At 37.7% G+C, this 143,242-nt stretch overlaps 12 protein-coding genes and 1 long non-coding RNA gene across 18 annotated transcripts; 5 read left to right on the top strand and 8 right to left on the bottom strand.

Moving 5' to 3' along the window:
* Positions 1-36,793: 36,793 nt before the first annotated feature.
* Positions 36,794-43,206, top strand: LOC110904180. Of its 2 annotated transcripts, none has more exons than XM_022150009.2 (5): positions 36,794-36,948; positions 40,280-40,533; positions 40,831-41,042; positions 41,135-41,402; positions 42,740-43,206. In XM_022150009.2, exons 1-5 carry the CDS (start codon positions 36,882-36,884, stop codon positions 43,028-43,030), a joined length of 1,092 nt encoding a protein of 363 aa, XP_022005701.1. In that variant the 5' UTR covers positions 36,794-36,881; the 3' UTR covers positions 43,031-43,206. The 2 variants fall into 2 exon arrangements, with proteins under 2 accessions (XP_022005701.1, XP_022005702.1); XM_022150010.2 differs by lacking the exon at positions 36,794-36,948 and adding an exon at positions 40,053-40,171.
* Positions 43,207-44,699: 1,493 nt separating this feature from the next.
* Positions 44,700-47,648, top strand: LOC110904178 (60S ribosomal protein L10a-1). The gene is made up of 6 exons (XM_022150008.2): positions 44,700-44,818; positions 45,077-45,114; positions 45,237-45,456; positions 46,517-46,682; positions 47,129-47,334; positions 47,422-47,648. The coding sequence occupies exons 2-6, from the start codon at positions 45,110-45,112 to the stop codon at positions 47,473-47,475; spliced, it is 651 nt and encodes a 216-aa protein (XP_022005700.1). The 5' UTR covers positions 44,700-44,818; positions 45,077-45,109; the 3' UTR covers positions 47,476-47,648.
* A 24,180-nt stretch (positions 47,649-71,828) lies between these two features.
* LOC110906032 (protein FAR1-RELATED SEQUENCE 5-like) lies at positions 71,829-73,131 on the top strand. Its single transcript, XM_022151378.2, has 2 exons — positions 71,829-72,356; positions 72,469-73,131. Exons 1-2 carry the CDS (start codon positions 71,829-71,831, stop codon positions 73,129-73,131), a joined length of 1,191 nt encoding a protein of 396 aa, XP_022007070.2.
* An 8,178-nt stretch (positions 73,132-81,309) lies between these two features.
* Positions 81,310-82,944, bottom strand: LOC110906031. The gene is made up of 5 exons (XM_022151377.2): positions 82,826-82,944; positions 82,600-82,662; positions 82,324-82,504; positions 81,895-82,161; positions 81,310-81,807 (listed from the first exon to the last, which is right to left on the bottom strand). Exons 1-5 carry the CDS (start codon positions 82,891-82,893, stop codon positions 81,496-81,498), a joined length of 891 nt encoding a protein of 296 aa, XP_022007069.2. The 5' UTR covers positions 82,894-82,944; the 3' UTR covers positions 81,310-81,495.
* A 915-nt stretch (positions 82,945-83,859) lies between these two features.
* Positions 83,860-84,239, bottom strand: LOC118486697. The gene is made up of 3 exons (XR_004879558.1): positions 84,156-84,239; positions 84,002-84,064; positions 83,860-83,922 (listed from the first exon to the last, which is right to left on the bottom strand). It is a non-coding gene; the product is annotated as an uncharacterized LOC118486697 (long non-coding RNA).
* A 900-nt stretch (positions 84,240-85,139) lies between these two features.
* Positions 85,140-86,616, bottom strand: LOC110907534. Its single transcript, XM_022152501.2, has 4 exons — positions 86,564-86,616; positions 85,728-86,488; positions 85,424-85,633; positions 85,140-85,337 (listed from the first exon to the last, which is right to left on the bottom strand). Exons 2-4 carry the CDS (start codon positions 86,463-86,465, stop codon positions 85,188-85,190), a joined length of 1,098 nt encoding a protein of 365 aa, XP_022008193.2. The 5' UTR covers positions 86,466-86,488; positions 86,564-86,616; the 3' UTR covers positions 85,140-85,187.
* Positions 86,617-89,115: 2,499 nt separating this feature from the next.
* Positions 89,116-92,949, bottom strand: LOC110904177. Its single transcript, XM_022150007.2, has 12 exons — positions 92,617-92,949; positions 92,438-92,515; positions 91,878-91,935; positions 91,727-91,807; positions 91,304-91,375; positions 90,929-91,176; positions 90,768-90,839; positions 89,893-90,009; positions 89,716-89,797; positions 89,589-89,635; positions 89,430-89,511; positions 89,116-89,335 (listed from the first exon to the last, which is right to left on the bottom strand). The coding sequence occupies exons 1-12, from the start codon at positions 92,835-92,837 to the stop codon at positions 89,252-89,254; spliced, it is 1,242 nt and encodes a 413-aa protein (XP_022005699.1). The 5' UTR covers positions 92,838-92,949; the 3' UTR covers positions 89,116-89,251.
* A 1,010-nt stretch (positions 92,950-93,959) lies between these two features.
* LOC110904176 (monothiol glutaredoxin-S7, chloroplastic) lies at positions 93,960-96,553 on the top strand. Its single transcript, XM_022150006.2, has 3 exons — positions 93,960-94,296; positions 95,940-96,209; positions 96,292-96,553. Exons 1-3 carry the CDS (start codon positions 94,098-94,100, stop codon positions 96,345-96,347), a joined length of 525 nt encoding a protein of 174 aa, XP_022005698.1. The 5' UTR covers positions 93,960-94,097; the 3' UTR covers positions 96,348-96,553.
* A 5,299-nt stretch (positions 96,554-101,852) lies between these two features.
* LOC110904174 (WD repeat-containing protein LWD1-like) lies at positions 101,853-103,186 on the top strand. Its single transcript, XM_022150003.2, has one exon. The coding sequence runs from the start codon at positions 101,991-101,993 to the stop codon at positions 103,077-103,079; it is 1,089 nt and encodes a 362-aa protein (XP_022005695.1). The 5' UTR covers positions 101,853-101,990; the 3' UTR covers positions 103,080-103,186.
* On the bottom strand, positions 103,177-106,120 carry LOC110904175 (OVARIAN TUMOR DOMAIN-containing deubiquitinating enzyme 12). 2 transcript variants are annotated; one of them, XM_022150005.2, is made up of 10 exons: positions 105,932-106,120; positions 105,316-105,543; positions 105,165-105,238; positions 105,020-105,074; positions 104,501-104,575; positions 104,311-104,384; positions 104,129-104,177; positions 103,651-103,735; positions 103,494-103,550; positions 103,177-103,413 (listed from the first exon to the last, which is right to left on the bottom strand). In XM_022150005.2, exons 2-10 carry the CDS (start codon positions 105,502-105,504, stop codon positions 103,367-103,369), a joined length of 705 nt encoding a protein of 234 aa, XP_022005697.1. In that variant the 5' UTR covers positions 105,505-105,543; positions 105,932-106,120; the 3' UTR covers positions 103,177-103,366. The 2 variants fall into 2 exon arrangements, with proteins under 2 accessions (XP_022005697.1, XP_022005696.1); XM_022150004.2 differs by having other exon boundaries at positions 105,316-105,592; positions 105,932-106,116.
* A 9,642-nt stretch (positions 106,121-115,762) lies between these two features.
* On the bottom strand, positions 115,763-119,961 carry LOC110904173 (probable magnesium transporter NIPA8). The gene is made up of 13 exons (XM_022150002.2): positions 119,684-119,961; positions 118,937-119,192; positions 118,774-118,858; positions 118,628-118,689; positions 118,455-118,540; positions 118,296-118,369; positions 118,113-118,215; positions 117,891-118,019; positions 117,695-117,794; positions 117,489-117,608; positions 117,289-117,379; positions 116,516-116,570; positions 115,763-116,343 (listed from the first exon to the last, which is right to left on the bottom strand). The coding sequence occupies exons 2-13, from the start codon at positions 119,027-119,029 to the stop codon at positions 116,190-116,192; spliced, it is 1,152 nt and encodes a 383-aa protein (XP_022005694.1). The 5' UTR covers positions 119,030-119,192; positions 119,684-119,961; the 3' UTR covers positions 115,763-116,189.
* Positions 119,962-121,752: 1,791 nt separating this feature from the next.
* On the bottom strand, positions 121,753-129,197 carry LOC110904171 (ATP-dependent DNA helicase At3g02060, chloroplastic). Of its 3 annotated transcripts, none has more exons than XR_002572385.2 (14): positions 128,427-129,197; positions 128,102-128,327; positions 127,765-128,010; positions 127,353-127,487; positions 127,097-127,221; positions 126,212-126,351; positions 125,709-125,779; positions 125,464-125,625; positions 124,669-124,755; positions 124,412-124,585; positions 124,265-124,309; positions 123,313-123,669; positions 122,064-122,234; positions 121,753-121,993 (listed from the first exon to the last, which is right to left on the bottom strand). XR_002572385.2 is itself a non-coding variant. In XM_022150001.2 (13 exons), exons 1-13 carry the CDS (start codon positions 129,083-129,085, stop codon positions 122,133-122,135), a joined length of 2,529 nt encoding a protein of 842 aa, XP_022005693.1. In that variant the 5' UTR covers positions 129,086-129,197; the 3' UTR covers positions 121,753-122,132. The 3 variants fall into 3 exon arrangements, 1 of the variants encoding a protein (XP_022005693.1); XR_002572386.2 differs by having other exon boundaries at positions 121,753-121,971; XM_022150001.2 differs by having other exon boundaries at positions 121,753-122,234.
* Positions 129,198-134,321: 5,124 nt separating this feature from the next.
* Positions 134,322-140,292, bottom strand: LOC110904170 (nudix hydrolase 13, mitochondrial). Of its 2 annotated transcripts, none has more exons than XM_022150000.2 (5): positions 139,939-140,292; positions 136,907-137,003; positions 136,304-136,369; positions 135,068-135,217; positions 134,322-134,791 (listed from the first exon to the last, which is right to left on the bottom strand). In XM_022150000.2, exons 1-5 carry the CDS (start codon positions 140,007-140,009, stop codon positions 134,543-134,545), a joined length of 633 nt encoding a protein of 210 aa, XP_022005692.1. In that variant the 5' UTR covers positions 140,010-140,292; the 3' UTR covers positions 134,322-134,542. The 2 variants fall into 2 exon arrangements, with proteins under 2 accessions (XP_022005692.1, XP_022005691.1); XM_022149999.2 differs by having other exon boundaries at positions 136,286-136,369; positions 139,939-140,290.
* Positions 140,293-143,242: the final 2,950 nt, after the last annotated feature.

Raw genomic sequence — 143,242 nt, 5'->3', positions numbered from 1 at the left:
AGTGGGATGAACCCACTTGGTGTAATTTTTTCCCCCAGACCCTTACGGGCCTGGCCAGGGCATGGTTCGATTCTTTGCCAGTGGGATCACTGGATTCATTCGAGGACTTGCGTACCAAGTTCCTCGCCCATTTTTGCCAGCAGCGACGGCACGAACGAGATTCGTTGGACGTCATGAACATCTGGCGAAGGGACGACGAATCGCTCGAAGCATTCGTCGTCCGATATAATAAAGAGTGCCTGGAGATAGGTGACGTGGCAGACCAGATGGCACGAAACCACTTCATCCGGGCCGTCAAAGACAGAGAGATGATCATGACCATCTCTGGCAAGGAGGGCTTGCCCAAAAAATAGGAAGATGTCATGACCGCGGTCAAGACATACGCCCAGACACAGCGGTCACTTGAACCGCATGTGACAAAGGCAAAGCCCCAAGCCGAAACATCCCACCAAGGGTCCAAGCGTAACAATAAACGCAACCGGGACGTTGGAAATCGCGATATTTCCAAACCATACTTCCCGCGAACCAACACGTTCGACCCAAACAACTACAACCCCGCCCGAGACAGTCGGGTGTCAAAAAAAGAATCTCGGGACCGCAACTGGACCGAGATCACCATGTCGCCAAGTGAGGTCCTCCTTGCGGACCCACAGTTCTTGCGACCGGCCCAACCAATGAAGTCCAAGAAAAATCAGGACCTCACACTCTACTGTGAGTACCACAAGGACTCGGGCCACACCACCAACAACTGCATCAGTCTCCGACTGGAGATTGAGCGCGCCTTAAAGGAGGGGAAACTGCAACATCTTTTGCCAGGTGGGCAAAAACCCACCAAGCGCATTACCCCTCATGGCGAAGGTACCTCCTCCGGGAAGAGAACCATGCACGTGGCTTCCACCCACATGATCCACGGAGGCAAGGGCAGGCCGCGAAAAGCGGCAAGAAGGCCGGAATGTGACTGGAAAGACGAGCAAGTCGTCTTTCCAAAAGTCCGAGGCGGACCGCGCGATAGGCGCGCCGTCGTCATTTCAGGCCAACTGGCACACTACTGCACCGAGCGTCTATTCATCGACCCGGGCAGTACATCTGATATAATCTACGAACAATGCTTCAACCAATTCGACCAGGAGGACAAAGATCGGTTGCAAGCAGTAGATTACCCGTTAACCGGGTTCGCAGGGGAAACTGTCTTTCCCCTAGGCCAGATTACTTTCCCTGTGCGCCTTTCCAGCGGAAACCGCACAAGGACAGAAGAGGTAAACTTCATGGTTTTACCTCACACCTCCAGATATGACGTACTCCTCGGGAGAGAATCACAAGGAGATTTCAATATGATTACGTCGGTCCCCCACTCTGCGGTTGGTTTCCCAACCGAATCGGGGGTCGCGATAATCTACGCCCGCAGGGACGTCATGGTGTCGGACGAAATACGTCCGACCAAGGTCGCAAGGCCCACTCCCAACGACCAACCAGAAAAATGGGTTCTCAACGCGAGATACCCAGAACAAAAGGTCACATTGGGTCACGCCTTATCCCCGACCACAAAAGCGCAACTGAAGCAGCTTCTCTTCAGGAACCAGGACATCTTCGCGTGGACACCCGCAGACATGACCGGGGTCCCACGTGATATTGCGCAACATCATTTGAATACCTTGCCAGGTATTAAGCCAGTGATCCAAGGCCAACGCCACCTTGGGTCAGCTAAAAATCAGGCGATGCAAGAGCAGATCGAAGAACTGCTCTCCGCAGGCATCCTGCGGGAAGTCAAATACCAGACGTGGTTATCCAACCCAGTCATGGTAGAAAAACCGTCCGGGGGCTGGCGGATGTGTGTCGATTACAAAGACCTTAACAAAGCCTGCCCCAAGGATTGTTACGCGCTTCCAGAAATCGACGAAAAAGTCGATAATCTCGCACCATTCAGGTGGAAGTGTTTCCTCGATTGCTACAAAGGGTACCATCAAGTACAAATAGCAATCGAGGATGAAGACAAAACGGCATTCCGGACTCCCACCGGAAATTACTGCTACACAAAGATGTCGTTTGGGTTGCGCAACGCGGGCTCAACCTACCAAAAGTTGATGAACGACACTTTCCACGGCCAAATAAGCAAAAGTGTCGAAATCTACATGGACGACCTGGTCGTCATGAGCATGGAAGAGGATACCATGCTCACAGATATTGAAAGAACATTCCAAACTCTGCGCAGCGTTAACATAAAGCTCAATCCAGGAAAATGCTCGTTTGGAATGGAAGAAGGCAAATTCCTTGGGTTCATCGTCACTAAAGATGGATTCAAGGTAAACCCGGAGAAAGTCCAGGCGATCGAGCGCATGCCATCGCCTTCATCGATGAAGGATATGCAACGGCTAGCCGGCAGGCTAGCGGCACTTAACAGATTCTTAGCTAACCACGCAGCTAAGTCTTATCCGTTCATCAAAACCCTGCGGAGCTTTTCAAAGAAAGAACAATTCCAGTGGACCGCAGAGGCTGAACAGGCCTTCCGGGAAATGAAGGAGTGTTTGATACAACTCCCAACTTTAACCGCACCACGCAAAGATGAGCCACTCATATTATACCTATCCGCCGCGGATAACGCGGTGGGTGCGGTATTAATAGTGGAGCGAAAGGGGGTTCAAACACCCATCTATTACATCAGCAAGATGCTCAACGACCCAGAGACGAGATACTCAATAATGGAGAAATTGGTGCTAGCATTAGTGCACGCTTCAAGACGGTTGCGACGCTACTTCGTAAACCACGTCATCACAGTGCTAACCAATCACAGGATCGGCCCGATCCTCTCCAAACCCGACATCTCTGGGAGATTAGCAAAATGGGCAATCGAGCTGGGCGCGCACACGATACACTATAAACCGCGCCCCGCGATTAAAGGCTAGATCTTAGTTGATTTCGCCGCCGAAGTACCGGCAAATCGCATCCAAGAATGCGAAGAAGCACAGACTCCTGCACCAACGCCACCCTCCTCAGAGAGATGGGCACTCTTCACAGATGGTGCCTCCAACGACGAAGGTGCGGGTGCAGGTCTGCGACTCGTCAGCCCTGACGGCCAAGAGCTTACATATGCAATCCGCCTCGAATTCAAAAGCACAAACAACGAGGCAGAATATGAGGCTCTGTTAGCGGGGCTACGTTTAGCAGTCAAAATCGGCGTGCAACATCTGGAAGCACACGTCGACTCTTTGTTAGTTGTAGGCCAAGTACGCGGCGACTATGCCGCAAAGGGGGATATCATGATCCTCTACCTCGAGCAAGTCCTGCAACTAAAATCCAAGTTCGCTTCGTTCAATATTCGCCATATTAATCGAAGCGAAAACAAGTCTGCAGATGCACTATCAAAACTTGCATCTACCAGCTTCCAACACTTGGCAAAGGAGATACGCATCGAAATCCTGCAAAATCCTTCGGTACCCCTGCGCCAAGTCAACGTCATTCAATACGGTTCAACATCATGGATGACACCTATTATCGCATATCTACAATCAGGTGTGACTTCCGAAAGCAAATCAGAAGCACGCAAACTACAATACAAAGCGTGCCATTATCAAATGGGAGACGGTATCTTATACCGCAAATCATACCTCGGGCCACTACTACGATGCGTCAACCCCCAGGATGCCACATACCTCATTCGAGAGATACACGAGGGCATATGTGGCATACATGCTGGACCACGCATGGTAGTGGCCAAAATCATGAACGCCGGGTATTACTGGCCCGGCAAGCACCTGGACGCCGTCAAAGAGTTGCGCAAGTGCATCGACTGTCAACGTCATGCTCCAAAAACCTTGCGACCAAAAAACAACTTAGTCCCCGTCACAACCGCATGGCCCTTTCTGAAATGGGCAATTGACGTTGTGGGACCTTTCCCTGACGCTCCAGGTGCGGTTAAATTTATCATAGTAGCGGTTGATTACTTCACAAAATGGGTGGAAGCAAAACCGCTCGCCTCAACCACTGCTATGATAACAAGGAAGTTCATTTGGGAACACATCATCTGCCGTTTCGGTTTACCAATGTGCATTGTCACCGATAACGGCACCAACTTCGATGCCGACGAATTCCAAAAATGGCTAAAAGAGCTACATATTGAGCACATATTCTCATCAGTCGCACACCCGCAAGGGAACGGCCAAGTCGAGAGTATCAATAAAAGCCTAGTCGAAGGGATCAAGGCACGGTTGGGAACGGCCAGGCGTGGCTGGGTCGATGAACTCCCAAGTATCTTATGGGCTCACCGTACAAGCCCAAAAACAAGCAATGGGGAAACACCCTTCAGCCTAGTCTACGGTTCAGAAGCGGTGATCCCCGCAGAAGTAGGTCTCCCCTCTCCTAAAATGTTGGCTATTGAAAAGCTAGACAACAACATGGAACGCAGGATCGATTTGGACCTCTTGGAAGAAAGGCGCGAAAACGCTGCCATCAACGAGGCCAAATATAAATCCAAACTTGAAAAGTACTACAACGCGCGCGTCCGCGTTTATACTTTCAACCCAAGAGACTACGTCCTACGCGACAATGAGGCATCTAATGCCGAGCGCCCAGGCAAACTCGCCCCCAAGTGGGAAGGACCCTACCTCATCAAAGAGGTCTTAGGGAAAGGCGCGTACAAATTGCAAACACTAGAAGGCGAACCTATCGCACGCACATGGAATGCACAACAGCTTCGACGCTGTTATATGTAAGCCATGTTCTTACATTTATCTATGTAACCTATCGGGCCGCAGGCCATTTGCGAATAAATAAATAAGCAATTTTATACGTTATTGTTCGTTATTACTATTACAAATGCGTGTTCCACTTTGCGGTATCCCAAAAACAGATTGGCAAAATCTTCATTCGCGATACCCATACAAAGTGGTAACCACACACAAATATTGTAATAGGCCAGCAGAAGGCAAAAAGACTTGCATGTTTATCCGGCCGGATAAACAAGTTTTTGTCAACACTTAACACAATTCCTGAGCCCAAAAAGGCAAACAATGGAATTGACGCGGACTCATACGACAAAGGTATGGAGTACACTCGACCCCATTCACAAATGGGTAGAGTTCCGGACATATAAGCTTTTACAAAGTTTACACAATTCTAAAACCCTAACGCGGTAAATAACAGAATTGACGCGGGCTCATACAACAAAAGTATGGAGTATACTTGACCCCGTTCATAAATGGGTAAAGTTACGCATACATACGTTCAGACATGCAAGAATTAAAAACACTTGTACAAATTGAACAAAAAACTTTATATTCAAAAAATTCAAACACCCACACGGTGCTTAATGGATTTACATAAAGTTCCTAATATATACAAGAGGAAAACAAAAAGGGGGCACACTTGCCAACCTAAACCCTATTTTGTACCGCTGGTTCCCGCATCTCCTCCGGCACCACCAGCGGGTTCTTCCTCTTCCGCTTCCGGATAAAGCATCCGCAAGCGGTCAACATAGTCCGCAGCCTCCAAACAATCGTCCAGTTCCCCTACACAGGAGAGAGGCGTATCATAAAAGGAGGCTACGGCCGCTTTCAGGCGACCTTCGGTATCCACATCACGGAACCCGGATTGCTTATCAGTATAACCGCCTGCGGATAATACATTGATATGCCCAATGCAGCGGTTATAACCAGCTTTAAAGCCAGCATCGCGCGCACGTTCCTTAACCAGGTCCAAACCAGATGCGGTCTCAGGGGCATTCTTGATAGCCTCAACAATCTGCAATAAAAGGATCATAAGTCTTGGATACTAATCCAAGCAAATGTAGAGGCAACAGATACTTACACGCGCGATGCCGTGAGTCCGCAACCACTCACGATCAGCCTCCAGCTGGTTAAAAGAGGACACCAAGGCATCCTTGGCCTCAGCAGCGGCGTCAGCCCGCTTCTCCGCAACAGACACGCGGGCAGTAAGGTCTGTAACCGCGACCTCCCGGGCCTGAACCTCAGCCTGTCAAAAAATAGTAAACAGTTTACACGATAAACATTTACGAAACACGGAAGAAAGTAACCCAGTTAAAGAAACATACCTGCAGGCTGGCAACAACTTTGTCCAAACGAATGCGCTCCGCATTCGCCTCTTCAAGAGCCTTAGAAGCACGGCTCTCCCTCTCTTCAGCCTCCTCAAGGGCTTTCGCGGCACGAGCCCCGGCTTTTTTGGCCTCTTCAAGCGCCTTCAGGGCGTCGGCCTTCGCCTGCAGCGCTTTAACAGAAATGGCCTCAGCCGCAGCTTTCTCCTGGCTCAAGGTAGCGTTCGCTGCCTTGGCATTTGTCAACTCCTGCCGAGCATGAAACAGAATGTCATTCTGCTTAGCCCACGATGCATTCCACTTCTTGCGCTCATTGGACATTTTTTCATTCCAACTCTTGCGCTCATCAGCAAGAAGTTTAGCAAGGGTACGCACCTGTTTCAGCTGAGCAGCGGCAGCCCATTCAGAAGTCTGCTTCTGCTTCTCAAAAGCAGCCTTGTCCTTCTCGAGCTGCTCCGCACCCGCACGAGCAGCCTGGACCAACTTTTCCGCTTCCGCCCGCATACGAGCAGCCTCCTCCTCGCGGCGACCCAACACCTTGTAGTCTTCCAAGATGGCATTCGCCACAATAGAAGACCCTACTAACATTGTTGAGAGCTGGTTTATGCGCAGCTCACGGGGCGCAGCGCGGGCTCGCTCAACCTCAAAAGGGGTGCCTAGACCACCCAGAATCTCCTTGCATGCCGAAGGGTCATTGGAAATATCATTCCCCTGCATAACAGTCCAGGGGGGTCGGTGATACACAGTACTGCGACCCTGGGTGTAGGTGCGGTAGTAGTACTCCAACTCAGACTCCCCAGGCTGAATTGGAGGCCCATCATACCCCGCACCACCAGCAGACGAGCCGGTACCCTTATCAACAGGAGACTTTTGCGGCTCAGCATCATGCTGCTGCGTTTCAGCGCTAGTTTTTTGCGGTTCGGCATCAGACTGTTGCTTCCCAGTATCAGCGAACCGCACACTCAAATTTTCTCCCTCATTGGGAGAGATCAGATTGTTGGACGAGTCAACAGTGTCAAATATCTGGGTCGCAGCATTCTCTGCGGTACCCTCTGTCCGCACCGTCGACTCCGACACCACCTTGGCAGGGGGTGTCGATGGCACTTCAGTTGCACCCGCATCCGTGGCACGCGAGGGTGACTCCGGTGCATCAAAGATAGAAAAATCTTCATCTTGAGGCTCTGCAAAAAACAACGTCAAATAGCTATCAAAACAAGTTACACATAACAGTTAAGACAAGCTAGCCTACACTTACCAATGACAACCGCAGGTTTTTTCTGCGTCGGAGCAGACCTTTTGGTTACCAGTCTCCGACGTTTGGTTTCAACACCACCAGCAGCTTTCTGCTCTGGCCTTCTCTTCTCACCAATCACAGGGGGACCCGCAGCTGTCCCTCCCGCGGCCGTCTCTTCTGCCTGCTTCTTCGCAGCACTAGAACGCGACCCCGCGGCTGTACCCAAACCCTCAAGGGTATCAGATACTATCACATAATCCTTGTGTCGACGAAAAGAGGAGTGAGAGATACCTGCCGCCTGCGGCACCAGATGAGGCACAGTAGTGACCTCCTTTATCTTCTTTTGGCGAAAGCGCACGCCCTTCACAGTTTGCCTCTTTGGCACACCTTTCGCTTCGGGGTCCCCTAAGGCCCCAAGATCACCTGCATGGAATCAATCCAAAGGGTGAGTCAATAAACCAACATTATCATCACAAGTGAAAAAGCTTCCAAATTATACCTTTGCCTGGCGGCAACTCAACTGCCAGTGCGGCCTCAGTAGGCACCCGGAAGTTACTACGGATGATAGCATTATGATCCTCCTCACCATCCGCACAAACTACGGTCTCAACCGTACCAAGGAAATCCGGGGCAAACATCCTCCATGCGGGAGCATTCTCTGATAACAAACATAAAGTCAGTACCGCAAAAAAGAATAGGGAACTTAAACACATGAAGAGTACGTACCACCGCTTTTCTCCCGCACCACGGGCCTCGAGTTCTTGTTCCTCCTCGTCAACATCATACGCAACAACCACAGTTGCGTGTTGGTCAGCTTCACAGACTCAATAGTCTGAAGCTGCGGAAACCACTGCACTGATTTCAAACTGGGCATCGCGATGGTCTCCCCTATGATCGTCTCGGTCACGTTCCGAAACGTCATGTCTGCAACAATGGCAGCAGCCTTGACGTAGAAGAATTTCTTCTTCCACATCGTCATCCCCTTGGGAGGAGTCATCAGCTTGGGGCTACCGTCTCGTTGACGGAAAGAAAAGAAACCCAATGATACAGTCATCTGATAAAACCGTCGGAAATCTCCGACGGTAGGCTCTATACCAAGAGCACGGAAGGTGAACTCAAAATTACGAATCCGAATCATACCAAACGGACTCACTTGAGAAATGTGGACCTTGTACCACTCCAAGACATCCACAACAAACACCGTCAACGGTAACCGGAGATTACAGTCACCAAAAAAGTCGGCCCACAGGGTCACATAACCAGCCGGAGCGTCGGCACCAGTATCACCCTCCGATGGATACTGAGCCCCATACTCAGGGGGCATTTGGACATCAAGCATAAGACGATCAAAGGTTTTTCTGGTCCACTTCAACGCCGGTAATCCACCACCGGCAGCCCCCTCTTCTTCTTCTTCAACCACTACCGGCTGTTCAGGGTTTTCACCCTCCACATTGTGTGGACTAGATGGTTCAGCCATCAAGAATATCAAAGAAACAGAAGATGGTAAACAGAAAAACTAGAAACCTCACCGGAATTTCAGAAAAAGTCGTCGGAGAAGACAAAGAACAAGGTTTCTCTCACCGGCAAATTTTTGAAAATTCGAACAAGTGAGGGGAAACCACGAACGGTTTCCCCTTATATACCCATCGCAATTAATGCGGAGGGAGAAAACAAATGATCACGTTCAAAAAGGGCGAATCGTATGACATCACGTGTCGAGCGCCGTTTCCGCTGACGGTTATCACGCGCGCGTGGCCGCCCACGCGCCTGACACAAGAGACGTTTACACTCTTCGCTACAGTGCATTTAATGCCTCGGGCAGTGCAAACGTCCTTTCATTTCAGCACATGTCAGGAAGATCTCACCAACTTCCACCAACTCACACGTGAGATCAGCCACGTATGCAACAAAAAGCGACTACATTATCCAATTATAAGCGGCATGCGGTTTCTCTGGTATACCGCACCATAACCCATACCGCATGTCGTTTTTTAACATACCCCTAAAAATAGGTAAAAATATATATCTCTACACTATAAGGGGGTATAATACCTATCCGCACTACCCACGAGCACACGTGGAATATGCGGACATGACACACACGAGCCCGGTCAGGTGTGTCAGATGCTCAGAACCAGCGTTGTCCGTTGGACTGAACCGCATCTCAGACACAAGGGAACCGCATTGCCTTCATTCTCTTCAAGCTTCAAATCCCTCCTGTCCGGTTCACAACCGCAGATGGTACATGATGTAACACTCTAATTATTATATTAAAGGTTTTCGTATAAATTACGAAAACAGACATGTACTTAGTGTTAAGTATCCTTAGAAAATTCGAGTTAATTAAAAACTTTCACAATTTCCAAGTACACCGTCTAACGTGACAAAATTCGTCGTTTAAAGATATCGATTTACAATGCGCGGAAGCGTGGATCTTTATAATGTTCGGTTCTTCGATGATGCTTGATCGTCTTCCGGCATCCAAAATGTACCTACATTTCATAAACATGAAATGCTTTAGTCATACAAGACATAAAACGCGTTTAAACGAGTTCGGGAAACAATTGATAACAAAAAAAACAAGTTTTCAACCTGACCTCCACCGTAAATTACGGTGGCACCGTAATTTACGGTGGCCACTGGTAGTACAGGTCCCTACCGTAAACCAGGAGGGATCCACCGTAGAATTTTTCAACTCCACCGTAAATTACGGTGGACACCGTAATTTACGGTGGCCCCTGCATCAGCAGGTCTGCAGCTAAAATTCAGCTATGCCAGTTTTTACGGAAACGGCCATAACTCCTTCGTTATTGATCCGTTTTACCCGATTCCTTTTCCTACGCGTCCGTAATTTAATCCTCCATCTTATGAGGTTAAAATCCGACATTCGACTTAACAAATTTTTAAGACTTCTAAGTCTTCGGCTTATTTCCCCTTTTTGCCAATTTTGACCCGTTTGTGATTTCACCATCAAACATGTTTATTTGGCCCTTATATCACATATATTTCTTCGACTTAATGTTGCCTATCACATTATATTTTAAATCGCCGGTTTAATTTCTCAAATTAAGCCCATTTTACTCGGATGTTTATTTTGACCCGTTAAGGGTATTTAAGCATTTTCAAGCCTAAAATGCTTTCGATTTCTTCTAGTATTCCATCACCACATTTCTTGCCCTATAATATCCCACCTCGACTACATTTAAGGTGAGTTTATTAAGGTGATCTTATGTAACCCAAATTTTACCTCTAAAATCAATATTTTACGGCAAAACTCAATAGTGTCGTTAGACTAAAAACAATAGCTCCTTCAACTTCTATACTTATTCTAAGTATTTATCTTGTCGCAAAACTCGTTTCCAAACAACCTTTAAAGGTTGTTTGTTCGATTTAGCCTACAAGGGCATTTTGGTCGATTTTGGTCCTTCTTTTACAATGAAGGGCTATCACCAATTATTCGACCAAATTAGTATTTTTGCATACATCATAAATAAGCATACCTGACTCGGGTCAACAAATAGACCCGATCTTAATACCTTGCTTTATATTCGCTAATTAAGAACGGTGCGAATATCCATTGGATATCTATTCCTGTAAGCATATGACTCGACAAGAGAATCGTTAGTCTATATAGTCAAAAGGTGTTATCTACGCCTTTTGACCCGTTTGGCCAAATTGGCCATTTATCTTGATTTTCTTGTTCCGTTCGATTACACGACGGAACATCATATTTCAATTGTTTAGACATCTCATTCATAATTTATATGATAAGAAAACATTCCACAATTTAAGACTAGTGTAAGTCATACTTACCTTGCATCCGAATTATGCTTTTTCCGCCATTCTTGCTTCGTTTGACCCGCTTCCTTTCCAAGCCTCCACCTAGCTTGTCAAGCGTCAAACTATCATCATAATTCGTAAGACGGTTATATTAGTCATCATTAATTATGACTATTCCATCTTACATATTTTCCATCACAATTACCATTCGATCTTATTAATGGTCGGTTTGACTATTTAAAAGTCAAATCGCCAATTAACACATATGATTGCACTATCAAGTTCACAAGACTCAATTAGGCACATTATCAACACTTAATTCTCATTTAGGCATTTTAACAAACACCTAGTGTGCATGATTTTACATAATTACTAACTAGTCCATAACTAGTTATCTTTACCAAGATTTACATCAAAAATCAAACCTCTATGTCTAGTGTTCATAAACAACATCTAGGTCTTGCATCCTATCTTTCAAATTTCACAATTAAACATTCAAATTCAAGTGTTCATCATTTTATCATGAAAACCCACTTAACATATATATGGGAAATCATCAAATCATTCAAATCTTAACATCATATGTATGCATTTCACTTAGGGTTTAGTTCCTAAGCATGTCTACATCACTAATTTAGCCATAGCTCCTCTAATCCATACATAGATTGCATCATGCAAGATTAATTATTTTTCACAACTTCATGAATGTTAGAAATTCGGCATACCTTACGATCCCCTTGACTTGGTGATCGTTTATTCATGTTTGATTGTGAATTTGAACTTCATTTTAACCTTCAATTTGATGATTATGTTAGATGTTAGGGTTTGGCTCCTTGGAGCTCCCCTGAACTCGATCCAGAACACACACTTGTGTGTGTGTTTTATTTTGTTATTAGTAAACAATCTTTCAAGTTATCCTACTTTAGCCCCTCGTGTTTGGTTAGTTATTAATTAGGTCACAACCTAATTATTTTTAACAATATTCTCACTTATTAACTAGGTTTAATATTCCTAGTTAACTTAGCGGGTTCGGGAATATTTATGACTAAGTTTATTTTAGGTCCCGTTAACTCGGGCCTTTTATCCATCTTATTCCCTTAAAAGCTTTTATTCACTTCTTATTTAATATTAGGATTAATTATTTAAATCCTAATATTTACCGGGTAAGTTTTACCACTAACGGTATTTTACCCATTTCTTAGTGCTAATGTGGTTTGATCACCAAACCCATTTTCGGGGTGTTACAAGTCTACCCCCCTTAAAGAGGTTTCGTCCTCGAAACCTGGCTTACATAGTTCATTGAGTTCTAAACTCAATGCGTTTGACTTGAGTAATCTCTTAAGCATTACTCATACTTTAACCAAGTGTTAGTATTACCAGAAAAATTATGGTAACAGAACCTCTACGTACCTCATACGACATAATGTGGCTTGAAATAACGTAATTCCGTTATTTCCACTAGTTTAGTTACTTAGCGCTATTCATCACTTCCATATATTATCGAATTCTTTATGGATCCGTTACTTTGACCCATTTAAAGGTCTTTAGTGAAATCTTTCACTTTTAGCAACAATTTCTTTTGTTTTAAAATTCATTTATTCGGTTCAGTTATACCGAATCCACCGCTTACAAGCAACCAAATTGCTTAAAGGACCTCAACCGGTCTCACTAACTAGACTTATTAGTCCAGTTACTTTTTACCCTTATTATTTGCTATGGTTTACCTTATAAGGTAACCATTTAAAAACTCGTTATCTTTTAGTTAAAAGTTTTCATGTATACTGACGCGTACGTCTTTCATGTGTAAGGCCTCGCGGGCCTTTACTTACTGCTTATAACCCTTAATCTTTATTGACTGAGTTGTAACTTGACCACTCAGTCTCGTTAGTCTTTTAACAGGTTTATCACGCACTTGTCTTATATTAACAAGCGTTTTGTATTCTTCACGACATTTTCTTAACCTTGAATAGTTTTGCGGCTAGCCTAATTTGACGCCGTCACTTCGTACCCCGTCACACGGGTATACTAATTTGCCATCTTCGGCCTTATGTGTGTCTAAGATTTTCTAAACCATCTCTTACTACTTATGTTTGTTAAAACATGGCTTTTAACTAAAAACTAAATTTTTAGTTTACATTTTCTCCTTGTCTTATATCTTTTTCTCATGTCTAGGAATTTCCGTTTTGAATTTTATTCCTGACCATTATTATTTTACACGGAGAATTGTAACCAGTTCCCCTTGCTTTACAATATTGACCCGTAGGTTTCTTCACTTAGCCTTATGGGCTATTTTTGATTAGACATTCACCTCTTTAAGGCGAAGTCCTTATAACTTCTTTCTAATCATGACCCGTGGGTCGTTTTGGTCCCGTAGACCTTTTGCTCTAATTAATACCTCGTAGGTTATGATGATCCCGTAGATCATCTTTTATTCGAGCCTTCTTTCAAATGTCTATACATTCATATACGCATACGGCGTTAAGGCACCATGTTTTTGCTTAACATCATTTATTATCGTTTTGATATTATCTTTGACCTTGACCGTAGTCTAAGGCTATATTCGTTTCTTTTCGGGCACATTTTCCGACTTTATGATTTCTCACGTCACTTATGCGTCGTTTTATCTTATACTCACCATTATCCAGTTTACATACATTCGTGTTTGATTATGTCCCATTGCCGGGCTCATTATTCTCTTGCATTTAACACTACCTTTATCTGGCTAGTGCTCATTTGTGCCATTCGGCGTTATATTGTATTCAACATGTTTGACCTATTAATGTGAAATCCATCACTTATAACAATCAACTTTATTCTTTATTCGACCCATTCGACTTCGAATAGTTGAACATATTTACTCACAATTTCTATATACGAGATTTTATAGTCATAACTCGTAATCCACGTTACTTTGATCTTTCAACCCGCGTTCACATCTCTTGGTTTACGCATGTGTTTAATTCTTACCCATCCACCGGGTGTTTTACCGAAATTGTTATTATTGCAACCCTCCCGGTATGAATTAAGACCTCGCTTCGGTTTTTATATTCTGACTTTATCTTTAAGTTCGACGTTTAACAAAAATGACCCGTTAAGAAACATATTTGCATTTTCCGGGTTCGAGTGTAAGTACACCCCTCCCAATGCATATCTAACTCATCTTACATGTTTACATTCTCCGGGTTCGAGTGTAAGTATCACTCCCTCCCAATATTTGTCTAAACAGTTTTTACATTCTTGATGTTCTCTGGGTTCGAGTGTAAGTACACTCCCTCCCAATACTTGATGTTTTCTGGGTTCGAGTGTAAGTACACTCCCTCCCAATACTTGATGTTTTCTGGGTTCGAGTGTAAGTACACTCCCTCCCAATACTTGATGTTTTCTGGGTTCGAGTGTAAGTACACTCCCTCCCAATACTTGATGTTTTCTGGGTTCGAGTGTAAGTACACTCCCTCCCAATACTTGATGTTTTCTGGGTTCGAGTGTAAGTACACTTCCTCCCAATACTTGTCTAAATCATTTTACATGCTTGTTTGTCCCTTCACTCGGGCTCATTATCCTAATGTAATACGCTCCCGTCACTTGGTTGTGCGTTTACATTATTATCAAATATTTTGCTTATCTGATTCATTTGGGTACTTTTTAATTAGTCCCATTCACCCTGCCCTTACTACATCGGATGTAAACGTGTCCGCCATAAAAAGTTCATGGTATCAGATGCCGTTACTTACTTGGCCAGAGTAAGCGATTAACACATGACACGCATGACCTTTTTACAGTTTTCACATCACGCCCTATGTAAGTAATACCTCTATCTGTTTTTCTTGGAAACAATATCCCGGATAGGTTTTCTATTCAGGTCTTTCCAAGTTTTCAATCTACATATGCAACTTTCAATCTCTACTTATCTGTTGCATATTACTACTTATGCAATGATTTAAAACGTGCACCTGATAATGCTTGCCCTAACGGGCTTCTCTTGCCATTAGCCTTGTTCGCGGTCGTTACGCAATTTAGTCCTTGATGGGCATGTTCCTCTTGTCATGCCTCGGACTGTTCCTCTATCACATCTTGCATTTGTTTAACCTTTGCCATATTTAAATGTAAGTGTCCTTCAATCAAGACATTCACAAGGTTAGTAATGTCAACTTTACTAAATGCCCGTATCATAGTACAAGGCTCTTGCACTATATGCGTCAACGCACGAAATGTTATTAACCACATCTATCATTTAATTTGGGGTAACGTGTATTACACGATAACCCTATGTGTTGTTTACAACACTTAACACACTAAACCATTAACATACATGTACTTACCGGATTTGCGATCAAGCCTCGAACCGAACACCAATCTTTGTTAAGAGCATAAGGTTTAAGTCCAAGCACGGTTTTCCCCACCATACTTGAATCTCTTAAACCAAGGCTCTGATACCAACTTGTAACACTCTAATTATTATATTAAAGGTTTTCGTATAAATTACGAAAACAGACATGTACTTAGTGTTAAGTATCCTTAGAAAATTCGAGTTAATTAAAAACTTTCACAATTTCCAAGTACACCGTCTAACGTGACAAAATTCGTCGTTTAAAGATATCGATTTACAATGCGCGGAAGCGTGGATCTTTATAGTGTTCGGTTCTTCGATGATGCTTGATCGTCTTCCGGCATCCAAAATGTACCTACATTTCATAAACATGAAATGCTTTAGTCATACAAGACATAAAACGCGTTTAAACGAGTTCGGGAAACAATTGATAACAAAAAAAACAAGTTTTCAACCTGACCTCCACCGTAAATTACGGTGGCACCGTAATTTACGGTGGCCACTGGTAGTACAGGTCCCTACCGTAAACCAGGAGGGATCCACCGTAGCATTTTTCAACTCCACCGTAAATTACGGTGGACACCGTAATTTACGGTGGCCCCTGCATCAGCAGGTCTGCAGCTAAAATTCAGCTATGCCAGTTTTTACGGAAACGGCCATAACTCCTTCGTTATTGATCCGTTTTACCCGATTCCTTTTCCTACGCGTCCGTAATTTAATCCTCCATCTTATGAGGTTAAAATCCGACATTCGACTTAACAAATTTTTAAGACTTCTAAGTCTTCGGCTTATTTCCCCTTTTTGCCAATTTTGACCCGTTTGTGATTTCACCATCAAACATGTTTATTTGGCCCTTATATCACATATATTTCTTCGACTTAATGTTTCCTATCACATTATATTTTAAATCGCCGGTTTAATTTCTCAAATTAAGCCCATTTTACTCGGATGTTTATTTTGACCCGTTAAGGGTATTTAAGCATTTTCAAGCCTAAAATGCTTTCGATTTCTTCTAGTATTCCATCACCACATTTCTTGCCCTATAATATCCCACCTCGACTACATTTAAGGTGAGTTTATTAAGGTGATCTTATGTAACCCAAATTTTACCTCTAAAATCAATATTTTACGGCAAAACTCAATAGTGTCGTTAGACTAAAAACAATAGCTCCTTCAACTTCTATACTTATTCTAAGTATTTATCTTGTCGCAAAACTCGTTTCCAAACAACCTTTAAAGGTTGTTTGTTCGATTTAGCCTACAAGGGCATTTTGGTCGATTTTGGTCCTTCTTTTACAATGAAGGGCTATCACCAATTATTCGACCAAATTAGTATTTTTGCATACATCATAAATAAGCATACCTGACTCGGGTCAACAAATAGACCCGATCTTAATACCTTGCTTTATATTCGCTAATTAAGAACGGTGCGAATATCCATTGGATATCTATTCCTGTAAGCATATGACTCGACAAGAGAATCGTTAGTCTATATAGTCAAAAGGTGTTATCTACGCCTTTTGACCCGTTTGGCCGAATTGACCATTTATCTTGATTTTCTTGTTCCGTTCGATTACACGACGGAACATCATATTTCAATTGTTTAGACATCTCATTCATAATTTATATGATAAGAAAACATTCCACAATTTAAGACTAGTGTAAGTCATACTTACCTTGCATCCGAATTATGCTTTTTCCGCCATTCTTGCTTCGTTTGACCCGCTTCCTTTCCAAGCCTCCACCTAGCTTGTCAAGCGTCAAACTATCATCATAATTCGTAAGACGGTTATATTAGTCATCATTAATTATGACTATTCCATCTTACATATTTTCCATCACAATTACCATTCGATCTTATTAATGGTCGGTTTGACTATTTAAAAGTCAAATCGCCAATTAACACATATGATTGCACTATCAAGTTCACAAGACTCAATTAGGCACATTATCAACACTTAATTCTCATTTAGGCATTTTAACAAACACCTAGTGTGCATGATTTTACATAATTACTAACTAGTCCATAACTAGTTATCTTTACCAAGATTTACATCAAAAATCAAACCTCTATGTCTAGTGTTCATAAACAACATCTAGGTCTTGCATCCTATCTTTCAAATTTCACAATTAAACATTCAAATTCAAGTGTTCATCATTTTATCATGAAAACCCACTTAACATATATATGGGAAATCATCAAATCATTCAAATCTTAACATCATATGTATGCATTTCACTTAGGGTTTAGTTCCTAAGCATGTCTACATCACTAATTTAGCCATAGCTCCTCTAATCCATACATAGATTGCATCATGCAAGATTAATTATTTTTCACAACTTCATGAATGTTAGAAATTCGGCATACCTTACGATCCCCTTGACTTGGTGATCGTTTATTCATGTTTGATTGTGAATTTGAACTTCATTTTAACCTTCAATTTGATGATTATGTTAGATGTTAGGGTTTGGCTCCTTGGAGCTCCCCTGAACTCGATCCAGAACACACACTTGTGTGTGTGTTTTATTTTGTTATTAGTAAACAATCTTTCAAGTTATCCTACTTTAGCCCCTCGTGTTTGGTTAGTTATTAATTAGGTCACAACCTAATTATTTTTAACAATATTCTCACTTATTAACTAGGTTTAATATTCCTAGTTAACTTAGCGGGTTCGGGAATATTTATGACTAAGTTTATTTTAGGTCCCGTTAACTCGGGCCTTTTATCCATCTTATTCCCTTAAAAGCTTTTATTCACTTCTTATTTAATATTAGGATTAATTATTTAAATCCTAATATTTACCGGGTAAGTTTTACCACTAACGGTATTTTACCCATTTCTTAGTGCTAATGTGGTTTGATCACCAAACCCATTTTCGGGGTGTTACACATGAACACCTTCTTTAACAAAAGGAAGGAAGGGAATGCACGCGAACGCACATCAGCAACCCTGTCTCCTGAACCTTCAAGAGCTACATCCGAGCCACACCCGCTTCGAGCAAATGTGGTAATGCAAAACCACAGACACTCACGAGGAGCTACGGACATAACCATAGCTTCCGCAGAGTGGTTGCTACGGAAGAGCCAAGCTCACTCCACATCACCGAGCAATGCCACTGCAAGGCAAACTCGGTATTGGAGCGGGAAGGTAAGTGGTTCCAAAACGAACGCAGATAAGCGCTCTAACCGAGCCCTCGTCGAACAACAAGCGTCCGAACAGCGGTAACAAGTCTGCTTATGACTTTGTTTGCCCGACTATGGGCCGCATAGAATAAACAATGGTGGGCATACCCTTGCCTATGACCATGTTTATTTACCCATAGTACGAATATACATTGTTCGACCAAACATGGCCAACAATGACGCAACGAGGTAACCGCAAAGAACGTGCGGTTACTAGAGAGCTATGACGACAAACACGAAAACCCAACAAAAAAGGGATCGTCGTCTCATAATTAGATGCTGAACATAGAGCTTGAGCAAAGCACTTGTAAGCATCAACAACTTTTGATCCCAGTCTCAAAGATTGGTCCAAAAGTTTCTTTTCTTCTTCATGCACCAATTCAACAATTGGTATGAAGAAAAGACCACCTTTAAAGGATGGGAAACCTCCACATACCTTCAAACCACCATCTCAGAGGTTGGTTCGAAGTTTGTGCAGCATTAGTAACAAGGTCTCCAAGAGACCTTCGGCACAACAACAGGTGGCAAGCCACCCGGTGACATAAATCGGCTGAGAATCTCGCATCAGACGAAGATTCCTTCACCGATACGGAAGAGGCGTCAGATGACCCTTCCAGACCTCCAGCTTGATTTACATACAGAAAAGACCACACATGGTCTAGGATCTTCTCCAGACTCCAAACTACCTTCCAAACACCATAGTCCAGTACTCCTCCCACATACAACTTGTATGTGGCAGCAACACTAGACTGGGGGGACTTGAAGGGGTATGGTCCCAGATCTCGCGTCAGCATCGACCGCGAGTGACCATTACCCTTATCAAAACCCCCACTAGCTAACAACCTACTTGTGCCCATGCGGAACGCGTCGGCACAAGGGTTGAATCCAATCTATCTAGTAACGAAGGAGGACTTACATGGAACATGAGAACGGTAGAGTGATGCGACATAGCATCACATCTGGTGTATGAAAACGAAAGTGTTCACAGCGATGCGGCCTCGCACCGCATCCAGCGAACACTTCTATCAATACAAAGAAAGCCTTACCTTAGGCACAGAAGGAGATGAACGTAACGATGCGGTTGACACCGCTCCATACGGGCATTTTCGTCACGACAAGGGATGCAGACAAGACGACGATGCGGCTAGCACCGCATCTCGCGTATTCCTTGATCACAAGTAGGAGACGCGGTAACTTCAGATGTTACCGCACGTAGCGATGCGGCTTGAACCGCACCCTATGCATTCAACAAGTGGGACTGACACCACAGTGCAAGTGGCACCAATGGCAGTTTCCTGTCAGAGCTACGTAAGCAATGGACTGACGTGGCATAACCTCCATAACCGACAAGCCTGACACACCTGCAAAGGTGCAGCACGTCGTCAGTCCATCCATCATCATCCTCCTTCACTCCTCGGCTATAAATACCAACCCCAAACCAGGTTTGAGGTATCTCTTCACAACTCTCTCACTACTACTACTATCTTACTTTGCTTCCCAAGCAAACTACTGATTCTCACGCCGGAGAGTGGTAACAAGGAGCACCCCCCACCCCATCCTCCTTGTTACGAGTCACGGCTTGTTTCCTTGTGCAGGAGATCAACCACCGGTGATCCAGCCAGCGATCCTCGAGAGGAAGGGATTAACCCTTCTTGACGAGACCAGTGTGTTAACCCTGCCCGGTTAACCATTGTTTCATCAGTATCCGACAAATTTGAAGATCTTGAAGTGGATTTCGAAGTGATTACAGTGGCAGCCATTCGCAATCCTCTTCACCGGAACCCTAACTTAACCCAGCCACCATCGTTCAACACCACCTTTCACTGGAACCCTAACTTCATCTTCGGCACTGGCAAAGAGAGAGGGGGGGAAGAGAGAGATAGAGAATCAGAGCACTCACATCAATGACATCAAAATATGTGTGTGGTGTTTTTAAAATATAAAGAGTATAAAAAGTGGTTGTGAGTGAAGGAGAGAGAAAATGTTACTGTTCATCTGTATATTTGGGGGATACTGTTCACCCCCTATAATTTTTTAATATATTTTGAAAGTGGTTGTGAGTGGAGAAGAGAGAAAATGTAATGATAAAGGTATAAAAAATATTATTTAATTGAAAAGGAGAGAGAAAATGTAGTGTTTTTTAGTGTAATTTAGGGTGAAAATATGATGGGTTGGATGTGAATGCTCTCAGGGGTAGGAATGGGGTGGGTAGGTTTTATATTTTGTTTTTGGTTTTTGTCCTTTAAATAAGTAAAAAGACTAAATTACCCACGTGTGATAAGATTTAACAGAAAAATTTAACTGGGTTAGGCTCAAAGGACGTAACTTGCAACAAAATTCCCTATAAAGGACAAAACTTGTCAAAATTCGTTAAAAAGAACACCGCCTGAAAAGTGGTATATAGATAAAAGACAAACTTGTAATTTTTTCTTTATTTTTTTCCAAAGGAAAAGGAAAGGAAATCTTGAAAAATGGAAAAAAAAAAAAAAAAAAAGACCATGGTTGTCATGGTTTAATCCATGCGAACCATGGTGGATCAGGCAAAGGGTGATGTAGCATTCCATTTATATTCCTACGTGACGAATTATGTCCCAACCATAACTCACACAACAGCGTGTATCCCTCATTTAATGCTATAGTCATGAGTCATACACGTCTCATAATATAACAGAAGTTAGTTGTATTGTAAAATTAAAGGCTTTTTAAAATTTTCCTTTACAATTGAAAATTTTGGAAATGAAAAGACATGATCAAGGAGCCTGGGCCCCTGGCCCACGCCCTATATCCCACCCATGCATTCAACCTTTCTCTTCATTGTGGTGGTTGTCTGTTGATGATTTGCCGCCAAGCCCACACGGTGTTCCTAATGAGCCAACTTTAAGTTTCAACATTCAGTTTTACTCGGCTTCGTAAATGGGCCTGGCTGGCTTCACTTTAATATTAGCCTTTTATACATTATTCTTTTGTTTCAACTATTTATTTAATTATCACTTTTTTAATTTTAATATTTGGGACAGATGAACATCTATTTTAGATGTTTATTACCTATTACCTTATATTTAAACACAATGGCCGGTAACAGTGTTTTGTTCACATTTGTTGAGGTGGTGTTTAAACACAATGGCCGGGAAGGCGGGAACAATGTTTTGTTCACATTTGTTGAGGTGGCGGCACCAAAGTACTTTTTTTTGGTTTTTTCCGCTTACAAAGTGGATACATAAGAAATTGAAAACAGATTGTTACATAAATTAAGAAAGTGGTGTGATGGAAAATTCAAATAATTTTTTTTTCTTTTCTCGCTTACAAAGTGGATACATAAGAATTTGGAAACAGATTGTTGCATAAATTAAAAAAGTGGTATATAGATAAAAGACAAAACTTGTAATTTTTTCTTTATTTTTTTCCAAAGGAAAAGGAAAGGAAATCTTGAAAAATGGAAAAAAAAAAAAAGACCATGGTTGTCATAGTTTAATCCATGCGAACCATGGTGGATCAGGCAAGGGGTGATATAGCATTCCATTTATATTCCTACGTGGCGAATTATGTCCCAACCATGACCCACACACCAGCGTGTATCCCTCGTTTAATGCTATAGTCATGAGTCATACACGTCTCATAATATAACAGAAGTTAGTTGTATTGTAAAATTAAAGGCTTTTTAAAATTTTCCTTTACAATTGAAAATTTTGAAAATGAAAAGACATGATCAAGGAGCCTGGGCCCCTGGCCCACGCCCTATATCCCACCCATGCATTCAACCTTTCTCTTCATTGTGGTGGTTGTCTGTTGATGATTTGCCGCCAAGCCCACACGGTGTTCCTAATGAGCCAACTTTAAGTTTCAACATTCAGTTTTACTCGGCTTCGTAAATGGGCCTGGCTGGCTTCACTTTAATATTAGCCTTTTATACATTATTCTTTTGTTTCAACTATTTATTTAATTATCACTTTTTTAATTTTAATATTTGGGACAGATGAACATCTATTTTAGATGTTTATTACCTATTACCTTATATTTAAACACAATGGCCGGTAACAGTGTTTTGTTCACATTTGTTGAGGTGGTGTTTAAACACAATGGCCGGGAAGGCGGGAACAATGTTTTGTTCACATTTGTTGAGGTGGCGGCACCAAAGTACTTTTTTTTGGTTTTTTCCGCTTACAAAGTGGATACATAAGAAATTGAAAACAGATTGTTACATAAATTAAGAAAGTGGTGTGATGGAAAATTCAAATAATTTTTTTTTCTTTTCTCGCTTACAAAGTGGATACATAAGAATTTGGAAACAGATTGTTGCATAAATTAAAAAAGTGGTGTGGTGGAAAAGCCAAGTTTTTGTTTTTGTTTTGTTTTGTTTTGTTTTTTTTTTTTTTTTTGCTTTTCTCGCTTGCAAAGTGGATACATAAGAATTTGGAAACAAATTGTTACATAAATTAAGAAAGTGGTGTGGTGGAAAAGCCTTAGGGGCTGTTTGGCAACATCTGAACCAATAAGTGCTGAATGAATAAGATGTCTGAATGGGTAAAAGGCTCTGAACCATTAAGTGCTAAACCAGTAAAATGTTGTTTGGTTGCACCTCTGAATGACTATGTAAAATGACATTTTTACCCCTCTAAACACACACAAAAAAAACTACTTAATACAAACCATACCATTAAACCATTACGAAGAAAAAATTAAACCAAATTACAACATCACAATATCATATCATTAAACTATTACAACATCACAATATGATCAGTTTCAACTTAACCCTAAAACTATTGTAAATAATCTAACCAAATGTTGAGCAAGCATTGAAATCATCTGTCATTGTGCCTTGTACAATGTACCTTCAAAATCAAAATATGCAGCTTCAAAATCAGAATGTATAACTCGACTACAACTATAACATACAAATTATAACTTTAGAATGTGGAGGAGGGCGGTGGCGCTGTGGAGGAGGGTGCCGGTGCTGTAGAGGAGAGGCTGTGGAGGATGGCGGAGGAGGGTGCCGAGGCTGTGGAGGAGGGCAACGACGCTGTGGAGGAGGGTGCCGGTGCTGTGGAGGAGTGTCTGAGATCTGTGGATGAGAGGAGTGGAGAGGAATGGGTTTGTGGAAGAAGATGCATTGTTTTGTTAGGGCACAAGGGCAGGCTTGTCAAAAATTCCATTCAGATCTCAAAAATAGCTAAACCATTCAGATCTGAATGGTTTCATTAAGAGGTTGTTATTTGGTGAACCAAACACCCATACATCTGACTAATTCAGAGGCTTGCCTCTTAATGGAGTCATTCAGATGTAAACAAACAACCCCTTAGGCTCTTAAACTGCTAGACCCAGGCTCGAGTCCCGCGTGGATTAAATGTCTTCTTATTTGTTTCTTTGTTAAATTAGGTGTGTCTAACTAGAACCCTTAACTTTAATAATTTATGTTACTACCCTTACACTTTAAAACTTACTATAGAGTTCTCAAAATTTGATAATGTTTTTTTTTTTTTCCATTTTCCCTTTGGTTTTATTTACATTTTACAAACTTTAATAAAGTTATGAATACCCTAAGGTTGCTCGGTATGGGCCTCCCATCCGCCTGGCGCCGCCATGTCACCACCATCGTCCCACGCCGCCCCACCTCCGTCCCGTCCTCCCTGTCCGAGTTGTGCCGTTTGCGACGGACCAAACAGGTGGGCCTCCCCCTCCGCGACGCCAGTCCTCCCACGCCGCCCCCTCCGTCTTCATCCCGTCACCGGCTTCCCCCAGTCACCATACCCACCAGCCTAATGAGTCAAATCGATAATGAAAAGTATTACAACGCGCGTTAAAGGACTCTTGCTTTTAAATGGTCAAACACGGTTCAAACCCTATTTGAAATTATTTACTTTCTTTGTTTTTTTTTTTTTTTTTTTTTTAGTTATGAAAAGAGCAAACTTTTGGTTTGCGATTTAACGTTATGTTATGCCGGCGCAACAAGCGGCCGACAAAAAAACTAGTTTTTTTTAAATACAATGTTACCTCTTTATTTATCAAATAAAAATAAATTTAAAATAACACCCCACAACCCATTGTTCTTCACTCTTCCTCATTTTTTAATATTCTTTTTCGATCACCGTCCTCCTACCACCGATCATTGATCATTTCATCAATTTTGTAGATATCCTGTTGATATGAATTGTCATTGATCAAAATCCGACAACGAAGTTTATTAATTTAAAAATGCAATTTCAAATTTTCATGAAACATTTTGGAATTTGTAAACACTTCATCAACAAAATTCCCTTATTGTCATATGCTATATTCGTACTCTGAAAAAATCGATATCTAAACAAACATTTAGTCATCCCTGATCTAAAGTTGTTAAAAGTTTTTGTGTATTTTTTGTTTAATTAAGATTTTTGTTTAAAATTAATATATTTAAGCATTAAAAATAGAGAAAAATGCAATTTGCGTCCCTGTGGTATGTCCTAAACATCAACCTGAGCCCCTAAATTAAATTTTTGGATGTTTGAGCCCCTGACCTTATAAATTCATAACACTTTGAGTCCATGCCGTCAGTTTGACTGTTTGAGACAGGGGTAAGACCGTCTTTTGACATATATTAATAACACTTTGCGTCCCTATGGTATGAGTGAAATATCAGCCTGAGCCCCTAAATTCATTTTTTGCTTTTTTTCTTAAGAAATCTAATAATTCAAATTAAATTAACTCTTTTATTTTTTAAAAAATGCAATCTAATAATTAACTCTTTTTAAATAAATGCAATATAATAATTAAACTAGGTTGTTGCCCGATGCCGCGCGTTGCGGCGGCGTCAACTAAGTTGTTTATAGCTGGCGGAATTATAAGCATTAATACATACATTGCATATTTATAGGATTTAAGCGAGAATGCTACAAATTTCATGTTTCGTGTACATTCCTTAGTTCGGCACTAAAGTTGTCACAAAAAGCCATCTTCTTGTCTTGTTTTCTCCATATGAGCCAAGACCTGTATGTATTCCTGTACTTCAACAACTTCCATTTGTTGCTCCTCCTTTTATCCACAGGTGACCTAGGCTTTTCAATATTCCTAAAGATTGTTGTAGCACTCCAAAATGTTTTGCAGTTTTCCAAAAGAAGGTTGTTGTCTTCTTACATGTGATATGTTGGGTGCTTTGCTTGAAACAACAATATCGCTCTATTGATGGGTTACACTCATGGTAGTTGAAAATCTTATCAGTTGGTTTTAGACAACCCTCTTTTTCCTTTTTTAGGTTTAGGGCCAGATTCAATTCAGGCAGACCCAAGTACACTTTAGGTTGCACCGTTTGTCAAGAACATACAGTAAAGTTTCACAAAGAGTATGTTAACAAAATAACTCATTCAGAATCTAACCTCAGAAATAATGTAATGGGCTTTAGACAATCAATCCTAGCTGCTTGAAAAAAAGGAAAAAATTTAAAAAGTTATTCTAGAGTAACAGACCCTAACTAACAACACACAAACCGGCAAAAAAAATTCCAATTACTAAAACTAAATATCATGAAAAAAGTAAATTTTATTCAAGACCAAAACGTGGATCTGAAACTAATGTTGAAACAAAATCAAACCAGAAATGTATTTACAGATTCAACTAAATAACCTATATATACTAAATAGTTTAGCGTTTATTCGAAAACAAAAAGCTGCCCCTATAGACCAAAGTCGCCACAAATCCCAACAGTTTGTCTATGCTCTATTATTCGCATACAGAACGAAAAATATATAACATTTAGGAAGTAAAAATAGGCACGCGACCAAACCCAATACTTAAACATCATTACCTACAAAATGGAAAAAAATGTAGGTAAAACATAAGTGAAAAAGATGCCCCTGATTTGCAGACCCTAACTAACAACATCAAGCGACCAACTTAAGGTGTGATTATGGTGTCAGCCTGACGGGATTTGTTTGCCTATATTGTCAAACAGCCTCATCTTTAGTTAAGTTAAGAACGTATGCATGATATCATGACCTTTAATTATAAAAAGTGAAGCTTCCTCGCATACGTAAACCTTCCTCCTCTCATGCCTTTTTAAACCAAGAACGCATCTATTGATCGGAAATGTCCTAGTGGGTTAATGTTATAGGTTTCAAAATCATGTGTACATTTAAGCACATTAAATAAAAAAAGATAAAGGTAAGTGTGAATACGTAGCGCTTTGGGGTGGAAGGTTGTCTATTAGAGGTTTCAATATTATATGCTCATCAAAGCGCATTTGTTTTTTTTTTTTAAAGATGAATGTAAATAAACGCGCCTCACGTATAAGCTTATCAAGTAGGAGAAAAAAAAAAGATAAACACGCCTCAGCTTTTGAGAGCTAAATACCTTAGAGCGGCTCACGCCTTTTTAATCCAAGAACATATGTGTGGATTGGAAATGTCCTAAGAATAGAAGATTTTGGAAGCAAGTGTATATAATAGGTTTCAATACTATGTCCTCTTTTAAGCATATCGAATAGGAGAAAAAAAAAAGATAATTATAAGTAAATGTAAGCAAACACACCTCACGCTTAAGCATATTGAATAGGAGAAAAAAAACATAAATGTGCCTCACGTTTCTTTAAACGCATAACATATATTGATTGGAAGTGTCTTAAGAACAGAAATATTATGTACATCTAAGCACATCAGATGAAAAAAAGATAAGTGTAAGTAGTTTATAGCGGACTTTGAGTTGTTTAAGGTCAATGGAGTGGACTGTTATCTTTAAAAGTCAAACTTTCAGCTCAATGTCGAGCACATGGGATTTGCCTATCCCTATTTTAGAAAGCAAATTAGATATTTTTAACGATGAATTAATTTCAGTGAGAACACGCATATCCAGACATATAATCTATTTATTTTTCAAACAATATATCATCAGTCATGCATTTAGACTACACACTTTACTTTACCATGGATAATACATTGAAGATCAGATTACAAATATGGTTTTAATCAAACAACAATCGTCGAAATTCCTAAACAGACTTACACATAATAATGCAAATATTATAAAACAATCCAGCAAATTGTTGTTCATACCTAATGATAATCTCTTATAGGTGCAAAATCTTCATTAATACATTAGCCTAAACCCTAACAAACATGAATTGGGGAAAGCAATTATACAAACACCTGGCCTGCACAACAATTACACAGGAAAAAACATTTTAGGAGCCAAATTTGAGCCATATTGCTGGGTGTATTAACTGTACAACAAACATACAAACAGCAGCAACAAAAATAGGCATTTTGCAACAGCAGACACCAACCTACCTTCAAAACCCTAGACCCTTAATCAACGTATCTTCTAATTTCTTGACCAAAATAAAGAAAAAATCCGTACCTATTTATCTCTGTTCCCCTATGAATAAGAGAAGATATAGAAAGCTTGACCCATCGCTGAAATCCATTGAATCCTAGCTCCCAAGTCACCGTTGATTCCTCGCTTTACTAAACCCTCAGATTGCTCGATCTACCTATGCAACACCTCATCATCGCTCGATTAGATTCTTCTCCCAAGTCACCGTTGATTCCTCATCATCGCTCGATTGGGGATGCCAGAAAAACGACGAAACTACCTCAGGCCGACTTCCTCCCTGTTGTCAGAAATCACAGGCCGCTGCTCATGTGAAGCAATCGCCAACAGGGAGCTAGAATAAGGATAGAGAGAGAGCGAAGGAGAACCATCGATCTTGGCATATGAGATGTAAAGATGGTGATTGAGAAAACTTGAAGGGTGTATGCTGGACAACTAAAACACCACCGACCTTTATCTTTAAGATTATATAAATGTATCATATATATATATCAAAGATCCACAAGCAATTGGGTTATATTCATTCATAATAAAATTCTCGATAACAAAAGACCGTAACTTACAGACTCGATAACAAAAGACCGAAACATACAATACAGAGACAAAACGTCAAAGATCCACAAGCAATTGTGGATCTTTACTGACGGGTGCACTTCGGAATGTAGCAAATATGAATGAATATAACCCAAGTGGTAGATATGAAATTCCAGAGCTCGCTAATTACATATCTGCCACTGGGGTTGTATTCATTCATATGAATGAATATAACCCAAGTGGTAGATATGAAATTCCAGAGCTCGCTAATTACATATCTGCCATTGGGGTTGTATTCATTCATATGAATGAATATAACCCAAGTGGTAGATATGAAATTCCAGAGCTCGCTAATAACGTATCTGCCACTGGGGTTGTATTCATTCATATCAATCACTTCCTTATGTGCACCGCGCCATTTTCTAGGAGGTTGTCAAGTGTTCTCGCCTTCGTAGTTGGTGTTTTGCGTATTATCTTTACGTCCGCAGCCATTATGTACAACAAAACACATTCATATGAGGAACACATTCAATCCAAAACTGATCCAATATAAACACATTCAAATGAGGAACACATCAATCTGAAACTGATCCAATATAAACACATTCAAATGAGGAACAATGTATTCACAATCTGATCCAATATAAACACATTGGGTTTAAATAACTACACAAGAATCAACACCAAAACACATTCAAAAACCTCTGTTTTGAATTTAGTACCGTATTCATAACCAAAATACATTCAAACAAAAATCAAACAAAACCACAAGAATCAAACAAGAATCAAACAAAACCACAAGAATCAAAAACCTACAAGTACCCACAAGAATCAAACAAAACCAAACCTTTTGATACCAAAACACAACCATTTAGTACCCTCTGTTTTGATACCCGAGACAAAAACCCACAAGAATCAAACAAAACCAAACCTTTGTTTTGATATCCGAGACAAAACCGACAAGAATCATGTTATCTATGTGATTTAGGTTTGTGATTTACCGTATAGAAGATAACCCTCTGTTAACCCTCTGTTTTGATACCCGAGACAAAAACCCACAAGAATCAAACAAAACCAAACCTTTGTTTTGATATCCGAGACAAAAACCCACAAGAATCATGTTATCGATGCGATTTAGGTATGTGATTTTACCTTGGATTGTTATCGATGAAGATGATGAAGCTGATGAATCTGATAAAGATGATGATGATGAAGATGATGAAGATGTATTGTTCGGAAGATGCAGATGATGATGGTGATAATCGGTGTTGGGAGATGGGAGAGATTTGATTGAGAAGTGTGATGAAACTGTTCGAATCATGATGAACTGAGATTAAGTATAGAAGATGTTAAGGCTCAAGGGCATAAGGGACTTTTCACAACTGTCAAACGGTCAAACTGACGGAACACTGACGGCAGGGACTCAAACTGTTATGAATTTATAAGGTCGGGGGCTCAAACATCCAAAAATTTAATTTAGGGGCTCAGGTTAATGTTTGGGACATACCACAGGGACGCAAATTGCATTTTTCTCTTAAAAATATCTTAATGCTAAATAAAGTCGCGTTAATACTTAATTAAATTTGTGCAATAATTGAATTAGGAAAAAATCTTATCATTCATATTTGATAGAAATCTTCTTAATATTTAGGTAAACTTTGAGGCAAAAAACGACACTTGCAACCGCATGGTCTTGCATCCTCCTCATGAAAGTCAATCCAAATTGCATATCGAAGTTTAATCAACTTTGTAACGCTATGCGGTATGGTGACCATCCTCACTTGGAGGATGATCCGTCACGTAAGCGTCACGTTATAGTTTTTTTAGGATGATCCAACACACTAAAACACTGGAAATGGGAGGATGATCCTACCCCACAAGTTTACTTTTTTTTAATTCCTCTACTTTTTTTAACATTTATCAAATAAGATAGAAAAATAAATTCATTAATATTAAAAAACATTACATGAGTTAAAAAAACATAAGCTTAAAGAAAATCCTAAGAACTTAGAAAATATTAAAAAAATTACTAGTCTTCATCCGGCATGTGGTCGTTAGGTTCGTTTTGTGCGTTGTTCCAAATGTACTCCACCAAGTCCGCTTGTAGGTTTTGATATATGTACTCGTTACGTAGAGAGAACATTTTAAATTTTGTTGTTCCAAACTAACTGGAACAGAATTTCCGTTAGACGCGTCTTCGTCATACTCACATATCGCTCTACCTTCATCTTCAATGATCATGTTATTAAAAAACATTACATAAGTTAAAAAAACATAAGCTTACAAAAATCCTAAGAACTTAGAAAATATTAAAAAAATTACTAGTCTTCATCCGGCATGTGGTCGTCAGGTTCGTTTTGTGCGTTGTTCCAAATGTACTCCACCAAGTCCTCTTGTAGGTTTTGATATGTGTACTCGTTACGTAGAGAGAATTCCCGTTAGACCCGTTTTCGTCATACTCACATATCGCTCTATCTTCGTCTTCAATGATCATGTTATGAAGCAAGATACAAGCGTACATAATGTGTCATAACCTCTTTGGTGTAGTAGAACGTGCTGGATGTTCAATGATATGCCATTTTTTTGTAGAACCCCAAAACACCGTTCAATATCTTTTCTCGCACCCTCTTGATACTTCGCAAATTTCTTTCTTTTATCGTCTGTCGGGTGCGGAATAGTTTTAACGATTGTCGAGTACGTTGGGTATATTCCATCCGCAAGGTAGTAACCCTGCATGTCTTCCACCCCCGAAACCGTAAAACTTGTGTCTAGACCTGTTCTCGCCACTACATCGTCAAATATCTGTGACTGGTATATGATGTTAAGGTCATTAAGCGAACCAGGTAGACCAAAAAAAGCATGCCAGATCCAGAGATCCTGTGACGCGACAGCCTCTAGAATTATAGTGGGATGACCATGATCTCCCCGAGTATACTGACCTTGCCAAGCAGTAGGGCAGTTCTGCCACGACCAGTGCATGCAATCAATGCTCCCGAGCATTCCTAGAAAACCATGTCTTTGTTTGTGTGCTTGATATAATTTTTGAACGTCATTTGCGTTTGGTTTCCGCAGGTATTTCTTGCTACATAATTTGACGACCCATTCGCAAAACCTGTGCAAACATTCACGTGCGGTTCTTTCGGACATCCTTAAATACTCGTCCAACGCATCGGATGCGTACCTATATGCCAGTTGGCGAATGACCGACGTACATTTTTGTAAAGTAGTGAATCCCCTTTGCCCCCTAGCGTCGTATCGCAGTGTGAAAAACGGATCGGATTGTGCCAAGTCGTCCGCGATACGTAAAAAAAGTCGACGACTCGTTCGGAACCGACGACGAAACATCTCGTCCGTGTACACAGGTTCGTAGGCAAAATAATCGGCCACTAGTTTATCATGGGCGGCTATATATTAAATACGAAAAATAAATTAAATTCATTATTAAATTTAAATAAACATACTCTAAAAAAATTAAATTACCTTCTTTGTCTCGGTTTAATTTGGCTCTCCTAGTTTGTCGTTGTGACGACGCTTCAGACTCTTCATCTGCCTCCATGAACATCTGAGCCGCGTGCATAATGACGTTTGCGAAAAATGCTTCGTTCTCACCCGAAGATGACGAATACCACGTTGAAGAAGAAGATGAAGACATGACTAATTTTTATAAAAAAGTATGAAAGTTGAGAGAGAGATGGGGTTGAAGTGGGTAAAAAATGAGGTTTTGGGGTTGTATTAATAAAAAAAAAATTAATGAAATTTTGGGTTTAAAAAAAAAACCCTCAACCAGCCGTTGCCCTTTATAGTTGTTGCCCCCTTTCTTTTGTCCTTTTATGGTCCGTCACCAACGTCTCCAGCTGGACGGAGAGGACGACAACAAGGGGGAGGGGGGGATGGTGTTTCTACCGGCACCGTTCCGGGACGAAACAGGGATGTTCCCCATACCATGCAGCCTAATGCTTATTATTGAGGTAGCGGAATTAGGTTATTCACTTCCAAAATTATCGTCTATGGTTATATCGATTTTCTCATTGATGATTGTTGATGAACCCTCGAGATTCTTTTAAAATCACTAAACTAATATGTTTTTCAAGCATATTTTAGTTATCTCAACGTCTAGTAAAGGAAGCATGAGAACCAAATTGATTTACTACTTTTTTACATACTATAATAGTATAGTACATTTGTTAAATTGAGTAAGATTAAAATTAAGAGTTAATTGCTCGGATGGTTCCTGTGGTTTCACGTTTTTTCACGTTTAGTCTCTGCCTTTTGAAAATAGCAGGTATGCTTCCTATGGTTTGTCAATCGGATAGTCTCCTGACATTTGCACATCTACTCAGGGGACTATCCGAGTAACAAAATAACAAACCATAGAAAGCATATACCTGCTATTTTCAAAAAGTGGAGACTAACGTGAAATCACAGGGATCACCCGGGCTATTAACTCTTAAAATTACTTTACTATTATATCATAGAACTTGAGTAAGATTAAAACTACTATTATATCATACAACTTGAGAATGAATGCAAAATGGAAATTCAAATACGTTTGCAAAAGTCAACCCATGTGGAAAGACAACCCATCTCGATCGTCATAAATGTTTACTCAAGTTGTGTTCACATTCATAAATGTTTACTCAAGTTGTGCACGCAATCAGGCATTCACCTCTATTAATACCGACTAGTGGTTATCCCCGTGTGTTAGGCGAGAATTCAATTGATATCCACTCGGTAACAACCAAAGTAGATAAAGAAGGAATACTGTGATATCTGTACTGGTACCGATAATGTTCGAATGACATAAAGTTTTCGCGGTCTCGGTATGATGTTTGCACTAAATATAGCTTACAATACCAATACCAAAAAGACACTCTATTGGAATCCAACTCTATTTTCAATGAAATTTATACCATAAACCATAAAAAACGAATAGTGATACCGATATCAAAGTAGTTCGGACGGTACCGGTTCAGTTTGCCACAGTAAAAAAAAACCAAATATCAATTACATTTGACCCGTTCGATTTTGAATAAAACAAAACTTTAACAAGCCGTAGATAAAAATAAACATGTTGCGATGGTATATTCGAAATTCTAGAAGAACGAAAAGGGTTGACGGCCAACAATATAACCCGAATATAGTACATGTCAAAAACAAACAAGCATAACCTCTAAGAAAGATTGACACAACCACATAAATCAACCATAAAACCAATTCATAACATGCAAACATATACATCATAAAATCCTGCAATAAAGTTTTACTTTAAGTTTAAACAAAATCACATAAGTAAATAAAACCATAAAATCAATCCAAACATCAAATCATTGCAATCTAAACGACTTAAAGAGTTTAGTCGGATATATTAAAGTAGAAATCAAACAATTGAAAGTAAAACATGTTTAAAGTATAAAAATTTGAAGTACTCAAACCAAGTAGCAAGCACAAAGCCAACCGAATGATTCAGTCTTCAATATTCAATCTCCTTTAGCTTATTTGATCTTCAATAACTTCCCTCTTTGCGTTCCGGGACTTTTACAACCTCTAAAATCATATCATAATGTCAATGTATCCTCTTCCAATGTTCACCATGACCTTAACTTATATAGGCCTCGAATTAGGGTTTCTCGTACATTGTGTTCCCGAGTTTACTAACAGAAGGAAGTGTTAGCCAATGTAGGGCTAGCCCACTTGGTAAAGGCATTGCCTTTTAGAGGAGAGGTCTCAGGTTCAAATATGGGCATAGACGATTAGTTTATGATTATTGGTGTAATAGGGTAAGAGTAAGCGTTGCCAATTAAGAAAAAAAAAAGGAGTGGAAAATATTTTGCTAGAGAGTCTTTTAAATAGATGAAAGTGGAATGAAAATTTTTCTTCGTAACTTTCCTTCCATAATGTAAAGAAGTGGAAAGAAATTGAAGAAAGATAAATATAAGGTTTTATCATTTACTATTTTACCCTAGGGCTGTTCACGAGCTAAACTGAGCCAAGTCAAGGCAAGCTCGGGCTTGGATCGATTATAAACTGAGCTGGCTCGGCTTTGAAACCGAGCTGGAAATCTAAGCTCGGGCTCAGCTTTAATCATGCTAAATGTTTAATGTTTAATAAATGCGTTAGTATGATTGTGAAATATATTACTTGGTTTTTTTTTTTTTAATATTTTGTAAGTTGCGAATAAATATAAAAATAGGTAAATAGATGCAATTAAGTTAAACATGTGCTAATGATCAACTTCTCGAGCTTTAAATCGTTTTATACTATAAATTCTAGTGCTTTACAATGATTATTTAAAAAGGATTCTTAATTTTGGTTTCTGTCGTAAATATCCAGTTGTGAAAATGGCAAGCATGGTAATCACTTGGAAGTATTACTTAACACGGGCTTGGCTCGTAAATTGGTTGCTATATTTGAGACATTGGGCCAAAGTGTGGGCCGGGCGTTGAAGTGGTGCAGGCCCAGAAGGAAGACAAACCCGAAGCAAGCCCTTGTGAAAGTTTTAGGGTAAATTACACTTTTCGTCCTTTATGTTTGTAGCGGGTTACAATGGATAACCTTTAACTTTAATAATTACAGTCACAGTCCTTTATTTGCAAAACCTGTTACACCTTAGGTCCTTTGACTCTAACCTAACTAAAATTTTCAAAGTGAGGTCATGTGCAACCCATGTGAGGGCAAAACAGTCATTTAATAAAAAAAAGAATGTCAAACTTTAAAAATCATAAATCTAAACCATTATCATCATCATCATCATCATCTCCCCTTCTCCTCTGTACACTCTCTCTCCCCCTGTGTTATCATCATCATCATTATCATCGCAGATCGGAGACATTGTAGTCGGTCAATGTTACAGACTGGTCTATCTTACTGAAAGAAGATTACTATCAAAATGAAGGCGAAACTAGTCGACGACGATTCTGACAACCGGATTCCGTCACACGAGTTTCTCGCGAGACAAATTGCGAGAATCACAACGTTTCCTATACCAGAAGGAATTGGTTGGGCATTGAAATGATGAGATCTGAGTATGATTAGGAATGCAATTTGAGAGAAGTATGGTTTTAACGATTAGGGATAATAATTTGATTAATTATCAAATTAGATTGGTATTACTCACTATATACAACAACTAAGAGAATTTGTTTCACGTATTTACTAAATTAAAACGTTTTGGTTATGGGATTTTGATGGTAAAATTGTTTGGATTTTGAGTCGGAACGAGAAGGATTGTATTTAGTTGTCATGAATTTGATTGAATTTGATGAAGGAATGAAGGCTTTGCTTTTTTGGCTTTGTTTTTAGAGGTTTTTTTACAGGCTATCAATGGAGGTTTTTTAGGGCAAAACAACCGTAGAGAGAGAGAGAATAAGGGGAGAAAGGGAGAGAGAGTACAGGGAGAAGGGGAGATGATGATGATGATAATGGGTTAGATTTAAAATTTTTAAATCTGACATTTTTTTTTATTAAATGATTGGTTTGCCCTTACATGGGTTGCACATAACCTCACTTAACTGAAAGTTTTAACTAGGTCAGAGTCAAAAGACCTAAGGTGTAACAGGTTTTGCAAATAAAGGACTGTGACTGTAATTATTAAAGTTAAAGGTCATCCATTGTAACCCGCTACAAACATAAAGGACGGAAAATGTAATTTACCCAATGTTTTATTAAACTTTCAACACATGTCATCAAGTGTAAATAAAACCGGTTTGGGCCCGCCAAACTGATTCCTGACCCGAAATCGATCCAACAAAAAAACCAGTTTCGGCCTAATCAAACCCGTAAGTTTGGCATCAGTCTGTAGTCTTGTTTTTTTAAACCAGTTTACAACCCAAGCCGGTTTAAAAACAAGTAAAAAATCGTTTTTTTCCCGAACCGATCTATAACCCGACCCAAAACGATTCGATAGGTTCAGACATTTTCCCTTCTAAACCAGTTTATAGCTCGTACCGGTTTGACTCCATTATTACAAAAAAATTAACCCGACTTCGGTTTAAGCACTTAACTCGTTTATAAAAAAAGATATTGGATTTAAATAACCGCAACTTTCACCCATTGGCGGATATTAGTCCCAACTTTTGATTTGTACCACACTAAATCCTAACCCAATTAGTTTTTGCTGACGTGACACTTTGTTGGGTGACGTGGTAACTGTCGTGGCAAATTTGCTTACATGTCATCTTACTTGGCAGCTGACGTGGTGGCTGATGTCGCAACTGACGTGGCATTTTGATGATATGATAGCTGATATGGCAGCTGACATGACGTGACATCTTACATCAGCTAACTAAGTTAGAGTTTAGTTAGTTTGGGAGGGCTAGAGGAAAATAAGTTGAAAAAATTGGTGAAAGTTTGAATTATTTAATTAAATCCAATATCTTAAAAAAAAAAAAAAACCAGATTTGTGGATGCCATTGCTCCATGAAATGATCAAACAAGACGACAGACTCTTGGTCACTATCACATGTACCAGGTTCTAATTTCATTACATGATGCCATTGCTCCATCCATCAAATTATCAGCAGCTTCACTCCTCAGTCAGTCACTACCACTTCGGTAACATGATTCTCATCCTATCTCATCGATTTTTGTTTGTTACATGCTTATTTAATTGCCAGATTCAATCGCAGTCATGTTTTCAAATATTATGTTGTTTGTTGAATCATGGATGATCCATTTCACTGCTTTTAGCAGTATTTCAGTTTTAGTTCACTCATCGGATGTGTTAATTCACAAATGCCATCCTTGATTAAAAAGCCCCAAATCTCTACTCCACTCGATCTGCCTTTATTACCTACCTGATGATATTAGCCCGGATCAACATAGGAAATATATATATGCTTAAATCAGTAAATTGGCAGAGTTGCTAAACATTTAAACAACAAATTATCTGATTATTGTGTTTTGTATACTATCTTTCACTTCAGCTATTATCATGAATGATATTTTTTCTACTGTAAGTTTATGAAGGGGTATGGTCCCAAAACCTGCGCCGACCAATCAGGTCCCGCGCGGGACCATACTCTTCTCAAACTAATTTGGTAGCTTTCCCAGCCTCGCGCCGGCCAATCAGGTGCAACCTAGGTAGCGCGCGAGGTCAGGGCAAACACAAGACCATATTCCACACTTGGCTCCTTGGATGAAAACCCTCACTTCTTGGACCTTGCGTCGGCCAATCAGGTGCAACCTAGGTAGTGCACGAGGTCAGGGCAAACACAAGACCAGATTCCACACTTGGCTCCTTGGATGAAAACCCTCACTTCCTGGACCCTATGCAGTTAATATCGGTGATATATCGGTGAGATATCAGTTATATCGGTCCCCTAGTAAAATATCGGTGTCAAATATCGGTCATAATATCAGTACCGATATTATCGGTCATATTGACCGATATTTGACCGGTATAACCGATATATCACCGATATTTGACCGATATATCACCGAATTATTATTGTTAAATTGCTATATATGTAAATTTTGCATTATATTAAAATTACCGATATCCCACTGATGTCTCACCAAGATAACCTATATCTCAAATATCGATCCTTGACCGATATCCGATATTTTACCGCATTAACTACATAGCCTGGACCTTGCCCCGGCTACACGGGATATCGCCGATGGTCGCGCGAAGGATAGAAGCGCAGGTAATCCCAGGACAAGTACTAAAGGTACAAGTGGCAAAGCAGTGGACCAATGAACATCCAACAAGTTGTATCCGATCATGCTCCACGATTAACAATCGCACAGGAGACAAAAAGGTACACAAGGACGCATACGTGGCACCAATCAGCGTGCGCCGACAACTGCTCCACGATCTCCCCTTAGCCGCTGGTGACAGACGAGACAACAAGAACAACGTAGGCCACGTGGATCCATTCAGCATGCGCCAGCTCCCCTCTCGCCCAAAAGCACCAACGGTTGTGGCAGAGGGGACAAAACGGATATCCCTTGTTGTCGACTATAGGCCCAAGGCCCGTCAACCCATTTCCTTCCACACCACTCCGGCTATAAATAGTGAGCTTCACCTCCAGGTTTAAGGATTCCACTTCCTTGCTCTCTCACTCTTAATCACACACTTATATCCTCAAAGTATATACTTATTCTCACGGCGGAGGGTGGTTACGAATAGAACCCCTCTATTCCCCTCCTCGTAACGAGCTTAACGGCGTGTTTAGTGTTTTTGCACGATCATCACATCACAGCTTGGACGAGATAAAGAAGATTAACCTTATTTGTCGAGGCACAAACCACAAACTAATCACCAAGATTAGTTTGGTGTTTCTTCAGTTTATAAGTCTATTAGTGGGATTCCTGCGCGCTTTGTTGCGGTCCTTTGGTCATTATCGATCGGTGTGGTTCATTATAGTACCAGTACGATACTGGCAACAATCGTTGCCAATCGATACGTGTATTACATCGACTGAAAACAATAAAAACGAATACTTGTACTGGTACCAATGGTGTTCGGTCGGTATCGGTCCGTTGCGATACTGGTATCGTATAGACACTCGTTACGATACCAAAAAATACTTTATTGTGAATATAACTTTGTGTTCAATGAATTTTATACCGCCACGTCGAGAAAACTATAAAAGCGAATACGGTACCGTTACCAATGTTGTTTGGTCGGTATATGTTTGATTGTGATGATAAAAAAATCAACTATATATGGCCTGTTCGAATAGAACTTTTATCAAATCGTACATAATAATAAAAAACATGATGACACTAATAATAAAACAACTATACTGATGTTATACGGTACGGTACTTAAGACAATATCAGTAATATTAAAACAAATTATTAAAAGTTAAAATGAAAGAAATATGTTTAATGCTAAAAGTAAATATAATTGTCATCTATTGCAATATTGAAATGAAAAGAGTACGGAAAAAAAACTGTATATATTAGTATAAAAATCAAATTACTATTAATGATCACTTTCCAATTATATATACAAAGTTGGATTCCTCTGCGCTTTGCGGCGGGCTTTAAGTCAGTATCACATCGGTTGATTACGGTACCGTAACGATAACGGCTTACATCAATTGAAATCCATAAAAACAAATACTCGTACCGGTATCGGTGTTGTTCGGTTGATATCTGTTCAATTCGTTACGGCACCGGTATTGCGATTATAAAAATGATATTTTTAACATATTTAAGGTTAAAAGTAAATACAATAATAAAATTTGTTATAATATTGAAATGAAATAATAAACATATTGAAAAGCTATATATTACTAAAAAACTAAAGTTACTATTCATAGAGCCTTTTCAGTTATATATATTATATATTAAATTGGGTTGTTGTAGGGGTGTGGATTTCTGACACGACCAAAAAACACAACACGAACCTAACACGAAATTCGTAAGTTTAGGTTTAGTCTAAACGGGTTTAGGACAGTTTCAGGTGGAACCCATGCACCCGTTTAGCTAAAAGAGTCGGGTTGGCTGGTTGACCCATTTAACCCATTTATATTATACTGTATTTTTTTACAATATGTTTTATGTCATAAATTAAATTTGGTGTGTATATCATGCCGTAATTATAACATAAAAAGAGAAACTGATATAAGATTTTATAATTTAAATAAATGTAATTATATTATATATATTTGTGTTTTTCTTAGTAAATTTTAATTTTATTATATTAATTTGCAGAAAAATAGTAAATTCGGGTTGAATGGGTCGTGTTCGGGTCAACACGCTAATATTCGGGTCGTGTTCGGGTTTATATGTATGACACAATTTTCGGGTTCGTCGTGTTCAGGTTCGTCTAAAATTTTTGGGTTCAGGTCGGGTTGAACCCGCCAACCCACGAACACGACTCATTTAACACCCCTAGGTTGTTGACACGTTAATATGTTTTTCTTTGTAGCAATGATTGTGAAAGTAGCGGTAGCAGTGGTTGGCGGTTTGATTGGATGGGCTTATATGCGAATCAAGCCGCCGCCACCTAGAATATGTGGATCACCAGGCGGTCCGCCTATAACTTCGCCGCGGGTACGACTTGATGATGGAAGGCATTTAGCTTACAGAGAGTGGGGTGTCTCGAAAGATGAGGCTAAACACAAGATTATTGTAAGTCATGGCTTCGATAGCTCCAAAGACTTGACACTACCTCTTTCACAGGTATCACAAACTTATCTGCATTTTACGTTTTTTTTTAAATTACTTTTGCACTTTTGAGAGTTTAGTTCCCTGGCTGGTGTAAAAACATGAATTTATTTTTTTAGATTCTGGGACTAAAATACGTATTTGACAAGATGGGAAAAAAAATAAAAAAAAAAAGCCCTCCACTTCTCATGTTAAGCCCAATTTGTATGTTAAGACACATTTGTACCGGAACCTAACCCTACTTAATATTATACATTTTTATGAGATTGTTTGACTGTTTCAAATGTCTAAAATGCCCTTCGATAATGACAGGAACTTATTGAGGAGCTGCAAATTTACATTCTTTCATTTGACAGAGCAGGTTATGGAGAGAGTGATCCGCATCCAAAACGCACCGTCAAAAGTGAAGCATTTGATATTCAAGAATTAGCTGATAAATTGCATATTGGTCCCAAATTCTATGTAATGGGATTATCAATGGGTGCATATGCTACTTGGAGTTGCCTTAAGTACATACCACACAGGCATGATATGAAATAACTTCTAATAACATTTTGTCTCTTGGTCAACAATGTTACGTTCTTACAATTTTTATATAAAAAAAATGTGATTGAAGGTTGTCAGGGGCTTCACTTATAGTTCCGTTTGTGAATTACTGGTGGCCATGTTTACCTGCTGATATGGCTAAAAAATGCTTCGAGCTACTGCTTGCTCAAGACAGGTGGACATTTTGTGTGGCACATTACGCCCCGTGGTTGTTTCATTGGTGGATGAATCAAAAAATATTTCCATCATTAAGTATGTTGGCGGGAAAATTGGATATATTTTCCGAATCAGATTTGGAGTTCTTCAAGAACCAGCCACCAAACCCAGACGATAATCAGGTAAATAAATTATCACTATTTTGCATGATTGAGCTTTAACTACGCCCCAACTGTTTGGGATTGCTTATTGCACTTTGATATAGTAAGTCGTTTGGTGGCAAGCAATCCCAAACACGCCCTATAGATATATACTGTGGATTGATCGACTTCTGTAATTAGTGCTTGGTTTTAATGCTGCCATTGTGCTTGCAAAAATTCTAAAAATATACCATACACTGTAATTGTATTGTTGAATATCTGTGCCAAAGCTTTAAAAAATTACTCATTTCCGTAGCTTTCAATGTTGTTCCTTTTACAAATTATGAACATAAAGCTTACTCCTTCTCATAGCTATATAGGTATTTATAATAAAAGAAAATGCGTTTCATTTAGTTTTTGAAAAACAAATCCAATAATTATACGTATTGGTCAATACAATAAGTAAATCACAACCGCATTATTTTGTTTTACCCTCATGAAATATGTTGAAAACCTTACTAATGGCCAAGATGACTCTATATGAATATCTGTAACCTGTTATTTTACCAAGAACAAGTGAGTTATTTCCTAAATTCAAATGTGGTCAAAGTTATTTTCATCACAAAGTTCATAGCTGCATTTAGTTGCACAAATAATAGAATATAGTAAAGAGTAAACTTCCGTTTTGCTCCCTGTGGTTTGGTCACTTTAACGGTATTGCCCCAAACCTTTAAAAATAGCAATTTTACTCCCTGATCTATGAAACCCTTCATGATTTTACTCCCCGCCCCTAAACGTCATCGATTTTAAACGTTAGGGTTTTAAAAGGTAATTCATTAATATGGGTTAGGAAAAGACATAATTGCCCATCCGGTGTTTTGCACGTGACAAACTTTAACATTTAAAATGGATGACGTTTAGGGCAGGGAGTAAAATCATGAAGGGCTTCATAGATCAGGGAGTAAAATGGCTATTTTTAAAGGATTGGGGTAAAACCGTTAAAGTGACTAAACCACAGGGAGCAAAACGGAAGTTTACTCTATAGTAAAATTTTGATGAACTATGAAAAGTTGTAACAGTATGAACTGTGAAATAATTTGAAATTTACAATAACAGTTACAATCCCTAAGAGATGGTGGGTAACATTTAGAAAAAAAAAAAATCCTACCACTATGTTTTGATATTGTAATTAAGAACATTTTTTTAGATTTAAAGTAATGCAGAAAGCCAGAAACGGTAAGTATTAGGCAAACATTAGGAAAAGAATTATGTTGCAGTATTATGTAATCATATCAACGGTAGTCATTTTGACCTTAAAAGTCAACTCGATCGTTTTTACCTTACAAGTTAACTCCTACTTAATATGTTTCAAACATTAGGAAAAGAGACGTCAGCAAGGAGTTTATGAATGTCTGTATCGTGACATAATGGCTGGTTACGGAAAATGGGAGTTTGACCCGTTGGATATAAGTAATCCATGGCCAGACAACAATGGTGCTGCGCATATTTGGCAGGGCTGCGAAGATAGAGTCATACCATATAAAATAAATCGGTTTCTTTCTGAAAAGCTTCCGTTTGTTCGGTATCATGAGGTTCCAGGCAAAGGGCATTTCTTAGCTTTTGACAGCGGGTTATGCGAAGAAATCTTTAGGACCCTTGTGGCTGGATGAACCGGTTTATATTGGTTACATTATGCATGCTATATGCTACAATGTCATATGATGTTTAGATATTATTTTGCGATATTAGTAATGTTCTCTGAACCGAACATATATATGTTGACGTATATTTAGTAGCTAAATACTAGAGCTATTCTTATGTATATTTCAACTTTTGAAATTGATCATATTTGTTTAGCTATAATAAACTTTTATTAAACACAAACCAAAAATGTTAAAACAGATCATCAAACTGCATTTTACATCTTTTGCAGGTTTACTCACTCACATAACGATACCAAAGGGTGATCAAACCGCATTTCATTCAGATGTCCTCTGTCCCAAAACAGAAATGTCTTCGTATCGCTTCTGCATGGCACGGTGATATGTTAGAACAAAACTACAATTGCAGACAATTCTTTTAAGATGAAACGCGTATTGTAATTGTGTGCAACAGAACATAATGGAAAATAGTACGACGATGTAGAGTTCAAGACGTTACCCCAACATTGTTTTTCTCCCAGAGTTTACGAACTCCGTAATCAACGGCCTGAAACGCATCAACACAAATCCATTGGTCATAAAATGCAATTATCTTTCTCAATACAAATCCATTGTTCAATAACATATGCATGTGTTTGATTATCTGCATGACTAATATGGGAGGACGGAACTCTGACCCGTTCACCGACAAGAGCACCAACGATGACGAAAGTGGCGTAGACAGAAGTACGTCGCATAACGACTTTATATAGTCCTTCAAGCAGGCCTCCGCTTCTTCGAGATGACGGACTCATGGTGATGATGATGTTATTCTCCCTTTAATGTTTGGTTTGCTATCAAAGAAGGTGATGGTTAAATGACTTTAATTTAGATTTTGGGTAAATTTATGTTTTGATCTAACAATTAATTGGAAACTCCAACTTTTATGCCTTGTTTGTGACTGACTTCGTCCCACACCATTCATTTGTCATACGAGAAAAAATGTGTGGTGATTTTGTACATAAATGTTTAGATCTAAACGCGATGGGAATTCATGAAAGAGACTTGAGTTAGTTTTAATTAACATGTTTAGCTAAACAAATCACTCTCGAGTGAATATGTCGTGTTTATGCGTTTACTTATTTATTTTATCAAATTTTAAAAGATATATTACAACTTAAATTAAGATTTACTAACGTTACGTGTCCATCATGTCGTCATAATACGCGAACCAGAATTCCAAGTTAAGTACAAATCCATTTTACGTATTTTTTAAGTAGAGGTGTTTAACATTCAAACTTGACTTTAAAAACTCGAAATTCGATTCGATTTTCAATTTCAAGTTTAATTAGCAACTGATTCCAAATTTGATTTAGATTTCGAATTGAACTTTAGATTTTTGTGACTTCGAAATACATTTTTTTTTTTATTTTTAGTAATTGTTATTCCAGCTTTGGCTAGGTGGTAGAGCCTCTTGTCTCTCAGGGAGAAGATCAAAGTTCAATTTCTGGCATGGAGTAAAACTAATAACGCATTGATATAGTATAGAAATAGGAGTAGAGTAATATTCACGGTAAAAAAAAAAGGGAAACAAATTAACCCACCACATATTTGGGCCATCATTTGTAATAGCCCAATCACTTATTTGGTTTGAAAACAGAAAATGATAATGGGCTACTTTAAGGCTCTAAAGTACAAGGCCCATTGATCTTGTTGATTTAGGGTTTCAGTTTCAACCTCATAAATTACGATAAGCCATTTTTGTTGCGTGACTCTGTCGCCACTTTGAAACCCTAATCTCAGGGTTCTTTACTGGAGGTACGATCTTATTCATCATTTCTCACTAGTTTATTCTGCTCGTTCTATTGTTTTCATTCAAATTTCAGTTAATCAATCGCTACGATGCATATATTCATCCATTGCTAGTAGTTGATTACAATTATAATGTAATTGATGCAAATTGTTAAATTAGAAGCTTGTTCTTGTCAATAATATGAATCTAGATATCAACGATCCTTTGATCCATATGTCTCTTTGATGTTAACTATAAGTTTCCATTGCATTTGATTTTTGCAGAAGTTAAGCTAACCAGAAGAAAAGTTTCCGAGAATGAGGTATGTTTGTTGATGTTTGCGAAGCTCATTAAATGATTGATAATTAAATTTATTTATTGATTGTTGTGAAGCCCTCAGAGAGGCAATTACTCAGATCACTGAATTTACTGTTTATTTTGCAGTAAGCTTCAAAGTGAAGCCCTCAGAGAGGCAATTACTCAGATCACTACTGATGCTAAAGAAAAGAAGCGTAATTTTACTGAAACCATTGAGCTTCAAATTGGTTTGAAGAATTATGATCCGCAAAAGGACAAACGTTTCAGTGGTACAGTGAAGTTGCCTCACATTCCTCGCCCAAAATTGAAAGTTTGCATGCTTGGAGATGCCCAGCATGTTGAAGAGGTGATTGTTAACTGTTATTTTATTTTGGTTTGGTTTATATTAAGTGTTAGAATATATGGTATATTGAATGGTTACAAGTAATGCTTTAGTCATGTGTTTTTGATACTGCTATTTAGTATTTAGCTATGCAGTCAATCTCGGCGATATATCGGTGATATATCACCGTTCTCTCGGTTATCGGACCTTGGCTAGCATATCGGTTTGAAATATCGGTGATATATACCGATATATCGCCAATATTTTGTAATTATGATATCGCTCATCTCGCCGAGAATATCGATAGGCCAACTAAGAAGTGAAAATTGAACAAATAAGCTGAAAACAGAAGAAGAAACATACCTGTTTCGAGTGGAATCGCAATCTAGAAGAGTAGAATGTCCGACGCGATGGGAGCTTCGATTGTGGATGCGGGGGATTTAGGGTTGAGTTAGGAGTGTCTGCAGATATGTGTGAACGGTGTGCGATAGTTTGATTTAGGTTAACTTTGGGCCAAAAATAATGCAAACGGACTGGGCTTTGATTTGGATATGACAATTGCACCTACAAATGGTGTTTTGGGTTCGACAATAACTTATTTTAGCACTAAGTATGGCTACATTGTTGCAACTTCTTCTTTTTTCTTCTTACAAAAAAATTCTTCTCATTTGAACCCTCCACTATATATATATATATATATTTATGCATTATATTATAAATTCCCGATATCCCACCGCAATAACCGATATCTCAAATATTGGTCCTTGACCAATATCTGATATTTTTCCGCATTAACTGCATAGGTATTTAGTGTTATCAAAGTTACAACAAGCAGAAGTTTAAGCCATTTTATTTTTATCGCTATACGTTTTATCTGTTTGTTGATAATGCCATATTCAAGCTTCTGTTTTATCAACCGACAACTGTGACTTACACAAGATAGTCTAATTTATACAGAGTATTAGCATTTGGAACATGACTGTCATAGCTTTATTGTGATATTCATATATACTGTATCACAATGAGCGTGTTTAGCAGCATGTAATATGGAACATAGTAATTGATTTTTAATATAAATTTACAGGCCCAAAAAATAGGACTTGAGTATATGGATGTTGAGGGACTGAAGAAGCTGAACAAGAACAAGAAGTTGGTGAAGAAGCTTGCTAAAAAACACCAAGCTTTCTTGGCTTCTGAGTCTGTCATCAAGCAAATTCCTCGTTTGTTGGGTCCTGGTCTAAACAAAGCTGGTAGGTGTATACGTTTCAACTTGTTGTCGCTACATATTTCTTTGTTTCATTAAACCAACAAAGGTCGTTTACATGCTTTCAATCCTTTTTACGATTTTGTAGGCTAAAATGCTCAAGTAGAAACTATTCTTTTAACAACTAACAATAAATTAGGCTTTGCAAAACATAATTCAACCTGTGTTTCACTACTGGATTTAGCAAACAACCCCAAGTTTATTTATTTTACTTGTAAATTGTCGCTTCGGTGACATTAATAATGCTTGCTCAAGTTGTATTTTGAATAAAAATAAAATCAGCGACCAAGTCATTGGTTTTTACGATTTGGTAACTTGGTTGCAAAATATAAGATAAAAGTACAGAGAGTGGTTTATGCATTTTCTTTTTATCTTATAAGTTATAACCATCAGCTTTCTCACCATGATACCCGTTACGATTATAAAATGCAGGTAAGTTCCCGACACTTGTTAGTCATCAGGAATCCCTCGAGGCGAAAGTCAATGAGACCAAAGCAACGGTCAAGTTTCAACTAAAGAAGGTGCTCTGCATGGGAGTGGCTGTTGGAAACTGCAGCATGGAGGAAAAGCAAATTTTCCAAAACGTTCAAATGAGTGTCAATTTCTTAGTTTCTTTGCTAAAGAAGAATTGGCAAAATGTGAGTTATATATGCGCCTGCAGTAATGATTTTTTATACAAGTTTTATAATACTTTTTTTTATTGTTTTATCTTTTAATGAATTCAGGTGAGATGCTTATACTTGAAGACAACCATGGGGAAGCCAGTTCGCATCTTTTAAGGAAGAGCTTATTTGTTTGTATGTTTTAATTTTGGGTTAATGTTAAAGTCAGTGTTGGAAAGTATATTTCTCATGAACACAGGAATAGGTTTTTCTTTGGCTTGTTACATGTTTGTTTTTGTAGCACTATAAAATCTATTTACTTTTAAAAAAATATTTTTATATCGGAGTTATTGCTATTACTTAATATTTATAGGTGATTGTGTTTCAAACAAGGGTCAGAAATGAAACCAATTGTTATTTCTACAGATTCGCAAATGTAAATACGTCAAGGACAAATCACAAATTTACCTTCTAATTATAACTACGTTAACGACAAATTACAAATGCAATCGTAAGTGAGGAATCGGTGTTTTTCTATGCAACTAGTTTTGTGTGGTCATTCGTTAAGCGTCTTGAGAAACTTGTTTTCTGTTTTTGAGGAATTTGTCTTGCACGACAAGTAAATTCTTGTCGGAACACATGTATGGCTTTGTTCAAATTTCTGTAATGATCCATGCCCAGGGTGTGACTACTACACACATCGCCCTTCAAGCATTACTAGGCTCACACCTCCCCCTTCATGCCCCATTGGTGTAGTGCTTACTGCCCTAACCACACCAGTTTTCTGCAAAGTTGGTGCCACCAAATGGTTTTGCGACATATTCCTTCCATGCCCTTGAGCGTAGAGTGTTAATGGTCTCGTAGAATTCTCACATTAATGTAAATCTTGTCATACCCGATAGAATGAGGATTTTCATGAGATTAATGGTAGAAGATAACATTTATTATAGCATCTATAATATGGGTGTTTTTAGTGACGTAAGAAAGAGTGTTGATATAGATGAAAGAGATGGTTAGTTTTTACGGAACTAGTAAAAAGCTAAAAACGGTGATGTGAGGGGGGTAAGGAAGATAGAGGAGAGAGAAAGAAAAGTGTTTTCAGGTATGTAAGACTATGAGGTATAGGGTTTGGGTTGGGGTGTGGGGTGTGGCCCAAGGGGCGGGGGTTTGAAGCCGGGCGTAGGGCGGGTCTAGCAAGGTGACATGGCGGGCTGTGAATGACCAATTCAAACTAGCCGTTGGGGCCATGTCTTTTAAATTTTTTTTTTCTTTATTTAACAGTTTTCTCACACCATATCAAACACATAAAACACAATCTTGCCATGAGTTCTTCAAGTTCAAGTGTAGCGTCATCATCATCTGACGATGGTGCGGAAGTATTTCTACAAACGATCGCGGCGGTGGTGAAAGCTATCGTGGAAGACGAAGACGACGAGGAAGACACTCCGCAACCTAAACGGAGGAGAAGGTACACCGCTCGTGAACGGCACACCGCTAACAATTTGTTGGTAAGCGATTACTTCTAAGCGGAGCCTAAGTATGATGAAAAAATGTTTAGGCGTCTTTTTCGTATGAGTAGAAACTTATTTTTAAGGATATCTAGATATCTTGAGGAGAAGTATGTTTATTTCCAACAAAAACCGGATGTAACCGGGCACTTAGGATTTAGTACGTGGCAAAAGGTCACGGCCGCACTTAGGCAGTTAGCGTACTACAATAGTTCGGACATTATGGATGACTATTTAAAAATGTCTGCACGTGTAGCTAGAGAAAGTCTTCACAACTTTTGTTCGTGTATTTTAGAACTTTATAGGAAAAGATATTTGAGAAAGCCCTCGTTTAGTGACATGCAACAAATATTGGAACATCACACAGATTATCATGGGCTACTCGGGATGCTAGGTAGTTTAGATTGTATGAAATGGCCTTGGGAACTTTGTCCTACCGCATGGCAAGGCGCTCACACGAGTGGATTTCACGGGATGCCAGCCATCATGTTTGAAGCGGTTGCGTCCCAAGATCTTTGGATATGGCATGCGTTCTTCGGTATGCCAGGTTCACATAATGATATTACCATCATAAACCACTCGCCCCTTTTCAATGATCGGGTAAATGGTATAGGACCCAAAGGAACTTTCTTTGTAAACGGGGTTGAGTACGTGTATGGGTACTACCTAGTTGATGGGATTTACCCAGAGTGGGGGGTTTTCGTAAAACCGTTCACGAAACACGGTACCATAGATCCAAAGAGATTAAAGTTTAACTGGGTCCAGATAGCTGCACTGCAGGTCCCTGTTTCGGGATCGAAACCGTGATTTTCATGATTATGTTCATAGACGGAAGAGATTAGAGATGATAAACAAACAACTTTGTATTAATCCGGTAGTAAAACATTACAAGTCGGCCCGATTACATGAAAACCGAACTAATACCAAAGGAGTATACATCCGGGGAGAGACCAAGTGGTGATCTCTCCCGGTGAGGTCTCAAACCTCCTCTCAAACTCTTACACTCTCTTGGTCTTGCAAATGACAAAGTGTTGGTATTTATACCCAACACAGGTTGTATGGTCGAAGGATCTAACTGATTGATCGATAGATCATCTGTCGATCATCCAGCTATCGAAAGATACACATATACCTCGAAGGATGACATATCCTTCGAGGTCCATCTTCATCTATCGATGGATATCTTTCGAGCTCATCGAAGGATATACACAATCCTTCGATGCCTTATCCTTCGACACCAAACATTATACAACCATAATTTGTCTAGCAAAACCCATACGGTCAACCAAATAACCCTCTCGTTTGACCACTTCAAACGAGCGGGTCTATACACGTTTGTTTGACCGTTTCACTAACTATTACAAATTCAGCGTACAATAGTAACTAATCTATTCGACAAGCATCGGACACAAAATCTGCATCAACAAATTCCCCCTTGTCCGTTGCTGTCGAATGCTGAAAGTGCAACTGCAATCGATCTTCAGTCAAGTATTCGTATTCATCTTCTCTGTGCTAACAAATTCCCCTTTGACCGATGATCCAGGTAAGTAGTATCTTGATGCTCCTTGTATAATATTTCCCCCTCAAAGTACGCGTATCCGTGTTGAGTGTTGTGCAATTTCCTCAAAAGGCTCAATTGACCGATCTTCCGCTGATCTTCCAATACTCCAACCGGCATTTGATAAGGGTTCCATTCTTTAACAACTGCATCAAGTCTTGATCTTCAAGCATACTACATTGATAGAGATTTCTGGTGAACTGTCTTCTGTAAACCGTCTTTGTGGAATCGACCAAGTAATGCACTTTAATCTTCAGCATCAACACTCAGGAAAGTCAGCTAGACCAAGTGTATCCCTTGCAAGCTCAACCAAACGGCACGCTTAGTTGAACTACATCCAGATCTCATTGTCTCGCCTTTGTGAAGTTGACCACGTAATGCACTACAGATCTTCAGCATCAGTACTCAGGAAGTCAGCTTGACCAAGTACATCGTTTGCAAACTCAACGAATTGAGTTACCCCCAGATCCCTGTAAAATCCCAAAGAAACATCAAACCCAAAACTGAATCCTGCAGGTCTTCAGCCTTGAACTATCAACTTCCATAAAGATTCCCCAGGTCTTCAGTAAACAGCGCTTTGACACTACTGTCGACTTTAGATACCTGTATGTTTCCGTGCAAAACTCTTCACGCTGGCTGGAGAATTAATTAAAATCCTCAAATATGTGTCTGTGCAAAACATTCCACGCAGAACCATTTGTATCACCAGAAAATCACAAACTCTACCACCTATGATTGCGTTTAGAAATTTACCGAAGAAATTCAACATATGAAAATTTTTATCCCCCCATTTCTTTGGTAAAATCTCTAAACCTTAACAGATTCTTTCCACTTCAAAGAAACTGTCGTCAATTTCACATAACAAATTCTCTCCACTGAGTAGAATTTATCTTCAAATGTTCACCAATTCCCTCCACTGAGCGGAACTGTCATCAATCTTCATTGAATGTTCTCGGTTCCGAAAATTCACGAAAACGACTTTCTTCTTTGCATATTCTAGTTGAATAAGAACGTCCCCTAGTACCCCGTAGGATCCGACTTGTATCCCTCCAAAGACTTTGTGAACTCGTTAGGACCGGTATTGACATTCTAGGTTCATTCATTCGTTACCAAATGCGAGAATATGACAATAAACAAAAATATTTCTTCGTTGCATATTCTAGTTGATAAAGAAATTTCGCCTAGTACCCCGTAGGATCCGACTTGTATCCCTCCAAAGACTTTGTGAACTCGTTAGGACCGGTATTGACGTTCTAGGTTCATACGTTCGTTTTCAAATGCGAGAATATGACAATAAACAAAATGCTTTCGAACATTTCCGAATAACCGGTAACAATCATAAATATTGACGTGCGGAAGCGAACATACCGTGTTGTTTTTGGCCCATAATAGTCGCGTTACCATTTTTGCCATTTGCATCGGTAACCGTGACTACCCCACACTTTTCAGAAATCAAGTTTTCATCATCTCTTGTTTTCATCATGCCGCATCATCCCACGCGCTCCCAAAACCCGTACGGATTTGGCGTCGACATTTAGACGGGTTCAAAACAACTTCACGAACACCCGACCCAATTAAAGAGAAATTGTAGTGCCACGAAGACTGTTAGTCCCACTTTTAGTCTTTGTTTAATTTTCAATTGAACAAAAAGTTAGTGGATCTTCAAGTTGGGCTTGAGTATTCGTCCAGTAACTTTCTTCGTTGACTAATGAGCCCACCTAGCATCCCACCAACTTGATCACATGCATGAGGCCCACCTAGCAGCCGCCAACATACCTTTGTTTTAAAAGGAGATAAGGTTAAAAGACTGATATTCCACCCGTTTTACACTGGGCCCCCACTAAGAGTTGTCTATGAACAATTAAAGTCTAGATCAATATATCAATTTCATCACACTAAGTGGGTCCAATCAGAAAGACCTAGTCTGCCATCCACCTGATTATGTCGACATATGTACAGCCTCCACCCAAAGGTCAACAACCCTAATTTTTTAAAAAAAAACATCACCAGCCGACATCACTCATGTACAGCCCCCATTCTTCTTTCTCTCTTTCTGCGATGAACAAAATGATGATCCTTCGAAATTCGAAACTGATCTTCCGATTCTGTTCTATCCAGATGATGATCCTTCGATACACAACAAGGTGATCTTTCGAAGTTATTTAGGGGTACAAGTGATCTGTCGAAGTTGTTGAGGGGCAAGAAGATCCTTCGAAGTTGTTGATGTTGATCCTTCGAAGTCTTGTGAGATGACCCTTCGAAAAGATAAATGATCCTTCGAAGTACTGTTTTGATCCTTCGAGGTTGTGATTGATCTTTCGAGATCAGTTTAATCTTTCGAGCATACTTTTACATCTCTCGAAACATGAAGATGATAAGAACATCAAGAACACAGGAGGCTGTGTAAATTTGCAGATTGATGAAAACACTTTGTATATAATTTTTGATGATGATTACTTGAACATTTAGGTGAAAAACATAAAACTCAACACTCGTTTCAGCACAGATCTGAATATTCGGGTCCAGATCTGAGTTTTTCTCATTTTCACCATTTTTACATCTTGAACAAAAAGCACAAAAATCACAGATCTAGAGCACATGTGACTTAGTAAACGGTTAGATTTACTAAATCGGGCACCATGGCTCTGATACCAATTGTAGGTCCCTGTTTCGGGATCGAAACCGTGATTTTCATGATTATGTTCATAGACGGAAGAGATTAGAGATGATAAACAAACAACTTTGTATTAATCCGGTAGTAAAACATTACAAGTCGGCCCGATTACATGAAAACCGAACTAATACCAAAGGAGTATACATCCGGGGAGAGACCAAGTGGTGATCTCTCCCGGTGAGGTCTCAAACCTCCTTGTCACACCCTGACTTTTGCGGAAGCGTGTGCGTGTGACTTGATCAGTTTTCATTGCATTCGATTATAACAAACAACTATATGATTAATATGATGTTCATCCATTCAAAAGTTTAAAACATCACAATCACAAGTCATTTAAGTTTCAATCAACATGACCTCCGGTTAAGTTACAAACCAACAAAAGCGGATGACATCTAAACTTGAAATTTACATCATGAAAACAACACCCGCGCCCAAGATCCATCTTGTTTCCTGAAACACATGTAATTTTGAAAACATCAACAAAAGTTGAGCGAGTTCATGCGTTTTGTATGAGTTCCAATAAACTTGTAAACATTTGAGAGATTCCTTTGAAAACAGGTATGTAAAGCGTCTATGAACAGATCAATTAATGTTTTGCAAGGATATTAATATATGTGAAGACATAGGGAGTACCCAACCCGAGTGGGCTATTAAAAGTGTCGAATCCCCTAGACTGTGTCGAATCCCCTCGACTGTATCAAATCACCTTGACTGTGTCAAATCACCTTGACTGTGTCAAATCACCTTGACTGTTGTCGAATCACCTCGACTGGGACACAAAAGCACTCTAAGTAGTCACAAATGGACCATGAGTGGGGCTCGGCCGTACCCGTTAGATCTAACCTTTGTCCATGTTTCTTATGAGAGTTATTGGCATTTCAGTTTCAGCCTATGCTCACATGATCTAATAGTTCATTTCATAGCCAAATCATACCATTGAAACATACGTAACATGTATATCACCCCCGAGAGTTATAAATCCGAAAACAGTTAAGAGAAAAGGGGGACATGAACTCACAGCTTTGCGTTCCTGAGAGAGAGATATTCAATCAACGTGTTCCGTAAATGCGAGTCAACCTACAAAGGTTCTAACTCATTAGACACGTTGGTCCTTCCTAGACCTTGTACTCGTTGTTCATCTTGAACGTTTATCATTTTCATTTCGTTTTTGGAACACTTGTGTATTTTAGTAATATGTTGGCATTTGTTTTCTAGCATACTTTGAGTTGAGACTTTATATTTGTTACACAAATATAATGCCGTATATCATTTATGGATTCAAGTGTTAAAAATATTTATTTTTAACATCGCCAATACGTTGTCGTATGCATACGGCATTCTTGCGAGAGTTCACTTCAACAAGTGTGTGTGAGTACATCATCATGTGCGTGAGTCTTTTATACGTATGTGTATCCCGTATTGTACGTGTAGGTATACCGTATTAATGTATTTGCATAATATATATTTATAAAAAAATATATACAAACATTTTACCTTGGGCTTAGCCCACAATTTAGTGTTTTGGGCTTAATCCTTATTTTGTGGTATTTGGGCCTAGCCCAAGCTCTATAGGTTATTGGACCTAGCCCATGTTAGTATTGTAAGTGGGCTTTTGTAAGTAATTTAGGAAATGGGCCTTTGCCCACGTATTTAAGGTATTGGGCTTAGCCCAATATTTATGTTATTCCAAGCCCAAAATTTAATTCTAAAGGCCCAAAGTTATATAACTTAATCCAATATTTATGTTCTTGAATTTGTGACAAATTTTTACTAAGTAGGATATAACTATATTAGTAAATTTTTAGAACCACAGTTAGTGTTACTTTTATTATTGTACTTTCCGGCTTTTGTTGTCTTGGACATATATGCGAAGTGTCCAAAAATAGTTTATTTTTACACTTGTGGCAACGTTTGGTTTATATGTGTAGTTTTGTTCGATGTCCGTTCGTCCGTGTTTCATTGTCCGTTTATTTGTGTTAACCATAATATATATGGAACCTCATATGTATAAGTTTAGTGTATTTTCCAAGTGTGGTGTATTTTTATATTTGGTAGTATTCTTCCTACTACTAATACATACACCCATTATACAAGTAGCATACACCAAATATAGTATTTTTAACATATGTAAATATAATCTTCACAAAAATTATGTTTATTGTTTTATTTAAAAACTTTACCCATTTTATGTTATAAAAGTATCCTTTTGAGTTTATATAAACTCTTGGATTGTTAGGACTTAACCATCGTCCTTAGGGTTTGTATAATCATGATTAGAGTCGCTAATCACAATTAAGTTTACTAATCACGATTAACCATCTTAGTCACCCCATTAATCTCTTTTTAATCGCGATTAGATTTTTATGAAATTTCGCCATAGTTTCCCTAAACTATGGCGTTTTTCCCATGTATTCAAAACATGTTTAAAATCATTTCCAATTTACCATCAACATCAATTCACTAATCTCAACAATTTACAACATTAAGTAAACAATTTCTACCACTTATTTCCTTAAATCATGAGCACTTATATACATATATATATATATATATATACACTAATAATTTAATAAATATATATATATTTTTTTTAAATCCAAGACTTTTATGTCTTGAAATCCAAGACTTTTAAGTGTGGTTTTCATAACCATTTATTAAATCACTTGTTATTTTGTAAAAATCACATTTATTAGTTCTTAATCACCATGTTTAGTTCATAAACCCTTAATCTTTCAAGTTTAAACACATATATAAATAAAGCTCATGGATTTAAGGGTGATGATCTTTCTTGATTTAAACTTCTAAGTGTTTAAATCACATTTTTAAGCTTAATATAACAAGATCATCACTTATATAAGTTACTACACTAAATAAACAACATGATCATCATAAATCTCATGACTAATCATCCTACTTTAACCAAAAATCAACATGATCATACAACTCATTCAACACTAATACACATAATAATCACATAATACTTCACATTTAGTGAGTTGTTAAGTTTTGGTTTAGGGTTTTAGGCGAAATTTTTCTTTGATTTCAAGATGATCAACAAGTACCTTAGTAATCTAGACATAATAATAAACTTAAAATGATAAGTAAAATGCTTACAGTTTTGTAAGTGTGTTAAGATGATGATTTAGAAGAGATTAAGCTCCAATCAAAGCCATAAGAATGCTCCATGCTTACACCTTCCATAAATGATGTTGAAATGGATTGTTAGGGGTTGAAATGGTGATTTTTATGGCTCAAAATGAAGGGTTTGTGGGCTTTGGGGGGCTGCCGAAATATGATGGGATTAGGAGGTGTTTCTTGGTTGCAAAATCTTGAATAAAAGTGATAAGTGTTGGTGATATGATATGTATGACAAGCTGGTGAATCAAGATCCCTAAAAGTCTTCAAATAATCTCCAACACCATACTTCTTTATCCACAAAATAATATTGTAGGATGATTTCATGTGGGGTCCCCCACATGAACGAAATGGGGGGTATGGTTTAATATTATTATTATTATTATTATTATTATTATTATTATTATTTTATAAAACATGTGATTATAAATATAACTAGGATATATTTTAGTAATTAGATTAATTAGGGTATTTGGGGTGTTAATGATAGTTTAGGGTTTTAAGCATAGTCTAATTTGTTTATTAGTTTAGTGGGTATAGATTTTGGATAGTAAAAATGACGCTAGTTCGCTCGTCGGTTCGATATCGGGTGCTATATAAAAGACGCTATATAATACCGGGAGCGATGGTTCTGTTTTACCATCGATGCTATGACGTTTATTTAAGGCGTTTATGATGCCAAAATAGCTAACTAGTTCGCTAGCCTTTTAGTTTAGGAGATTGGATGGTAGAAATACAAGCTCGAATTTGGACAGTGTGTGAAAGTCGCGGCGTGACACCGGGAGTATATGTTTCGGGTATCCCATTGATATGCCCAAGCTTATTTAGGGTGTCATATATTATTTAAAAGTCCTATGGACATTCAAAATGCCAATGATTATTTTTTCTAGCTTCGCGGACAACTTATTTTTGTTCTAATTTAGCGCGGAACGGACAAAGTGTAACTATGTGAATTTACCGGAAAGTTATTGTGTTCTAGTGTTTAGTGTCCCTAGTTAGGGATTTTTATTTGTATTTCATCTACCAAGTGCGTTCATGCCCTTCATCCCTTGTTCAGACAGTTTTCGGAACTTGCTGCCATGAATAGTGTGCTCAGGTGAATAGTGTTTTCAGCATTTTGCCAACATATTAGGACATAGTTTGCAGTTTTCTTGCGACGTGGCGATTGTGTTAATATTGTTTAGCCTTTTTACCCATGTCCTATGATTGCTAGATCTTATACGACCTAATCATGCAGTAATCCATTCGTAATGAGAGAAATTAAACGTTAAATCAAGTGTTGAAGTTGTACGGAAGTACCATTATTTTTTTCAGTTGTCACATTCTCCCCCCGTCAAAAGAATTTCGTCCCGAAATTCAAGTCGTGCTACCGGTTGCAGGGGTGTTTTGAAACATGTGAGGGTACTTGGATTTCATCTGATCTTCACGTTCCCACGTATACTCGGGGCCGTGACGCGAGTTCTAACGAACTTTAACTAGCTTCCTACGACTCCTCCGTGTTTTGGGGACCTTCCAGTCCGTAATCTCAATAGGTTCTTCAGTAAATTGGAGTTTATCGTTGACATGTATCTCGTCCGCTGGGATGACGACTGTTTCTTGAGTAGGACTTTTCTTGAGATTTGACACGTGAAACGTGTCGTGTACACTGCTCAGTTCCTCTGGTAGTTTTAACTTGTATGCAACAGTTCCGATCTTTTCTAGGATTTTGAAAGGTCCAATGTAACATGGGTTCAACTTTCCACGTTTACCAAATCTTACTACGCCCTTCCAAGGCGAGACTTTCAACAATACTATGTCTCCGACCTCGAAAGCTAATGGTTTGCGTCGTTTGTCGGCGTAGCTCTTTTGTCTATCACGAGCCGTCTTGATACGGTCTCGTATCTGGATGATCTTGTCAATGGTTTCCTGGACCACATCCGGACCAATAAGTTATTTATCCCCGGTCTCCGTCCAACATAGCGGGGACCGACACTTTCGTCCACATAATGCTTCAAACGGGGCGGCCTGGATGCTAGTGTGATAACTATTATTGTACGAGAACTCCACTAAGGGCAAGTGAGTATCCCAGTTTCCACCCAAATCCATCACACAAACATGTAACATGTCCTCCAAAGTTTGTATCGTTCGTTCACTTTGGTCGTCCGTTTGAGGGTGAAAGGTTGTACTAAGATTCAGTTGGGATCCAAAGGCCTTTTGGAATGATTTCCAAATCCTTGACATGAACCGACCTTCTTGGTCCGATATAATAGAAACAGGCACACTGTGCCGTGCCACAATCTCCTTAAGATATATTTTGGCTAGCTTCCAAGTGCTATCCTTCTCACAGGTGGGTAAAAAAAATTGTGCGGACTTCGTAAGTCGATCAACGATTACTCAACCCATGTCGTGACCTCTCGAGGTTCGGGGTAACTTAGTAATGAAGTCCATCGCTTTGTTCCCATTTCGATATGGGAATTTCAAGTTGTTGCAGTAATCCTGAAGGCTTTTGATATTTCGTCTTAACCTTAGCGCATGTAAGGCATTTTCCGACATAAGTAGCAATGTCGCCCTTAAGGTTAGGCCACCAAAAAAAATCCTTTTAAGTCTTGGTACCCTTTATCTGACCCTGGATGTATAGAATACCTTGACTTTTGAGCCCCGTCCAAAAAAAATAGTCCGTAGGTCGCTAAAGAATGGAACCCAAACTCGCTTCAGGGAGTACAATGTTCCATCTTCCTTGGGCAACAATTGCGCTCCCATTCCACGTAATGCTTCAGCTTATAGGTTCTCTGGTTTGAGCGCCTCTTGTTCAGCCTCACGAATCCGAGTAGCGGGATTTGTCTGTATGGTCATCTCCAAGGCTCGCATCCTTAGTGGTTTTTGCGCACTCCCTGCGGCTCAAGGCGTCTGCTACAACGCTCGCCTTGTCCAGGTGATACTTAATCTCATAGTCGTATCATTCAACAGTTCAACCCATCTTCGTTGTCTCATATTCAAAACCTTCTGATCAAAGATATGTTGCAAACTCTTGTGATTAGTAAAGATCGTGCAACGTTTTCTATAAAAGTAATGGCGCCAAATCTTCATCGCGAAATTCACTGCACCTAGTTCAACATCGTGCGTGGTATCATTCTTCTCATGCACCTTCAATTGATGTGACGCGTACGCGATTCCTTTATCTCGTTGCATCACCACGCAAGCAAGACCTTGTCGAGAAGCATCACAATATACCACAAATCCATCGGTACCGTAAGGCAAAGATAAGATAGGTGCGTCGCAGATGCATTCTTCAATGAATCGTTTGTAATAGCCCGCTAACCCCAGAAATTGTCGTATCTCAGTTGGCGTCTTTGGGACTTCCCAATTCTTGATTGCTTTAATCTTGGCAGGGTCAACATGAATTCCATTCTTGTTCACCGCGTGACCTAAGAATTGCACCTCGCGAATCCAAAATTCGCACTTCGACAGCTTGCACACAACAGTTCCTTCTTCAATAGTTCTAGGGTAGCTTGCAGATGTTGCTCACATTTTTCCTAGGCCGGCTTACACACCCGATTCATGAGGTCCATGAATACCGCCGGCGTGTTTGTTAAGCCAAACGACATGACAAGGAAACCGTAATGTCCATAGCGAGTTCTAAAGGCCGTTTTAGGGATACTTTCTTCTTTTATTCGCAGTTTATGATATCCCGACCTCATGTCGATCTTGGAGTAGTAGCTAGAACTTTGAAATTGGTCGAGCAAGTCATTAATTCTCGGTAAGGGGTACCGATTCTTGATTGGTTAGCTTGTTTAACTCCATGTAGTCTAAGCACATACGAAAACTGTCGTCCTTCTTCTTGACAAACAACACTGGAGCTCCCCAGGGTGAGAAGCTCAGCTCGATAAGTTCTCTTGTCTAGCACTCTTTCAGTTGAGTCGATAGTTCTTGCATCTCGGACGAAGCTAATCGATAAGGTGCCTTCGCCACTGGTGCCGCTCCTGGCACTAGGTCTGTCTGAAACTCCATTCGTTGCTGTGGAGGTAACCCAAGCAAGTCTTCGGGAAAGACTTCTGGAAATTCCTTCACAGCGGGGATGTCTTCTGGCTTCGGCTCCTGGGTCTCCTTATCGACAATATGAGCAAGGATGGGTATGCACCCCCCTTTCGGAGGCACTTCTGCGCCTTTATGACCAATGTGGGATGTTGCAATCCACCGCCTTATGGGCCCAGCGTCCTTGCATCAACTACATGAAGGACGCGTACCATAGTGTTTCATCATTCGCAAGAGGGATGCGAATGATTTTCTCATGACAAGCAAATTCGGCTCTATTCTTGGGTAGCCAATCCATGTTGACTACAACATCATGACTTCCCAAGTCAACAGGTAATAGAAAATTCCCGCTCTCTAAGTTCCAAAGTACAACCCTTAATCACCTCATTGCTTTAACTAACTTTCCATTTGCCAATTCTATAGAATATGGGACGTCTAGCTTACTTGAAACTAAGCCAAGTGTATTCTTAAATTCTATCAAACAGAATGGATGTAGAGTGTTGGTTAATAGGGAACGTACCCGTAACCACATTGGGATCCTAGCGTGCTTCACGAGCTCTGATCGTGAAGTCTCTTCCTTGCTTGGTTCTTCTTGGGGCAATCTTTTCTAATGTGTCCCACGTCACCACAATTGAAGCAACCTGGAACTCTACCGTTGTTGTTTCCGCCTTGGTTGTAGCTATCGTTTCTTCCTCGATTGGGATATCTTGCCCAACAGGCATCCTTGCTGTGTCCCTCTTTTCCACATCTTTCACACTTAGGTCTCAGGCAACGACCTTCATGGTGAAACTTGCATTCGTCACATCTCGGCTTAGTCCCGAGATAAACCTTTCCCCTGGCCTTATTGGCGGCTCTATAAGCTTTTATGTCATGAGCCGGGTTTGCTTCCCTTCTTTTGTTTGCATTAGAGTTGTCATGACTTACTTGAGTGTCTTTCTTCAGGTTTGAAAACTTTCTTTTGTTGTCGCCCGAAGACTCCATGTGAGTCACTTTCTTGTTTGTCTCAGATTTCGGAAACTTTCCCATACGAAGAGCTTCTTCAGTAAGTGTAATGCTCAAATCGATAGCCTCTGAGATGGTTGGAGGCTTTGCAGCAGTAACCATGCTCAGGATTTGAGGCGCAAGTCCCCAAATAAACCGCTCGATTCTCTTGAAATCCGGATCGACAAGATAGGGAACGACCATTGATAAATCATGAAAACGCTGAATATACTCGGCAACCTTTGGTCCATCCATCTTCAGATTCCATAATTCGGTTTCCAGTTTCTGGATTTCAGCTCTTGAACAATATTTCTTGCGCATTAATTCCTTAAGCTCATCCCAGCTGAGCGCATATGCAGTAGTTTCGCCAAGAGTTTGAACTTGGAGGTTCCACCAGGAGAGTGCACCATCCAAAAACAACCCAGAAATATAAGTGACTCTCTGTTCAGGTGTACATTTGCTCATTCTTAGTACGGAGTCGGTCATTTCAACCCAGCGAACAAAAGCGACGGCACCTCCCGTGCCATCAAAGTTTAGGGGTTTGCAATCCAGAAATTGCTTATAAGTACAGCCTGTAACACATGTAACACAATTCACGAGCGAGCATTGGCAAAACACAATTGGAATTATCCAAAGGATTTGTAATGTGTCTTAGGTGACTTAACATTACCAGTTGGAGGGTTATTTCCGGAAGTGCCACCGCTGTGTTCTGAGCGGTTGGCCTCGTGTTGTGCAATTGCCTGCGATATGCGTTCCTGAAGCTCGGCTTCTGTCCTTGGTAACGTGTTAGTGTCTGTGTCACGTCTGGACGACATTTTCTTCTAACAAGAAGTATCGGGTAGGTTAGACAACATTCACTAAATAATTGTCTATGAGGTATATATGTATATATACAATCATCACAACAAGCAAACATGCAATCACATAACATCACATGCATATATAATCGACAATGTATAAATAAGAAAACAACCACCGAGCTTTCGTATATGTTTGACAACTTGATGCATTGTTTTTAGAAAAAAAAAACAAAATGGACTCGAGGTTATACCACCTCGGTCATACAAGTTTCATAATACAAAAGTAGTGACTATTTTCCTTCTACATTGGTCTTCTTGGGTCTTTAGTTTTACAAAAACGGGCATACTTCCCAAAAGGTGGGGGGGGGGGGGTTGTGCATTACTACCACGTATAGGGGTGATAGTGAAAACGCGGAGATAAGGTTGTGAGGGTACGTGACTTCTTCCTTGGAACCGAATTGTGACTTGTGGCAACCGTAGAGCGTTTTTTTTCCAAGGTGCGAATGTACTACTCAAACGATGGGGTGCTGCGGGATAGAGAGTGTAGAGTTACTGGCAGGGGTGTTGCTGGTGGAGATATAGGTAGTGGGTGATAGGATGCATGTGAGGTGAAGGATGAGAAGAATCTTTTCTGAGTGTTAGTCATCTTCACTTGCTTAGATACCGGTCCCAAACGACTCGTATTACGGGTAGAAGTCTTAGGCACAAAGTAGGCAAAGGCAAACTTCCTACTTTGAAGTGTGTTATAGTAACTATCTCGGTTAGTGTTCTATTAGATGAAGGTTTAAACAACTTAGAAAATTTGAATGGGTGATGATCATTAGCTTGACCCGCAGAGTCCACCAGGATTTCCATGCACTACAAGTTGTTATTACGTGGGCCCCTGTAATAATAAATTGTCTTGCATGGTCACCCTAATTTTTCTCTCGTTCAAAGCAGCCGATCAGTCAGAGAAGGGACACTACTGTCTTCATACCTTCAACATGGAAAAGACCTTTATAATGGTCCACGCGCCAACGTCATGTCGTTATGCGCGAAATGGCACAATGCTTAGACGAAGTAGGAATAAAGGGAGTTTCCTAACAACAGTAGTTGGAGGGGCACCTTCAAGATGAGTACCTCATCTTCCTTGTCTGGACAAGAGTGTCGTCAATCATGTTTCGTAAAAGCCACAGGGACCTCGTCCTGCTGATAAGGTTGTTGTCCAAGGTTACCACCTCCGCCTCACCGTCACTGTCGTAGTCAGGCACCTTCGCATTCGAGAGGGAAGAACAACCATCTTCCACGGAATTCAAGCTCAGGGCCTCGTTTGGTAACTACATCAGCCATAAGCTCCGCAATAAACGCGAGGTCAATAGTCTCATTGTGCGAGTCAAGAATAATAATAGGATTCGAAGTCGAAGGTATCTCGTTCCCGTCAATAATTATTCCGTATACATATATGAATATATATTAATGACTAATAATGTTACTTAGTATATACATGCAAATAAATGCAACATGTTACATATAACTCTCGTTTGTTCTTTCGCGGGTCATTTCGTCTTTGGCAAGTCTATATCGCATAGACTATACCTCAATTGGCGCAATAGTCGGGGTATTCTCCCTCCCTACTAATGTCCTTGCTTTTGTCTTTCCTTTGAAAATGTTTGATTCATGGATCTTGGCGCTTTCGTAAATGCAATGAAAAACCCTTTTGTAAAAATGTTTTCGTGAGAGAATCCTAGTGATTGTAGTCTAGACTCGAGAAGGAATCCTAGTTCACTACAATCGAGGCTCTGATACCAACCTGTCACACCCTGACTTTTGCGGAAGCGTGTGCGTGTGACTTGATCAGTTTTCATTGCATTCGATTATAACAAACAACTATATGATTAATATGATGTTCATCCATTCAAAAGTTTAAAACATCACAATCACAAGTCATTTAAGTTTCAATCAACATGACCTCCGGTTAAGTTACAAACCAACAAAAGCGGATGACATCTAAACTTGAAATTTACATCATGAAAACAACACCTGCGCCCAAGATCCATCTTGTTTCCTGAAACACATGTAATTTTGAAAACATCAACAAAAGTTGAGCGAGTTCATGCGTTTTGTATGAGTTCCAATAAACTTGTAAACATTTGAGAGATTCCTTTGAAAACAGGTATGTAAAGCGTCTATGAACAGATCAATTAATGTTTTGCAAGGACATTAATATATGTGAAGACATAGGGAGTACCCAACCCGAGTGGGCTATTAAAAGTGTCGAATCCCCTCGACTGTATCAAATCACCTTGACTGTGTCAAATCACCTTGACTGTGTCAAATCACCTTGACTGTGTCAAATCACCTTGACTGTTGTCGAATCACCTCTACTGGGACACAAAAGCACTCTAAGTAGTCACAAATGGACCATGAGTGGGGCTCGGCCGTACCCGTTAGATCTAACCTTTGTCCATGTTTCTTATGAGAGTTATTGGAATTTCAGTTTCAGCCTATGCTCACATGATCTAATAGTTCATTTCATAGCCAAATCATACCATTGAAACATACGTAACATGTATTTCACCCCCGAGAGTTATAAATCCGAAAACAGTTAAGAGAAAAGGGGGACATGAACTCACAGCTTTGCGTTCCTGAGAGAGAGATATTCAATCAACGTGTTCCGTAAATGCGAGTCAACCTACAAAGGTTCTAACTCATTAGACACGTTGGTCCTTCCTAGACCTTGTACTCGTTGTTCATCTTGAACGTTTATCATTTTCATTTCGTTTTTGGAACACTTGTGTATTTTAGTAATATGTTGGCATTTGTTTTCTAGCATACTTTGAGTTGAGACTTTATATTTGTTACACAAATATAATGCCGTATATCTTTTATGGATTCAAGTGTTAAAAATATTTATTTTTAACATCGCCAATACGTTGTCGTATGCATACGGCATTCTTGCGAGAGTTCACTTCAACAAGTGTGTGTGAGTACATCATCATGTGCGTGAGTCTTTTATACGTATGTGTATCCCGTATTGTACGTGTAGGTATACCGTATTAATGTATTTGCATAATATATATTTATAAAAAAATATATACAAACATTTTACCTTGGGCTTAGCCCACAATTTAGTGTTTTGGGCTTAATCCTTATTTTGTGGTATTTGGGCCTAGCCCAAGCTCTATAGGTTATTGGACCTAGCCCATGTTAGTATTGTAAGTGGGCTTTTGTAAGTAATTTAGGAAATGGGCCTTTGCCCACGTATTTAAGGTATTGGGCTTAGCCCAATATTTATGTTATTCCAAGCCCAAAATTTAATTCTAAAGGCCCAAAGTTATATAACTTAATCCAATATTTATGTTCTTGAATTTGTGACAAATTTTTACTAAGTAGGATATAACTATATTAGTAAATTTTTAGAACCACAGTTAGTGTTACTTTTATTATTGTACTTTCCGGCTTTTGTTGTCTTGGACATATATGCGAAGTGTCCAAAAATAGTTTATTTTTACACTTGTGGCAACGTTTGGTTTATATGTGTAGTTTTGTTCGATGTCCGTTCGTCCGTGTTTCATTGTCCGTTTATTTGTGTTAACCATAATATATATGGAACCTCATATGTATAAGTTTAGTGTATTTTCCAAGTGTGGTGTATTTTTATATTTGGTAGTATTCTTCCTACTACTAATACATACACCCATTATACAAGTAGCATACACCAAATATAGTATTTTTAACATATGTAAATATAATCTTCACAAAAATTATGTTTATTGTTTTATTTAAAAACTTTACCCATTTTATGTTATAAAAGTATCCTTTTGAGTTTATATAAACTCTTGGATTGTTAGGACTTAACCATCGTCCTTAGGGTTTGTATAATCATGATTAGAGTCGCTAATCACAATTAAGTTTACTAATCACGATTAACCATCTTAGTCACCCCATTAATCTCTTTTTAATCGCGATTAGATTTTTATGAAATTTCGCCATAGTTTCCCTAAACTATGGCGTTTTTCCCATGTATTCAAAACATGTTTAAAATCATTTCCAATTTACCATCAACATCAATTCACTAATCTCAACAATTTACAACATTAAGTAAACAATTTCTACCACTTATTTCCTTAAATCATGAGCACTTATATACATATATATATATATATATACACTAATAATTTAATAAATATATATATATTTTTTTTAAATCCAAGACTTTTATGTCTTGAAATCCAAGACTTTTAAGTGTGGTTTTCATAACCATTTATTAAATCACTTGTTATTTTGTAAAAATCACATTTATTAGTTCTTAATCACCATGTTTAGTTCATAAACCCTTAATCTTTCAAGTTTAAACACATATATAAATAAAGCTCATGGATTTAAGGGTGATGATCTTTCTTGATTTAAACTTCTAAGTGTTTAAATCACATTTTAAGCTTAATATAACAAGATCATCACTTATATAAGTTACTACACTAAATAAACAACATGATCATCATAAATCTCATGACTAATCATCCTACTTTAACCAAAAATCAACATGATCATACAACTCATTCAACACTAATACACATAATAATCACATAATACTTCACATTTAGTGAGTTGTTAAGTTTTGGTTTAGGGTTTTAGGCGAAATTTTTCTTTGATTTCAAGATGATCAACAAGTACCTTAGTAATCTAGACATAATAATAAACTTAAAATGATAAGTAAAATGCTTACAGTTTTGTAAGTGTGTTAAGATGATGATTTAGAAGAGATTAAGCTCCAACCAAAGCCATAAGAATGGTCCATGCTTACACCTTCCATAGATGATGTTGAAATGGGTTGTTAGGGGTTGAAATGGTGATTTTTATGGCTCAAAATGAAGGGTTTGTGGGCTTTGGGGGGCTGCCGAAATATGATGGGATTAGGAGGTGTTTCTTGGTTGCAAAATCTTGAATAAAAGTGATAAGTGTTGGTGATATGATATGTATGACAAGCTGGTGAATCAAGATCCCTAAAAGTCTTCAAATAATCTCCAACACCATACTTCTTTATCCACAAAATAATATTGTTGGATGATTTCATGTGGGGTCCCCCACATGAACGAAATGGGGGGTATGGTTTATTATTATTATTATTATTATTATTATTATTATTATTATTATTATTATTATTATTATTATTATTTTATAAAACATGTGATTATAAATATAACTAGGATATATTTTAGACTTTTTAGTAATTAGATTAATTAGGGTATTTGGGGTGTTAATGATAGTTTAGGGTTTTAAGTATAGTCTAATTTGTTTATTAGTTTAGTGGGTATAGATTTTGGATAGTAAAAATGACGCTAGTTCGCTCGTCGGTTCGATATCGGGTGCTATATAAAAGACGCTATATAATACCGGGAGCGATGGTTCTGTTTTACCATCGATGCTATGACGTTTATTTAAGGCGTTTATGATGCCAAAATAGCTAACTAGTTCGCTAGCCTTTTAGTTTAGGAGATTGGATGATAGAAATACAAGCTCGAATTTGGACAGTGTGTGAAAGTCGCGGCGTGACACCGGGAGTATATGTTTCGGGTATCCCATTGATATGCCCAAGCTTATTTAGGGTGTCATATATTATTTAAAAGTCCTATGGACATTCAAAATGCCAATGATTATTTTTTCTAGCTTCGCGGACAACTTATTTTTGTTCTAATTTAGCGCGGAACGGACAAAGTGTAACTATGTGAATTTACCGGAAAGTTATTGTGTTCTAGTGTTTAGGGTCCCTAGTTAGGGATTTTTATTTGTATTTCATCTACCAAGTGCGTTCATGCCCTTCATCGCTTGTTCAGACAGTTTTTGGAACTTGCTGCCATGAATAGTGTGCTCAGGTGAATAGTGTTTTCAGCATTTTGCCAACATATTAGGACATAGTTTGCAGTTTTCTTGCGACGTGGCGATTGTGTTAATATTGTTTAGCCTTTTTACCCATGTCCTATGATTGCTAGATCTTATACGACCTAATCATGCAGTAATCCATTCGTAATGAGAGAAATTAAACGTTAAATCAAGTGTTGAAGTTGTACGGAAGTACCATTATTTTTTTCAGTTGTCACACTCCTCTCAAACTCTTACACTCTCTTGGTCTTGCAAATGACAAAGTGTTGGTATTTATACCCAACACAGGTTGTATGGTCGAAGGATCTAACTGATTGATCGATAGATCATCTATCGATCATCCAGCTATCGAAAGATACACATATACCTCGAAGGATGACATATCCTTCGAGGTCCATCTTCATCTATCGATGGATATCTTTCGAGCTCATCGAAGGATATACACAATCCTTCGATGCCTTATCCTTCGACACCAAACATTATACAACCATAATTTGTCTAGCAAAACCCACACGGTCAACCAAATAACCCTCTCGTTTGACCACTTCAAACGAGCGGGTCTATACACGTTTGTTTGACCGTTTCACTAACTATTACAAATTCAGCGTACAATAGTAACTAATCTATTCGACAAGCATCGGACACAAAATCTGCATCAACATGCACGTAAAGACGTCGAGCGAGCATTCGGTGTTTTGAAGAAAAGGTGGCGAATATTGGCAATGCCTTGTCGACTATGGGACAAGGATCAGATTGGAAACGTGATGTATGCATGTATCATTCTTTACAACATGATTTTGGAGGATGAAGGTAGAGCGGCCGTTACCTACTATGATGACGATGACCCCCAACCAGGTAACGTAACAGACGAAGATAAAGCGGCAAATGAATTTTTGATCAAGTCAAGGGATATACATCACAACCTTCGATCTGATTTGGTGGATCATGTTTCAACGATTCCTGGGTTCGAAATCGACGAAGACGACGAAGAATGATAGTTTTTTATTTTGATAATTATTTTGTATGTTTATGTAGTTTTTAATGGTTATAAATATATATATATATATATATATATATATATATAATGTAAGTATCTATAGAAAACCCACTTTAATTTAGAAAACCCGGGAAACTCAAAGCTCCCGATGTTTTTTTCTTTTGAAAAAAATTACACATGTTATATACATGTTTTTAAGGGTTTTGAGCAAAAAAAATCAAAAAAACGCCGAGTAGATATTTTTTAAAAAAATAAACAAGTTTTGGTGTAACACATGTTACAAATATGTCAGATGAATGTAACATATGTTACACCAAAACTTGTTTAATTTTTTTTAAAAAATATCTACTCGGCGCTTTTTTTGATTTTTTTTGCCCAAAACCCTTAAAACATGCATATAACATGTGTAAATTTTTTCAAAACAAAAAAACATCGGGAGCTTTGAGTTTCCCGGGTTTTCTAAATTAAAGTGGGTTTTCTATACATCCTTCCCCTATATATATATATATATATATATATAGGCTAATTATAATGAGAAAACTCAGTCCAGTTGACTAAACCCTGAAAACTCTAATATGTGGCTAGGATTGATCCACGTTTAATTTGTTATTTGAAAGAAGCAAGGGCATGATAGTAATTTTATATGTTTCATTTTTGACATCTATTGATGGGGATGGTGATGTCTGCCCACGCAGACTTCCTCCTTGTTTCAAACCTCCTTCTTGTCATGCTTTTTAATAAATGCTTATAGTACTTGGGAGACTTTCTTCTTCTCTCCCTTGTTACTCTCACAACCTTCCAATATCATATCTTCTCATCAGCTTTTTCATTTCATTTATTCACACCATAGAGAATGTGTTAAAGAGAGAATCCTTACTCACCATTGAAGAGACTTTGCATTTAACATGGCTGATTCGAACAACCAACAACATCTAACTGTTTCCGGCGGTACGGAGGTACCCAACCTCAATGATGATCCCGGTTCACCCTTAAATGTTGTCCCACATAATCTTTCACTTCATTTTGCATTTAATGAAGATGAAGATGCTTTGGGTGAGGGTAGAGTTTCTTCAGATCCTGAACCTATTTCTTCAGAGATTCCACGTGAGTGATGTTATTTTCTGTTTCATTAAATGTACAGCTTTAAATGCTTGTGTAGATTTTCGTTCGATTCATGTTGGTTCCTTTCTTTTTTCTGTTGTGTAAATTAAGGATTTCTTTGTTTAGATGTACATTGGATTCTTGTTGCTTATTTTTTTTTTTTTATGTGTAGCCTCTCTTCTGAATCAAAATGGACAAAATGATGATGAAGATGGTGTTCAAGATTGTACTTTTACTCAGTTGCTATCCACAGGTCATTGTTTTTATCTATAGTTTTATTGTAACACCCCATTTTTTTAATGTTTGTAGTTTATTATTATTATTATTATTATTATTATTATTATGATTATTATTATTATTATTATTATTATTATTATTATTATTATTATGATTATTATTAAACAGATGATGTTTTGGGTAGTTTGGTTGAAAATGTGGTATTTTTTTTCCAAGGCAAAAACAAGTGTAACCATTTTTTTTAAGAAACAAGCTTTTAGAAAACATGTCGTTACACTTGTATTAAGTTTTTATATTTTTTTGGAAACAAAGGTCTTGAACTTGGTACTATGGTTAGGTTATATATGATAGTATGTATTGAAAAGGTGACACTATCGCATACCATAATAATAATTTAGTAAGGATACGTTAACAAAGTATGACATATGGTCACCATTAAAAAAATGCAATAGCATCTACACTTTTTTGCGTCATCAATAAAATGTACTTCCACGTTTTATTTGAATTTTTTGGAAAACGTGTTAATGTTGTATTTTTGGAAACTACAGTATCAGTTTGTTATGTTTTCATGTTACAAGTAAATTTGTTTTTTAACCTATACGTGTTATAATTTATTAATCAATACATTTTTTCTAGGTGTTCATGCGGACGAGGAATTTTATGTTCACCACACACCCAATGAGACTAGAATGTGGTGTCCTAATGTTCCTATTGTTTTAAAGCCTGTTGTTGGTTCTGTTTATGAAACGTGGAAGGATGTGTCCAGTATGTACAAGGACTATGCTGTGTATTCTGGGTTTTCTATTCGTAAGGGTCAAACCAAGAGATGGAAGGGGGTTGTCACTCACCAGTACATAAGGTGTACTAAATATTCAAAACCACAGATTAAGCGTAAAACTGATACTTTGGAGCATTCAAGCTTGACTATTAGGCAAAGTAATTTCACAGTGACAGATTGCAAGGCTAGTATACTGGTTAAGTTTTGTGAGGGCAGCTCTACGTGCACAGTGGTAGGGTTCAATGAGCACCATAATCATCCGTTTGTTGAGCGTTTCAATCGTGACCTAAGTAGGACTTCAAGGAAACTACCATTTGCATCGAAACAGTTTATCCATAACAGGAGTTCGAACAGAATTGGTCCGATTGTTTCTCACAGAGTTTTAGTGTCCCTGATGGGTGGACATCACAATGTACGTGGCACGCCAACTGATTTTAAGAACTGGAGCCAGTCGGTTAGGCTTTATATTGGCGATCGTGATGCGCAACTTGTTATAGATCGTCTCAAAGAGAGATCTGAGAGCTTACCAGACTTTTACTATGAGTTTGTTGTTGAGAAAGGGCAATTGAGATCGATTTTTTGGGCAGACGAAATTTCCAAGATAAACTACGAGGTGTTTGGGGATGTGTTAGCTTTTGATGCGACTTATCACACTAACAAGTAAGGTTTTTGATAGTTGCACTTTTTTTCCCTTTAACATATTATTTAACTTTTGTTTTTTTTTCTTTGTCGCACAGGTACAACATGATTTTTGTTCCTTTCACAGGCGTTGATAATCATAAACAATGTGTGACATTCGGTGCTGGCTTGTTATTCAATGAAACAGTTTTTGTGTTTTCATATGTATAGATTGCTGGAGACCTGTTACAAAACTCTGAGCTAAGAGCATTGATGCATCGTTTGGTGTGGAGTATTCACATGAAGCCATCTACATTTGAGACGCGTTGGCAACTTTTGATGGAGGAATATGGGTTACAAGATCACGACTGGTTGAAGGACATGTACTCAATTAGGGACCAATGGGTACCTGCCTACTTCCGTGACATCCCAATGTGTTGTCTGATGAAGACTACATCAAGATGTGAAAGCTCTAACTCAAGCTTCAAGGTCAACTCTTCTAGCGCTAACACACTAGTTCAGTTCATGCTATGTTACGAGACTAGGATAGACAATCAGCGTTACATGCAACGTGTTGCAGAGTTTAAAACTTCATCTAGTGTATTCATGGACAGTACTGACCTAGCTATTGAGAAGCATGCTTTTGAGTTGTATACACATGCAATTTCTACAGAAGTAAGAAAAGAGATATACAAGGGGAAGCTGTTTTGTTACATTGTAAACACGGAGGATTGTGATGATGGTTGTGTTTACTATGTGAATCAATTGGACAAACGTAACAATGCAACCAACACATTTACGGTAACTTTGCTGGGCTACTTTGCTGTATCCTTATAGTTGCATTTTTTGTTTTAAGCTATTCATTATGCTTTTTTTCATAGAAGCTTAATTATGTGTTTTGGTGTTTTTATAGGTTATACTTGAGTTGAGTAACCAGTCGGTATCCTGTTCATGCAACAACTTCATCCGTATTGGATATCTGTGTAGGCACATTTTTTGTGTTTACCGGGTAAACAATATTGAAAGAATCCCGGCCCAGTATGTTGTTAAGCGTTGGTCTAGGGACGTGCTTCCTAAAAGTTTATTTTCTATTGAGAGTCGATATGGCGTTGACACTCGTCCACAAGCTGCTGCGAGAAGTCAGATTCTTGAGATCGTAACTGAATGTGTGGACGCATTAAGAAGCGATGTTGGAGGACTTTCCTCTTTCGCTGAGCAGATAAAGGAACTGAAATGCAAGTTACTAAATGGAGGACCAGTTGATGACGAAGCCAACAATGATAACTATGCTGCTGTTGAAGAATTGCTTGGTGTTTCTTTAGATGGGGACGTAACTCTCGACAATCCAGACGGGATCAGGAACAAAGGACGCGGCAAACGCCGGCGATTGTCTAGAGCACCTCAGGATGCAACGAGCAACTCTGCTGTCAAACCTCCCAAAACACCCAGGCTTTGCCGAACCTGTATGAAGTACGTGACTGGGCATGATTCAAGAAATTGCAAGAAAAAGAAGAACAAGAATAAATCGGGTAACGAGGACGAGGACTCAAGCTCTGCGAGTCAGGAGTCCACTTGATTTGGTATTTTTATGTTGATGTGTGTGATGTGCGTGTTTTGAAAACTTTTATGACGCCAGCTTTTTGGTCTCCATTTTAGTGGAGCGCAAGTAAACTTTGATCACCCCTTTTGGACATGCACATGTTTGCATGTGTAGATTATCTGAAAATCGATGCACATGCATATGTTTGCATGTTAGGATGTGTCACACCCCGATTTCCACGTGTCTCACCGGTGGGCCCGGTGGGGGATTACCGTGACGATGTTGGCAACAATATAGTCAAACCACACAATTATATAATGCACAGCGGAAGCTTAAGATAAATATATAAATTTCAACCTCTGGTTGTAATATCAAATGTATTATAGAAGTTGAATATATCCACAGCGGATCAAAAGTAATAAATATTGTTCATTCAGATGCAGCATCGAGTTTGCGAGACTATGTACGATGCTTAGGAAGCTAATACCAGCCCATTACGTATAGTACCTGCATTTAATCTTTTTGGGGAAAATACGTCAGTTTACACTGGTAAATACATTCAACTGACACATTTGAAAATGTTTATTAAAATTGATTTGAATGCACAAGGCACAAACTCTTTTATAACTTGGGAAAATTATAATAAAATCTTGTGAACGTTTTACATGTTCTTTTATGCGTTCAGTAGCCCGGGTCGTGCCGGGTTAAAGATTTATAGACACACCACATTGCGTAAAACCGTAGTACAAAAACCAACGGCTACGTCTTTTAATTTAATGTCGACACTTTATACCGGGTGTACGCCTACACCGGGATGTCGATGGTCGTGGCCATTTCGTAAAATGATGCCAAGGATATCCGGGACAACGGTCATTAAACCCCCCAAAGGCTTTTAAGAAACAAAACTGTTTAAATGAGCCGATCATATTATTTAATCAACCACCTAAGCGATGGAAGAATATAATGCTCAATCAAGCGGTATTAATATACCGTAACCCAAGCCCATATAGGGGAAATAAGTTAAAGTATTTACCTTTGCAAGTATATTTCCTTAATTGGATTAAATCACCGATAGCTTTTACTGGGGCTCCTAATCTGGAACGAAGGTTTTGATTAACCTCTTAGAATCCTAACGAGTCGTTATAATGGCCGTAGCCTAGACCGGTTGGTTCCGATATATATAGATATGGTTTACTCGCGCGAACAGGCAAAAACCGAGAATGGAGTGCGATTCTGACCCAACAAGTTCGGAGACTTGTTTTATATGGGTTTATGGTTCACACTCTGGAGTTTGGGGTCCAAATAATATAATTTGACCCGTATCGGCTAATTTATGAAAACTAGTTTCATAAGCCGAACCGCGCGCGCAATAGGCGAAACGGTTAACCATGAGAGTCGTATGCTTATTTCCTAAGTCAATATGCCTTAAAGAGGTTGTGGTATCAGTAGGATACTCTCCGTGATGCCCGTAACGAGTTTAAGTTAATATTATGCCCCGTAGGGGCTTTTTGGTCATTTTAAAGACTTTTAAAAGAGCTTTTCGAGTTCTACAGGAAATCTGAGTTTCCCGAACAGCTTATAAAGCTTAAAATACTTTATTTATTATTTAAAATCAGTAGCAACTGGAATCGGGTCAAAAGACCTTGTAGAACTCATGTTTTGGCCGAAAAGGGCATATTCGGTATTTACCGAACCGTAGCCATAACCGCAGGTTATGAGCGAGGTAAAAATTATTAAAAATCTTTAAAATTCCCAAAATATTATTTTAATACAGTGGGTAAAAGTTTTGGTGACGAAATCTTGGTTTAGATAGGTGTTATGCTAATTGCGCTGTTTATTACAAAAGTTTATTTAATTTGCGCTAATTAGCATATCTCCCATTCTAGACCTCGGTTTGACGTGAAACTTTACGGACATGCTTATAATTTACTAAGCAAGGTTCTGGTCCATTCACGTGTCCGAAATACTCGTTTTATTTTCAAAAGGTCGTTACGGTCAACTTTTAGGCGATTAACGGAAATGCGTAAAAGACTCGGATAACTCATGAACCGATCACAGAGGTTTATATCAACATGTGACCTGGTCCTAAGAGAGTCCTAAGGCATATCTATACCTCATTAAAACGGGTCAGAACTGAAGTCAAAGCAAAAGTCAAACTTTTGCGACATTCGGCTCCGAACCGGTTCAATATAGCAAATGGTCGATTCAAACGAGCGCAAACAAGTTTATATACTTCATATCATGTTTTATAAGTGTCAAAACAGGTTTCATAACATATACATTATAGATTATGCATAAATCGCTAAAATAGCTTTCTGTTGACTTTTTAACCGCACGTTTGACTCGATATTTGACATAGTTAGAGTGGTGATCAGGGGGAACCCTTTTAGAGGTTTATTACCCACATAATTACCTACTCAAAACTACTTTTGATCTGTCATAAGACAGAACCATTTGCAAGTTATTGTAATGACAACCGTTAGTTACGACGGTTGTGTTTAGAAGCTATATCTATGGAAATGCAAGACCAAATTGGTTATGAACGACTTACAGAAGTTGAGGGAAGACTTAAGAACTCAGAGGGATGCTTGAGAGCTTCTTAGAATGATCAGATAGTGTGTTTTGTGTTGTGTGAATGTTATGAGCCAAACTTGGCTATTTATAGTGAAACTAGGCCCTCAAGATCATCACAACTCAACCTACATTTGATCATGGATCATGGGCAGGTGTCCCTAAGGTGTATGGGTCGAGTAGGGGGCACCCATGCCTCATTGATTGATTGTTTGGTCGTTCATAAGCTCCAAAAGGCATGTAGTTACTAACATTCTGCATCTGGGCGCTTTACGCGACCCGCATGGGAGTTCCATGCCATTTTAATGCGGGTCGCCTGATATTCAAATATCAGGCGCGTATTTTAGGAGGCTCGCGGCCCGCCTCAACTTATCCCATAGCACAACGCGGGTCGCGAGAGGTCAGATTTCCAGAAATTTTAAATCTTTTGTAATGATTATCAGAATCCGGTAATTAATAACGAAATCTTTCGTAATGATTTACCTGACCTTTCGGGTTTGAAGGGGTAACTTTGCGGTTTGGCCCTCGGTTATTTACCGATAGGGGCCTCGTGTTATCTACCCGCATTATAAAGTCCCCGGTTAGTTTATTAATTATTTGGAAAGCCTTAACTTTCACTGTTGACGCTTTTAACCCTTCTCATACGAATTCGAGTATAACTCTTTCGTTTTAAAACGGAACTTCGCGGAATTTATACAGTATATTCTAGTGAGCGTATAATACTGTTACGAAGCCTTGGGAACGTTAAAGGGTCACTCAGAGGTATAATTAAACATGTTGACACAGTTAACCCCTGTAGTTCGTAATCTCTCACTTTCTTCCGCGTTTCGCTTCCGTACGATTTATGATTTATTCGTTTGAAGGTACAAGCATTTATTCAGGGTTATTATACAGTATATTTACCCTTGTTGACATTTATAACCCTCGAATTTATATACTTTCAAGGTTTGTCAAAATTAGTCCTTTATTTATTATGGATGCCACGTGTAATCAAATGACACGTGTTAACACATCATTGGACACAAAAATTCGAGGTGTTACAGGATGTATGTGGTTTTGGTATGTCGTATGGTTTTAAGTTTAATGACTATGGTTTAACTGATCAGTTGCATTATGAAATGATATCCCTAATGTTTTGTGTTAGAAGTAAACGTTGCATTGTTTGTTGAGATTAAGAAATGGGTGGTACTTAGTTGGATTTATCCTTTGTTAGTATGCTAATGATATTTTCGTTAGTATGTACTTGTTGATGTTTCGTTGAAGCTGATACCTTTTTATGCTATGTATTTTTTAGTTTTTTTTTTACTATGTTACATTTTTTTTTACCATGAGTATTTTTGTAGATTCTTTGTTGTGTTTGAATCTGAGATTTTTCAATCTTATGGATTTTTTGTTTTTTTTTATACCATGTTACATATTTTGGTCGTTACATCCATTTTACGTATATAATTAGTTAGAAAATGACCCTTTTCGTTACAAAAGCCAGTAACAAAAAAAAATTATATGCACATATAGTAGTTTGTGTTTTTTTTTTCTGTTTGTATTTTTTTTACAAAACACTAGCCGTAGATACATTTTTACATAATACATACAACAAGATGTATCTTTTTGTTAATTTTTCCTTTTTTACCTGGCGATGCATTTAGTTTGTCATTTACTTTCATATCTAATCACCACCATCCTTTTTCATTATAAATAAGTTTCAGCACCCCCCAATGTGTATATCCCCAAAGCATTGTTACCTACTTATCACACACAAAGCATAACAATGCACAAGAGGCCATGTTTGGTTTCCAAAGTTCCGGATGTTGAGGCGATCGATCTCAAGCCTGAAAAAAATGAGTTCATTAATGTTGGCAAGAGACTTCGAAAGTATGCATCGACTCCAGTCGGCGTTGGCGATATTCCTGAAACAACCCCTCTACCCGTTATGCCCATACGTACGCTTAGGGAGATTTTTACCAGTGATGGGCACCCCCGCGGGAAGAGAACTAGTTTTTCGACCCCCAAGGTTGAACCCGATGTGAAGCCTACGGCGCGAGCAATACCGAAAAACGAGCCTACTGTTAACGCTACAGTCAAGATGGAGCCAAGAGTAGTGCCCAAGGGTGAGCCTACAATATACCCAAAAAAAAGAGATGTTGAAGATCCCACAACCAGTGATTGGGTTGATGATGTCTCATGGATGAGTGAAATTGAGTGGGATTCATATTTCCCAATAAACATATCAGTTTCCCCTGTGCCAGCAAACCCATGCAAGTGCAAAAAATGGTTCACATGAACAAGCTCAAGTAGAAATTAGGTGTTGTTGGTGTGTTTTATTAATTATGTTGTTTTTTAAGATGTATGTATGTTTTTAGGTTAATTAGAAATTAGGTGTAGTATCAGGTGTATCAGGTTATCAACATTATCTAAGGAGTAATTTATGTGTCTAATGTTTTTGTAATCTTTTTGTGGTGTAATATCTAATGGAAAAAAAAACTATCTAGTTTGTGTGTTGTTACTTTCTTTGTTGGGATGTATTATTATTTTTTTTTTATTATGTTTTTGGTTTATTCAAGTAGATATGTGGTAAACTTTTTCCTAGGGGGGGGGGGTAAGCCCCATTTGTTAAAAAAAGTAATGAAAAGTAAAAAAAGTAGGAAGTACATGGACGTGGGTAATGACAAAAGGATATATTTACAATGGGACCGACAAATGGTTGGTTCATATCTTTATATTAGATCCATCATTTCAACTACAAGCTTCCAACTATCTCCATCTCCAACTACCCAAACTATATTTAAATATATGATTTTCTCATCTCTCTTTTTCGTATACAATTCATCTATCTCTCGAAAAAGATGAAAAGGTGTTCATGTGGGAGGATTGCTGTTATCCGGACATCATGGACCGACGATAACCCAGGAAGAAGGTTCTATTCATGTCCATTTAAGGTAAAAAAATTCGAACCCTGGTTTTAATAAGTAACTGCCCTTATTTTTAATGTAGCCTAGCAACTGCCCTTTCATTGGTTGGGTCGACCCACCGATGTGCTTATGGTCAACTAGGATCATACCAGGTCTTTTGAGGAACATCAACAACCTGCAAGCTGAACTGTTTACCCGCGAACAAGAAATTCGGAAGAAGAATAGGGTTATATGGTTACTGATATTAGCGTTAGTGTTTGGCAGCTTACTTGTTAGGATTGTTTGTTATGATTTAGTTAGTACTTAGTTGGATTATGCTTATTAGTATGTTTAATGACATTTTCTAGTATGTACTTGTTGATGTTTGGTTGAATCTGAGATTTTTCTATGTTATGGGTTTTTGGGTTTTGCTTTTACCATATTACATTTTTCCCCCTAAGATTTTATGTAGACTTTTGATGTTTTGAATCTGAGAATTTTTTATGTTGTTTTTTTGGTTTTTGTCTTTACCATGTTACATTTTTTTTTGCCTCTGATTTTTGTACTTTTTTGGTGTATCCGAGATACATTTTTTTCAGCGAGATTTTTTTGTACATTTTTGTTCTATGTGTGTTTGATCATGTGCCTTTGTTTGAACGTTCCTTGAATATATTTTTTTCCCCAACAACGTTGTATGTTTTTTTAGATTTGATCACGTGACTCTTTTTTATTTATTTATTTTTTTTCCCTAAAGTGTGTAATCTATGTATGCCCCTTTTTTAAGATATCATTTTTTTTAAAATCATATAATAATGACACGAATTATTGAATAAGATACACTGGAAAAAACATAGATTTATCTCAATAGTTGAGTACATAATAACTTCAACACTAGATATGGTAAACAACATAGGATAAGTAAAGTAGCCCCTATATTGCATGAGAGAGGGAAAATTGGGGCACATTTTTTTTCACACCGATAATAGCAACTTGATGTAAACACCACTATTTAGTTAAGAAACGATCTTGGTGTGCCATACTCAATTTCAGTGCTAAGTGGTTCTGGGCTAAGCTCACTCTCCCACGGGTTGTGGTTGGCCCACGAGATAAGGGTGTTTTGAGAGTAACAAGAGTAATCATCATCTATAGGATCATCTTCAGGATCATCGATAGTTTTTTGATCAACTGCCGGGGAGGTCTCCTGGGTGCCGTTGACTGGTTTTGCTTGGTCTGCGAGCACCACAGATGAAGATTTTTTGACGGGGGTAACTTGTGTGGTGAAGTAAAATGATCCCCAGTCAACATCCAAAAGTTCATCATCTGGCGACATCTCATCATGTGTTGTTACTTCAGGTTTAGTGTTAGTAAGGAGATCACTTATAAGCTTAGCATCGATATCCAGATTTTCTTCAACAGTGTGCGGCGTTGACGGAATGGAAGGGGTTTTTGTGATTTGAGAACACTCTGGGTTGCAATCCGATTTTGGAGTTTGGAGTTCGAATGAAAGAGTTCTCCGTAATCGTTTGGTAACCCATTTTGAGTTCGCCGGTGATGATGGACTAGACATAATAAGGTGGTTTTTTTTAGTTCTTTATGGTGAACAAGTGATGAAACTAATGTTTACATTTCACCTTATTTTATAGACAATCAAATGATGTTAGGTGGAAAAATTAATTAGATTGTTTACATCAGTTTACATCAACATTAAATGTACTACACTGACCAACATAGAAGATAATTATTTTTTTGATTTAAGGAGTTACAATTTTCTTTAAAGATTTGAACTTTTGATTTTTCCATCGTTTTTTGTTTACCCAAATGTGATAGGTGTATATATATATTTTATATTTTTATTATTACACGCAAAGAGTCAATTTGGAATTTATTAGATGTGTGTACTATAGTTATGAAATCATGACAGAGATACATTAACAATGAATATAGTTAGAGATAGAAGTAGTGATTTATAGTGATTTATTCCTTTTTTAATTGGACATAAGATAGAGATAGAAGTACACATATTTTTCCTTTTTATTATTTATGCCTTTTCATTGGTGTAAACATTAATAAGTGATAAGTTTTCTTTTTGTCCAATTTAGATTCCCCATAATGGGGCAATTTATGAGACTGTACTTTTATATATTTCTTGGATATAGTGTTCGATATGTATGTACTTCTTATGCAGATTAGTCACTTCCAAGTTGGCACAACTACTTTGTAAGACTTCACTTTTTTTTCTTTATAAAAATACTATAATAGTATTACAATTGAGATAAGATATAAGTACAACGTTTCCCATAAGTACAATTTGAGAACTATCCTGGCTTTTTGTCCATCTTAGATTCCCCATAACAACTACTTTGTAAGACTTCACTTTTTGTTTCTTTATAAAAATACTATAAGAGTATTCCCCATAACGTGACATTTATATGAGATTGTACTTTATATATATTATTATAATAATGGGTACTATTATATATTTCTTGGATATGGTTTGGGTACATGCGTGTACTTTTTTTTGCAGATTTGACAATTCAAAGCTGGCATTTATGAAAATATATTATAATGAGTAGTTAGGTTTGCATAGCAGGTAACTCGCCCCTCAATTTAATATATCTTGTTACATTATTTTTTGGTACTGTTTGTTGTACAAAGAAAGGTATTTTTTTGTAACAAAGCAATTTGTAATGATAGTTATTGCCGCTTGACTAACGCTAATTATTATAGCAAAGAACACACATATTGATAGTTATGGTCGCTTGTCAAACTTTCCAGTAGTTTACTTATGCTTCACCAAAATGTTTAAGATGTCCGGATCAACGACAGACATTAATAGTTAGATACATATAGGCAACTGACAAAGTACGAGTTTAAATTGTTTAAGTTGTACACCATAGTCCCATCCACAAAAAAACATAACATTACCATACGGAGCAGCAACTTACACTGATAATGCAGCATCACGAACCTTTCCCTTCATCACATTCACATCACAGAGTAGTATGCGTGTAGCGAATTTTTTTCGGAGGGTAAGAATCTGTTTTTGCTTTTGCTTCCAGTTGCTACTAAAACCACATTCAAAGTGTTTACCAACGCCGTTAAAATTCTGCATGTGGTGCATAAGGAATACTGCACTATCCATTGGATGTGCACTTGTCGCCCAATGGATATCACACCTCTTAATCTTGGCTGGTGCAATTTTATCCTTTAACGGATGTTTGCAATGCTCCAAATAATTGTCCAGCATATGCTTCTGTAAAAAAAAAAGATAAACTAATCAGTTTTTGTATGAGTTCTTGTTTTTCATCCTAATGTTTTATGGGAAAAGAAAATGACTAACCACTTTGTATGGTGTATCTTTTTTGTAGTAGTCTTGATGATCCCTAATGCCAGCTAAGGGTGTGCGATCAGGCTTGTGGTCTATGACGGTTATTTCACCGTTTTCCAGATCGAAAACAAGCATGTAATATTCATCATTCTCGAGGATTGGAAAGAAACCCATTTTGATCCCAATGAAATCATATGCGCCGCCTACGACCATCCTTTCGCCGAACGTTTGCATACGTTCATCATCATCACAAGTAGAATCCGTCAAAAGCCAGCTGTCCTGTTTTTTTTTTCCAAATAAGTTGTGTCAATAAGGTGGTGCAAGCCCCGAATTACCATAATTCAAAAGATGCATTTAGATAGACATACTTACAACGTTCCCAAAGACTTAATAAATCCAAAATCACAGTCAAAGATCAAGTAATATAGTATGAATACTTACTATCACAGTTGTGCTAAAATAAACCCGCGTCGGGCAGCCGTCGGTTCTGTCAAGTTCTTCATAATTCATCACATCTACCCAAGCATCAACTACATCAGAGCAGACCTTCACTTCCTCCCTCAAACTGCGCATCAGCGTTTTTGTGAGTTCTAAGCCGTATATACTCTCGAAGATAACATCTCTGCGCAAGACAATGTTAGATATGTAAATTAGATTCTGGATATCAAGAAACTAGGACTATTATGTTTTATGTATATCTTTTATAGCTGAAGTTACCCAGCAGATTGACCAAATTTTTTTGTTACCCCGCTAGACAAGGAGATGACCATTCCCCGTGTCCTGTTTTGTGAAAAATCATATGCAGTTATACATTTAAAACATAATAGACTATTTAAAAAAAAACATACTATTTGGAGCAAAAACATTCCATAATCTATCATAGGACCAAAGTTTTGCATAATGTAACAAGTTATTTTTTTAATATTTTTAAACTGAAGCTTACATTGAGTACTTCACATCGAATAGAAAATCCCAAATACGCTGTTCTTCCGTTGTAATGTCTATTCCCATTTCGTGTTCATGGTCATCACATGAGCGGTTGAACCTACCAACTGGTTTTCTTCGTCTTGATTTAAATTCCTTTATCCAAGCATTACGTGTGATATCATTTTCAGCCGTTCCCTTCCCTGCTCAATTTTAGTTTTTGTTTGTTAGTATTTAATAAAAAATGCCAAGTTTATTATAATCTTCGAAAGAAGTAAAAAAACATGTAGAACTCACCTTCTTGATTTTTGTCATGCGTATCATCGACATCATCACCTGCAATTTTTTTTCGTTTTGATAAGTCGAATTATCCGTTGTGTACAGAAATAACACATGTTCATTTTTTTTGGGGAATCATGAGTCACCTAATTCGGTGTCTTGTGTGAGCAGGTGAAAGGTAGGCACATCAAACAATCCTTGCATGTTTTGTGTTTCGTTGTTCTTGTCTATTTATATTCATTCACATGTACACAGACACATACGTGTTAGTTTGTTTTGTGTATGATTTGGTTTTCTTGATTTTTCTACACTTGTGACGGGTTATATGTAAGATGTAAAACTTACTTGTTGTAGTTATCGTCTCTTGATCTTTTGCCTCATTTTCTTTGTTGCCTATGTCTCCACATGTAGCATTTTTTTGTAGTGGCATCTCCGCACCTTTCTCCATCTATCATCTCTGGTGTTTTGTCAGCCTTACCCCGATCTATTTATTTTTATGTGGCCACATACACACATGTTACGCTTAGTTTGCAATTTTAGGACATACATTTGGTGGTTTACTTTATTGTTAGTTAAACATTTTACATTTTTTCATCTGTAGAGAAATGTAACATTGATGTCATTATTTTTTTTTATTATTTTTCTATGTACAATTACTGCACGTGTATGTTGTCGTGTAGGAAATTAAAGTGGAGTTTCTATTTCAAATAAAGAAATTAAAGTTAGCTTTTCCTCACATAACGTTTTTGTTAGGATTGTCATCACTAAAGTTACCTTTTGCCGACACATCATTCTTCATTTGCTTACCATCGCCATTCCCCCGATCATTGCCAGATGCTATATACGTTTAAAAAAAATAGTATCAGTTTATTATCACACAAGACGTTTTTGTTAGGATTGTCATCACTAAAGTTACCTTTTGCCGACACATCATTCTTCATTCGCTTACCATCGCCATTCCCCCGATCATTGCCAGATGCTATATACGTTTAAAAAAAATAGTATCAGTTTATTATTGTTAGCTTTTCCTCACATAACGTTTTTGTTAGGATTGTCATCACTAAAGTTACCTTTTGCCGACACATCATTCTTCATTCGCTTACCATCGCCATTCCCCCGATCATTGCCAGATGCTATATACGTTTAAAAAAAATAGTATCAGTTTATTATTGTTAGCTTTTCCTCACATAACGTTTTTGTTAGGATTGTCATCACTAAAGTTACCTTTTGCTGACACATCATTCTTCATTCGCTTACCATCGCCATTCCCCCGATCATTGCCAGATGCTATATACGTTTTAAAAAAATAGTATCAGTTTATTATCACACGCGCGTGTATTATATTTTTTTTTGCACCTTACCTTTTTTCAGTAAATTATCAGTCGCTGCACTGCGTTTTTTATTTCGCACATCCACATGATTCTGTTTATTCGAATCTGTCAATTATCATTATTTTTGTGTTAGAAATGATTGGGTTTAAAGAGTCAGTACATGACCACGATACATTAAATGTACCCTAAGTTTTTGAACTACTATACATAGGCGTTTTTAATGGTACTGTTATTTTTTTCGGGAAAATGTAATCAAAATGGAGCTTGTTAATCCATCTTTTAAATAAAATTTTAACGTGTAGGAGTAAATTGATTGTACGAAGAACGTAAAAAGCAGTTTATGGCTCAACGAATCTGAACGAAGTACGATAAGTATATTCTTGTTCCAGTAAGTCTTACCAAAAAAGTTATCTCGCACTCTATTTTTTTTGAGCTACAAATACATATGAATACTTTTTTCGTGTAAACGATTATTTGCAAATAAAAAAAGATAAATATGTTTTGTAAAAAAGGTCATACCATTGATCTTTGCCACTGCAGCCGCGTTTAGCACATCATCTTCAGGGTCTGCATTTAAAAAAAATATTCAAATTAGCAACAGCTTGTAGAAAAAACTGAGTACATATTCAATGAAGTGATATATATCCGTTTTCCCGTTGTACCTTCTGTGTAATCATTATCTGGGTTTTGGACTGTCTTGTTAAGAGACATGAGGACCCCAGCAATTTTTTTCCTTGGGGAATCAGGCCACAGCGATATCCTTGTTTTTTTTTAGTGTACAATTTTCTCAAATCGTTGTATCAATTTTTTAACTTGCTCGTTGTCTGGATGAGCATTGAACACTACTTCCAATTTTTTTTCCACCGTAACTCTTTTCGCCTCCATCACGTCCAAATGTTTTTCTATCAATGCAATCTCATTCTACAAACAAAGTTATAAAATACATTTTTAACTAATTTTCGAAAGAACATAATTATTTTGTAATTGGTTATAATTATTAATCTTACACTCAGAACTTCATCATTAGCATGTAACTCTGTTTTTCTTGGATCCCGTCTAACCACACCAACTTCATGCAAATCCTCTCCACCAAAGCCACCTCTTTTTATCTCAAACCGTTCTCTTTTTTTCAGTTCGTATTTGTTCCAGAATACGATTGGGTATATTGTCCGGTCAACTGGAAATCCTGTGCATTTAACTCTGTCGACATATAGCAACTGTGTAACGGCGAAAAAAAAACAAGCGGTAAGATAACAAAACAAATGTTGTATGCCTATATTGTTAGTAAGTTTTGTTAAACAGGACACTTACAGCCAAAAGTGTGAGTGGTCCAGAAAATGGAGATTCAGGATCACAACTCTTCCAGCCATCTTTACATGATTTGATTTGTTGGATCAGATAGGCACACCAATTGATTTTACTGAAATCCGTGTCTCCAGTAAAAGTTTTCAAAATCCACTCTTTCATTCGCCCATTTTTGTTACACTCAACCATGACGGTTAAGAATAACATCAGGAAGTCCAGTCGGAAATGAAAACTGTTGGCTTCATCACTTGTGAGTATAGATCGTGCCAGGTTCGTTGGTGCCACAAATCGTTTACGATATCGTTTTCTCCATGCTTCAACAGCAACATCAAGCTTTGAATATGTTCGTACATTTTGCATGTCTATGCCCTTCTTAGGAATCCCTAGAAGGTCATGGACAGACTCAACATCAACATCTATTGACCCACATGGCATTTCAATAGCCATTTCTTCTGGGTTAAAGTGGTCCACAACATAGTGGGCAATTTTTAGAGGTATCCCACTGATGTTGAATGACAACATTTTTCCAAAACCCATCCTATTAACGTCTTCTTGTTGGTTCCTCGTTAGAGACTTGATGCATTTGAACAACTGCATAGGTGACGAACGTGTTTTTAATTTAGGCCACTTATGCGTCGTTTTTGCGTGTTTGCCACTTCGGGTTTCCACCCGATCATGTTTTACTTTTTTTGTTTTTTTTACAGCAATTGCATCCTGTTTTGGTAGAGCTGTATCTGCAGTCATCTGTGAGTCACCATCTGCTGAAACTAAGATAACAACTTTTGGTTACGATTTTCATATTTCATAAAGAAGGAAAGTAGTAGTGGGGTGTGTTTACGTACTTATTAGTTTCCTTTTGACATTTTTCTTTGGTTTGCTATCCTCACGCCATCGCTGAGCTGTAAATATACATTTTTTTGTAAACAATTAGCATTAAAGTACCTAAGCCAAGTATTGAAACATATATTCATTTTATTTAGACTCTCAAAGATCATGTCTAGTACAGTTTTGTACCTCCTCTTGTACGTGTTGCCGGCCCGTCCTGATCGCCCTCGCCTTACAAATGTTTTACAAAGTCATGTACACATAAATATTAGATTCAAGAAGAATGTAACCAAAGCTTTCCATACATTAAAAAATGTACCTTTATTTCTTTTCTCAATGTTTTCCATCGGAGTGTCCAAGTCACTGTCTGGTAAAACTGTGGCACCATATTTGTTTTATTATTTATATAAAGCATTACTATTAGACAATCGAAAGAAAAAAAATGCTTTTTTACGTACTTATTAGCTTTCTTCTGCGTACCTTCTCCTCACAATGTGCTTCCTTAACTGCATTTGTACAAGTTTTATATAGATCACGAACTACTAACAACCTTTACCAAAATATTTATTAAAAAAATAAAGACTAAATTTAAACCTTTTTTAGCCCCCCTTGTCCGCATTGCTGGTCCGCATGTATTAGTATCCCGTGTCACTGTTTTTAGAAAGCTTATGGAAATTAGACATAACATGACAACAAACATGTAATGAATTAAAAGTAGTTACGTACATATTTGTTGCCTGTTTTTGCGCTTCTCAAGCACCGGGGTATCACGAACCTTTTTAGCTGCATTTTTTATTTGTAGTCAACATCAATAAAGACAAAATGGTTTTTAATCTGTAAGCATAATTGATCATAGTTTTTGTAATTTATAAGCACCTGTGGTCATTTTTTTGGTTGGATTTGTTTTGTTATTCTTAGCTGTTACAACGGATTCCTGCAAAAGTATGAGATAAAGAGGCAGTCAATATATGGACCACATGACTTTTCTAACAGACACATATCACCAGTAGATAACAAATATAGGACTCCAATTAACAGTAGATCACTATGGCCCAGATCAGTTTATAGCAAGCAGAGTTTTGTTTCCTTAGAATGAACAAGTACACACTATCAGTGTATTTTTTTTTCTGGATCAAAATTAACCCACAAACCACACCCCCCACCCCCCCCCCCCCCAAATTGATCATGTGTTCATCCCCAAAAACCCCTAAAGTTACCCCTGTCATTAACAGAAAACCAGATGTATGAAGAAACCGAGCACTTTGAAAACTGTTTAATAGTTTATATTCTTTATTTTCATAACTACCTAAATTTTTCAACTTTCTTTTTTAACAAGTGAGATTATTTAAAACCAACAAAAACCCCTAATGGTACCTGTAATTAAGAAAAACCCAAATGGGTATAAAGCAATCCAGCATTTTCAAAAGTCTTAAAAAACCCTATAATCTCTATTATAAAACACCCTAATTCTGAATAGCTAAAACAAAGTTGATGATTTCAGTCAACCAAGAGAGCGACGCACCTGAACCCCTCTCGTTTTTAGCCTGATTTTTTTCTTCCGGTGACCGTTGAAATTCTACGGTGATTTGTTGAATATCTTCGTCGATGAAGTTATACGCTTGATGAAGATGATGAGAGAGAGCGACTCTCCGGTGAAGATGATGAGAGAGGGTGACTCTCCGGTGATTTTGGGGTTAATTTGAGAGGGGTTGTTGAAGAGTATGAGAGAGTTATGTGAGTCTCTGGTAATATTTTGTGGTTTTTGAAATTGTAGACTGATGTAGGGTTTTTAGGATTAGGGGTGTAATGATGCAGGTGTTTGATGTTTGATGTAAAGCTTCTTACACTCATGCAGAGTTTTGTCTGTTCTACGAGAGTATATTAAGCTTTTCCCACATTGCCCCTCTAGGTACATGATTTATATTAAAAAATAGTCACAAAGGAATTCATATTTCACTAGTGCCCAAAATGAATCTCAACCATCCATCAAGCTTAATCAATGGTGGTTAATGGGTTTTCAGGGTTTAGTCAACTCAACCGGGTTTTCGATTTATCTTTCCCCTATATATATATATATATATATATATATATTAAAAAAAAAGTTGATGTGGCTTGGCCACGCCAGCCAAGCCACGCCCACCATACCCCATACAAAATGGGTTTGTGAATTGAGTTTTCAAAGTTACACGTGTCAACCCATGCCCCAAATCCCCGCCCCACCATACCCCACGGTCTAAATAGGGCAGGAAAGAGAACTTTCTCATTGGTCGGTCAGGTGCCATGTGGCACACCCGAAGACATATACAAACACACATCCATGGTGGGTGCTCTTAGTTTGTTATAAATACTTATCTATTTTGTAGTACTGTTTTGAGATTCACCAACTGCGACAACTCATAAGGCAAGCGATAGAGCGAAGGACGCGTAATTCGAATAACCGAGGGATCCCGAATCAGAATGTCTTCAGATTATTCTAATTTTTTTTTCCAGTTTGGTAATGCTAATCAGTAATCATGTTTCTGTTTAGTTTGAACTAGCAGATTTTCGTCCTTTTTTTCTATACATAAAACAACAATGAAGGATAGTGTTTTTGTCGGTTATAGTCTCAAATGAAACAAAATATTCAGCTAAATTAACACAAAAATGATTACAGTGTTTTGCCATATTAGTTAGTAGCCAATAATTCCCGTTACTATAAGAAAACTTCAAAGAAGAGCTGCAGCGAAGAACCTATGTTTCAATACAGCTTCAGCAATTGGCCTGTTCCTGAAGTCAGGATTCAACATCATCTGCATTTAATCAAAACAAAAGTAAAAATAATAGCAACATAATAACTCTGACGTGACAAACAAACACACCCAAATCCATAAAATGAAACAGAACCTGCAATAACTCCCAGCCAGCACCATCACCCGAATCCAAAAACTTAACAGCGTCTAGAAACCGATCATCAGCTAAGCAATACCTAATCAAAACATAGGCAGAATGTGTGTTAATTTATGACTACAATATATTATTTAAAAAATTTAATAGAGTTGTTACTCTCTGGTAGCCGCAAGATCAAGTTTGAAAGTCGTCTCTAGCAGCCTCTGCAAGTTCAAAACCAGATTTTATATATATTTATAAAGAAAGGAGGAAAAATGGCTTCAAAATAGTTATGTGAACTTGCTTGCAATGAAAGGCTATCCACAATTCCTGCTTCACAAAATGGAATAAAAGCCAAAGTTGCAAAAAGAAGACCAGCTCCATAACTATATATATAAAAAAAGAATAACCGAGTATGAGTAAACAATACCAATTATATATATTTTTACACTATTAGTAAAAATTAAGGTAAGACATTTACATATCATCTGCTATTCCAAAAGCTCGTTTTTCCATAGTCGTATACGCCCCAGATGATCTTGCTCGTCTCCAAAGACCTTCAGACAATCCATATGCATTTTCCTCTAAGCTTGAAAATCTAGAGCGAAAAGCTATTAAATTAATCAAAGGTTGTTTATAAAAAAGAATACATTCAGTTATGACTAGGGCTGTAAACAAACCGAACGGACACGAACAAGGCCTTGTTCGTGTTCGTTCATTAAGGAAATAAATGTGTTCACGAACGGCTCATGAACACTTACCGAACGGGATTTTATGTTCGTGTTCGTTCATTAAGGAAATGAGTGTGTTCGCGAACGGTTCACGAACACAAACGAACACAAATAAATTTGGCGAACGCGACGAAGGATAAAGATAGATGGCCCAGAGAGTAGCACTCGAATTTGAATCCCTTATTGTGGAACGGAGGTCGATCGTATTCGCCGATGTAAATAATGAGAAACGAAAGGAAAATGATGCTTAAACAAGGTGAAAATGAGTTTCCTAGTTTCGTTGTTAGGGTAATAAAATAAATAAAAGTTTAATAATATAAAAAGTACTAATAAAATATAAGAAAGTACAAAGATCTTCAATTAAAACACAAATATACGAACATAAACGAACGCAAATCAACGAATGTTCACGAACACCTTACCGAACGTTCACGAACACAATCGAACGAACGAGACCTCTGTTCATGTTCGTTCATTTAACTAATCGAACGAAATTTCTTGTTCATGTTCGTTCGTTTATTAAACGAACGAACATAAACGAACTTCCTGCCGAACGGTTCACGAACTGTTCGCTGAACGTTCGGTTCGTTTACAGCCTTAGTTATGACTATCACCACAAGCATACCGTATATCAACTGAGAAGGCAAGATCACGGAGCCTTGGAACAAGATAAGCAGCATCTTTATCTACCATTGTACTGCAATACCAACACATACGTTTAATTTACCTTTTTAATACACTACAAATCGCGTCTTCAAGAAAAAAGAAACAATAATAATTACGTACTTGAGAACGACTGAAGATGGGCCAAGGCTCTGATGTAATCTTTCATGGTCATGCATGTATGCCAAACCAGATAAAACACCTTGAAGAAGTTTAATAATAAAAAATCTTTTTCTTTTCATATTCGATTCTTCTTCAAAGGGATTCCAGGATTTTTGCTCTCCAAGAGCACGATTTTTTGAAAGTTTCTCACTTGAAGCTTTGGCATAGTCTGTTGCGCTGTATTTCCCATCGTTGCGAAATGCAAGCCACTGTTTATTATTTAGATTACAAATATAGTAGTCATAATCTTCATAAAATGAAAACATTAAGAGGAACTTAAAAAAAAAGAAATTTATAACAGATTCAATGTATATCAGATTATTGGATGTTGACAACCTGCTCTCCCGTTTTAGTCTCGAAACCTCCTAAAAGAATTTGAATGTTTTTGCTGATAGACTGTGAACAACTCTGCAGAGAAGATCTCATCACTATGAATCACTGTATGTAGAAAAGCAAATCAAGGGGAAGGTTCAACACATAACCACAAATAGTGCAAGAGCCAATCTTAATCATACATATGTGCTCGAATTGGTTCTCGTGGTTCTCGCAATAAGAGTGGTTCTCAAATGAACCCTACCCTATGCACATATGTATATATCAATTCAAGCATATTCACACAACCATGATTTATTCTAACACTAATGTTAGAAGCCTAGATCAAATAAACGAATGTTTCAAAACGGTTGTCGCACTATTTAAGGTTATGTATTGAACCCTCCACAACAACTCAATTGGTCAAATATAATGTTCTAAATGTACTTGAAGAAAAGCATGAGATTTCAGCTCATTTGATGCCATCATATCAGCCTCAAGACCGCCTATTTGCTTCCCCGGATAAACCTATACGATCAACAATAACATAAGCATCAATAACAGAAATGTTTGTTCAGCAAAACCAAATGCATCTTACTTTAAAAATGATTGGAGTGCCCTTACGCGGGCCCTGCGCTACTCGTCCTTCGTAAAGTCTGCAGAAAAGCTGTAACATTAAAACAAAAAACAACATATAAACAATCATGATCAACTAAAACCCTAAACTGTGATACTTAAACATCAATTTTAAATATTATCCCAATATATCACCGATATATCAGTGATATATCGGTTATCGGTCCCCTGCTGAGATATTGGTACAAAATATCGGTACCGATTATATCAGCGATATTCACCGATATTTGACCGAAATATAATCGATTTTCCTGATATCAGTACCTTTCTTCTTAGTTCTACCATTCGGCTTTCTTCTTATTGATGCTATTAGTGTTTTAAGTCTTAATTGTTAGTGTTTTAAGTCTACGTCAGTTCCTGCTTCGCTACAATTGTTAGTGTTTTGCAAGTTGCAGGGTATGAAAGTATACTGAATTGTCAGTGTTAATTTGCTATATACATGAATTTAGCATGATATTAAAATTACGGATATCCCACAGCGATAACCGATATCTCAAACCCGATATCTTAGATATTACTGACCTAATTTGCACATCACCTTCTCTAACATCCTGAAACTTCAACCCCCCTACGTCTTGTAACTGCGGTGAAGTATCATAACTGCACAATTTGCACAAATACACAAATTCTCAAATAAAAGAAGCAATTGGAATTGATAGGATAGGAAGATAGTTTGAGTGAGGTAGGGGGGGTTTTAATACCTGGTGACGTTCATGAAGCCGTAGCTTCCGATTAGTCTACCGACTTCGAATGATTCAGGATTCATGATGAGACTGGCTCTGTATCGTCCGTGCGTTCCGGTTTTTTCATTTTGCTGGAATTTTAGATTGAAGCTCTTGATGATAACTGACGACGGAGTGTGGGTAAAGGAAGAAGGGGAATGGGGAGAAAGGGTGCAAGTAGTTATACATCCGGCGGCCATTTTTGTATGGGGTTGATGCAATGTGGCGCCACCTGCCGTTAAGCGACACCGGGGATATCTGATAAGATATATAGCTCCCGGCCAATCAAATCAACAGGAGTTTGGGTTTTATATTACTGTAGTAAAAATCTTTATTATGATTCCTATATCCTAATTCATTATCTGCACACTTACTTTTTCTTCCCTTTTATTGAGGGGTTTTTTTTCCTTTATCAAATATCTCATTTTATTAAATAATAATAACTATTATTATGCATCATAAAAAATTATATCTCATCGATTAAGAACATCTGCAATAAGGTCTATTGATCATCACATTCATAAATCATAAAAGTGGTCACGTGTTGAGAGAGGTGTAGAAGGGGGCGCTTTTATGAGAGAGGTAGGTCCATGAGCTCGTCAATTTTTGCCTCATATGGAGAGTGTCAAAATACGCCTCTCTTCCTCGCTCTCTCTCTCTACTCTCATCATACACCGGCAGATCATGGTCGCACGATAGTCCTCCCCCTCCTCTCCTCTCACACTTCTCTCATTCTCCAAACATGGTTGTGTTAGAATTTTTATTCTATTGATGAAATCCAACATCTTCTGTTTTTTTCGTATCGATTCTTTAATAATCACCATTCCTTCTTACATGAACACAATTTTAAGCTTTTTAACTATTAACTAGTTAATTGTCTACGTATATTTTATTAAATAATGATATAATCTTATAAACATTAGTCTTGCTTAATTTCTTTTTAGTTTCCAATTGAAATGAACTCAAAAATACACATGTATGCGATTCAGCTTGATTCGTTTTGAACATAAAATCTCGACCAAACCAATAATCATTTTAGAATGATAACAAAGCAAACCGCCAAATCGTTCAATTTGCTAAACTACTATTTTTTCTTACTTTTTTAGTAAACTTTATCACCGAGAAGAAACAATGAGATAGGTTCTACTTAGCTAATATGAGGTTAGTTCACTTGATAGAGACATATGTCTTTTCGAGAGGAAGTTTTATGAGTTATATTCATTTATGAACGCTTAAAATAAAATAAAATGAATTCAAAATCAAAAGGCTAAAATAGTAATTTAAGGGTTAGCCCAAACACGTGGTGCACAACTTACGCAGGCTTATTAGAGGAGCCCATCCCATCAGTAACTTGCAAAATCTTCAACATCGACGGCATTTCATCGAACACATCGTGTGCAGGTCGATCCAAAATCCTCCATCTACCACTGAACTTCTGCAACATAATCAGGTTGTAAACGATGTCGTCCTCTATCACCTTTCACTCGCAATTGGCCTCCTCATCACGAATCCCCTCTTTCGAATTTGTTTCCCGTGCATCCACAATCAATCGCTCTGCACTGCGCTACCAACCTCGTACCGCCACCTTTGGCACCTTAAAATTCAGCTCTCACGCTATTAGGACTGGAGTTCCTGCAAGAAGAATTGGATGCTTTGCTGGTATATGTTTTTACTACACTAGTTTTAAGAATCCCTAACTAATTAATAATATCTTTCACCCTTTCACTTAGGGTTAGCTTTTGTGTGTGTAAAACGTTGTCAAGAATTGTTTTGCTTGTAGGTTTAAGGAGTATTATGTTTATCTGAGTTTTAGATTTTATAAAAATTGAATCTTGAACTCATAGAGTCTAGAATTAGTGACTACTGTCATATAGGGCTGTTCAAATTGCTCGAGACTCGTTCGATGCTCTATCGAAAAATGTTCGGAATTTGCTTGTTCAATTCTGCTCGATTGAAAAACGCAGTCGGTTCGGATCGGTTCGGTTGAAACGAACCGAGGATGAGCAAAGGTCCGCTCAGTTCGGTTCGACTCGGTTGGCTTGAATAATTTTTTAATATATATATGTATATATCATAATAAAATAACTAGAGATGCATATTAACAATGTTTCGTCCAAGATCCATCTAGAGCTCATTTAATTATAGAATTGAAGGCTGATACCAATAGTCCATTGCCTAATAATCCAGAGTAATTGAGTCAAAATATCAAAATACCGAATGTGAAAGGTCGATCGATACTTAAGTGTCAACCCGCCATTCAGTTCTAAAGTACATAATCCTAATTAAACCCTGCATCAACCATCATTGTTCAAATTCTCCGTCTTCAAGACGCCAACTCCCTAAGGTTTTGCTTCAATCGGTTCATTGATTTCAAACTTCTCATAGATCCAAGGTTTGCTCCAAGGTTTGCTTCAATCGTTCGACGATTCATCTTTCCGCTCAGATGATCTCGGTACAACTAGTTGAGTGTTTTTCTATTCCTTGTTATTTCGTAAATTTATACTTGTGTTCTAATTAGACGAAACCTTAGGGACGAAAACTGTACTTTACTCTAAAAACTAACAACCCCATCGTCACTTTTCTATTTGTTATGTGACGCTCGATACTCTCTCGACGTTCGTTCGAAAAATACTCGGATTGAAAGGCGCTCGTTCGTCTTTGGCTAAGTTAAAAAAACGCTTGGTTCGGTTCGGTTCTCTTTGTAAACTAACCGAGCACGAGCAACGGTCGGATCGGTTCGGTTCGGCTCGTGAACAACCCTACTGTCATAGTTGATTCATAGGGAAAAGGTATATTTGTAATCAAGTAATCAACCATAGCGGTCGCTATAGCGAATAGTGAAGCGTATAGGTGTAAGGTAGCCAAATAGCGGGATTTTAGTTTATTTTATTTTTATTTTTAAAATATAAATAGCGATTAAATATAGCTATAAAATAACTGGAGTTTAGGTTTTTGTTAAATATACATGTAAAATAGCCTATATACCAGGGTATTTTGATATAATATACATATAAATTTTTTTGTAGTGTATCGCTATTCGCTATGTGGCATATAGGATTATAGGTACCTTATTGTCATTTGTCGCTATTCGCCATTTACAACTATGCTATATACAGAGTGTGAGATGTAGCATATAGTTTAGCACACATTAGCATTACCAATTTTATTTTTTTTTTTATATTTTCGAAGAATTTGGTTCAGTTTTTAGTGCAATTTACATAATGGAAACTCAAAAGTATGATTAAGATGGAAATTGGTACAGATTGTTATTTAACTTTTTATACGGGTTCATGTACTTACAGCATTAAGCCCCGAGTTGAAGACTACTTTGGATAAAGTTGTTACATCACACAAGGTCATCGTATTCATGAAGGGAACTAAGGACTTCCCACAATGTGGCTTCTCAAACACAGTTGTTTCTATTTTGAAGGCGGTAAATGTACCGTTTGAAACAGTTAACATTCTTGAAAACGAAATGTTGCGTCAAGGGTTAAAGGAATATTCACAGTGGCCAACATTTCCGCAACTTTACATTGATGGGGAGTTCTTTGGTGGTTGTGACATAACCGTTGGTAAGTTAACTCACTTTTGGCTTTAAAACACGTCCATTTCGATGCATATTGTTCAATAGTTAATTACCGTCTCTTATTGCAGATGCATACAAGAGCGGGGAGTTGCAGGAAATATTGGAGAAGGCATCATTATCCTGATTGATTCAGGTTTGTATAAACCCTCCATAATTGTTGGAAAACAAACTATATACCATGTTCCATATTCCATGTGTTATGTATTTAAGTTTATAATAACTCGAAGGAGGTTTAAGTTGATATTTATGAAAGGACATGGTTCTAGTCACGTATCAGACTTTCATACAATGTTTCTTTTCAAACCGACATCATGGTTTGTCGTTTCAGTATGCGAATTTTATTTATCTTTATAAGCATGTAACTAGCTAGTTCATAAAACTGGCTAATTATGAATCAGAAAAGCAATCATTTGATCAGCCACATTCGGATCTGCTAATGTGCTTGTATTTGCAAGCTCAACTAGCTGCCTTGAAGCAACTTTCCTCAAAATTCTTGTTTTTGAAGACCATATGTGCAATGGATTTTGTGAGGCCAGTGGCGGATCCAGAGGTGTTTTGGGGGTTCCCAGGAACCCCCTCGGTTTGGCAAAAAATGGAAAAAATTAGTGGAAACCTTGTATGATTTGGAAAAAAATTAGTGAGAATCTACCAAAAGGAACCCGGTGAAAAAAAAAATACTAGATCCGCCACTCAGGCATCGCAACGCAACTGCATCTTAAATATAACTTAAAATACTTTTAAATTTTTCTTGCTTTTTATTTTATACCAACGTGTGACGAATTGTTACATTAAACTCGTCAACAATGCCCCAATATCTTGCAAGATCCGGATCATTAGGAACCTGAAGATAGCATGCATTTATGATGTCATGAAAATATTATATCATGCTATTTAAGGAAAAACATGGTTTTACGATTTTACCACCTTGTAAACTATAAGATGCTCTTTGTTTTTTAAGAGGTAAAACGTCTGTAGTTTGCGGACCACATCTTTAGAAGAAGAGGTGGACCGAACCTCCGCAGTCTGCAAGAAGAAGGCTGCTTGTTTTTTAATATATGTAGACTTCTAAAATAAATTGGTGGTGGTGGGTAGTGGTAGTGATGTTGGACGGTGGTGGTAGGTGGTGGATGTGGATGGTGGGTGGTGGTGGGTGGTGATGTTTAACCTTCTGCAGACCTTAGAAGATCTTAGAAGTGACTGTACCAAGAAGAGCTCGTGCATACGTTTTTTAATGAAACGATCTTTGGGAAAACAAACAGTCTGCAGATGACAATGTCTGCACGTGGTCTGCGTGGCGCAGACATAAGAACCTGCACAGATCTTTTTTAGAAAAACAAACACCACTTAAGTGTTAGCTCCATTAAGTAGAGGCCCTATAAGCAATATGGCTGTCCCGTAATCCAACCACAGTCAGCTGTACACCTCTAATTCAAGAGGAAATAAGTTTTAAAGTAATGCTTGTTTGTGTATTTTAGCCAAATAATTAGAAGTTAAGTAATTGAATGTTCCGAAATCAAGATTTACCTGATATATCACTATATCAGATGGCTTGTAGGCAAATGCATATTTAAATGTTGCCGCAATGTATATCTTGTATCCTCCTGTGGTATGCAGAACATCCTATTACATGCTCCAACGTGATTCACTGCATAAGATGATGGTAATTTTAACCCATTATGTGGCATCTATTGACCTGTTAATCTCACCATCATAATAGTCGCACCATTTCTTTATCTCATTTGCCTAAGCATCATAATGTATCATCCGAGATGAAAGATCTCGTTTTTTAAATCTCATTAGCGCCATGTAATACTTTTTAGACTCGTGATCTCATATGGGTGTCACTTAATCCTCTGAGACTCGTAATCTCACATTAGTGTTTAAATTGATATCCGTCATAAAACTTAGAATCTTATATTATGGCGGCAATTCTTGATAGGACAGAAAAATAAGTTTTGGGTCAATAACATGGCTTGTTTTTAAAACGCGTCATTAAAAAACCTGGCATGTTAGGGTTGCCATATTAATGTTGGGATGGCACGTGTAAACCAACAATTAGACATTTTGGCTTTATTTGTGGATGTTTATTAGGCTGCTCGTAGTGGGGATTATATCACGGCAAAAGAGACTATAGCGCCCCATAGCGCCGCCCAACGCCACTACGGCGGGCGCCATGGGGTCTTCAAGTCCAGTCCCCGCGAAGATGATAGCGTTGCACAATGTTTCGCCCCACTCATACACATATACATACATACATATGTATGTATAATTGAAGGGGTTATATAACCCCCTTACCACTACACCCTCTTGTGATATAAAGCCTCATAAAGCCTCCTTCTTACGCATTTCGCCACTTGTCGCATAACGCCCCCAAAGGGACTTTATGACTATACGTGGTCTTACTAGTCATCGGGTTTGTAACAAATAAAAGGCATAAAATTAAGATTTATTGTTACCATACATACATGGTTCCTTTTTTCGTTTGAGCAATTACTAGACATACACGCTACTTGCGGTACGTTTATAGCTTATACATTCGTTGTTTACTTGCAATCAATATTACAGTATGACGCTAGTGATATTTGTTTAGCAGCAATAAAATAAGAGACTAACATAATGTAAGATCTTTATGAGGGTCAAAATATTTTCACATATTACGGAGTAGGGATACATAGCACACTCCCCCTAAGGACAACGTTTCGGTACAATCCTTTCAATATATCAAACCCGTTGTTACAATTTATCTTGTCAACTTACTCTAAGTTTAAGAACGACTAACATAAGGCAGGGCACCTCATAATAAACCCGCGTTTCATAATAACATTTGCAGGTTTGGCAATACATTCAATCAGGAAAATGCGGCGAGCAATTCTCACGCACACCAATGGACGCCTAAACAGCTCCTTTACATACAAGCGGGCACACATGATCCTCTACATAGGAGCACGTAGTTGCCACGCGCATGCTCCTTTATATAAGAGCACATAAGTTGCCATACGTGCATGCTCCTTTACTTACAAGCACGCTAGTCTCCATGCGAGCCTGCTGCTCTATTTACGAGCACGTAAGTCGCCATACGTGCATGCTCCTTTACTCAGTGGCGGACCCAGGAATTTTTTCATAGGGGTGCGGAACATTTTTAAAAATTTTAGGCCCCAAGGTATATAAGTAAAAAAATTGGTTCGTATCGGGTCGGTTCGAGTCGGGTCGGGTCGGTTCATGTAAAACAAAAGAACATCAAACTAAATGGTTGATATGGTCCTCTTAGTAGATATGCCCTTGTAATCTCATCTCGTTGATTCACGTTATATGATTCAATCGGCTTGCGATTATAAGCATCCGAAGGAAGAGTATCCACATCAACGAATTCAGAAGATGTATCAACTTTCCTCTTGAGAAGTCGCGCCATAACGTCCCTACTCATACTCATGGTTCCTATCGGCTATCACAAACAAATTGATCTATAAGTTCATGGCTCCATAACATGTTACATAATGTATCAAGTATTCAAACACTAGAAATCATAATGTAAATCACACTAAAAATCATCTAAACATCATATACACCATTAAAAAAAAAAAACCCAAACATGATCGTATATAACCCACCACAAAAAAGATAAAATATCACCATCATCACTAACAAAATATAAATATATAACCCACCACAAAACAAAATATCATCACTAACAAGAAGCACATGTCTCCTGCCATCAAAAAATCACTTCAGGTGGCTACCGGTTCCGTCTCACCCCACCAAAAATCAACCAAAAAATCAACCAAAAATCATCAAAAATAACAAAGAAAATTACCCGTGTTCGGTCGGCGGTGGTATGATGGCTAATTACGGTGGTATGCGGCTGCTGTTGTCGCTGATGTTCTGATCGCTGGCGTGCGTGCAGGGATGATAGAGAGCGGGAGGGAATATGTAAGGCTTTTGGGCTTGTTTATTTTATTTTAGTTTGAAATATTGTTGATTTGTTAGGTTTGTTTATTGGGCTAAGACTTAGTAGTGGGCTAGTTAAAGGTATTGGGTATTTGAGTTTAGTTATTTAGGTATTAAAAGTTATATAATTTAGGTAGTGTTTTTAAAAAAATAAGAGTTTACTAAAAAAAATTTAAAATATAAATGGATAACACTTTTTACCTAAGGGGTGCGGACAAAAAAATTCCAAGGGGTGCGGACGGAAAATTTCAAGGGGTGCGGACGGAAAATTTCAAAGGGTGCGGATGGGATTTTCGACGGAACTTAACACTAATTTTTTTTTTCCCGGGGGTGCGCCCGCCCACCTTGGGCAACCCTTAAGTCCGCCCCTGCCTTTACTTACAAGCACGTCAGTCTCCATGCGAGCCTGCTGCTCTATTTACGAGCACGTAAGTCGACATACGCGAATGCACCTTTACTTACAAGCACGTCAGTCTCCACGCGAGCCTGCTGCTATACTTACGAGCACATAAGTCGCCATACGCGCATGCTCCTTTAGATACCAGCACGCCAGTCTCCATGAGAGGCTCTTGCTCTACTTATGAGCACGTAAATCTCCATACATGCATGCTCCTTTACTTACGAGCACGTCAATCTCCATGTCAGCCTGCTGCTCTACTTAAACGCTAGTCTCCATGTGAGCATGCTGCTCTACTTAAGAGCACGTAGTTGTCATACGCGCATGCTCCTTTACTTACGAGCACGATAGTCTTCATGAGAGCCTGCTGCTCTACTTACGAGCACGTAAGTCGCCATACCCGACTCCTTGAAAAAGACGTGCTTTTTGTCTTTGACGAGGAGTGTCTTAAAGCATTCGACTTTTTGAAGGAGAAGTTGGTTAGTGCCCCGATCCTTGTGTCGCCCAATTGGAGCTTACCTTTTGAGCTCATATGCGATGCAAGTGAGTAAGTGACTACGCCATCGGTGCGGTGTTGGGCCAAAGAGTCACTAAACACTTTCATCCGATCTACTACGCGAGCAAAACGCTAAATGATGCTCAAGAGAATTATACCACCATGGAAAAAGAACTCTTAGTCGTAGTATTCGCGTTCGATAAGTTCTGGTCTTACCTTGTGCTTTTCAAGACTATCGTATTCACCGACCATTCCATCTTTCGGTTTCTTTTCCAAAAGAAAGACGCAAAACCCCGTCTCATACGGTTGATTCTTCTTCTATCCGAGTTCGATATTGAGATTAGGGACAAGAAGGGAGCGGAGAACGTCGTGACCGATCATTGATAGAAGGAAAATATAAAGATTTATTAATTGTTTCACTTTGCGTCTTAGGGTGAAGGGGGTGCTCACCTAATAGGTGAGTCCCCTCTCTTACGCCAAACCAATCCCCGTGTGCCACGTCAACTCCCCTCTTAAACTCCCCTAACACCCCAATTTGATGGCGCCACTCCCCTCTTAGGTGAATTGGTTTTTTTTTTTTTAAAAAAAAAAAAAGAAAATCATTGATTGGATGGCAGCTCCCTCTCTCCTCCCTCTCTCCTCCCCCCTCTTCGGCAGCTCCCCACCGTTTTAATCCCTCTCTCTCTTCACCGCTGGAGTTGGCGGCACATATGCCGAGCGGCAAGAGGGGACCCCGATTGCAAATCAGTGGGTACCCCGCCCACCCTTATTAATAGTGTATACCTTGTTCCTGTCACACAACACGCTTGACAAATAGTAACATCCAGAAGGCATTGTTGGTACGGATGTGTTCATATTCCCCACCCGCAAACTATTATTCAGTATTTCCGATTTAGGTTAAACTCTTTTCAGGAAACAACAACCAAACCATGGGAGCCAACAGCGACCACAACAACGGATCCGACGAGCAACAACGACGCTCAGAGATCTACACATACGAGGCCCCATGGCACATCTACGCCATGAACTGGAGCGTCCGCCGCGACAAAAACTACCGCCTCGCCATCGCTAGTCTCCTCGAACAGTACCCTAACCGTGTCGAAATCGTCCAACTCGATGATTCCAATGGCGAGATTCGATCCGACCCGATGTTATCCTTCGAACACCCCTACCCGCCTACAAAAGTCAGCTTCATCCCTGACAAGGAGTGCCAGAAGCCTGATCTCCTCGCTACATCCAGTGATTTTCTTCGCATTTGGCGAATCTTCGATGACGATGAATGTGGAGACGATGAAGTTGTTACTAATGGTGGTATTGGTTCTGGTTCCCGTAGGGTTGAGATGAAGAGTGTGCTTAATAATAATCGGAACAGTGAGTTTTGTGGTCCGGTTACTTCTTTCGATTGGAATGAAGCCGAACCGAAGCGAATTGGTACGTCTAGTATCGATACCACTTGTACGATTTGGGATATTGAAAGAGAGACGGTGGATACGCAGTTGATTGCTCATGATAAGGAGGTTTATGATATCGCATGGTGCGGCGTTGGCGTGTTTGCGTCAGTGTCGGCAGATGGATCGGTTCGAGTGTTTGATCTTCGCGATAAGGAGCATTCGACGATTATATATGAGAGCTCTGAGCCGGATACACCGCTGGTTCGGTTAGGATGGAATAAGCAGGATCCTAGGTATATGGCTACTATCATAATGGATAGTGCTAAGGTGGTTGTGCTTGATATTCGTTTCCCAACACAACCGGTTGTGGAACTGCAGAGGCATCAAGCGAGTGTGAATGCGATTGCTTGGGCGCCGCATAGTTCGTGCCATATTTGCACTGCGGGTGATGATTCGCAGGCGCTTATTTGGGATCTGTCGTCCATGGGTCAGCCTGTTGAAGGTGGGTTGGATCCGATTTTGGCGTATACTGCTGGTGCGGAGATTGAACAGTTGCAGTGGTCTTCTTCTCAATCTGATTGGGTTGCAATTGCTTTTGCATCTAAGCTTCAGATTCTGAGGGTATGAATGTATGATTGTATCAACAGTTTGACATTTGTAATTCAGATATTTTAGGTTGATTTGTATCCACCCAATTAAATGTTTTTGGTTTTCATCAACTTCCTTTGTTACAATTCTGACTATAATGTTTTGAGAGGAAAACTTTGCACATGAATGTACATCACCTTAGTGTCTGACAGTTGATAGTTATTGGGGTATAATGTGTACAGATGAACAGAAATGGGAAATTGATTCTATTACAAATAACAAAAAAATTAAAAGAAAATAATGCAATTTTTGATGATAATCTTTCCTTAGAACAACCAGTGCTTCTTCCTGGGCTTCTGCTGCACCACAGCTTCTGCACAATGAGCAAATATGATTAGTTTATTGGTTTACCATCTCTTCCTTAATCATAAATCAACGAAAGCTCACGCTCACCTCGCATTTCATAGAGCGAGTTGTAGTGCACTTCAGACCAAAAACTTAGCCACAATTCTGTGTTTTTAATAAAGGAAAACATCACTTTGTTAAGGTTCTGCTGAATTTTATAGAATTATAGTGTCATATGTATGCAGACGGAAAAGAAGAGTAATACCCCGCTGAGGTGCCTGTTGTTGTGGTGTAATTTCTATAAAACAGGTATCTCGGAATGAGGTTAGAAGGCATATCTTTGCAGCAAACTGTGAATCGAAAATACACAATATAAATAATTTTAAGAAAACGAAATGTTGAAAGATTACCATGACTTGATCTTATACTTCAACAATAAGTGCATAAACATATACTTATGGGATTTTTAACCTTTTATTTAAGCTTTACAGCAGTACAAATATCATAGATGTAGGATTGCTTATTAAAATGTTTATCGGCTAATTGCTTTTTAAAAACTAACTCATAAATAATCAGATACGCACTCCTAAACTTCTTCAAAACAACTTGTATTAAAACGCAATAAGCAGTTCTAATAGGCGATCCGAAGAGGTTCTTTAACATTGGGGAAAACAGTAAACATGCTTATACTACTACCAATTGACATCACTGGCTGAAGTTAAATTCAAAAGAGGAAAACAAACCCTATCAGCAGCCGCTTGTAAAGTGACATGATCTCCCCACTCACCTGTTCTGTAAATGCCAGAATTCAGTAACAAAAACACGTATATGTCTATTCATATATAACAAAAAATTTATAAAACAACAATACTGCATTAGTCAGATAAATTTTGTTTGCAGTCACGACCCATACGAAGTATCCTACTTAGAAATTTTCTTGTAATACTTCTTGTACTTCATTGGAACATAGCCTTCATATAGAGAACGGCACTCCTTCAGCTGCAAAATCAAAACATGAGACAGCATTAGCATACATTATAATACACATGACTTGGCTTTCTAAATGTATACAAAATTCAGACATTATAGATGTACAAAAAGAAATTATGACAAACCTGCTTCACAACCTCCTTTCGGACATGTTTGTGATACTCAGGTGACCTGTATAGTTGGTCAGAAACTGCGCGGAACTGAAAGACATGGAAAAAAACAATTTGATTAATGATGAAAACCTAGTATATTTTGAGAAAATCATCAAAGTAGCCATGTTTCTCGCTGTGTTATACCCTTATGGTCATATGCCAAAACTATTTCACGCATATAGTCATGTGATACGCAAATATAGTCCAGTATCTATTTTCACCCATCAAAGCGTTAAATATTTTCATTCTATACATGAACAATGGTACATACACGAATCTCTACCCACATGATAATACATACGCAAATCCATACACGTATTAATACAAGTCATTGTTGGGAAAAAGTCTCATACGCGAGTAAAAGTAGATACACGACTCTCATGACTAAAAGAGTGATTTGTTTATGACACAAGTATAACACATCCAAGAAAATGATTGTTTTTGTTATTTTCTCATATAATATTACTCAAACAAGAAACAAACTAAACACACCTGACAATTTCCATCACCAGAAACCTTCACTTCAAATAAACCATAAGTATGTAACCTGATGAAGATGAAGAAAGATGTTAATCTCCGAATCTTGTTATTCATAAACTGTATATACATATAATAAACATTGATGGTTAGTCTATACCTCTGGCTCAATCGTTGATGATCCAAACTGGCATCACTAATATTGGGGATAAAGGAATTAATCCGAGGAACATGCTGAAAATTAAGGTTAACTTTTAAGTAAAAATTACTTGATCAAACAAGAATATTTACTTAATAAACGATCTTATTACCCGAACAGGTTCCAGATTAGTAAGCCGACGACCAACCGAACCATCTAACTGAGCATACTCTTCAGACAAAACAGCAGCAATCATCCCATCATCTTCAACATCTTGTTGACTACTCAACGAAGTTGAGCTAGAACATTCACCGACACTCGGTGTAGGATGATCCGACGAGTGCGCTTCAAATCGACTCATCCTCCACAAAAATCAACGCGTTCAAATTGTTTACACGAACTGCAATCGCTAACAATCGATCAAACACGTAATCGCTAACACACGCAACCTAAATTATCGCACAATAAACCAAATCAAACTCTAAAAATTGAACAAACCGTTACAAAGATACAATATACGGCATATTAATCCAGATCCAGGACACAAAACGTAACTGATTATTATAAGTTATAAATTAATAATCGTATTGCGTAACGTAAAATCTATACAGAGGTCGAAAATTAGGTTATCGAATGCAAATTGGTCGCGAATCAAGGAAGAATTGTTCAAACAGAAGTCAAATTGGTTCGATTTCTGTTACAATAGGCAAATATCATTGTATGTATTGAAGTGAATTACGCGTAATCCATTAGAAACATGAAAATTACTTTGAGATTAACGCGGTTACCTTGTGATGAATAATCAGAGGATATATGATTGATCTATAGGGAAAAACAGAGGTAAAATAATAATAAAGAGTGGTTCCTCCGGTTATTGACTTTGGGGATTTGAAGGTGGGTGGGGAGATTGAAAAGGACCCAAGCGAAGAACAGATGAATATTGGATTTGGGCCGCTGCCAACTTGAGACCACAACGAATCTCGTGGGATAAAGTCTCCAAACAATTAATATAACTAGATATTTTGTCCTCAACATTTAGTTTCTGCGGCAACTGAACGGGAGACTAGGCTAGGCGAGTAGGCGGCGATCGCTAATTCGATCCTTGAACTGAGCGGGTTTTACCTCACCGCACTGTCGTGCATTCGGGCGAGTGTTCACGGACTTCGGCCCTAGGTGAGTGTTTTCCTCGGTTCGGAAGACGAGTGTATCCCGATGTGGTGAATTTCCCCAGTAGCCCATTTGGAGGATTCGTTGACCGTTCAAAAAAATTAGATACTTTAATGATGATTCGTTACCCCTATTTATCATTTTATTAGAGGGATGGGGCACTCCGCGGATAGAGGATCAAGGGTTTGAACACATAATACCATAGTCATCCCTTAGAGTAAGCAAAGCAGGTTGGTTAAGCTGGTAGCTTTACCAGTGCAAGGGTTGAGTTTGTTTGAGGAAGTTGCTGGTCTTGGGATTGGTTTGTGGGTTTTTGATTGATTAGGGCATTTAACTTGTTTTAAATTAAAAAAAAACTAGGGTTAAAGACCCGCCCGCGTTGCGGTGCGGGTACATCGTAAACATTGAATGGATTAGTCCAAACGTTATATGACGTATTAACCATATGAAAACACACATTTCGACGTATCTAGTTGAACTCATGTAACCTGTATAAGCATTGTCATTGGATCAAACGTAAAGTAAATGAAATTCATATCGAACAATAACTTGAATTTATACGAAAACGTACATAAAAATATGCACGTAGAAATGGTTTCTTTAAACGAAAACGTACATAAAAATATGCACGTAAAAATGGTTTCTTTAAACGAAAACGTATTTGTATTTGACCTGACTCGTCTATAAAAAAAGTTTACGTCGGAATGTAGAAGAAATCATATTTATACATACCCGTACATAAAATATGCACGTAAAAAATAGTTTTTAAGTAAAGAAAGTATAGGGGTAAACCGAAACAAAATATTAGTAAAAAATTTAATAGGTTAAAACTGTTCGTAAAACCGTGCCAAGTAGCATCAATGCAACAACGACATCGACTCTCAACATCGTAAAAATAAAATAGATAAAATGGTAAAAATTACACTGAACGAAAAGGCGACTAAAATCGTTGAACCACACACACCCGTTACAGTGTGTTAATGCGAAGAAATTAACCAGAAACGTAAAACGTAGAAAATAATAACTTAGTCGATGTAGGACCCGCCCATTGCGGCGAAGTTTTCAAAAGGGAAAAAATGGACGCGTTGCTACGGGTCTGTCAAATATGGGAAAATAGAGCAAAAACGTTGAAACTCATATGCACGCCACAACATGTTAACTCGCAAAATTTAGAACGAAATGTAAAACAAAAAACTTGCGAAAGATAAAAGGTATGGGGGACCAAAGTTGTAAATAATAAAGTGCTGTGTTAAATTACAAAAGATGAAAAAGTTTGAGTTAAAAGTAAAAATTCAAATGGGTTAAAATGTAAAAGATAAAACTTTAAGGTTGAAAGTGGAAAATCAAGTAATGGGTTAAAATTTAAAAGATAAAACTTGAAGGTAGAAAGTGGAAAATCAATTTTTTTTTTTTTTTTGAAAAAGCCCCCAAACATAGGGTACAACCAATGATGCATAAGAAAGTTGTAAATTTATATATGGAATAATTATGGCGTGGGTAGATGCCGCCGGTGTTTACTAGCTAATAGGTACTTTGAGCCAAATTTGACATGGCATGTGTTGGTTGCTCAGGAGTTGGTCAGGGCTAATGTTCATACCCTTGAGTGCCCCTTCCTCGTAATGGCGGACTTACACTGTGTTCCAGAGTTTACTAACGGAAGGAAAGGAAAGGAAACAAAAAGAAAGTAAAAATATTTTGTGTTCCAGAGTTTCATTTAAGGAAGGAAAAGAAAGGAAAATAAAACATGTCGTGTTCCCGAGTTTCATTTAAGGAAGGAAAAGAAAGGAAATGACGGGAAAGCTAGGCTAAATTCTTTAATTTTTCTTTCCTTCCGATTTGGGAGGAAACGGTGGGAAAGTCATCTTTTATTTTCCTTTCTCATCCCTTCCTTTCTCACTTTTGCTTTCTTTTCTTATCCCTCGTTAAGTTAACTCGGGAACAGAGCGTTAGGATATTTTTTTTCTAAGAAGTGATCAGAGTTTTTGCATAAATTCTACACTAATTTTTTTTTTTGTTTTACGCCCTCCCCCCCCCCCCCCCCCCAAACATCAAGTATCATAGTTTTTTTCCTTCTTTCATTATTATCTTTTGAATGTGAATTACTTTTGATGATGAACGACAAAGAGTCAGAGAGGGTCTCTCTTGTTAAAAGAGATATTTAAATTATCTCCCCCTTTCGTTTAATTCGTGGTGTTACGCTTGAAACAGTGGACCGCCTTCTTGTTTCTTGTCACTTTGCAACCGAGATTTGGACACAAATTAGTTTGTGGCGCAAGGTATCAATATCCTCTTGTAGCTTTGGACAGAACTTACTCGCCTTTACCAAAACAATCACAACACAAGAAGGGCATACGCTTTATATTCGTTGTATGTTTCTTTTGGAGAGCTCAATAGCTCATAATGACAATATATTCAATAACAAATCTTCGTCGATGACTATGTATTAAAAATAGGGCAAAGTTATATTCCTCGGATTGGTCATGTGTGGTGCAGGTTTAATTTTGTCAATTTCCCTATTGCAGAATAGGTTGGTGGTTTGTAATATAAGTTTCTAACCTCTTATTCTAAATAAAAGTTTATCTTCGTCATTTAATTTGTTTATCGATATGGAAGCATGACATCATGATTGTATAAGGTTGGAGGTTGTGGTTGGAGCCTCCTAGGGGCTTTATCAGGCCAGGTCAACGCCATCTAGGATCCACTTCAGTCATGAAGCCCCCTTTAATTTGCATGGTGTGGATGGAGTCCCCTATTAAACAAAATTAAAAAAAAATTAAATCAAGTGGGCCCCTCCTATAGCGCCCCTTCTCCATTGTTACCATGATGGAGCCCCTCCTATAGCCCCCCCCCCCCTCCCTCCCCCCTTTATATCCGAGGGTGTGGAGGTATAGCACCCCGGGGCGCTATAGATGATGAGTTGGCGGGGGTGGCGCCCCCACACCCTCCAGCCTAAGGGTGGAAGGAGCACCCAAGCAGTGGCGAAGCTTGAGATTTCCGACCGCCGGGGAGGGGGGGGGGGCGAAAACGTATATACTCAAAAATTTCTATACGAAAACCACATATATTACCCTAATGCGAACCTCTAGGGATGGCAGCGGTGTTACCGCGTAGGTTAGACCCCGTAGAGCCAACCCACAAAGGTGTCTCGCCCTCCCTAAGTGTCTTTATCGCTTTTTATTATAACTATTAAATAATGTTCTAGTGATTTCTATAGTAATCCTTTTTACCTTATCTCGTTTTGGCCCATTGTGATACTTTAGGTGAGGGACCCTTTTCCCTGTCGTTTTATTTGTGCGACAATTTTTCTTTTTATGTTTCTCCCTATTGTCCCCTACCGCGGAAACACATTGCAAATAAGTTGATATATATATTGCCGACACTCAAATCATTATGATATTAATCCAGTATTGTAGGCTAATAGGATATCCATGCAAAAATTATAATTCCTTCAATTCACTATAGAGATTTAGAATTAAATAAAGTTCATTACACACATAATTCATGTGATAAATATCATATTATATTAAGGTTATGGCCTCAAGTTTTAAAAGATTACACCTTTATTCTTCATTATTCACTCGCGAGTATAACAAAAGCTAGCTAGGTAGCAACGAGTATCAAGTAATGTGTGCTCAACTACCATCAATTGTTAGTTTTTAATAGCTTTATAATTTAAAACTAGAATTAAGCCCTCGTCGCGTTGCAGGGGCGTAAAATCATGCCAAATAGCATCAATGTCACACCACCGCTAGCGTCCACCAACACTGAAGTTGGTGCGTGTTAATGCGAAAAAATTAGACCGAATGTAAAATATAGAAAATAATAACTAAGTCGATGTAGGACCCGTGCGTTGTGAAGAACCTGTCAAACGAGAAAAAAATAGACATAAAAAATTGAATCACACATGCACGTTGCGTTGTGTTAACTCGCAAAAATTTGAACGAAAACGTAAATGACATGTAAACACGTTGAACTACACACGCACATTGCGTCGTGTTAGATTTCAAAGTTTATAACGGAACATGGGGCCAATTCAAGTTGAAAGTGAAATAGTAGTGAGGTAAAATTGCAAATAATGAAGAGTTTTGGGTTAAAAGTAAAAATAAATAAATTATGAGGTTAAAACTATAAAGATGAAAAAGTTTTGGGTTAAAAAGTAAAAAAAAATCAAAACTTTTTTGAAAACCCCCAAAGCATAAGGTATAATATCATGATGCATAGAAATATTGTTAATTCATAGTATTTATTGTTGGGTTCGTAGGCTTTAGGGTAGTCGGCCGTAATTAACGTTAGCCGGCCCTAGTTATTAGGCCCATTTAGTTAACTTGTTGACTAAGGAGTTAACCCTAATCTTGTTATATAAATACCCTTTGATGTAATTGTTGTCTGCGTTTGTGAACATCTAATAAAGTGAAACCCTAGTTACAACCCGTAGACGTAGGTCACCTTGACCAAACCACGTAAATTCTCGTGTTCTTTATTTTCTACAAGTGTGTGTGTGTGTGTGTGTTTGTTTCGCTTCCACTCGAGCTTACTTTGATCTGATACCCGAACAAGTGTTATCAGAGCCATAGGTTCAGTTAAACACACGGTTCACACGGTTATCGCAGGAGAGGGAGAGAGCTGGATGAGAGATCTTGATTTGCTGTTGGTGTCGTCGCCGCTGACTTATTTACGGCCCGTACCTATTCTATGGTTACGGCTCGTAAGGTCTAGGGTTTGCGCCGTATGGTGTCACACCCCCAAAAATCCACCCGCGGAATACTACCGCTTGGAGGCGTGACTGACCAGGATCCAGCCACCAATCATACTGAACAAGCATATAAATAATCATAAAAGTTTAACCAATACGATTGGTGTTCCAACAAAACCAAGTTTAAGTTGCAAGCGGAAGCATAAGTTTAAAGTTAAAACATAAGTTCAAATGTTTTCAAATAGAACATGGCACGCAGCAATCCGTGTCCCACAACGACCCTCCTCCATGCAAGCTCCAGCTGAGTACCTATGGTCCTGCAAAGCATGTAGTAACGAGTCAACAACTAGTTGAGTGAGTTCACAGTTGGGTGTTCGCTTTAATTGTTTTGAAAACAGTTTCCTTTATCTGGCATCCTGCCGTGGGGGGGGGGGGTTACCCCATAGTTTAAAAACGTGACTTGTTCATTCCCAATTACTCCAGCACTCCAGCCGTGGGGGCTACCCCATGTTAGTTATCAGGCATTTCGGCCGTGGGGGCTACCCCATGCGTACACTAGACTCGTTACCATATCGACTGCTGACTGTAGTCATGTTTATGTGCCCTGAAAACCATCAATGTCTATCATCATTGACGTGCCCCAGATCCATTAGTTCACGCCCGTCCTCTGCGGCACGGTGTGAGGTTTGTCAGACCTAAATAGCGCTATCTAACTAATGACCCGCTCGCCATTGGCCCGGCGATTAAGTCGATACAAAAAGGAGGGACTTCGTGATAGAGTTTTAGTCTAGTACGAGTTATCCGTCCATCCGGACGAGGAATCACATTCCTGAACCATAGCCGTCCTACCCAAGGAGGACGAGGAACCCACGTTCCTTAACCCCGTTCCCAACCCAGGGAATCCCCTGCTTTGTAGAGGGTGTGAACTCACCTTGGTTTGCTCGGCAGTTAACACAGAAAAGTTAATCAAGTTGCAGGTAATCAATTAGGTCCTATCACAGATATTATTCGTATCAGATTCAAGCCAAGCAGTGCACGAATGTTCAACACGTATTGTACACAGGTATTGATCATGGCAAACACGTTTAACATTAACAGCTCACAGTTAACAGTCATACACAACCCAAGGTCTAAGTGTGAGGCCCTAACAGTTGGGCTCGTGATAACAGGCCCAAACAATACGTCAACAGTAACACAGAAGTCCACAAGACCAGCCCATTGATTAAGGCCCGTAACTAAGCAAGCCCACTAAGCGTAGTCTCGAGTCGCAACCGGACTCGCAAGCATGGTTTCGAGTCATGCTGTTTGTGCTGATCATGGATGGTTGCGAGTCGCAACCTATGTCGCAACCATGGTTTCGGCTCGTCATGCTAAGGTCTCGAGTCGCAACAGGACTCGCAAACATGTGGTCTCGATTCATCATGCTGTGGTTGCGAGTCGCAACCGGGCGTTCTTGACTCGCAACCGATGTCGTAACCTGAGGTTTCGAGTCGCAACCAGGGGTTCTCGACTCCCCAACAGTTGCTGATTCTGCACAGTTGTACTATCCAATAGAATTCAAATGTCATGCAACATTATATGGTACTATCCACTAAAACATGTTTTGTTGTCTAACCATTACCAAAAACGGATCAAACAATTTCAGGTTTCAAACATTCAAACCACATTCATATCATATTCAACAAGTTCTTCATATATTCAAGTCATGTTCATCATGTATTCATAACACAAACATTAAGTTCTTCATTTATTCAAAGCATAAACAACCCTTATTCTACCGAATTATGAACAAGCATCAAAACACTTAGCACAACACACAAACTCGGTTTTTATACAAATCCGATTACATAACAAGCGCAACCCGGTTTCATGTTCGTCATCATAAGTGGGTTGAATCACATTTAGACACAAGATGCCATAACCCATCATGCAATATATATATCAAGACATATTAATCGATTATCAACATTATACACATTAGAACATCATATACATTAAGAACATTGTGCAAACACTAACATTCAAACACAATAAACATCCTATCATTCCTTTTATCATCTAACAACAACAAACATCAATCTAAACGCCATAAATACTAACCGGTTGGTGAGGGGTGTGTGTGTGGCTTCTAACCGATTGAGTGTGAGCCGCTCCAAACGTCCAAAGATCCGAGAATGATGAAGTGTTTGTGTCTTAAGGGTTTTAGTGAGAGGGAAGGAGTGAGAGTGTGGGTGTGTTGGTTGCCCAAGAAAATGGCAAGGATGGTTACAAGCATAATATATATACTTGTTTCACAATGCACCCTAAAGGGCTTAGGAATCGGTTAAAGGGGGTTTACGGCCCAAGTGGCCCAACCGATTACTGTTCACTCGAGACCACATGGTCTCGAGTCGGGTCCTTGTTGTTTCGGTTCATATACATACTCGCATACACATAATATAACATGTAATTCACATAAAATGTTCACATATATCATTGCACCAAACATGTCAACTAATCACATAACGTACAAGTATGTTACATCAAGTCACGACGAAAGGTTCTAAATTTCGAGTTGTCACATATGGTTTGCTATTGCATATCTGGTGGTTTTGGGGTGTTTGGCGATTAGGGTTTCGGTTCTTGAACCCTGGTTATTCACTGATATTACGCTCGGGGGGTTTGCAGGAGAAGTCGCTGATTCGGGTACTTCGGGTTTCTGGTTTATTGAAGGTTGCTTGGGTTTCTGGTTTATTGAAGGTTGCTTGGTTCCTTGTGGTTTTTTCTGGTTTTCTCGTTTGCTATGGCTGAAGACAGGAAGTTCTAAATCGAGAAGTTCAACGGTACTGATTTTGCATGGTGGGGAATGCAAATAGAGGCGTTGCTTGGCGAATGCGATTTGGATGTGGTATTGGAAGAAAAACCTGCTGGAATGGAGAAAGCTGGCGAAGCAATTTGGAACTCAAAGGACAAAAAGGCAAGAGGTAAAATTACATTGGCTTTGACAAGGAGCGTTACTTTTAATATCATGAAAGAAACAACTGCTCGTGGTATGTTAACAGCTTTGTCAAATATGTATGAGAAGCCGTCTGCCGGTAATAGGGTGTTCTTGATGAGGGAACTGTTTAATATGAGAATGAACGAGGGCAGTTCAGTTGCTAATCACATTAACGAAGTCAATTCAATTTTGTCCAGGTTAGCAACTGTGGGCATGAAGTTGGATGATCACACTCAGGCTGAGATTTTGTTATCTTCCTTACCTGATAATTGGTCAGGATTTGTGACAACGGTCACTAAAACTGCTGGAACTGGAAATTTGAAGTTTGATCGGATCCGGGATAATGTTTTGGGTGAAGATATTCGTCGGATGAACTCTAATGGAGGATCTGCTTCTGGCATGTTCAGTGTTAGCAGGGGAAGAGGTAATAACAGAAGCAGTGGGAGTCGTGAGAAAAGCTTGTCTAAAGTTATGAAGAATGTGAGGTGCTGGAACTGTGGTGAAAAGGGGCTTGTTAAAAACGAGTGTCATGATCCTAAGAAAGAGGATAGTAAACAACATGTAAATATTCTTGTGTCAAATGAATCTGACGTTGACATACTGATTTGCTGTGAAGAGTCTTCAAAGTCTTTGGGGATTATGGATTCTGGTTCTTCGTTTCACACCATTTGCATAGGAAAACTAATTTTTGTTTTGTTGTATATCGCCATACAAAAACGTTCTCCACAAACCCAAAACACATTTTTCTATAAAGCGAAATTTCTTTAAGGATGCCTCGAAGTAATAAATTGTAGATTTCATGTATCAATAATATTAGTTCATTGCTGAATTTTAACCTTTTTTATATTAATTACTACGTTAAAATAAACTATTTTCCCTATTTTATATCTGTAAATTGTACTTCTAACACTAATGTTTGGAGTGACACGGTGAGCCTATTGTCATGTGACGTCCTCGGATCCTTGAGGTCCAAACATTTTCCCCGCATATGATCATGGATCACTAGTTTTGGCATTGGCATGCTTTGGGAGTGACAAAATTGCCGACCGATGTGTACTCGAAGTGCAAGCATATCGGGCACTCTAAAGGATATGCAAGACTGGCCTCGAACCCACACGTTTAAGCACATTTCCCACACCAAAACATGCACGCCCTCATCCATCATTGCTCATATGTGCCAACACCTCGTAAAAGTGAGTTTACTTTGGCTCAAGGGACTCGCAACAAAGACTTGAACTCAATTTACCTCCGTTGTTGACCACCACATTCCAAAACAATCCCTCCCTTGGGTTGGTCTAGCTCTTCTGGAACCCCCACAGCTTCATGTCACCCGCATAACACTTCTTGTCACAGTCTCTTCACTTGATCCCCTCCCACCACCATTACCTAACCACTTCTAAAGAATTTTTGAAATAGTAACTTATGTTTAAAACTTCATCAAGGCTCACAAATTTACCATTTCCTTAACAACACATATAATGTATCTTGATAAGGTTTGGAATTGATTGTTATTTCTTTGTTGAAGATTGGATTGATAAAAAAACACACATCAAATGTTTATGTAAGTCCCAAATCCGGATCACTACAATACGATATCAATACAACTGTGATTGTATGACGGAATCACACAAAACACAATGATTCAAGTAAAAGAGAATAACAACACACAAAACTTGCATATAGTTGTGGTCAACATGACCTAATGCCCTAGCCCATAACACCCAAAAGCCCATCTCGAAAACTATATGGTTTTCGACATGGGCCCAACAGTTTATTGACATCTTTTTGGCTAACTTTGTAATTTATTGATAATGAATAACAGATGATACAATTGAGGTTACAATTATAGAATGCAAGGTGCCATATTAATGACATTAACCTTGTGACAAACAAAAGAATTTTAAAAATCAAACAAAAATTTACATCCAAATTCAATCAAGAAACTATACAATAAATCTCATGTACTAATCAATCCTCTTCACTTGAAGTAGTATCCAACATATATACACTTTCTGCCACCACCGGAATCCTATTCCATCCTGATGGGCTTCTTAACGACAACTTTGACCGCTCAGAATTGAATCCTCTGAATCCAGTCATTTTTTATGAAACCATTGGCATTGCAAGAACCGATGATAAATGCATTGTATCATCTCCCATACCCACCAACAGTATGCAATTACTTTGTACCGAAAAAGTTCAAAAAAGATCAAGAAACTATATTCCTATTCCATCTTCTGATTTCATTCCTGTATGAAATTATTATTCGCACAACCTTTGCTCTACCAACCGCAGCCAAGGCTTTTGTTGCCATTGCTCTTGCAAGCGACTTCATATCATTGGTCGGTGAGTCTTCAATCAACCTTTAAAACAATACCGTATGTATAAACATGTCTTCATTAAAAATGAAAAACTACATGTTTGGGATATAAACTAGTACTAGATAGTAGATACTGAATGAGTCAATTGTCTTCTTTTTTTAGTCAACACTGGAGGACTTAATTCTTTGACTTGCTTCTTGATAGTCAAACTAACCTTTCTACATCAGTGTTGACCTTTGATGATACGGGAATATCCATGACTTCTCCCCCTGCGAAAGAAAAGAAACAAATCAGACAAGTTCCAATGCTGAATTTAGAACGGACAGTTTTGGCCCAGATGGACAAAAAAGGGTCGTTTTCGGCTTTTTTTTATACTTTACGGGTTTGTATGGGAAAGACAAGCCAAAAGTTAAAAAGCACTAAAGAATTTCTGGGTCACAATGGGTTGGGGTGGGGGGTTATTTTTACTTTGACCCACTTAACACCTTTTGTCCGTCTCTTTTGAATTTTATAAATAATAAAGTATTTACTATTACTACAAAAGCTGTACTGTTAAAATAATAGTACAAGGTTTCGGAAAATGAATGAATTAGCTGAGAGTGTAAGAATCTAATACTTTTGAGCCATTAAATTGCATCGCTATTGTGATTTTTATCATATAATTAATGCTAAAGTTATAATTATATACTATATACTATATATTAAACAACGTCGGTGCTACAGTGGTACAGGCAAAATTTACAAAACTGCCCCTCCGACCGATATATCAATTTTACCCTTAGTTGAATATTGTAATTACAATTGTTTCAGTAATAAACAAGTAATTATGTACTTGCATTTAATTTGTAGGTTATTATGACTCAAATGAAAATAAAAAACAAGTGGGTCTACCAGACAAGGGCCATTACAAGAATGGCCCGTTATGACCCGAACACATTTTGATTTGTCACCTCAAGCTGAAGTTGTAATAACGGAGCACATACATACCTTTTGATTCATCAGGCGCCAGCAATGTAATTCCTATGAATACTGAAATCATTCCGAGAATAAACATCACAGTCCTCAAGGCATTTAATACCTGATAAAAAACAAGTAATGTCAACAATTTCCACAAAAATATTATCACACACACAGAGAAAGGTGTCTTTGTGTGTGTGTGTGTATATATATATAGAGAGAGAGCGAACCTGATATTCCTGGAAATACACAAAGCCAGTACAAATTGAGAAAAAGGTCCAAGCTATTTGAAACATGGGGACTATAAGTATGGCATCAAATTGCGCTAATCCTTCATTCAACCTTGTCATCTGTAAAAACAAACATACGTTATCCGATTTTGATTTTTCTTTGCACCCTTTACAGTAAAAAGAACAAGTATGCTACGAATCATTACCCAAAATCCAGCGGTGCATAGAAACATTAAAAGAATTGAATACGTGAACCAGCTATCCAGGCGATACGAACTAGACATTGACAATCTCAAAAGATTTGAACTGAAGATAAAGGAAAAAAAGATCGTTATTCGTTAAAATTCCAAACGGCCCAAATTAGAATCTTCTAGAAGACCGTATCATTAATCAATCACTCACAGGGACTTTGCGAAAAGAACTGAACATGATCCTATGGCTCCTGAAACTACTGCGAATGAGAATGGAAGCAATAATTTCCAGTAGCGCATAAGTTCTTTCCCTGAAATAGCAAGCAGCAATTCTCCCCTCCTGATTATCAAGATGTATATAAGCAATCGAATACAAGTAGAATTATCGTAATTAATTAATCGAAAATGTTTAATATAATCACACACTTCTAACCTGTATACATAGTGATGCATGGCGACCACCGCCACCAAAAGGAGACAGTAAAAAAGGAAGGTAATGTTACTGTACTTCTCTGCCAACTGGTCTTGTGTGTAAACTGTAAAATTCCAAAACATTAAAAATTAATTAAAAAAGAACATAATTTAAAAAGAATTAAACAAAATAAAAGTGGTATACCAGGTGATTGGTGATTGCCAAATGCAACAAGGAAGGTGTTTCCAACGACGATAAAAGTTGTAGCAACTATTACTCTGCATAATAAAAGGTTTGAATGTTAATTTAATTTACATTTATATTATATAATGAGAAAAACATGTTGCAGATTCTAGAACATACTTAACAGTCACTGTTTTGTTGAGCACAAAGTAGGCAAATACTATGTTTGACACAAACTGGACAGATCCCAATGCTGCAAGAAGTGACTGCTCAAGCAAATGACAATAAAAAACAATAAGAAAAACAAATATACATAAGAAAATAGGGAAATCAAATAGTGCGTTCAAACCGACCTGAGCAGCATATCCGAACGAAATAAAGTTAAGAGCGTTTCCAAAAGCGAAAAATAGAATACCTTTGAACAGATTAAATACGAGTCAATATGAAGTGTTACTAAGCAAAAAGGATGGTAAAAAGATAACCGTAATTTTAATTTTACCAATTCTCCAGGACTGGAAGCTTATAATGGGCTTCAATATTGTCTTTCCATTTATTCTTTCACCTAGCATCGAATGCCTTCCTCTCTACAATGTTTTATTTAAATTCAGTTTAATTTATTCACATTAGTGGCAAAAATTGCTGCAAAGAGAAACGTTAAGTACCTCGTCATGGCCCAATTTAAGAAGATTAGTGCCAAAGTTAATCGCAATGCTACCAAAAAGATTGATGAAAGCTCCAATCACCCAGTCACCCATAGATTAAAAATATCTATGTGACAAAGTTATTTTTATATTATGTAATCAAGATGGTGTTTAGACTTTAAACCAATAGTCAGTAGACAGTAATCAAAGAAGCAACCGCAAAACACCGACGATATCTCCGTAAACTTTTTAACAAGTCCACTGAATTGCCTGCAAGCTTTTTGTTTCACATAAAACAACAGATTAGTTAAGAACCAATTAAGGCACATTGAATGAGCACAACAAATTGCAAAATTTGACAACAAATAATTCTAATAAATTATTAAACCACTAGTGACCATATTGTTTATAATTATAACAAATAATATCATGAATTATTTCATTTCACAAATTAGGATATAACAATAACAAGTCACCATGTTACATTATTGAAGAAAATAACAATAATGAACCAGCAGTATTTTAGCTGTCTTAAAAAAAAAAAAAAAAAAAAAAAAAAAAAACACCCTTCTTTTTGGGGTCAACTAAAGACTAATTAATCAAGTAACAACAGTTTTTTTATACATAAACTAAACAGATCCTATGTTTAAATCCATCAATTTACAAAATTCAAAAAAGTAGGTAACCGTAATAATCAAACGACGTCGTATCAAAGAAAATTTATAGATCCGAGATTAAATTCAAGAAAAGTGGAGAAAGATTTCGTACCTCACTGGTGAAAGAGCAATCTGCTAGCGGTTGAATAAAGTTTCAGGAATTTGTTTACAAGTGGTGATAAGGTACGAAATTTGAATATGAAGGACGATACAGAATGAGATTTTGGGGGAAGTAGGAATGCGAATCAAACAAGAATTTGAAAAATGAAAATGAAAATGAAGATGAAGGTGTTGAATATGGACTTTGTGGGGATGATGGGTAAACGAGGTGTTATTTTGGTCGCATTGGGTGGCTTTTTTGAAACGCATATGATTTTCCAACGCATATCCAGCCATCGGCGACTTGTTTAACAAACAATTAGAAGGATCTTTTGCTGTTAGATTACCAAAATGCCCCCTCCTGGATACGAAGGTTTGACTAGTCTTCTTTCGTTGACTTTCTGTGGGAAAAAGACTTGGCTCACGTTTTTGAGTTTCGTTGAAATTGGGCAAAGTGGATGTTTGCCAAATGGATATGATAAACAAGTGGAAAAAATTAATATTTTATACTTTATGTATAAATTGATTTTTTAACGGTAATTTTATTCAAACTAGCAAAAGATGATAGAACAACAAACACCATAATTACAATGTGAACTCATATAAGATGCTAAGATGGATTTTAAAACCAACAATGAAAATGAATTGATTTTTTTTTTCAATAAAAAAATCATCAAAGCATTTGGTGTATGTGTCGAATGACCCACCGACAGGGGCGGATCTACGTTGACACATACGGGTTTACATGAACCCACTCGGTTTTAAATTTTTAGTACAAATGCTAAAAACTATGGGATGAACCCATAATCAAAGTTGATGAGTGGCTGAGTGATTAAGGCGTCATCTTACACGATTGGAATCCCAAGTTTGAGCCTTGGGTTCTGCTTTTTTAAGATGTTTTTTCTTTATATCTGAAACACAATTATGAACTTATGAGTGCTTTTAACTTTATACAACCAGCTCCACAGGAGGAGAACTGCACAAATTTTGAAACTTTGCATATGATGTATAATAAGTAAAATAGTATTTATTTGGCAGAAATGTTTATAAGAAGGTTGATTGCCATTATCCATGTTAAGTGTCTATTTTTAATTTCTGATGAACGTGTTTTTTTTTTTATTATTATTATTGGATCGTATTTTTATTATGTGATATTTTTATTATGTGATGAACTTTACCGGACCCGAACCGTTGAACCGATTCGAGATTTTTAGGTCCAGTGTTATGAAATTGGAGCATCTAAAAACAATGAATCCACTGGAAAAAAAAATCATGGATCCGCCACTGCGCACCGATCAAGTTCTCGATAAAAAATCCTAATAGGATAAACTCGATAAACATGTGCGTGTATGTCGATTGATAATTTGAAATATAAAAGAATCATTTTGAAAATAGACGTCAATTGATAATTTAAAATATAAAAGAATCATTTTGAAAATTGAATCATTAAAACAATTCATAAACAACATTTACTGTGACATATAATCGGGTAATAATGTATCACTATAGAAGCAAGAAACGAAAAATATAGAAGATTAATAGGGGAGATTAGCATATATACACACACCCCTTGTGCAAGTGTAATTCTCATTATCAAGATTGTCTTGCTAGTTGCAGCTTGACTGAACATCGTAAATCTCTTGTGCCCGGGTAATGGTAGTCTTGGAACCGAGTCGGTGTGGTGTTCTTTTGGGTGATGGTGAAAAGAGGCCAGGAGCAGCATTCAGTGGCGGATCCAAGATTTATTCTAATAGGTTCCTTTTGGTAAATTCTCTTTAATTCTCACTATTTTTTACTAAATTCTTTAAGGTTCTTACTAATTTTTTTCCAAACGCACTAGGTTGCTGAGAACCCACAAATGTGGGTTGGATCCAACCCCAGCGGCATTGCCGCTGTGATGAGCCCCCACTGGAGGTAGACAGTTTGGAGAGTTTGGGTTTTGGCTTAGGTTATTATCGAGGACTTGCAATTCGATCCGGACAGTGAGCAATGTGGCATGTCTGCTCAAACGGGATTCGAGTGGAGCCAAACCAAGGCTTTGTCCACTTGCCGGCCAAATTCATTTCATCTATAAAAATAATATAAAAGGCGATGGTAAAATTCCATAATAAATAAAATAACATCTATGATTAATAATTACAGTAACCAGTAGTTGAGCTAATTACTACAAAAATATTCATGTATGCTATTTGACCATCAACATGAACCTTGTATCAGTTGTACTCATCCCAGTTGGCTCGCCTAAACGGATTGACGATTTACAGAAAGGGCACAAGCCAATTCCAAAAAAGTGCATGCACCCTACCAGTATATGCAGCATAGTCTGCATTGTTAGGGTTCGGATTTAAACTGCATGACTAAAGGGCTGGGTACAGTAAGGTTAGGTTCCATACCGAGCTGCTTGCTTATGCATCGCATATAATAAATCTTGATTGCTTGTGGTTAAAGGGGTCCTATAATGATTAGTATCTTATAAGGGCTGGTAGTGCAGAATGAAGTTCAGATAACAACTGGAATATCCAAGTAAGAAGCTGATCTTTTGGTAAATCTATAAGTAATTCCGCCTGTAACACATCCATTTAATCAGATTTAGAATGCAAACAAGTAGAGGTGGCAAAAATGTGTGGGATGGGGACTGGGCTACGGGTCAAACGGGTAAACTAGCGTACCGGTTAAAAAGGGCCAGGACGGATCAGATTTACCTAAAATATTTGTCTTAATCTTTTTAAAGTCCTCTTTTATAAATATTTGGCGTCAAAAAGTATTTTTATTTTACAAAGAATTAAACTTTCTTAATAAAAATGATTTAGGAGGTTTTATGCTTTAATAATATTTGGGTGAGTTTTGACCCGTCTCCATTTATGCTAAATTTTTTATTGTGAAAACTACATGAGAATGCAACTGTTTTAACAATTTGTGCGACATTTTATTATCAACCAACAAATGCAGAATGCTTACCAATTGTTGACCGACGTAAGCAATTTGTTGCATTAAATGGTAAAAAAATAATGCAAAGCATGTTGCATTAAATGTTACAAATTGCATATTTTGATCAAATATGATAAGAATGTTGCTTAAAATGATTAGGGCCGGCTATAATCAACTTAGGGCCGGGCCTATACTAAGATATATATCAACTAATACATATCTAGGAAAAAAGTAAACAGTATATTTCATTCTCTTGAAAACTTTGCCCTTTTTTAGTTTACCCGTTTGACCGTATTAGACAAAGCAACCCTAAATCGACACATTCTAAGCAAATGGGTTGATATTTTAGTTATAAATAAGTTTATGGGGTAATGCCAGAAAATAGCAACATACTTTCAGTCTTGTATTGTTTGTCATTGTACTTTGGTCGGGCCCGTTTTAGTCATTGTAAGTTACAAAAAGTGTTCCACTTGGTCATTTTCAAATAAATTACCAAACTGCCCCTTAATGATAGGTACTTATGATGAACTAGGTGGAACACTCTTAAAAGTATTATGTTCATATTAAAAAAAATCAAAATGATCAATATGGAAAATTTTGTAAAACTTCAATGACTAAAATCAACCAAATCAGAATAGACTAACAGTGAAAAAGCATTGCGACCTTTTGACATTATCCCCAAAAATTAACTAGTAAAGAAAACTTTTCTTGTACCTTGATTTCATCTCCTTCAAAAACAAGCATATTACGGTGAATATCTGACAGCATGGCGTCTCTTATCATCTTGAAAACTTGCTGACTCATGTTTGTCATCATTACTACTGTTTTCCCCGAAACATAAATCCTGGTGATCCCGATATCTGCTGCCATTCTTTTCACATAAAGTTTTTTCAATAAAACTTCCATCGCATAAGGCTCTTTCCCATACTGTCTCCTTAAATCCACTGTATATTCAACCAAACTACTTGTGTCTTTTTCTGCCGCCTTTTCTGCACCATTAATTATTTCTATGGGATTGTCCAGATTATTTATGTACTCGGACGAGAGACGAGGATTTAAATCCAACTCAAGCTGAAATAGAAATTATACAATTAAAATTTAAAAAACAACAAAAACTGACTAAAAGTTAGTACCATTAAGCCCACTTTGAAGATCTATACTTCTAATCCAATAAGGTTTCTTTGCTTAAAATACTATGCAGTTAATATTGGTGATATATTGGTTATCGATCCCCATGTAAAATATTGGTGTCAAATATTAGTACCGATATTATCGGCGATATTGACTGATGTCTGACCGATTAACCGATATACCACCGATATTTGACCGATATAACCGATATCTCACCGAGATAACCTTTATCTCAAATATCGGTCCTTGACCGATATCCGATCTTTTACCACATTAACTGCATAGATAAAATACCAACTGTACTTTCACTATTGTCACGTTTTAGTTATTCTACTTTTTTTGGGTACATTTAAGTCATTAAAAGATGGCTTTTTGTCTGGTTTGTGTTAGCTTAATAGGTCAAAAACAGTAATTTTGTTGTGTTGGTCAAACAGGACAGGCTGGACAGGCAACAATCATTGTATTTTGTAAAACATGAATGCGTTAAATATGATTACAAAGACTATATTATATGTCTCTTATAAATAACGCATACCTTGACAGATTTGTAAGGAACTGGACGGGTTCGATGCACATCAACCTGGTATGTTACAAGAGCAAGATTTTGCATTAATATCACTAGAAAAAAAGTTGCATATTAACAAAGAGAACCACTTAAAATACGAAGGAAATATAATAATACCGTGGATAAGCTCTCGAAAAGCATTTCAAAGAATAAATCAATGCCTACATTGCCGATATCCCCTGTTTGTTGCACACCAAAAATATTACCAAAACCCCTTATGGTCATGTCTCTTTCTGCAAGTTGCAAACCTTGACCAAGATCACCACATTCTTCAAGAGCTTCTAGCCTTTTCTGTAGCATTTATTGCAAACCGTTGTATTTAGTAGCTTTACTTTTTTTCTTTGTGTCAAGTAAAATAACATAAGAACACATACCTGCGCGGCTGGAGAGAGCAACAACTTATTAGGGTAGAATAAATGAGCATGTGCTTCCTTATTCGACCTTCCCACCCTTCCACGTAGCTACACCAAACAAGAAAATTATTACAGAAATATATATTGTGTCACACATATAGACTAGAGGTGGCACAATAGGTGGGATGGATATCGGGTAGTCTTGGGGTTGGGTTGACCTGAAAACTTGTTTGCCAATTTAAGAATTTGTTACAAATAGTTAACGCAAAATATAAGACCACAAAAACTCTATTATTTTAATACGAGTTAAGTGCCATTTACGTCCCTGTGGTTTGTCCACTTTTGCCATTTCAGGTCCAATTTCAAAATTGTAGCATTTTCCTCCCCGACATTCTTGAAATGTACCATTTCAGTCCAAAAAACTAACCCCATTAAAAAAACTCAGTTAGCTCAGGGGTGAAATGGTCATTTTACATAGATTTTTTATTTTCATTTTTTTAAATATCTTTTTATTAATATTATATGTTCTTATTAATATTATGTAAAATGGCCATTTTATCGCTAAGCTAACTGAGTTTTTAGCTGAGGTTAGTTTTCTGGGCTGAAATGACACATTTCGAGAATGTCAGGGAGGAAAATGGTACAATTTTGAAATTTGGTCTGAAATGGCAAAAGTGGACAAACAAACAAACCACAGAGACGTAAATGGCACTTAACTTTTCAAAAAAAGCAACTGAGAAGGTTATCTGCATCAAAAAATGCTTTGGTCAACGTTTGACCCAATTAATTTTCAGCTAACAGATGGCAGGAGCAAACCTGATACAGCTGTGCAAGCCCAAATTGCTGGAAGTCTTGGATGATGATGGTGTTGGCATTTTGAATGTCGAGCCCACTCTCTACTATGTTTGTGGAAACTAAAATTTTAATTTCTCCATCAACAAATCTTGCCATGGTTTTCTCCAACCGTTTTGAATATAGCTGCACAAAAGATACGTTACATGTTTTAACCACAAACAGGTCTTAAAAAAACGGGCGCTTGTACATAACAATAAAATATTTACTTGTCCATGAGCAAGGGCAATTTCAAGATCTGGAAAAGTTTTCTCAAGAAATGATATCACCTCTTCAAGACCTGTGGACGGTAATAGATTAGGCTTAACTAACAAATGCCTATACTTCAAAGAGCTAATGGCTTTGACTTCTAATAGTCAAAATAGAAATCTGGGTTGAAAAGGGTTAGGTTGACCCAAAACACTTGTTTGCCCAAAAGTCCAATTATTTAAAAAAATAATTAGTGTGTTAAATATAATATATAGAGGCTATATCATCACAAAAATATACTGATTTCTTGAACAAAACAATTTAAGAGGTTTTGTGCATTAAAAAAGAAAACTCTAGGCAACTTTCAAGTTTCGATCCATTTGACCTCTTTCCTTTTCAGTTATCTATGTTTTTACCGGTCTAGAATATATCATTAACAATAGAAAAAAATTACTACCACTAGCACATATGTGTGTATAACTTGCATGAGTGTACATATATATACAAGTTCCATAAATGTTACCTTGAATACGTGGCAAGACGTAGAAAACCTGACCTCCACGATCCAGCTCATAATTGATTGCTGATATAACCTTTTCCTCACTATACTCTGAAAGGTGAGTTTTTATAGGAACTCTTTGAGGAGGCGGTGTTGTGATCAAACTGACAGAATTACAGCGAGATGAAAGGGTTAATAATTCCTCACACAGATTTAATGTTTATTTGTTTCACAAACTATCATGTACTCACACATTATCAATACCAATATGTACCAGATGTTATCACCATTCAATGAATAGTAACATCACTAATCACATTTTTCCACCTTTTTGCTTTCTTTGTATTTTTTGTTTTAGTTAAATAAAATAATACCAACTTTGTATCTGATCTCATTTTAAGTTTGATTAAATGTGCTTTCTAGTTTATCGTACATTTTAACTTGATGTAATTTGTGGTTTATTGTAAGTTCAAAATACTGTTAAACTTAACTTCTATTTTCGAATACCAACTATACTATTGGGCATTTAAAAATGTTAAATTTAACTTCTATTTTCAAATGCCAACTATACCGTTGGGGCGTTTAAAAAAAAGACACGATACCAAAGCTAAATAAATATTAAAAAGAAACTGTCGTTGATGTCATTTTTAGTTTATGGTGATTTTTAATTTATTTACTTTAAATATTTTAGGTTGAAAATTTAGCTGACTGCAAACTTTAATTTTATTTTAGCTTCCATATTTGGGACTTCCATTTTCAATTTATTCATCATAAAATGCATGTTTTACACCTGCCAAAATGCAACGACAAAAACACTTAAAAAGAGTGCAAAATTATAAAATAAAATAAAATAAATGTTTCCACAAATGAGATTGCAATGTTTTCAACTTAAATATCAACATGTATTACCTGCAATCACGGAATCCAGTTAATGCTAAATAGAGGGTCCTAGGAATAGGCGTTGCAGATAGAGTAAGAACATCAACTGAAGTTTTCAATGAAGCAATCATCTCCTTCTGTTTGACACCAAACCTCTATAAAGTAAAGACACGTGTTATTTACATTCGATTTGATCATCCCAAATAGCATTCATAGATTCTAAATATAAAAAGATCAAACGGTAAAGATGATTATCAGAATTTGGTAAATGGCAAAGGAGGCAAACCTGTTCTTCATCAACTATGAGAAGACCTAATTTATCGTACGTTACTCGGCTACCAAGAAGAGAGTGAGTTCCGATGATAATATCCAGCTCACCTTCTTGAATCAAATTATAATACTCCTCTCTCTCTAACCTGGTCTGCATTCTGTATAAGGTCAGATGCATAGCAATGTGGTAGTTAAGCATCGTGACTAGATGTCTAGATGTGACAGTTTTGACCCATTTACTTGTGAGTCGGTCGATTTGGGTCGTGTGTTAATAACAAATGGTTAAATCAGCTTCTTAAAAGATTTCAGCTGAAAAGTGATGGGTCACATGGGTTGAAAGTTAAAGTTAGTTTTCTATTCAAAGAGTCAGATTGTGATTATAATAATTCTATTATACAATCATAGTCAACACAAAAGGTTATTTTCACCTGAAATCTGCTCATAAGCCCAACCCTGATGTTGGGATATTTCGAAAATCTCTCTGAAATAACACCAAAATGCTGCTTAGCTAACACAATGGTGGGTGCTAACACCATAGCTTGCTTCCCAGATGAAACCACACAAAAAAGCGCTCGTTGAGCAACTTCGGTCTTCCCAAATCCAACATCTCCACAAATCAATCGATCCATCGGAGTTTCTCTCTCTGTTAAATCCTTTTCGACATCTATAAACGCCTGCAACAATGACAAATATATAAAAATATTAAATACTGATTTGTAAAGATCACCGATTCTCGAATTATAAAAAACTGTATAACAGAAAGACCTGTTTCTGATCAGGAGTGGGCTCAAAAGGAAACTGAGAAGCAAACTCCGCCATAGCAGGGTTCTTCGGGTAAGGAGGCCTTCTTAATCTCAATCTATTTAAATAAACCTCCATCAAATCAACAACCATTCTCTGAATCGCAACCTTCCCTTTAATCTTCCTCTTCTCCCAAACACTCGTATCCTTCAATCTCCCCAAACCTCGAGGCGCCCCGCTTTCATTCGGACTACAAACACATATTCCAAACACCATTTCAAATCAAACAAAACACCAAACAATAACCAATTCAAATATCTAAACAAGTATACATATACAATATACATACAGATTATATCGATAAAGAAACTTAGACGCTTGTTTAACCGGAAGCTTAGCCACTCCATCAGCATACTGAATATAAACATAATCAATGGGCGTAGTGGAACCTTCTGGAATGCTCGGTCTAATCGACATAAACCGCCCTATTCCAACCTTCTTATGCACAACATAATCACCTTCTTCTAAACTAAACGGATCAACTTTATAACTAAAACCAGCATTTTCATTACCAGAACCTCCAGCTGTACGTAAACGACCTCGTTTCAACTCACGCAATCCTCGTTGCTGCTGCTGCTTCACAAGCTGAATATACTTCTCAACCTCTTCATCCGTCACACCGTCACCGGAATCCTGTTTATACCTACCGGAGTTCCGCTTCGTGAACTCTTGTTTCAGAATTTTATCGTTGAAAGTGGAAATTAGGTCAGATTCAGATTCCGGACTCTCGAAACGAGTGATTCGGTCGGGACCGGTGGCGATAGTGCTGAAAACGGTTACAGATGAGGAGGAAGTGTGGTTGTGATGGTGAAATGGTGGAGAGAAGATTGTTGTGGTTGGTCTGAAGAATAGTGTGGATAGCCGGAACGGGGAGGAGGCGTGAAGGAGGTGCGGCGGAGGATGGGCGGAGAAGGACGGTGAGGGTTTGAGGATAAGGGTGGCCGCCATGGCCGGAGTTGAGGAAGTAGGGGCTCCGGGAAACGATAAGCGGAGGAGACAGGAGAATCGTGTTTTCAGCTTATCGTTAATAAATATTATCTTTTAACTGTATTTTAACGAATGAATGTATTAACGGAAATCACAAATATATGAGTGAGAAAGATATTATTTTTGGATATGATCTAATTTTGGATATTTTGTAGGCTAAGGAGGATTTAATTTGATAATGTTATTTAAAAGATATTTAAAAGGGTAATGTTATTTAAAAGATATTTAAAATTTACAGTATGAGTTGAGGTATTCAAACATTATTTGTTTATATTATACAAAACATAGGTAACTATGATAGGATTAAAAGTGGTTAAAATGGAAGATTAGATAGCCATACATATTGTATGATAAGGAAAATGTGATCATTTGGGTTGTATAACGGCCAAATCATACGGTGATATGATCAGTGGCGGAACTAGAACATTAACTCAGGGGTATTCGAAAAAAAAAAATTTCACCGTACAATCGTACAATATTAAAAAAAACGAAAATAAATAAATAAAGTAAAACAAATATCTAATAGATTTGTCCTCTTCTTTTTTTCATAGCTTGAAATCGTTCCATCACATCGTCGTCTTTTACTTTACGTAAAAAATCCTTTTCGACCGCACAAACCATAGCATTGTTCAAAAATTCCAGACCCATTCGATTGCGTAAATCTGTCTTGACAAGCTTCAATTTCGAAAAACTTCTTTCAACGGTTGTGGTTACAACCGGTAAAAGCAAAGCTAGCTTCACTACCCGATAAACTAAAGGAAAAGAACTATGCGTTCCTGTTTCAACCATAACACGCACAAGATCACTTATTTTATTCAAGTTTGCAAATTTATCACCATCACTTATAGTGTGACGAAATGGGCATTTGGGAATTGGGCTTATTATTTTCAACTAATTGGTATCCTCGTAGTTGTGCCGTGCCATGCATTAAAACTTCAAGGCAATTGGGCAATTATTACAATCTTTTATTATTTTGGGCTAACATATTGGGCAACTGAGCTTATTATTTACAATCTTCAATTGATTTGGGCTAACATATTGGGCAATTGGGATTTAGGCTAACATATTGGGCAATAGGGATTTGGGCTAATATATTGGGCAATTGGGATTTGGGCTTATTATTTTCAATTGATTTGGGCTTACAGACTCTTTTTTAGGGGTGTCCCGTAGTTGTTCAGGGGTATCCTTGGTATAAAAACCGAAAAAAAAAATTACACTACCAATAAAAAGTTGAGCCGTAGCCCGTGCTACGGCTCGGACAACATAAGGTCCGCCCCTGGATATGATGTTTTGACAGGCAGGATAGTTTATACTAATTTCCAAAATATAAATAAGCAACAATTTCATGCTTTATGCTGTTGTAACATATGCAATGGGAGATTTTCAAAAAAAAAATTGCATTTTTCACTTTTAACCTAAAGGTTTTATTTTTTGAATTTTAACCCCAATGAATTTTTTACTTTTTATATAAAGTTTTTCATCTTTTGCAATTTAACCCCAATACTTTTTTTATTTTCAATTTGGTCCCTCATACTTTTCATCTCTCGCAAATTTTTCGTTTTATGTTTCATTCTAAATTTTGCAGTCAACACGCCGTAACGTGCGTGTGGGTTTAACGTTTTTCATATGTTTTTTCCCATTTGACAATATTGTTCTCTGTTTGACAAGTTCGTAGCAATGTGCGAGTACTAGATCGACTTAGTTATTATTTTCTATGTATTATGTTTCTGTCTAATTTCTTCGCAATAACACCCCGCAATGGGCGTGCGTGGTTCAACGATTTTACATCGGTTTTTCGTTCGGTGTTATTTTATACTTTTTTATTTTATGTTTACAAGCATTTCTGATGTTGGTGGTCGCTAACAGTGACGTGACATTAGTGCTACTTGGCACGATTTTACGAACGTATTTAACCTATTAATTTTTTTTTACAAATACTTTGCTTCAAGTTTACTGCTATATCTCCTTTACTTAAGAAAAACTAATTTTTTTACTTGCATATTTTATGTACGTGTCTGTATAAATCCGATTTGCTCTACGTTTCGACATAAACTTTTTCAGGAAACGAGTCAGGTCATATATAATACGTTATAGTTAAAAGTTAACAAGTTAAATAAAAAAGTGTCGAAAGAAAATATAAAAGAAAACATATTGGTTAAGGAAAAGATACAAATTTATATACTATTAAAGAGAAATGTCGGTGAAGACGTTTCTTTAAGTAAGTTGCACATTCACTTCTAACTTTCAGTAATTGACAACTTTGACTTTGACCTTAACCTTTTCTACTTAATAACTTGACACCTCCTTTGGTTAAATGACTTTTACGACTTTACACCGCAACGTGTACAAATTATTATACTTTTTTTTATCTATGTTCTACTTATTTTGTGTACGTTCGTAATTTTTTTCTTCGACGGCGATGTAATTTTTTCAAGTAAAGAGTCGGGTCATATATATAGTATAAATACGAGTTACTTTAGCTTCGACGCCGCCGCAACGCGCGGCGGGTCAAAATCCTAGTTAAAACAAGAAACTAAAAATCAACTATATAGAATGTGAATTGTGTTTTTGCTTTTGTTCAATAAAAGGCACTAAATATATGTTAAAATGACCATTTACTACATATACATTACTAAGTTGAGGGAATAGTGCCAGGCTTGCCTGGCACTTCCCTATTGAACCAATTTATTTTTAATTTAATTTTATTCCTATCTTAAAATTACGGTTTCGTCCATTCCAGGCTTGCCTGGCACTTCCCTATTGAACAATTTATTTTTAATTTAATTTTATTCCTAACTTAAAATTACGGTTTCGTCCATTGTTTAAAATTACGTTTTTGCCCATAATTCAAAATAAAATTATATTTCTGCCATGGCTAAAAATTTACGCTTTTGCCCTCAGTTCAAAAACCCATTTCTAATTCTATTCCCAGTTTAAATTTACGGTTTCGCCCTCCGTCTCGAATTACGCTTTTGCCCCCCCGTTCAAAATAAAAATATGTTTTTGCTCCTAGCTCAAAATTACGATTTTGCCCCCAACTCAAATTTACGTTTTTGCCCATAGTTCAAAATAAAATAAAGTTTTCCCCATAGCTCAAAATTATGATTTTGCCCCCAGTTTAAAATTACGATTTCGCCCCCAGTTCAAAATATTTTTACGATTTTGCCCTCTATTCAAAATTATGATTTTGCTCCCATTTCAAAAATTACGATTTCTCCCCCAGTTAAAAATTATGATCTTGCCATCGTTTTACTTTTTTTTTTTTTTTTGCAAAAGTATAATACTGTTTTATTTTGCTTGGTTGACTCAATGTAACTTTTATTGTGTCAAGCAGTTGTCTAACAATCGCTAATTGGTCCTGACAAATTAGTATTTTACCCCCAGCTCAAAATTACAGACCTGTTATTGTTTTAATTTTTTTAGCAAAACTATGGTAGTGTTTTCGTTTAATTGGTTGTCTCGATGTATTTTTTTTTAGTTCGTGTTTTAAGTAATATGTACAAGTAACCTAAATACATGCATACATGTTATGAAACTAAGAAATATTTGATTTAACGCCCCGCAACGTGGGCGGGCATAGGTGTAATTTTTATTCGTCCAGGCATGCCTGGTACATGCTCATTTGTCCTGAATAATTACAATTTTGCTCCCGGTTTAAAATTATACTATTTCCATCGTTTTAGTTTTTTTATAGTAAAAGTATGGTAGTGTTTTTGTTTTAATTTGTTGACTCGATGTAATATTTTTTGAGATCGTGTTATGAGTAGTATGTACAAGTAACCGAAACACAAACATACATGTTATGAGAGAGAAATATTCGGCTTATTGCCCCGCGGGCGGGGCAAAAACTAGTATATGTACAAACCTAACTTAAGTTTACAGTTCACCCACATGTTAAAAATTATTACTACTAGTTTTTTTATATCGCGCGTTGCAGCGAAACCGAACAAATTATAATGCAAAACAAACGTGATTTGAAAATAAAACATGTTGTTTAGAAAGTTAAACCATTAGAACGATTTAGTTTATTATCGTACCGTTTTATGATACCAAATAAATACTTTATTTTGTGTACAACTTCGTTATTAACAAAACTTATAACGGAATGTTAGGGAAAGAAATCAAGCACAACTACATACTTAAGTTTTTAGAAAAAAAGTGATAAACGTAAATTATTAAAAAAAGCATCAAATTAATGGATAAATTAATATATGTTCAAAAAAAGTAAAAAAAAAATAATTATTAAAAAAAGGTAAAGGAAATATATGTTTTAAAAAAAGGAAAATATGTTACTAAAAGTAAAAATAATAATAAAATATTATAATATATTAAATAATAAAATATCATAATATATTAAGTAATAAAATAAAAGAAAAGCTCTATATTATTATAAAAATAAAATTACTATTTATCAGCCCTCGTTAACAATATATATGTAATATATAAATATAAATAATTGTTTATAACATTTTGTGATACTGAATATAAATAAAAAAATATATTAAATGAATATGATTTATAGTTCTAAAGTTGTTTTCTTCGTTAAAATAAAATTTGGAGATGACTTTGTTATTTATAAAAAAAGGATACATTTATCACATAATTTGTTATTTAATACTCTTGTAAATAATTATTTTGGAATATATATATATAGTATAAAGATTAACTATAAAAATACATAATTTAAAACTTTTAGAGGGCAAGATGAATATATTAACATTTATCATCAATCTTATACCAGTGTGCATGTGTAATTCACCTTTTTTTTAATCAAAAGTTATCTTCATCTTATTTAATACGACACAAAACGAAAAAAAAAAACACAAGGGGATATTCATATTATAAATACCAAAGTATCAATTTAGTAGTAGTAATTGCTTATTAAAATTATATCACATTTTCATACAACAATACGTTGTTTTGAGGGTGTTTGGATTGCTTATACAAGCTTAGTTACACAAGTTATTCTGATTAAGCAGATAAAAATAGCTTGTTACAGACTAATTGTTTAAAAAAAACAATAAGCTTAACCCCAAACACCCTCTTAAGACAATTTCATGGACAATTTTGGGTAGCGGCGCAGCTTGTAGCCCGTTTACCAACTATCTCGATGTAAATTATGTATTCTTTTATAAAAAATTTTAATCATTAAAAGCCAAAGAAATACCAAAGAACAATGAGTGCATAGACACATGCATGCTACAATATATTGCATTCCATACTCTACAACTTTGATTAGAATTTCAAACACAAGAAGTTTCAGCCATACACCACATGATAATCTTGCAGTCTCTAATGGGATATACACTGCTTAAATTATGTGCAATGGAAACAGTAAGAGATTCGAGTATCGTTTTTCTTACTCGTTCATTAACAAGATAGATACAGAGCTTTTTACAAGCATCAGGTGCGCCCAAACTACAGGAAAATGCTAGCAGGAAGCATGACGCCGTAGGAAGTAGTCATAGGTCCACTAACATGGCAATTTGTTGACATTAACTGACAGTCTTCATCTTCTTGTTTTACTGGCTTCTCTTCTTCTTTGATTTCTACAACCATTTCATGTTCCCTTTTGTTGCCTCCCTTTTCCATCACTTTTACAAATTCTTCTAGCGCATTGCGCATCCACTCGTACCGACAAACTACAAACGCTTCTTCAATCGTCACCTGGTAACACGATACAAATGTGAATCAGTTTTTTTTCCACAAAAAACTTGTAGACTTCCACCAAATTCGCACATAAACAAGTTTTCACAAATATGTCTTTTATGCTTTATCAAGTCCTTGAAGTTATAAAAATTAGCAAAATAAGTCCTTTTTGGATGATTAATTATGTGTGAATTGAGCGAAAGTCGAAAGCAGCCTACAATTAAGGGTTTATTATAAGTTGTTTAAACTTTCATCTTGTATAAGTGCGCGACCAGGTTGTTAAATCATACTTACCCATTTTCTATTGCGGTTATTTTGTTCGGGCCATGTTTCAAGCTCTTCGGTGACTTCCAATACAAACATGTATCCCTTGCATCCCCCTTCCTCGCTACAGGCCTCTTGTTTGCTTTTACTTCTAAATTCCCACTCTCCAAGGGAGTTTCCCTACACATCAAACAACCGTGTTAGGGCATGTTTGGCTAAGCTTTTTGAAACAACTTATTGACTTATTGGCTTTTTGAAAAGTCATAAGCTCTAAAATGGTGTTTGGCAATAAGGGTGTATGTGAGAGGGAAAAGTGACTTTTCCAAAAAGTCACTCCATACTGACTTTTCAAAAAGCCAATAAGTCAATAAGTCAATAAGCTGTTTTCAAAAAGCTTAGCCAAACATGCCCTTAATGTGTGTTTTAAAAAAGTGATTATGTGGCACTGGATTATGAAAATCAGATAACTAGCTGAAATAAAACGAGCCACTGATAATCATGTTTAGTTGTGTCTAGGTTGTTTTACTTTCTAATTATCCGATAATCAAATTAAAGACAGCCAAGGATTTAAATAATAAAATGACAAAAACAACATTTTGATGAAAGAAAAGAGAGAAGTTTGTAAATCTGGAGTAAAAGAAGGGTGTGTGTGTATATATATAGATAAGAGCAAAGTACATGGATGGTCCCTGTGGTTTATCAAATTTTGGATTTAGTCCCTAGCTTTTCAAAAGTACATAGATGGTCCTTGTGGTTGGCTCTTTGTAATGCGTTTAGTCCCCAGCGTTTTCAAAAAGTACATGAATGGCCCCTGTTGTTTGCACTTTGTAACGCATTTAGTCCCTAACTTGGACATGCTAAAACCTTCAGATTTGTTGGTTGGGGACCATCTGTGTACTTTTAGAAAGCTATGGACCAAATCCAAAATTTTGGTAAACCACAGGGACCACCCATGTACTTTACTCTATAGATAATTTTATTTTACTTTTAGAAAATCATGTAGGATGCAATTGGATGCAACTAATTCTTTGACACCTAAAAAATCAATTTCAGAATCTGTTTATCCAAAACACAAATCCAAACAGGCAAACACCCGCTTACATGCCTGTTTCCCATAATACAATTGTTTTTATCCGGCATATTTTACCAATGTCTAAAGTAAATCAGTGACGCCCAGCTGCACACATTAGTAACTAGTATAAGTATTACTGCGTTAGCAAGAATTAACACGCAGAATAATCAACCTACTTTAATAACTCCTCTTACTCCAGCTTCCTCTAGAGCTTCACGACACGCAGCTTCTTCGACAGTCTCATCACTCTCCCATCCACCCTGAGAATTATTAAAATAACGAAAACGAATCAGTTATCACCCATTTACAGTTTTTTTTTTTGAGTAAACTGCAATTTTGGTCCCTGTGGTTTGGTCACTATTGCCACTTTAGTCCAAAACTCAAACTTTTTGCATCTGGGTCCCTATGGTTTCAGTTTTATTGCCATTATGGTCCAAAAACGAAACCAGGCCATATTTGTCTTATAAAATCATGCAATTTTGTCATTTTTCTCAGGGGCAAATCAGGTCATTCGTGTCTTATAAAATATGGTATTTATTTATAAAAAAGAAATGATCATTTTGCACTAGCGGAAAATGACAAAATAGCAGGATTTTATAAGACAAATATGACCTGATTTCATTTTTGGACCAAAATGGCAATAAAACTGAAACCGCGGGGATCCAGATGCAAAAAGTTTGAGTTTTGGACTAAAGTGGCAAAAGTGACCAAACCACAGGGACCAAAATGACAGTTTACTCTTTTTTTTTTTTTTTAAATAAAAGTAACAACTTCGAAAAGTAAGGAAAAATGCGTACCTTAGGGAATACCATGTCATCACGGTTTGGTGAAGATACCATTAATACTTCTATTTTGTCCTGGTCTTTAGGTTTGGTCAGTCTGAAAGGAATACACCTGTCGTATAGATGTTGATTAAGCATACATACGTTAATTGAAATGTAGAACATGGTCTGTCATAGGAAATGACTATGTATAAACCACTTATTTGCACTTAGTTTCTGTAATTTTTTATATAACTAATATATCCAGTATGGTTTTAAAAGAACTGTTACTACAATAATGATCCAACTTGTACAAAGCAATTTTACTGACTTCTAAACCATTCGACTTGCTTGACCCGTTTTCTATATTTTATTAGTTTGACCAGTTAAAAACAAAATACTACTCTAATTGAGCAGGTTACATCAAAATTACTAGCATGAAAAAGTGATTTGAAAATAAAAAATACGCTGTGTAATTTACTGGATGTTAATTCAACTTATATTCACACCATCTAAAAAAAGAAATCATTACTTTAATTTTGTAAATTCAATATGAACTCTTGAATATAAAAAGGTAGGAACTTTTTTAGCGAACCGGGTATAAAATAAACAGTTCCATACACAGACTATAATAACGTATCCGCACAGTGCTACATCTCGAAAAATACTCCCCCAAAAAGTTGTAAGAAATTCAACAAACAATGATAAGTTGATAAGATCTCATTTTCCAAGGTATTATTGCCCATCATTTAGAAAATGAAAGATGCCTAAACTTTCTTGTTTGCTCGTATGAGCTAACAAAATGGGTTTGTGGCGGGGCAAGCGGTACTGAAAGTAGAGTCAAAGAAGGTGGAAAAGCACGTGAAAGCTTGTGAGGATAATCAGCATGCCTTTGTCCCCCTGGCGTTTGACACGTTCGGCTCCTTAGCGCCGGAGGCAGTTCGATTCTTGTCTAGAGTTCAGCGTGTGGTCCACAACAACTTTTCGACCCCTCAGGGGCGAGGCTTTGTTTTTAGTAGATTAGGGTTTTCTATTCAGAAAGGGATGGTGGCGCAGTTTATTGCTCGTCTACCTGCTATTCTTATGTAATTCTAAGGAAAAAAAAATGTCTAAGTTGTGTAGCATGCTTATGATCTTAGCCATATCTCACTATTTTAGTTGTTACAGCCAAAAAAAAAAAATCTAAGTTAAACTTTTCATGGTTTGCCATTTTGTCCTACTCTACACCAATATCTCTTTTTTGCTATAATCATCCACCTAAGTCAAGAATATATTATAGTTAATTCTTCTTGCCCCAATAATATATTATTATACATACTTGACTCTTCTTGCCCCAATATCGAAGTAGGCCCTTGTGTGTTTATGTGTGTGTGCCTGTCCATGTTTTCTTTCTAGATATTCTAGTGAACACTTTCAGAAAACCACTCCTCCAGTTTTATTGAATAAAGTAGTTTAGGAGTTTGTCAAGATTAAGTATGTTTTTGCAACTTTGAAACCACTTGACCTGCTCACCGGTGTTCTTTGTAAGGCCATCCGTAGTCATAAAGCCCCTTGTGGGGCGTTATGCGACACGTGTCGTGCCACGTCACACAAGGGCTTTATGGGGCGTTATAACACTAGAGCCCGTAGTCATAAAGCCCTCGCCTAATCATTACCTATTTAATAATTTTCTATTTTATTAATTAATATAAAAAACATTGCTTAAATTTGATTGGGGGAAAACCAGAAAAAAAAAAAAAAAAAATTCAAACAACTCACACATCACGCCGCTATCCATATCGCGCCGGATCTTCTTTTTTGGCCCATAACGCCGTGCGTTTCGGTGTTCACCGGCGCTATGCGGCGCTATTGAGCATACCGCCCTCACATGCCGCCCCATAACGTTTGCTCTAACTAATTTTTTTCTTAAGAAAAAAATACAAACTAAATCGACAAAATTTTCACATAAACTAATTGAAATTGGCTTCTGCGCCAGTTATTCTCTCTTAGTCATAGTCTAATAAACTACATCAAACTTATTCTGCTCTTGAGTTTCTTTTGTACCCCACGAGGGAAAAGGTGTAGAAATATTTCAAAAAAAAAAACTGTAGTGCAAAGATGTAGTCTTGTTTGCTTTTTTGCTTGTCTAAGATAACAATTTTTAAATTAAAAAATTTGGGCACGTTTTGTCGTATCCTAGACCAAAAACTCCTTTTAACTCTAGTCATCCACATATATCAATAATTTTTTTATGGGAGTTAATATTCATATACCCCTTCCCTCTATCTCTCTCTATACATACATAGATATATATAGAGAGATAGAGTGAAAAAGGATGTTAAAATAAGATTTAAGGGTGTGAAAATAGTGGAAGCTTTTTTTTATTCAATGCAGGTCCTTGTTAGTTGTGGGGAAGGATAAGGAAGCAAGTAGGTCATGGCCCATGATTTCCTTATAGATATCCTAGTGATCTCTAGTAGAAAATTCGGGCGTGTTTGGCATTACGTCTTAGACCTTATTATCTTTGATTATTTATTATTCATATTATATTATTAATATTCTTGGATAATCAGGAGTAGCTCAGCTGCAACAACAACACTGATTCAAGTTGTCTGATTATTCACAGGTCATCCAACACATAAACCAGTCGATAATCTAAATCAATCAAACATCAAAACACTATCTCCTGCAGCAGGATTCTGGTTATTCTATATCACGTAAGTACATAACCACCTTCGAGTTTCGAATCACAATGCCAAACACCCCCTTAAAAACAATACTACAACAGTAGTACTAATTCGAAAAAAGCAAAAGACCGAAAAAAGCGAAAAGCTTAACGTGAATTAAAGGACAAAAAGGAGTTAAACCTATCAACAACTGTGGGACATGAACACAAAAATTGCAACGTGTTCAATCATGAATCTCTCATATTAATCATCATGATTTTTTTTTTCCTTTTTTGGTTAAAAAAAAAAAACAATCTAGATTTCTAAATCGATAAGATAAGCATTGGATAATCTAGTTATAACAAAATAAAAGAAACTGAATGAATTCAAATACTACAAACAAAACAAATTGATTTTAATTACCCGGAAACAAGGCGGAGATTGTTGTCGTAACGCTGAAGATGACGACCGGTTCTTGCAACAATTGACGACATGATGATAACCGAAGAATTCTTAACAATTGAGAACTCTCAAAGTTGGTTTGTAATTTGTAGGAAACAGAAGAATAAAAGTGGAATATGTACCGACATAGCGTAAGGATGGGAAATCAAATGGGGTTAAGCATGGCGGTGGGTTGAGAATAATAAGAAATTGGAGAATCGAGTGGTGGTGGAATCGATTTCATGGATCGATGGAGGGGGTGTGCAGATCGGGAAGAAGATATAGAGAGGGATTCCCGGGGGACCGTTCAAATTTAAGAAATTACGTATGTGCCTGTAGAGATACGTGTATACGTATACATATTGTTGAATCTATGACACGTGTGTGTATATCATTACCCGTGTACACGCTAAAAGAATTATAATTAATTAAATAGGATTACAAACTGGGACCCGGTAGTGAACACTTTCAAACGAAGATTGTCGACATGAAAAGCTAATATCTTATCTATCGGTGGCCGGGTTACGTTAATTAAATCGGTCCTTGACAGTTTGCCTACATATTATTTCTCTATGTTCAAAGCGTCGGTGAAAATAATTAATACTTTGAAAGGTTTTATAAGGCGCTTCCTATAGGGAGGTTCGGACGAGGTGAGGAAGATGAGTTGGGTGGCGTGGGAAATAGTCACAAAACCCATTCGGGAGGGTGGATTGGGGATAGCTCGGTTGGATGTGAATAATATGGCTTTGCTTGGTAAATGGTTGTGGAGGTTCTATAATGAACAACATGCGTTATGGAAGAGAGTTATACTGTCTATCCATGGTGCTAGGCGAAGTTGGGGAGTTGCGCCGGTTAATAGTTCTATTACCGGTGTATGGAAGAATTGTGTGACGCTTTGGAATAAACATAAAGTCCAAGGCGTCGGCTTTAATAGTATGATTCGGGGTCAACTCGGCAATGGGAAGCAAATTCGGTTTTGGTTAGACGTGTGGGTGTGCGATGAGCCGTTAAAAGACAAGTTTCCATCTTTGTTCATGCTTGAAAGGAATAAGCGGACATTTGTTTGTGACAGATTGCGATTACAAAACAATGTATCGGAGCTGATTTGGGAATGGAGCCGAGCTCCTAATTATGTGGAAGAGATCGACGCCAAACAGCAAATTGAGATGTTGATTCTTGATGTGCGGTTACAAGACATTCAAGATAGGTGGCTTTGGAGAGTTGGTGATGTTCTTGGCTTCACCGTGGCATCGGTCAAGAAGTGGTTACGTGGAGCGGATAATAATAATACAGGACGCTTTGGTTTCACGTGGAGCAAGTGGGTCCCTATTAAATGTAATATTTTTATGTGGAGAGCGTTTTTGGATCGTCTTCCTACTAAGGTGGCTTTACTGAGACGTGGCATTTGGTTAGATAGCCAACATTGTAATTGGTGCGAGAGCAGTGAAGAATCTATTGAGCGTCTCCTGACGGGTTGCGGGTTTGCAGCAGGTATTTGGCAAGGTATTTCGACATGGTGCAAGATTCCAGGTGCGTTTTTGTTTCATGTCAATGATTTGGTTGAATGGCACGAGCATTGTGCCACAACCAGGAATAAGAAGATGGTGCTTCATGGGATAATTATAATTGCTTGTTGGAGGATCTGGAAGGCGAGGAATGAAACTATATTTTCGGGTAAGGAACCGAAGGTTATGGACATGATCGCGGACATTAAGACCTTGGGGTTTTTGTGGTATAAACATAGGTTTAAAGGTGGTGTCGTTGATTGGGATAGAAGGTGTTCTTTTGATGTGATGTAATGAACTTTGTGGCTTTCGCCTTCCTTTTTCCGTCTTGGAAATAGGTAGCTGGTGTTTTTGGTGTTTCTTTTAATGAAAGTTAACTTTCAAAAAAAAAAAATTAAATAAAAGAGTAAATTGAAATTAGCAAGGTGGAACTGTGGAAGTCAACTTGAGTCGCTAGTTTGTAAAAATGGAAACATGTGTCTCTGTTGTTTAAAAAACGCCACACTGAGTCTTTAGAGCCAACTTCATTTGTTTATCTAGTTAAATAGTTAACTCCGTTGGGGTAAAAAGGTATTTTCACACATCCTCGAAACCGCTAAACTTGATAAAACCCCTAAACTCGATCATACCCCTTTTGACCTCTCATTACCCTTACCAGCGAACCCTTTCCATTTCATCTTCTTAAGAACCCATTTTCAAAACCCCGAGACTTGAAAAAAACTTTCTTCAAATTTTCAAGTCTCAAATCAGCGAACAAGAAGACACTCTCGTAAAAAGACTATGTCAAGAAAACGAATACATAGAAGCCATTATCAATCTATGTCAACGATCCTGTTTAACATAATCAATTCAAGTGTGTGGTCAAATTAAACATTCCTTTACATTAATCTATTCTAATATTCTTCAGTTTTGCCTTGTGCATTCGCATATAACAAAAGATTGGCTTTTTTTTTGCTTGGGGTGTGTTAGATAAATCATTATTTAGGAGCAATATTGTTTAGTTTTATATTTCTAAAGGTAGCTTTGTGTAAATCTCTTATCTATATAATGTCTGATGTATCATTCATTTGGGATATGAAGAAAAGTCATTATCATTTCATTCATGGTATCGAGCCATCCTAGTGCTTGAGTTTCCCAATAATTCCTTTCCCCTTCCCTTTCCCACCCTTCCAATTCTGTTGTCTTTTCTTCTTTCTGTCTGTTTCTGCCTTTTCCCTTTATCATTCATACTTTATGTTATCATTCTAATTCCATAATCTTCCTCTGTCATCCATGGCGTCTTCCTCCAATACTCTCATTGTTCCAATGACCAACCTAGCTCCGATGATTGCTATCAAATTATCTTCATCCAACTACATCTGTTGGCGAACACAAATGCTCCCCATTCTTCGCTATCAACATCTTCTTCCACATGTGGATGGTTCGCAATCTGCACCTACACCAGTACTTACTAATAATGGCAAAGAAGTTGATAACCCAGATTATGTCACTTGGATCCAACATGAACAACAAGCCATCATTATTCTGAATGCATCATTAACCGAAGAAGCATTGTCCCTTACTGTGGGATTAACCTCAGCTCGAGACATATGGGTTGTGCTAGAGGCAGCCTTTTGCAACACATCGGTGGAACGGGTCCAAAACCTTCGTGACAATCTTCGGGATCTCAAGAAAGGTGATAAAACGGTTGCGGAATTTGGTCGGGATTTCAAGGCTATTTGTGACCAATTAAGTGCCATTGGTCATCCAGTCGATGCCATGGATCAACTCCATTGGTTTTT

Source organism: Helianthus annuus, chromosome 14 (assembly GCF_002127325.2).
Source record: "Helianthus annuus cultivar XRQ/B chromosome 14, HanXRQr2.0-SUNRISE, whole genome shotgun sequence".
NCBI lineage: Eukaryota > Viridiplantae > Streptophyta > Magnoliopsida > Asterales > Asteraceae > Helianthus > Helianthus annuus.
Note: the sequence above shows the minus strand (reverse complement) of the source record. Positions and strands in the feature narration are given on the sequence as shown.

Excerpts from the sequence above, each read along its gene's own strand:
- LOC110904180 (XM_022150009.2), top strand. The coding sequence starts at position 36,882 with ATGATGCCATTGCTCCATCCATCAAATTATCAGCAGCTTCACTCCTCA. Across the intron at positions 36,949-40,279 it reads AGTCAGTCACTACCACTTCG|CAATGATTGTGAAAGTAGCG; the intron begins GTAACATGATTC and ends TTTTCTTTGTAG. Across the intron at positions 40,534-40,830 it reads TGACACTACCTCTTTCACAG|GAACTTATTGAGGAGCTGCA; the intron begins GTATCACAAACT and ends CGATAATGACAG.
- LOC110904178 (XM_022150008.2), top strand. Across the intron at positions 46,683-47,128 it reads TCCTGGTCTAAACAAAGCTG|GTAAGTTCCCGACACTTGTT; the intron begins GTAGGTGTATAC and ends TATAAAATGCAG. Across the intron at positions 47,335-47,421 it reads TAAAGAAGAATTGGCAAAAT|GTGAGATGCTTATACTTGAA; the intron begins GTGAGTTATATA and ends TAATGAATTCAG.
- LOC110906032 (XM_022151378.2), top strand. The coding sequence starts at position 71,829 with ATGCATCGTTTGGTGTGGAGTATTCACATGAAGCCATCTACATTTGAG. Across the intron at positions 72,357-72,468 it reads ATGCAACCAACACATTTACG|GTTATACTTGAGTTGAGTAA; the intron begins GTAACTTTGCTG and ends GTGTTTTTATAG.
- LOC110906031 (XM_022151377.2), bottom strand. The coding sequence starts at position 82,893 with ATGGGAATAGACATTACAACGGAAGAACAGCGTATTTGGGATTTTCTA. Across the intron at positions 82,162-82,323 it reads ATTTTAGCACAACTGTGATA|GACAGCTGGCTTTTGACGGA; the intron begins GTAAGTATTCAT and ends AAAAAAAAACAG. Across the intron at positions 81,808-81,894 it reads AAGATACACCATACAAAGTG|AAGCATATGCTGGACAATTA; the intron begins GTTAGTCATTTT and ends TTTTTTTTACAG.
- LOC110907534 (XM_022152501.2), bottom strand. The coding sequence starts at position 86,465 with ATGACTGCAGATACAGCTCTACCAAAACAGGATGCAATTGCTGTAAAA. Across the intron at positions 85,634-85,727 it reads GACCACTCACACTTTTGGCT|TTGCTATATGTCGACAGAGT; the intron begins GTAAGTGTCCTG and ends GCCGTTACACAG. Across the intron at positions 85,338-85,423 it reads CTAATGATGAAGTTCTGAGT|AATGAGATTGCATTGATAGA; the intron begins GTAAGATTAATA and ends CTTTGTTTGTAG.
- LOC110904177 (XM_022150007.2), bottom strand. The coding sequence starts at position 92,837 with ATGGCCGCCGGATGTATAACTACTTGCACCCTTTCTCCCCATTCCCCT. Across the intron at positions 92,516-92,616 it reads GGCTTCATGAACGTCACCAG|TTATGATACTTCACCGCAGT; the intron begins GTATTAAAACCC and ends CAAATTGTGCAG. Across the intron at positions 89,798-89,892 it reads TTTGGAATAGCAGATGATAT|TTATGGAGCTGGTCTTCTTT; the intron begins GTAAATGTCTTA and ends TTATATATATAG.
- LOC110904176 (XM_022150006.2), top strand. The coding sequence starts at position 94,098 with ATGTCGTCCTCTATCACCTTTCACTCGCAATTGGCCTCCTCATCACGA. Across the intron at positions 94,297-95,939 it reads AAGAATTGGATGCTTTGCTG|CATTAAGCCCCGAGTTGAAG; the intron begins GTATATGTTTTT and ends ATGTACTTACAG. Across the intron at positions 96,210-96,291 it reads TGGTTGTGACATAACCGTTG|ATGCATACAAGAGCGGGGAG; the intron begins GTAAGTTAACTC and ends CTCTTATTGCAG.
- LOC110904174 (XM_022150003.2), top strand. The coding sequence starts at position 101,991 with ATGGGAGCCAACAGCGACCACAACAACGGATCCGACGAGCAACAACGA.
- LOC110904175 (XM_022150005.2), bottom strand. The coding sequence starts at position 105,504 with ATGAGTCGATTTGAAGCGCACTCGTCGGATCATCCTACACCGAGTGTC. Across the intron at positions 104,385-104,500 it reads GAAAGGAGGTTGTGAAGCAG|CTGAAGGAGTGCCGTTCTCT; the intron begins GTTTGTCATAAT and ends TTGATTTTGCAG. Across the intron at positions 103,736-104,128 it reads TACAAGCGGCTGCTGATAGG|TTTGCTGCAAAGATATGCCT; the intron begins GTTTGTTTTCCT and ends TTCGATTCACAG.
- LOC110904173 (XM_022150002.2), bottom strand. The coding sequence starts at position 119,029 with ATGGGTGACTGGGTGATTGGAGCTTTCATCAATCTTTTTGGTAGCATT. Across the intron at positions 118,690-118,773 it reads CTTCCAGTCCTGGAGAATTG|GTATTCTATTTTTCGCTTTT; the intron begins GTAAAATTAAAA and ends ATCTGTTCAAAG. Across the intron at positions 117,609-117,694 it reads TATGCACCGCTGGATTTTGG|ATGACAAGGTTGAATGAAGG; the intron begins GTAATGATTCGT and ends TTGTTTTTACAG.
- LOC110904171 (XM_022150001.2), bottom strand. The coding sequence starts at position 129,085 with ATGGCGGCCACCCTTATCCTCAAACCCTCACCGTCCTTCTCCGCCCAT. Across the intron at positions 124,310-124,411 it reads TTTTCGAGAGCTTATCCACG|GTTGATGTGCATCGAACCCG; the intron begins GTATTATTATAT and ends GTAACATACCAG. Across the intron at positions 123,670-124,264 it reads TTCCTTACAAATCTGTCAAG|CTTGAGTTGGATTTAAATCC; the intron begins GTATGCGTTATT and ends TTTCTATTTCAG.
- LOC110904170 (XM_022149999.2), bottom strand. The coding sequence starts at position 140,009 with ATGTCGTCAATTGTTGCAAGAACCGGTCGTCATCTTCAGCGTTACGAC. Across the intron at positions 137,004-139,938 it reads AATCTCCGCCTTGTTTCCGG|GTGTATTCCTTTCAGACTGA; the intron begins GTAATTAAAATC and ends TCTATACGACAG. Across the intron at positions 134,792-135,067 it reads ATAACCGCAATAGAAAATGG|GTGACGATTGAAGAAGCGTT; the intron begins GTAAGTATGATT and ends TCGTGTTACCAG.